This window comes from Peromyscus californicus, unplaced genomic scaffold, assembly GCF_007827085.1.
Source record: "Peromyscus californicus insignis strain IS unplaced genomic scaffold, ASM782708v3 Scaffold_22__1_contigs__length_63687245, whole genome shotgun sequence".
Taxonomy (NCBI): Eukaryota; Metazoa; Chordata; class Mammalia; order Rodentia; family Cricetidae; genus Peromyscus; species Peromyscus californicus.
Window position 1 is genome coordinate 45,249,034 of NW_026294525.1, and position 128,554 is coordinate 45,377,587.

Consider the following 128,554-nt stretch of genomic DNA (forward strand, 5'->3'; position numbering starts at 1 on the left):
TTTCAAGACAGGGTTTCTCTGTGTAGCTTTGCGCCTTTCCTGGAACTCGCTTTGTAGACCAGGCTGGCCTCGAACTCACAGAGATCCACCTGGCTCTGCCTCCCGAGTGCTGGGATTAAAGGCATGCGCCACCACCACCCAGTAAGGGGTAGGGTTTTTATCAAAGCAGAGGTTGGGGTGAGGGGGGGATGGGTGTGTGCTGGGCTAAGGGACACCTGGTAATATCTATAATGGTTCGAACGTTAGGTATTTGCTTTGGAACATTAGGTATTTCTCCTTTTGGATGCTGATTGGCTCATTCCTGGGCGGTGCCTGGGTGGTGTCAGTTTGTGTTTTTTCCTGGAACCATGTTTTCTTACAGTAAACTGAAACTCAGGCCTACTTTCTGGCTGGTCTCTCTCAAGCCTGTCATGGCAGCAGCTGCCAAGCTACCCTGGGCCTCATAACACACACACACACACACACACACACACACACACACACACACACACGTCATTGTAAGTGGTTTATTGCTGTGAAGAGACACCATGTGGAGGGAAAAGGGGCTGGCTAAAGAAACCCACCCTGACCCTGGAGCCCAGAACCAGTGAAGGAAACACAGCCTAGATCTGGGACCTGAGCCAGAGAAAGAAACACTTTATCCCCGAACCCAGAACCAAAGAAACATGTCCTGACTCTGAAACCAGTACCAAAGAAACACGCTTTGTCCCTGGAATCAGAGCCAGTGAAAGAAATGTGCCCTGGCCTTAGAATTAGAGCCAAAAAGCTAAGAAAGGCCAGTGAAAGAAGTACAGTTTGGCTCTGAAATCAGGGCTATCTCTGCCCCTAACACACAAAAATAACCAATCCCTGAGCAGAAAAAACTAACCAATCCCTGGACGGAAAATCTTCTCCCTAGAGAAACTCCACCCCCAAGAGATCCTATATAAACCACCCTGCCCATTTAGTTGTTGGCTGTTCTTTCCCACCCTGGCAGAGGCAGCCACTCTCCTGGACTCCTTATTCCCAAATAATTCTCTTTTTCAAAGGAGTCTTGGGTGTGAAGATCTTCATTCATCAGCACAAAGAAGAACCTTGCTAAGACGTCCCTTAGTGGACTGAGCAGAAAAAACCTTGCAGAGACATTCCCTTAGGGGAGCTAAGAAAGGCAGAGCTGAACAGAAGAATTAGGGGAGCTGGGAAAGGCAGAGCTGAACAGAAGAATCTTGTTGAGATGTCCCTTAGGGGACTGAGCAAGGTGGAACAGAAAAGTAAAAACTTTTTGCTGGAGCTGGAGGAGATTGCTACATATCTGCAGGGGTTTCCCCTTTAGCAGAGTAAAGCAAAAGAAGCAACATCTAGGGCCAGAAAAGAAGTAGAGCCTGCTGGGAAGCTGCCTTAAGTTGGTGCTGGGCAAAGCTCAGCTATAGTGGTTCTCCAGGAGAGGAGCAGAATTGCTATATCCTGTGGGGAGACCATCCCCCACCACACCCCAACTCCAGGTATAGCCTGACTCCCAAATAGTCAAGAAACCTTTCCCTCCCGAGCTGAGCTGTCCTAGCAGCTCAAGATATTGCCTGACTTTAAACTTTTTATCTCTTTGAGCACTAGACTTAGTTCCATTACACTTTCTGGTGCTCCTTTTCTCCTCAAACTGTACATTTTGTATTTTTCCTTGCTCAGATTGCTCCTTTTCATTATAGACCACATAAGCGTAGATACTAGTAATGACACAACACTATAAATACCAGACTGTCTTGAGATCTCCTCTGCCAATGCCTTCAATTGCAAACTCTTCAATTTACCCTCAGGTAGATTTTTTTAGGACAAGGACAAAAAGCAGTCACATTCTTTGCAAAAATATCACAAGAATGGTCTCTAGGTCACTTACTAACATCCTTCCTTTCTGAAACTTCTTGAGCAGAGCCCTAATAATTCAAGTCACCCTCAGCACTGTCTTCCATGTTCCTACTAGGATGACCCATTAAGCCTTGCTTAACGCATTCAACTACTTTCCTAATCCAAACTCCCAGATTTCACATTCTGCTAACAATGTCAGGCCTAGTTCATGGTACCAATTTCTGTCTTGGTCACTATTTTATTGCTGTGAAAAGACACCATGACCAAGGCACCTTCTTTTTTTTTTTTAAGGTTTCTTTATTTATAATGTATACAGTGTTCTGTCTGCATGTAGCCCGCCCACCAGAAGAGGGCACCAGATCTCATTATAGATGATTTTGAGCCACCATGTGGTTGTCAGGAACTGAACCCAGGACCTCTGGAAGAGCAGCCAGTGCTCTTAACCTCTGAGCCATCTCTCCAGCCTCAACCAAGCTAACTCTTATAAAAGAAAGCATTTAATTGAGACTTGCTTACAGTTTCAGAGGTTTAGTTTATTATCATCATGGTGGGGAGCATGATGGCTCACAAATAGAACATGGTGATGGAGAAGTAGCTGAGAGTTCTATATCTATATCCATAGATAGCAGAAGACAGCCACAAGGCTTGGCATGGGCTTTTGAAACCTCCAAGTCCGCCACCAGTGACACATTTCCTCCAAGGCCACATCTACTTCAATAAGGATACATACCTCACAATCTTTCCCAAGTAGTGCCTGACAATGCATTCAAATATATGAGCCTATATGGATCATTTTTATTCAAACCACCACACATCACACATGTAATTGAATACATAGTGTCTAGATAGTTTCAGGATTTTCATTCACCTGATTAATCTCATTCATGAGCAAAGAAAAGAGATAGAAAAGATGTGGAGAGAAAGAAAAGAAAGAGAACAGAATGGGTGTGTCATTACATTTAAATCCAAGAAATGGATAAAATAATTGAGATATCAAAGCACAGAAGCTCCATGAGCACTCATTCATCATCAATTAAGGTAGTCAGTGAATGATTATTGTGGATGTTATATGTGCAAAACAGGGAAAGAGACAATAAACAACAAGAGGCAAGATGTCACACATTTTACACTCTATTTTTGCTTAATTATGCAAATTTTTGTCATGCAGTTTGGAAACTTGCTCCTCTGGAGTAAATTAGGAAGACTTAGTGGGTTATAATTGGCCCTAGATAAAGGAGGTTGGAAAATGATATTAGTGTGGTATTAATTGTGGATGAGGTCTAATTTTGCAGTGTCAGACTATGCTTTGAGAGATTTAGAATATCTATGCATTTTGTAAAATGTTCCATTTCTAAAAGTATAGTAGGTGTGTATCTTTGTCATGGTGATACAGTAAGTCTCTGTTCATAGATAATAAATGTTTTCTCAAATGCTAAGCAGATTGGTTCTGTGGATCATAATTGACCTACACCCTTATTTAGTGAAAGAATTAGTTTTGTAGGATCAGTTACCTCAATGGATGAAGATCATCTCAATATATAAGTACACAGCAAAATTGTCTTTGGAGGGCTTGGGAACATGACTGGTGGAAGAAAACTTGTGTAGCCTATGAAAAGCCTTGGTTTGATTCTCAACACTGAAAATAAGTGGTGAGTAATTCACCCAAGAAATTGTCACTATTTTAAATACTATGTTACCCATTATCTGTGACCAGAGAAACACATTTCTCATATAAAGCTCACTTGTCATCTTTTACTCTTAACCTTAACATCTCCCTCTAAACAATTTAGTTCATAAAATATTAATGCAAAATGCTGTGTTACTTGTATACTGACCCATGACTAGGTAGAAAAAAATGTTATAATAGAAATGGGTCAAATAACCTCAGTTCCAACTCTAGTATTATTTCCTGGCTGAGTCAACTTTAGGCATTTCTTTTAAACTTTCTGAGCATGAATGCCTTATTCTATAAAAATGGAAATAATAAAAAATGTATTTCAGAACTCATGCAGACCAATAAAATATATACAAGGAATTTGACATAAAATGTATTCTTTATTAAATGGTTGATCTGGACATATGAGTGCATAGTATTGGTATTTACTTCCCCCTGAACTATTCTAAAAGATGGTTCAGATCTCAGACAAAAGTCAATGCAAGGCAGAAGCCAATGTGATGACTTTTTAGGAAAAGGAAACACATGAAATGAAGCACATCATGGGCTGAGGCTACAACTCAGTGGTTGGAAACTTGCCTAGCATGTGCAAAGCCCTGGGTTCAATCCTCTGTGACAGAAGACAATATGTGGGGGCTACATATAAAAGTCTATATCTATAATCCCAGCATTTGAAAGTGGTGACAGTAAGAAAAGAAGTCCAAGGCCAGAGTGAGAAATGAGACCCTGCCTCCAACAAAAGGCAGGGAGGCACGTTACCAGTCCCATATTCATCCTGTCTTTGTCCTGAGGCATCTGCAAGTCAACATAAAGGGATATAAGATCCAATCACTAAAACAATCTTAATGGGCAGAAGTGACAGGGTTGAAAATCCAGACCTGCAACTTGTATTTAGTGGACAGAACAGCAAAACCTAAACAACAATAACAAAAACCCACCACACCTAAGAACCCAAAAACTCTGAAAATTCCCCTTGAAGTCAACTCTTTTGTTTTAAATTAATGTAATATTTTATGTAACGTTTTCATTCAATTTGAGAATTTCATACATATATATTATGTGTTTTGATTTTTTTCTACTCCTGACCCTCCCCCTCCAGCTCCTCGAAGACCACCCTCCCCCATCTTAGAGCATGGTGGCAGGCAGGCTGACATGGTGCTGGAGAAATGGCTGAGAGTTCTACATCTCAATACACAGTCAGCAGGGGAAGAGAAACACTGGGCCTGCCATAGATGTTTGAAACTTCAAAGCCCACCCTCAGTGACACACTTACAAGGCCACACCTACTCCAACAAGTTCACACCTTTGAACCCTTTTAATCCTTTCAAATAGTGTCACTCCCTGAAGATTAAACATTCAAATATATGAGCCCATGGGAACCATTCTTATTCAAACCATCATACCCCCTCACATGCCTTTCCCAACTTCATGTTGTGTCATATATGGTGAAGATTTTTCTTTTTCCCTTTGCTTACAAAAGCCAATGGGCTGTTGAAAAATCAATGAGAGTAAGTCATTGCCTACTGTATACCTTTCAACCTTGTGTTGTAAACATTAAATAGGTGAATAGCCTACCTTTAAACCAGTAATAATTTTTCCTGTATTTCTAAGCTTTTTTTGTCTTTAAAAAACTTCCACCTACTTTTCTAATAAATGTACAAAAAATTTCAAGTTTGTGCTGTGAGTGTTTTGCTTACCCAGAACCAGGCTTCATCTACTGGACATTATTTAAGGATGGAGGAAACAGCATTGAAGGAGATATCTGCTGAACAATACGCTGCCTGTTGAAGTTAGGAAAACATCAAAGAAAATCCAAAAGCTCCCTTAAAAAGTAATGCAGTTGACTTTATATATAAACAGAAGTTGCTCCTATAAACATTGGCTATCTTGCACACTTTTATTGTACTACACATAAGAAATGACATTATTCACATAAGGAGGCTAATGAAAATTCACTTTATTCCTATGTTGTTTACACATCTCATTTCCTGACCTTGATAGCAAAAACCTATACAAGATTATCTATTTTCTATTTTTAATATTCATTTCTTATTTTCTTTTTTTTTGTTTTTTTTCAAAACAGGGTTTCTCTGTGTAGCTTTGTGCCTTTCCTGGAACTCGCTTTGGAGACTAGGCTGGCCTCGAACTCACAGAGATCCGCCTGCCTCTGCCTCCCAAGTGCTAGGATTAAAGGCGTGCGCCACTACCGCCAGGCCTCATTTCTTATTTTCAACAATTTCAAAATGCACATCATCATAAAAATTCCAAATTAATTTTAAGTTTGAGTAACTTATTTATGGGAAGGTCCTATGACTAATGAGAAAGGAACCCATGGCATGAGCAGAGTAAGAGAGCTCACCAAGGCAAGTAAAGAGGAGAGTTGGTGTGAGGGCTAATACCGTCTACTTGACATGACCTAGAATCATAGAAGAGGGAAGTGACTAGCCATGTCTGTGAGGGCTCATGTAGATTACATTCACTGAAACCAGAAGACCCATGTCTTAGTTTGGGTTTGACCACCATGACCATGGCAACTCTTATAAGAAAAACATTTAATTGTGGGTGGCTGGCTTACAGTTTCAAAGGTTCGTCCATTATGATCATGAAGGGTAACATGGCAGTGTGCAGGCAAATGTGGTACTGGAGCTGAGAGTGCTGCATCTTACAGGCCACAGGAAGTTGACGACTATCACACTGAGGGAAACTTGAGAAAAAGAGACCTGAAAGCCTGCCCCCACAGTAACACACTTCCTCCAACAAGGCCGCACCTCCAAATAGTGCTACTCCCTTTGGGAGCCTTTTGCTTTCAAACCACCACAACCTGCCATAATTATGGACAACATCGTTGCATGGGCTGGAGCCCTGGATTGCATAAAAAAGAAAAATCAAGCTGAACTCCTGCTTCCATGGCTGTGTCATCATGACAGACCCTACCCCTCAGACTGTAAACTGTAAACTATAAGCCCTTCCTCCCCAAAGCAGCTTCTTATCAAGAATATCAAGGAATGAGTACAGTTGGAAAATTGTTTGGTGAAGGATGCATGAAGTTTCATAATTCAAACCAAATTGTTTCAGTATATATATATTAATTAATATATATATTAATTAATTAAATCATTTAAATTTTTTCATTTGAAAAAGTCAAGCAATTTAAAATGTTTATTTTAGTTTGGTTTAGTTTTGGAAAACTTTGAGAAATTTTCACACATATTTCATATCATCATTCCCCTTTGGTTTCCTGTGCATTTGCTAGCCCCGGGTGGCCAAAGTTTCCTCCAATTATAATAACTATGAGAGAAAAAGAGAATGATGATTAAAAATTGGCTTCACGTAATACAATTTACATTAAAACTGTGTTTATTCCATGACAAAGCTTAAGAACTTAGTACAAGTCAGATACTCTAAGGCATAAAAATTATTAAAACAATGTCCCTGCTTTCACATAATTTTAGTTTAGTGAGCAAAACGTATCATCATATAACCAATGAAACCAACTTGTGCTAAATGTTACACTGAAAGGGTGGGTCAGCACAAGGATACAAGGCAGAGATGCTTGCTTTATGAGAAAGTTGAGGAAGGGAGGAGGCAGGAAGGGTTCACGGTAGAATTTTCCTGGTGGAGAGATAAGGAGTCAAGAACAGATAGACACTCAAGGCAGTAACCAAATCAACAAAGACTTGACAAAGATAGGCATGCATGTGGAGTATGAGCATCCATAGGCGAAGCTAGTACAGAAGTTTACTTAATAACTGTATTTCCCAGAGTTTGGCCATTTCAAAAACAAATGGTACTACTATTTATTTAACATAATATTTAAATGACTCTCTAAAACATAAATGCCTAGTTTAGTTTCTTATTAAGCAGTAATATCCATGAAATCACACATCTGAAGTGCTAATTGCATGGTTCTACTATCCATTAAACAAAAATAAGTAGTATAATTGTACAAATGCTCTCACTAGCACCACTTACATTGTCTTTCATGCCCCCAGAGGCTAGTACTCTGCTAGTTGGGAAACGGTGCTTTGCAGCTTTTGTGAACTGTGGGGGAAGGTGGGGAAAAAGCTTTCTCCTAGGAGAACATTCTCTAATAAAGCACTGAGTTTTCACCAGACACAAGCAGGTGATGATGAAAAATGTGAACATGAGTGATCAGAGAGAAAGCTAACTCAGTAAGGTGAGAAGAAAGAGGGAACACATGAGTGCATAGAAGGAAAAGCTACTTGCTCATAGGAATCCAGCAGGAAAAACAAACTGATAGGTAGCTTTAAGTTAGGAAATCTGGGGTTTGTTTATTTATTTGTTTTGTATTTGATGGACATTTGAGCAAGGCTATCAGGATAACTACTAGCCCTAATTAGTTATTTAAATTTAAGTTTCCATTAACTCACGTTAAGTAAACTCTGTTTCAATCCAGCAGTCACATTAGCTACATCCAAAGTACTCAACAGTCACATGACTAGTGGTTACTGTATGGAACAGAGAAAATACAGGGCATGTTCATTACTGCAGAAAATTCCTTCTTTTCCATCTGTTTTTAGATACAGTTGCAAACAAAAATTATATATATTTAAGACATATAATATGGTGCATTTTTAAAACATATACAGACTGCATAATAATTACCACTGTCAGGCTAATTAACATATCCAACACTTCATAATTGCCATGTGTCTAGGTTTTGGAAGTGCTTAAGAACCTTGTTCTCCTTGCAAATCTTGAATAATATAATATATTATTTGTATAATATAACTACCATGCTGTACATTAGATACCCAGAATTATTCATCCTGTGTTACAGGAATCCTATCACCAAATCAATAGAAAAATTTGGGTCAGAGAGGCGGAGATTCATTGACAGTGGACATGGCCAAAGATAAGGCAGGGAAGAGAGAGGTGCAGACCCTTTTTTGAACAAGGAAGCAGTAGCATGGCCAGCTGCACAGTAGCCGATAATCCCATGCGGATTCTCCATTCTGTCTTATAACTATTGTGCATGGATTTTGCTTATTAATAAACAGTAAAGTAATCCCTTGAAGTCGCTGATTTTGTCAAATACAAATAGACTAGATATTGTAACTATAATTCTTGCTTGATAACTGTTTTGTTATATGTAATTTTACTATGTTAAACTTAAAACCTTCCTTTTTGATTAGACAGAAAGGGAGAAATGCCGTGGTGTAACCCCTCTGTATGCTGTGACTATGTATTGCACTCATTGGTTTATAATAAAGATGTTTTGGCCTGTGGCAAGGCAGGATAAGGTTAGGCAGAACAATCAAACTGAGGACTCAGAGGAAGAAGGGTAGAGTTGGAAGAGGTGTGAGCCAGCTGCCCAAAAGTAATATGCCAGAGGACTGGTAAAGCCACAGCCATGTGGCAATACATAGATTAATAGAAATGGGTTACTTTAAATGTAAGAGCTAGTTAGTAATAAGCCTGAGCCATTGGCCAAACATTCTGTAATTAATATAAGCTGTTGTGTGTTATTTGGGACCAGGCAGTCAGGACAAAAGGCTCTGCCTCTGTTTACAATCCTATCCATGGCCCTTCTCCCTATCTCTCTGCTTACCGGGGAGTCTATCTAACTCCTGGTTTCTCATCACCTTGCCTGGTTTTTATTTTACGTGTGTCCTGGAAGTTAAACTCAGCATCTTACCAATGGAGCCACCTCCCCAGCCCTGCGGTTGCTATCATGATTCATGTGCTAGCATTTATTTCATTTTTAACTAAAGAACTTCTCAGCACATAGCTTGGATAGAAGTGTTCACTAGAGCTTTGAATGTTTTGAGATGATCTCTCTAAGCACACACTAAATCATTTCACAGAACCAAAAGGGAGGTGTATACATGTCTAAGACTGCGACTTAAAGATGCTGCTCAGTTGATCTGAAAAATCCAAGAGGAATTTCCCTCAGTTTATTACAGACGAAGCTAACGGCATGAAGAGCCATGGGAGTAGGGGGTGGGGAGTGGGGGATTGGGAGGTGAGGGGGAGGTGGTAGAGAAAGCAAGATCAGAAGACTATCCTTGGATACCCTAGACCCTATCTCAAAGAAAAAAGATGAAATAAGATAAAAATGACCCCACTAAAAAGGCTTTGTGTTCAGTGGCACACAGTTCAGATGACAGGATGAACTAAAGGGCAGTTGGTGTCCCTTGAGAGAAACCATGTATACGGAAGAAACAAAAGGCCAACAGGGAAAAGGGACAATAAAAATGCTTTGCTCCTTTTGCTCTGTTGACTTAAACAGTCTATATCCTCAACACAACATTGGAGTAGGCCTGTGTCCAGAACGGTGCACTCCGATCTATGAGCCAAGATGCTATTGACCCATTGTTACCTCCTATGCCCACAGGTATCATTGTGAGGAGCAAGCAAGCTGAAAGTGTTCTTCTATTCACATGGTGGCAGCTGTGGGTGTGGCTGCTGTTTTCCAATACACTGCTGTTGAAGTCTTCTCTGAGAAAACCAAACTGGAAGAGAAAAGCTTCAAAATAGAGGCAAGTGCCACAGCACAAGGGTTCGATCTTCCCAGAAAATACGTGGACATAAGGCTCTGGGAAATCCCCACAAAGCATAAACACAGAGAGTATGTCAATGTTAAACCCAGAGCTTAACAGTTACATCACAGTAACAACTTCCATTAGCATGGACCAAAATATGTAGATGAGTCCATCTAAAAAAATGACCTAAATGTTGACTCAATAGACTTCTTAGTCTCCAGTTAGCATTACCAGACTCCTGGCTGTACACTACACTCTGGCTCTTAGGATCTATCGTTGGAATATAGTTCCAATTACTATAACTGAATGAGTATTTTTAAAATTCAGTATGGAAGGTTCAGGAAACCTCACAGACATGGGGCAAACAGATTACAAGAGCCCAGAGACCAGGACAACCACTGCAGGGGAGTTTCCTCTAGACAGGACAGGAATGTTGCTCTCATGAACTCTCAAGAGTATGGCTGCCTGCCCAAAACTTGCAGAGGCCACACCAGTCAGTGTGTAAACATGAGTGGGGGAGAATGTCACATGTCTCCACACCCACATGAAGAGCTACAGGCAAGTCGGTGGCTGCTGTTCTGTGTTTTGGTTTTGCTTGCTTACTTGTGTGTGGAGATAAGTCCATAATGCTAAATGATTAACTCTAAACACATGTGCATAAGGACAACATTAATTGAACTCAGTGGATTATGTATTTAATATCTCTATCTTTATATTGAGATAAAGAGACCTTTGATATATAGACATGAAGCAAAAATAAACAGAAAAGAAGAGGGGTGATTGGGAGGACACAGGAGGAAAAGGAGAAGGGAGGAGATGGAACTAATACAAATACAGTATCCTTGTGGATGAAATCCTCAAATTAAAAAAATACCGCATGTAGCAAATAAATACTTTAATAAATATTATATTTAAAGAATATTATGGATAAGTAGTAAATACAATGCATATTGTGGTTCATAGATATTTTTAAGGACCTAGTAATTCTCCCACAAGACAGCAAAGTCTTAATTGAAGATACGATTTTTGAAAACTCCACAGGGAAAAGACAATAAGGGCCCAGCTATGGTGATGCACAACCATAACCCAGGACACTGAAGTGGGAGGATCATAAGTTTGAGGCCAGCCTGGGATAGATAACAAGACCCTTTGAAAGACAAAGATGAAGAGGAGAAAGAAAGACACCAACAATTCCTGACACAATATTGGCTTTTTAAAAAATCAAAATCCAATCCCAGTGGTGTATACCTGCAAATCCAGCACCCAGGAAGCAAAATCAGGAAAATCAGAAGAAAGTTCAATGTCATCCTCAGCTATACACCAGGTTGGAAGCTAACCTGGGCTCCATGGGACCATCCCAAAACAGCAACAACAAAAATTAGAGAATTTAAGTTTAATAGGTACCTTTTACAGATTACCAAGTACAGTGGACCCTCAAATTTTAATCAACATTAGACAACGTTAATGAGAATGTCAGAGGTAAAGGAGGAAATTTAATTAAGTGATTCATACATTACAGTGGTAAATTATTTAGAATGCATTCTGATGCGGTCATTTCTTCTGCTTCAAATAACGTCAGTAATGAAGTATCAGTCATGTTTTGTACCCGATACTCAACCTGGCTTCATGGACATGTCTAGTGAGAAGTCTGAAGAGCATTTTTGTTTGTTTTTTTGTTTTTTGAACTTTGTTTCTGAAAAAGTTTTTAATAAGGACTTGAGGGTGTAATTCAGGAGTGCAGTGCATGCCCAGTGTGCATAAGACTCTAATTTTAAACTTACTGATACATAACTTTTTACAACTCATACTATCAGTAAAGCATTTTGACACTGAGACTACTTGGTTATATAAAATTTTTCTCAGTATTATATTATGGTTGTGATGGGTTGGTCGTGGACAACTAACTGTAAAAAAAGACTATACAAGAGAGAAGAATTAATAAAATCCAATAAATTGAGAACATTTAAATACTTTTTAAATCACTGAACCATAAAGTAAATGCTTGTTCCCATTTTGATGTACCCCATGTCAGCATTTTTATTCACGAGAAAGCCTTAAATTTGACCTATATCTCTAAATTTAGACAGATACGTTTTGAGTGGGAGGGGCTACAACAAATGTCTGTACAAACGCAAATAAATATGGTCTCTACTAATCTTTGAGGAGAGAATAAATTCTGAAATGCTAGGAATATTTGTAATGGCGAAGCAGTGTTCTGTTTCAGTAAGATTGCAAATTAAGTACATATTATATTGTTCTACAATGAAAAGAAACTCACCCTGAATCTGTCATAATTTTCTACCCACCCACGTCCACTTTAGGCCACCATTTCAAGCCATGTCAACCACAGTGGTGAATTCTGCAAACTTTTAGGATTGAACTCGTTTTTGAAGTGAAAAGTTATATATGAAAAGGCTTTAAACTTTTTGAAATGACAAGAAAGGAAGATGCAAACAGCCTGGGCACTCATGATGTTCTCTTGGGTCATGTCAATTTTCTGGTGTTCATTTCTTTAGCTGTTAAGAGACCCAATTCCTATCCATTGCAAAGGTGAATATACATCTGAGTGCACCCATGTGCGTATACACACACACACACCCACACACACACACCATATGCAGATGCTAGATAAACCATAACACTAAAAATTGATTTTTACCAGGCTTCCAAGCAAGAAGAAAGATGTTCTCTAGCTATAAGAAACAAGAATAACTTTCAAATAAAAGCAGCTACAACATTAAATGGCCTTGAGGTATGTCAGAAGACATGAGTTAAGAAAATGGGACAACATGCCAGAGAAAGGTTTGTGCTGACCCTGCAGATTCTGTACTTTTATCATTGGAACTTAGCTCTCTGCCCAAAGAGAGGAGGCAGAAGAAGATTCCCTTCCATGACCCAGGGTAGAAACTGCTCACAGGCCCAAGGCCCCATCCCCAGCCGGGCAGCATTGACAGATGAGTGGGAAAGGATCTCTGTTGGGAAACTCCAGTCCATACCTGGGACTTGTTTAAGCTTCTCATTATCTGAGCAAAGCTAGAACCAAGACAGAAATTAGTAAGAAGTATACGCATGGGCTAAACACATACATATATTTCCCAACCACATCCACAAAAAGGGCCTGAAACACCCCAGTCACAATGGACACCCCTGCATTCTGTCTTACTTTCTACACACCATTCTCCAATAAAAAGAACCAGAATTCCTGAAGGAACTGGCTGTTTCTAGGACAAGAATGAGAAAGCATAAGATTACCATGGAGCATCCTATAGTATCAGACGGTAGGGAAAGACTTCAAAGAACAGTAGCATGTCTGTGGTACATAGGAATCAGCCTGGAGAAGCTTCCTATAGATAATCCAGAATAGACAGATCAAAACTATAAACAATGTAGCCTTGGTTTACAACCCAAAATCCAAAATACTTTTATGTGAGTCTACACTAATTTAAGTTTATGGAATAAATAAACCAATGAAGGAAAGAGATGAGTCTCCCCTATGAAAGACTTCTAAACGACAAGCTCCAGCAGGTGAGACTTAATCTTAAACCCCTCTGTTCATGGTGGAACGCACTTAGTGATTGCATGCAAAAGACAAGGACATAAAAAGAAGTGCAGGGCCTTTGTGATGGAAAGAACCTGGCACACGATCGATGTTGGCATCGACATGGTAGTCATCGGATGCATGTGCCCTGCGTATGCAGTGAGGAGAAATGGCCTTCTGCTTCTTAAAAATAATCTTATAAGCTCAATTTAATCATGAAGAAAACATCTGACAGATGACTGAAGATGCCTTGGCGGGTAAGAATGCTTACTGAACAAGCACGAGGACCTGAGTTCAGATCACAGCACCTGCCTAAAAAGCCAAGCAAGACCATGTGTGCCTGTAACTCTACCACTGTGAGGGACAGAGACAGGAGAATCACTGGAGCTTGATGACTTCAAGGTTGGCTCGAAGCACTGTGTTCAAGGGAATGACATGGAAAAAGAGAGAATAGGAAACTAAACATCCTTCTGTGGTGCATAAGTACAAACACCTGCACACACACACACACACACACACACACACACACACACGGACACACACACGGACACACACACACGGACACACACACGGACACACACACACGGACACACAGACCCAGACACCAGCACATACACCACACATACACACATACCATTCATGTGTATACAAACACACAGTCAAATCCATAGCATTGATCAGACAAATTGAGAATATCCTACAAAGTAACTGACTAAAATGCATCAAAATTTTCAGAAAATGAGAAAATAATGGGAAATTGTCACAGACTAGAAAGAAACAAAGGAGATAGGTGCTGTGGTGTGTGTGGGGAAGCAAACAGCATGGAGGCACCTCGAAACTCAAGACTGCAAACCCCTCCGTGGGAAACGATTCTCTGTCTGTAGTGTCTAAAGCTCTAAAATGGATGAGAAAACAAACTCCCCTTGGAAGAGAATTAAAGAAGGGGAAGGTGGGGGCTTTTTTACACACACAGTTTAAATAGTAAATTATTACAAAAAGGAAATTTAAAATTCACCTGATTAAATTATTCAGAGAGGGGTTGAGCAGATGGTCCATTGGTAAAGAGCACTTGCTGAGCAAACTCAGGGCCTGAGAGCCAAACCCAACACTCAGGATTAGTAAAAGGCTGGGCGTGGGGGCACATGCCTGTAAACCCTGCACTGGGGTGGAGACAGCTAGATCTTATAAGCTGACAGGCCGTGGCTAGTCAACTAAAATGATGAGATTAAGATTTAGTAAAGGACTTATTTCAAGAGAATGAGACAGGATACATAAGTCTTCCTCTGCCTTCTGTGTGCATGGGGACAATCAAATCCACAAACATGCATGGGAACATACCCACACACAACACACACACACACACACACACACACACACACACACACACACACACACCAAAAACAAAATCCAGAAATCAAGAAAAAGATTTTGTTTTCATATGTCTTTACTTGCTTATTTATAGTGTGTTTGATGTGTGTGTGTGTGTGTGTGTGTGTGTGTGTGTGTGTGTGTGTGTGTGCATGTATGATGCAGGTGTGTGTGAGTTTGAGTGTGCTTGTGTCAGAGCATACATGTGGAAGTCAGAGGACAGCTCTAGGGAATTGGTTCTCTTCTTCCACCCTGTTTGCACAGCAGGATCTCCCTCTGTCTGATGTGGTCTCAGCTGCTGGTCTTCAATGTCCCCAGAAAGTCTCCTTCTCCAGCTCCCATCCTGCCTTAGGAGGGCTAGGATTGCAGACATAGGAGACTCGTCTGGCTTTTAAAAAAAAAATAATAAGTTTCAGGGATCAAACGCATCAGGTTTGTATGACAAGTACTGTTGTGGAATGTTTGTGCCCTCTGTGAAGATGACATTGCTGTGGTTGGTTTAATAAAGAGCTGAACGGCCAATACCTAGGCAGGAGAGATAGCCAGGATTTCCAGGAAGAAAGAGGAACAGGAGGAGGAAGCTAGGCACAGGGATTATGCCAGAGAAGCCAGGAGACTCAGAAAAGGTCAGACATACAGAAATAAAGAAGAGTTAAAATAAAAAAAAAAAGCTACATGGTAGAATATAGATTAATAGAAGCAGATTAATTTAAGCTGTAAGAGTTAGTTGGGGGCAGAGCTAAAGGCCAAGCTTTCATAATTAATAAGAAGTCTCGGTGTCATTATTTGGGAGCTGGCTGGCAGGACAGAGAAAGACTAGTTACAAAAGACTTTCACTGCTGTGCCGTCTTGCCAGTCTCAAAACATTGTTAAAAGTAGACTTTAACAATAACTGTATTGAACTTTTCAAGAGGAAGAATAAATGAAAGATAAAAGACCAGGCATTCAAAAAGAAATGAATTGGATGATACATTTCAGGTATCTAAAACACTGTACAAAGAGTTTTTTTTTTTAAGGAATATTTAAAAGATGTGGAGAACAGCCTGTCACCCAACTATTTCACTCCTGGACTTATACCCAGAGAACCCCATATCCTACCACAGAGATATTTGCATCCTATGTTTATTGCTGCCTTATTCACTAAAGCAAGGAAATGAAAACAGCTTAGCTGTTTCATTCAACAGGTGAATGAAAATCTAGCATACACACACACACACACACACACACACACACACACACACACACACTATATATATATATAGTGTGTGTGTGTGTGTGTGTGTGTGTATGAATGTACATATATATGGGGTATTATTCAGCTCTCAAGAAAAGTGAAATCACAAAATTTGCAAGATAATGAATGAACTTAGAATGTATTATATTAACTAAGTCCACCTTAGGAGGAAAAAAAAACTCTGCATGTTCTCCAACATATGAGGTTCCTGGCCTATAACATATAAACGCATAAGTAAACAAAGATGTATGTGGGTATAGCATGACATCCAGAAAGGAGAACAGAAAGAGGTAACTTTTAAAAAGCAAATGATAATGAGTATACATGTATAGGATACCATGTGAAATACTTTCTCAGGGTATAACACATTTTCAATGCCATACAAGTCTCTAAATGAGCAGTGCCAGGCTGGAGAGATAGCTCAGGCTGCTCTCCAGATGACCCAGGTACAATTCCCAGCACCATATGGCAGCTCACAACTGTCCGTAACTCCAATTCTTGGGGACCTGTAACCTCTTCTGGCCTCCACAGACACCAGGCTTACAAGTGGTATGCAGGCAGGCATATGTGTAAGCAAAACACCCATACACATAAAAATAAATTTTAAATGGGCAGTGTCCACATGTGATTCCATGACAGGCTGTCACCTTACTACCAGACATGATTTTGAATGTCTTTCTGTATGCTGTAAATGTGTATTGCTTTGATTGGTTGATAAATAAATTGCTGATTGGCCAGTAGCCAGGCAGGAAGTATAGGTGGGACAAAGAAAGAGGAGAATTCCGGGAACAGGAAGGCTTAGAGGAGATGCTGCCAGCTGCCGCCATGAGAAGTAAGATGTAAAAGTACTGGTAAGCCATGAGCCACATGACAAGGTATAGATTAATAGAAATGGGTTAATTTAAGATAAAAGAACTAGATAGCAAGAAGTCTGCCACGGCCATACAGTTTATAAGTAATATAAGTCACTGTGTGTTTACTTGGCTCTGAGCAGCTACAGGCCCAGGCAAAACTAGAAAAATTTCAGCTACATACCAGACATGAGAAGCCTTCATACAAGTTGTTGATCAGGGGAGTCCAAGAGACTCCAAAAATATTATAGGCTGTTGCTGATGCCCTTGGTTGCCTCTTGGAAGTGAAAGGTAAGCCCCTATTCACTTCAACACAGAACCCAGAGAATCAAAGTTGGATCTGTACTGAAAGACTCCTTCCAGAGGGCTAGCTTCCATGATAACAAATTTGTTGTGCAAGCCGCCAAGGAAGGGAAGCAACTAACAGTCCTACCCAGCTATGATGCCAATGAACCACAACATGGATCAGTGTGGCAAGATAAACCTAAGTGTGTAACAGTGGCACACATACCTTGGCAATAACCAGCATGTCTCTAATTGGACTCAGGGCCCACTCACCAAGAGAAAAAATATGCCTTGTACTACAAACCTAGCTTACCACCCAGGGCTAGTGAACTCATGAATCTTGGAGAAGAATGTACAACCTCCACTTGACTAAACCAACATAATCCCTAAGGGCATTCCTCCTTGGGGTGCCTAGGACCACACCTGACTGGGACTCAGGAAGGCAATTGCCACTCTCCTTTCTGTCCACCACCACAGTCTCTCCAATCCCTTCCCCAGACCTGTAGCAGACTGCTTTGCAGGGCCCTCTCCTTCCTCCCTATATCCATTCTCTGGGGACTCTGCCAAACCTTGTGGCAGACAAAGCATTCCTCACTCCTCCTCCCCACAACCCTTTGTATCAGTTGCCCATTAATACTCTCTACCCCTCTACCAGGGATTCCTAGTGGCAGATACCTGGGGTGGTGGAGGGGCTCAGACAGGTAAATCTCACAATTCTTCCTTCCCTTCTTTATGATCTCTCCATTCTTACCGTCAGCCCCATAACAATCTTCTTAAGGATGCTCCTTCTTCTGCTTCAACTCCATTCACTGGAGATTCCAAATCTTAGAGCAGACCCAGGGTCTCCCTAGACTTTTCATCCCTGTCCCTCCAGACATTGCCTTACTGAAACCTACTTACAGGATCCCCTCAACTCCCTGGGGGCCCCAACTCTAGATATGAACAGGGTCACTTTAGCTCTTTCCTGACCACACCACACACACACACACACACACACACACACACACACACACACACACACACACACACACACACACACACCACTTTTCCCCTGGTTCTTATCTATTACTTTCTGCCAGCCACTAAGGACCCACTACAAGGCATCCCTCAGCCATCACATTTTCCCAAGGTCCAGAGAGGGCAACAGAAAGCAAAGAAGAGAACACCACCTGGCAAAGACAAGGTATTAACACCTAGAGTCACCCCAGTCATCCCAATCCCAGATGCCCAGATATCAGAATAAAAACAAAATCCATCACAGCCAGGATAATATGTCTGCCCCAGAACCCAGTAACCCTACTAGAGTAGACCCTGAGGAATGTAATGTAACTGAAACAAAAAACAGGGTCTTCAAAATAGCAATTATGGATGTGTTCAAAGTCTTTAAAGAAAAAATGAATACCACAAGACCTCGGCTGGCAGGAAGACATCCACAGCCCCACCTGGTACCTTGTGGTACCGGGCAGGTGATTCTCATTATGATGAACAAGTATGTGGTTGAGAAACAGGAGAGAAAGAGAAGCTGAATGGTTCATGTGCTGTGGAAAGAGGTGGAGCAGAAGAAGTGAAAGTGGTGAGGAGCTGGCTGATGTGGGAGGTCTTCTTGCCACCTGGGGTCATGGTGGTGTCCAGGCTGGAGCTGCTGCCAAGGGCCATGTCTGAGTCCATAGTCCTACCACAGCCAGGGTCTGTGTGGCCATCCGTGGCCCATGTTGCCACCAAAGGCCACAAGGATGCCCAGTATCTGGGCTACCACCGGTGGCCACAGAGGTGTCCAAGAGCCATGCTGCCACCAGAGCCATGCTGCTCTGGGTGGCCTGTGCTGCCATCAGGAGCCATGGTGTTATCCAGGCCCGAGCTGCTGTTGAGGGCCATGTCTGGGTCCATGCTGAGGGCCATGCTGAGCTCCATGTAACAGTTGACTATCACTCAGTGTAGGTGCTAGGACCTGAATTTGGGTCCCCAACAAGAACAGGAATCCACTTTTAACTGATGAGCCATCTCTTCAGCTCCTACTATTTCTTAGTAATAAAGACTGATCTACTCAAAACTTCCTAGCATAAGGAATAGGGCTGATGATACACAGCTGCAGAAAAGCCAGTCTGGGCTTTGACACTGTGTCATGGTTACTTTGTAACACTGTGAGTTTAGAACAACTTTTAATCTGGGCTGAAACATTTTTAATATTGTATTAACCTGCAGAAATCTATTATAGGACTCCCTGACTCCCCAGTCCTACTTCTGTAGTCTCATTTACCTGTTAACCATGTTCCAAAATATTAAGTAAAAAATTCTAAAAATAACAATTACTAATTTTCATATTTGAGCCCTAATGAGTAACATGATTTAAATCCTCACCATCTTGGGGGTTCCTACCAGGAACGTTAATCATCATTTGTCCAGAGTGTTCAAACTCTGTATAACCACCCAGCCACTGGTTGCTTGGTTGCCATTTTAGATGTCAGGGTAACTGTCTTTATACCTCTTTGTGTTTCACATCATCTGTGGTTTCAGCCGTGAGGTGCTGTCACACATGCCCCTCAAGTAAAGCGGAACCACTTCATTTATCTAACTCAAGAGGAACTACGGGTGGTTAAATATTTAATCCAGCCAGGATACCCACTTTCTGAGTCTTGCATAAGCCTTAGCACCTCATACCCCTACTTCCTGACCCCAGAACGCAACAGGAGGGCTATTCCTCACGAAGAAGAAAAATAAAGGCCTGGTGATATTGCTCAGTGGTACAGAGCTTACCTAGATTGCACCACAAGAAAACCAAAATGGCAAAAATTAAGTATCATCAAGAACAAGACTCACCCTTTCTCCTGGAATATCCGGTAAATTTCATGCTTGCACAAACCAGAGAGCATGTGAAATTGAAAAGGAATTGTCACAGACTAGATCTCAAGAACATGGATAAACCAGAACAATCCAAACATACCCAATTTATAGTGTGTGGTCCCTCCAGCATGCACATGATACTAAAAACAATGACAATAATAACACGTATAGGAAAATGTGTCCAACATGTCTCCGCATTTGGTATATGTTACAAATCCCACACAGTGGAGTTATTACTTGTATTCATCTTGTTCCACACTCCTTACATTTAGCCCCAGTTAATGAAAGTTTTCTGCCTAATGTAACAAAATGCCATCTTCAGTCACGACCGGAAGGGATGATCTCTGTCACTTCTCTTCTGGTGAACACTTGGTCGCTGGCATTCAATTTCTTTTTGCAACTTGTAAATATAACATCTAAGGATGTTATTTACAAGGCAGGTTTTCTGTTTTCTGAAATTCTTCTATTTCTAGAAATCGATTTATGATCACGAGTTTCATGGCTGATTTTGCAGCAGCCCCACAGTGGAGGGGATGGGGGATTCCTGAGAAACAATGATCTCCTTTAAGCTGGTATTTGAACATGACAAGGGATAGCTGACACTTCAGATGAAGGAATAAAAGTTTTCATTGAGGCGTCTCGTTGCCTCACAAGGGAATCAGTCCACATTCAACATTCAGTGTTGACCAGGAACTTTCCCCAGGTCGCTTTTGCTGTTTAAAGTAAATGTACAATGTAATGTAAGCTGGGCATTGTGGTTTAATCCCAGCACTTGGGAGGTAGAAGTAGGTGGATTCCTATGAGTTTGAGGCCAGCCTGGTCTACATAGTGAGTTCTAGGACAGTCTAGCGGGTGGGGGGGGAATCTGTCTCAGAAAGCCAAAAGAATTAAAATTGAAATAAATGTATGATGTAAGAATAATATATGGCTATACTAGTGTTTGGAAGCATAATGTTTATTATACATGTATTATATATGTTCCAAGTCTTAAACTTTGACTATAAAATCATGAAAACTCTGCTCAGCTGAGAATTTCAACTCTATTATGGCATTCTTTTTCTGTTACACCACTACTTCCTGCCCTATAAAATTCAACTTTAGCAATACTGGTGTTCTATAACTTTAATAAATTAGAGCACTAAGACAATCATATGGGGAGAAATTCTGACCAAGAACATGCTTCAAATTCAGCTGTTATACACAAAGAAAACCCATATGCACTTCTCTCTCTCTCTCTTTTTTTTTTTTTTTTGAGCTGAGGCCCGAACCCAGGGCCTTCTGCTTGCTAGGCAAGCACTCTACCACTTAGCTAAATCCCCAACCCCCATGCACTTCTCTTTACCTTTTGAAATTTGTGAAAGGTTTGTTGGTATCACTTGCTCCTCTTTCGCTCTAGAAAGAGTGGTCAGGTCATCTGCAGCAAATATAGAGCTGTGTGACATTTCAGTGACAAGCCACAGGCTCCATGTTGCTGAGCCTATCATTGTTCCTGGCTTTGTAATTTGGTATAGCTCTGAGCAGTGGGCATGCAGTTGGCAGAGATATGGCTTAAGGCACTGTCAGTATCACAGAAATGAGTATCCATAACCAAATTCCTTAGACAACACAAATTCCACTTATTATACGACTATTTATTAATACTCTGTTTAGTGCTTTATGTCTGATTGTCATCCTGATAATCTTATAAAGTAAATATTACTGCTATGCTATATTGAAGATTAGAAAGTTGACCTCTAGAAAGTTGAAGTAAAATTTTCTAGACCACACTACTGGAAGAGGAAGATCCAGCACCCATCAAGACACAATTTGTCTCTGAAGTCTATTGAATGTTCCTAATATGCCCTTTAGAATTACTCATTGTAAGTAGCACTTCTACAGTAGCAAAAAATAAATACAATTATGTGTTTTTGAAGAGATGATAACGTGAGTATGATGAAGAAATATTTTGAGTAACATTCTAATCTGCAGGAAAAACAATCCAGACAACATAAACTTTAGGAAAATAAGATTTTGTTTAGTACCTTCCAAGTGGACCAACAGTGGGCAGTTGTTAGGAAACCAGTGGACAACTGTCACAAAAGTGGAAGTTTGTTTGGTCTTAGAATGTGACATAGACTAAGCTTCTGTGGTGCCTTAGTTAGGATTTTATTGCTGTGAAGCGACACCATAACCTTGGCAACTCTTATAAAGGAAAATATTTAATTGGGGCTGGCCTACAGTTCAGAGGTTGTGGGAGCCCACAAAGATTCCACTTGTGGTTTGACTCAAGGTCAGAGAGTCAGAGCTTATGTTGCTCTCTAGAGCTGTATAATAAGGTGCAAAGGCATGGTTACCAGGTGTCTTATACTTCCAGGCCTAATCACAAGACGCTTTGCTACGGGCATGGTTACCAGGTGTTTTGAAGGGTCTACACTTGGTTTTACATTGTGCTTTGATCTTTAAAGGGGAAGGTCTTTTGCCTCTCCCCTTGCTAGTGTATAAAAAGTTCATCAGAAATAAACTCCAGGCTGCTGGGCATTGAACCAGGGCCCTCCTGAAGCTACCCTGTGTTCCTATCTTTTTTCTTCATCTATATTTCTATCTAGCACTTCTCAATTCCTCACGCCCCCCCTTCAAGGGACCCTTCCATAGATCAGGGCTGAACCCCAACACTGGTACTCCAACAGAGTTTTAGTCTATTGTTACCATGGCAGGAAGCATGATGCTGAAGAAGGAGCTGAGAGTTCTACATCTGGCTCTACAGGCAGCAGGAAGAGAAAAGCACACTAGGCCTGGCTTGAGCATCAGAGACCTCAAAGTCTTTCCACCTCCCCACCCCCCGTGACACACTCTTCTGACAACAACACACCCCAACAAGGTCACACCACTCAATAGTGCCAGTCCCTATGAGTCTATGGGGCCATTTTCATTCAAACCGCCACATATGGCTTTTGAAAAGTTATACCAAAACCAATGTATAAGAAGAGATTTTCATGCATTGGTTTATTTAGCTATCCCTTTTTATTAAAATCTACTATGAGTCAATGATTGTCTTGAGCATAAAGATAGAAGATGAAAACAGACAAAGTCATTGCCCTCATAAAACCAAATTTTTAGGTAAGGAGACTGATAATATACATGTAAGTAAACAGTAATATATGTTGTTATTGTACTATCTAATTTTTATGTCAACTTGACACAAGCTAGAGAAGGGAATCTGAACTGATAAAATGTCTCCAAAAGTTGGGGCTGTGGGCAAGCCTGGAAGGCATTTTCTTAATTAGTGAATTAATTGGTATGGGAGGGCCAAGGCTATTGTGGAGGAGGCCACCCCTGGGCAGGTGGTCCTGGATGCTGTAAGAAAGCAGACTTAACAATCCTCATGGCCTCTGCATTATTCCCTGCCTTCAGGTTCCTACCACACTTGAGCTCCTGCCCTGACTGCCTTCATTGATGAACTCTGATATGAAAGTGTAAGCAAAATAAACCCTTTCCTACACAAGTTGCTTTTGGTCATGTTGTTTCATCATGGCAATAGGAACCTTAAGATGGTTATTAAAAGTTAAGAGCTTTAAAGAGTGTGAGATTGTACTATCCTAACAACCTAAGTTAGCCTGTCACAGTTCCATGGATACTGGAAGAAAATGAAAAAATTGTGTTTCCATGTGTCTTCCTATCCAAGATTTGAGGCTGTGGGCTTTCTTGTTGTAAGGCACATCTATTTTATCACATATTACATAGAGAAGTGATGAATCCAGATAGGTACCTTTAGAGTATTCCACCCTATTGTATCTCCAAGGTGAGTATCAATCACCACATAATTTTGTCTAAGTGACTTGGAGCTACATTGTAGTTCTAGAACACACAGGCTTGATCCCAGACCTTGTTCCCAGCTGAACATTATCATAAGAGGTGGAGCCCAGTGAGAGGTCACTTTTTAAATATATATATATATATATTATTTTAAATATATATTATTTTAAATATATATATGCTTTGCCTACCTGTATGTATTTGCATGACACGTGTGCCTGGTACCCAAAGACACCAGCATATGGTATTGGATCTCCTGGAACTGGAGTTATGGGTGGTTGTGAGTCACCATGTGGGTGCTATATATTGAACCCAGGTCCTCTTCAAGAACAAGTGCTTTTAACCACTGAGCCATCTCTCCAGCCCCTAGGGGTCTTTATTTTAGTGGATAGGCTATGCCTTTCAAAGAGAAAAGCCCATCCTCTCCTGGTTTTGCTTCCTAGACACAAGGTGGGTGATTTCACACTATTACATCTTTCTGCCATGAAATCCCCAAAGTAATAGAGACAACCAGTCATAGACTGAAACCTACAAAACCGTGAGCTCAAATCAAACTCTTTTCTTGATAAGTTGATTGTCTTTTTAGAAGTTATATTCATAAAAAGGGTACAAGTTCCTTTGAAAAATACATGAAAAGTCCAAACTATCTCCCAAAGAAAAGTACACAAACATACCTACCTAGCCATAAACTTTTACATCACCCAAAGATATCCATGTACTAATTCTTAGTTAAGCAGATTTGGGCTACAGCTCAGTGATAGGATGTATGACCAGCAAATGTGATACCCTAAGGTCAATCCCCAGTACAAAAAAAAAAAAAAATAGCCAGATACAACCTAATCTGAAACTAAGGAATGGTGATGCATTTATTAATTCAGAAAAACATAAGCAAGAAAGCTAAAGAGAATATATGTGGGGGTCCCTGACCCTGAGAAGTCATTAAAAGGGGAAAGAGGAGAATTTGGATCTCCCAATTTTTTTTTAATTATGGTAGCATTTAATTTTCCCAAACAAACCAAATGTCTGTTTATAAATAGATATTAAATTCATTTGTTTGGGGGGGGCATAATAAAAATATTCAATTGTCATGAGACCTAAATATTGAAATTTTAATTCTAACACAAAATTAGTCTTATAATTTTAGTGTAAATGCCAGTTTACAATTATACACATCTGTAGATTGTATACATATGTGCATATACTTATACACAGTCACACGAAATAACATATGACATTGCATCTTTTCTCTTATATATGAATATTATCTTTTATGCTTTCAATGTGTGTGTTTCATTTAGAATACCCACATAGGTTAGGTAAATACTAAGCTACACAGGGGTGGGGGGTTGAGAGGATCATTCAAGGATAGAGACAGAGAATGTAGTGTTTAAAAGGGATAAATAGGAAATTAAGACAGAAAGTATAAAGGGAGTGGGACAGGGTAAAGGGGGGGACTATTGGGAGGGGAAAAGTAACACTAAAGTCTTTTTGAAATGACAAATGAAAACATACTACTATATGAAGTATATACATATATGATGCGAATTTAAATGGAGGTAGTATATAGTGAGGGAGAACAATCCAACTAGAAATCATATGCTACCAAGTAAAATCACCAGTACAAGTAATGAGTTATGTCTTTTCATATTGTTAACCAAAAGGGTCCTATAGGCAACCCCAAAAATCTATATGCTACAATAGGTCAATATTATTGGTTACCCTCTACAATTTGATGGTAAGACTCTATTATGGAAGATATCACATACTTATGGCATAGAACATGGAGAAATCTAGCGGAAATTCAACTAGAAGAAAGCTTCGTCCCCACTGGATCACATTCACAGTGCTAGAAGGTGCAATGAACACTACTCGAGAAGAAAAGTAAACATCAATGTCATCAAGCTATAAACTCTGCGAGCTATAATAATCAACTGCCTGCAAGATATGCCCATTAATGTAATAGTGGCACCAATGTTAGGGTGTAACTAACAACCCTTTTCATTGAATTTAAGGCCCACTCCATGAAATGGAACCCATACCTAATATTGTTAACAAGGACAGGAACTTAAGACCGATAGGCTATGGTCCCTAGGAGAAAACCTACGACTGTAATTCTGCTAAATGAATTCAGCAATAAAGTGACTCCTAATGACACATTGCTATACCCGTAGGTCAGTGCATCATTCAACCCTCATCAAAGAAGCTTCTTCTTGGAGAAGTGGATGAGATCTAAATGAGAGGACTGGGTGTGGGGGGGTGGCAGAGGGTGAGGAGTGGGGGGTGAGAACATAGGGAAATGTAGCTAGAGTTTTCTCCAGTCCTGCCTGGCCCACAGTCAGAACAACTCTCTCTCACTCGCCAGTCCCGCAGCCACTTAGTCCCAACCGAGTAAACACAGAGACTTATATTGCTTACAAACTGTATGACCACAGCAGGCTTCTTGTTATCTAGTTCTTATATCTTAAATTAAACCGTATCTATTAGTCTGTAAGTTGCCATGTGGCTTGTGGCTTACTGGTACCTTACATCTCACTTTTCATGGCGGCAGCTGGCAGCGTCTCTCTGCCTCAGCCTTCCACTTCCCAGAATTCTCTCTCCTTGTCCCGCGTATACTTCCTGCCTGGCTACTGGACAATCAGTATTTTATTTATTAACCAATCAGAGTAACACATTTAACATACAGAACATCCCACAGCACTTCCCCTTTTCTTTTTTTTCAAAAAGGAAGGTTTTAACTTTCACATAGTAAAATTACAGATAACAATACAATTATCAATAAATTGGTTGTAGCCTGGACAAAATTACACATAGCAAAACCTAAACTCAAGTACATCTTGCCGTGTGATTGTAACACAAACCTTAAAGGGTCTTATTAGTAAAAAACACAGGAGCCAGATATTGGGGTGAATGCTGAAAGATCAGAGAAACAGAACAAGCCACTGCTAACTTCACCTCTCCAACTCATCAGCTGATCTTGTTTTTTCAAACTGGAAGCCTCTGAGTCCGAATTGATCTCAGCTGAACTGCTGCTAAAAGCCTAAAAGCTAACAAACTTAGTTCCTGGTCCTCATGCCTTATATACCTTTCTGCTTCCTGCCATCACTTCCTGAGATTAAAGGTGTGTGTCACCATGCCTGGCAGTTTCCAGTGTGGCCTAGAACACACAGAGATCCTGCCTGCTAAGGGATAAAGGCATGTGCTGCCTGACTTCTTGTTTACTTAAAATAGCTGGCCTTTTCCCCCTGATCTCTAGGCAAGATTCATTTATTAACATACAAATAAAATATCACCACATGTGATTAATCTCTTACATAAGTCTAAAAATTTGAAACATTATAAAAATAGCCCTTGTTTTTCACTCCTTCCTACAGCATCCCCTTATTAAGTTGCAGTTCCTCTCACTAAATAGGGAGAATCTGTATTGGTTTTGTGGGGTTTTTTGTTGGTTGTTTGTTTTTACTCTAGGTAGGTCTCATGGCTTGCTTTGACCGACAGAATGAGGTAGAGGCATTGGTGTTCAAGTGCAAGCTGATTTTAGAGATCTTCAGCTTCACTTGTTCAGGTATGACTCTGTCACTGCCATGAAAAGGATGTGCCTAGCTTGTGTGCTAGAGGATAAAAGGCACACCGAGCATAGCTGAGTTACACCCACTCCAACACAGCCTCGATCAGCCAACTCCCACGTAAGCAGGACAAGCGATCCCAGCAACAGATCAACTGAATCCCATGCAAGTGACCAAAATATTTGTAGGCAGTAACCCTTGATGGACATTTTTAGCCCAGCGTTGTTGTAGCAATAGGTAACTATTACTACAGTATAGGTAACAGAGAAAAAGCAACATGGAAAAAATATGAAAACTTAGAGGTGTTAGAGAGACTAGTTTCCTCCTTAGTCTGTGGCTTCCATTTTATAGTATAGTGTAGCATGTTAGCCGTCACATACAAATCCCTTTATAATAAAAATTAAAGAAATACTAATATTCATAAACCCCAAACAAAAATTTTTCTTATGAACTTTTAATGCTCTCTGAAATTCTGTTTACCAAAGGGCAGAGGGCTTCTTTAATATTCCCAGGAGAGTGTTCCAACTGTCTGAGTAACTCAGCCAGCATTGACAAGTGCTAGAAAAAGAAACATTCATTTTTTTCCTCTTTAATAGTCCCTGAGTACAATGACCACTTCAACCTAGACTGAGAGACTAGCTTTGAAAAGACAAAGGGAATGTGATAAATAAAAAATAAATAAAAAAGCCAGATGCAGGTGGAGGCTTCTGTACACATGTGTGGGTCACCTCTCCACTGCGTGTATGCGCACACGCACACGCACACACATGTACACACACACACACACACACACACACACACACACACACACGAACACACACACACGGTTGAAATTCTTTTCCTACTAACACAACCTAACCTTCTAGAACCTACTCATCTGCTTCCCAAGCCCTGCAGTGTGAACAACCTTGAGAAATGACTAGCTGTACTGACACAAGAGGAGACACCTTATCTCAGAGAGAAAATCACACAGGTCTCCCTTCCTGAAATTTTGTAATTGAGATACAACAACTCTACACACTAAAACTGAGGACCTGAAAGAATTACAGCCTAGCCATTTGCTACAGTGTACCTGCCTAGCTGTTAAAGGTCAGACTTAAAGGATGACAAATGAAATGTATGAGGAGAGAGATAAACAGAGACAGAGAGAAAGACCATGTCTCTGTTTCCAGTGGCTCTCCTAGCCTCAGCTTTTTCAAAGCCAGAGCAAACATCCCCTCACCTCCTTTATCATGAAATCTCTCCTCAGCCAGTGTATGTTAAGCACTTTCTCCTTGGTGCTCCCAAATAGATTTTTTTTAAAACTCTATAATCACTGGAATTCTCTTTCCAACCCATGTTTCCACTCCTCGGACCTAGCAAATGACTTACCTAATGCTCAACAAATGATTGCATGAATAGAAGGACACATTAGAAAATGCAAATGAACACGATGAACATTGCACATGGGTACGGGAAGGACTGAGTACATTTGGAGCAGAGCTAACCGAAGCTTAGCTGCAGCTCCGTGTCACGAGGGTTAGAAGACATATCTATGAAAATGACTCATGTCTTCAAAATGAAAAGAAGAAATGATTATTAAGGACTCCCTTTCCCCCTCCATCCTTTATGAGTCCCTAAGGAAAGGCAACAAGATCAGGTTAATAGCCTCTCCATCTGCTCATCTATATGTGCAACTACACGGAGTGGCTTGGCAGCGAGACGCACAGAAGCAAGAAGAGAAGCAACGGTCTCAGTTACACACGCAAGGCAGCAAGGGCAGTTCACATACCGGGAGTTGCGCTGACCATCAGCTGCATTCTGAAGGCTCACTGTGAAAGGTACCAGGGCCTGCAAGGTGGATCAGCAGGTAAAGGTGCTTGCTGCAAAGTCCAATGACCTGAGTTCGATCCCTGGGATTCACAAGGTGGAAGGAGAGAATGAGCTCCTACAGGTCCTCTGACTTCCACACACGTGCCCTGGCACCAGTGTGCATCCTTGCACACGTGCACACACCATACACACACACACACACACACACACACACGTGCACAACACACACACACACACACACACACACACACACACACACACACACACACACACACACAGAGTAAACAAATGTAGCCAAAAAATTTTTGAAAGAACAGAGAAATAAAATGTAGGACTGCTGTCAAAGCTTTCTGGACTTCATTGACACATGAAGAAGTAAATCATCACCTCATTTCCCCATCAGAAGATACAGCCAGAAATGGAATGCACAGCAATAATTCAGTGGTGCAGTACACATTTAGACTTGATGAGATTTTTTTTTTTTTTTGGTGTATGCTATGAAAAAAGTGAAATGAACCTTCATGGCTCAGTGATATATAAAAAAAGGACTCCCTCATAAACAGCCACAAGTTAACTTTAACATTAATAACTACATACATAAACAAAGTCCAAAGGAATTTGATACCAGTTAACTGAACAAAACCTGTTCTCTACCTTTTTTCATCCCAGCACTACTTTTATTCAAATAACATTGCTATAAGAAATAAAACAGATGCCGGGCGGTGGTGGCGCACGCCTTTAATCCCAGCACTCGGGAGGCAGAGCCAGGCGGATCTCTGTGAGTTCGAGGCCAGCCTGGTCTACAGCGCGAGATCCAGGAAAGGCGCAAAGCTACACAGAGAAACCCTGTCTCGAAAAAACCAAAAAAAAAAAAAAAAAAAAAAAAAAAAAAAAAAAAAAAAAAAAAACCAAAAAAAAAAAAAAAAAGAAATAAAACAGTAGACAGTTATCACGCTGACCACTGAGTCACAAGAATAACTTTGTTTCTTAGCTCTCCTCTAACAGGGATGTTTAAAGGTAGCTGTTACAATCAGCACTTTCTAAGGCTACAGTGGGGATACAAATGAAGTCAATAATTTATGCCATTCTCTCCCCACTCAAAGGATTCTCCGAAGCATTAGAAAAATAACCCAAAAGTAAAGTCGCGTTGGTGTTAAAATGTCAGTTATTATTCCTTGGACTGTTAAGAAAGAATGTGACTCAAATGTGAACCAATTGTGTGTTTCTAATTTTGTACCCCAGAACTAAATGGACTCATCCACCCAGGCTCGTGCAGAGCTGAAATCTATAGGCCTTTCCAGAGGGCAGAACCAGCCTAGAATAACTTAACAGCATGGAGAAGCGGGAAAGAGCAAAAGGACTATGAAGCCCCGCAGAGAAGGGCAGAGAGGCACGAGGCTACCTGTGTCTGCTTTCTCTGGCCCACAGGCAACACTGGACGAAGGAAGAATGGACAGCAAGCGTGAAGACAAACAGTCTGACAAAGATACGAGGCACAAATTGAGACATGTTGAGTGTTACAGCAATTTATCTCCACCAGGAAGGATGGAAACATTGGGAGTTGAAAGGAAGTGTTTTCCTGCCCCTGAAAGCTAATTTGTTCTTTGCTGGTTGCTGACTTAGACTTTGTCATCATTTCCTTCTAAAAATGTTTTGTTCTGGCCAATCATCTGTTTGCTCAGAGAAAGTATTAAAGTTCCATGAGGGCAGGTGATGTGTCCGTATTTTTTGTTTGTTTGTTTTTTGGGGTTTTTTTTTGCTATATTTCCAACATCTAACACAAAGACTGGTATAGAGTAGATGCTTAAAGACCATTCAGTGAGTGAGTATCCACTGTGAATAATATCCCAGCATGATTCATAGAAAGGAGGAGAGTCCGTGCACAGGAAGACACCACTGTTGCCATCGGGAAAAAAACCTTTCTCCCTTTGTGTGGCTCTGTTCAGATCTTATTCTCTCTGTGTCTCTCTGCTCATATCTCTCTGACTCTATCTCCATCTTGGCCCCCACAACATACATACACAAACACACACACACACACACACACACACACACACACACACGATTTGTACACACACATGACATGCATACACACTCAATTTGCACACACATATCCAACATGCACACACACCCGACATAGACATACACACACACCTCACTTGCACACACACACACACAGCATGCACACACACACAACACGTAAACACACACCTGACATGCATACACACACCTGACATTGCACAGACACACACCTGGCATGCACATACAAAAACACCTGGCATGCACACACACCTGACATTTGCACACACACACCCGGCATGCACACACAAATGTACATACCTCACTTGCACACACACACACACCTGACATGCACACACACACAACATGTACACACACACACACCCAGCATGCACACACACACACACACACACACATCACACACATACACACACAAAGACACACAAAGAGGAGTATTTCCAGGCTAAAGAATGCTGGGTGGTGAGAGGTGATAGCATCAGGGACAGAGAAGAAATGGGGAACATTTAAGCAAATAGTTGGAGAGAAAAATAGCCAAGAAACAACTTTTTCCTACCTGTTCCCTTTTATACAAGCATATTCTTTTTAAAAGTCACAGAACTTTGTAATACTTTGAGAGCCGGGTAAGGGCCATCTATATTCATTTAAGGTTAGAATAGATTATGGGCATTCAGTTAGGAAGTATATAACATATGCAATGACCATCTCTGGGAAAGAGAGGAAATGTGGGCAGCCTCACAGAGCAGCAATGAGCATTAAGCTAACAGGTACCTAGAGCGCCTGTAGAGGGGTGCCTACATGGTAGGCATATTATTCCAAAACCCAACGCTTTGCGAACTGTATGTTGCTAAGTAAAGGATGATTATCATGACTGTTGTGGGAAATGTCACTGCTGTTTAGCAGAATGGCAATGGCCTGCCAAATAGAAGATGCTTTGTTTCAAATCTATTTATTACACAGAAGCTAACAGCTGTGCGGTAATGACTGCCCCGTGCCCCCGTGGGACGCGAGTTGTATTATGAAGGAAAAGCTTGTCTCCTCATTAGGCATATAAGGTGTGTTGTGAAGCAGAAAGTCACATGTCGAGTGTCACGTGTCAGATGATCGCTGCCTGCTATCATTTGTCATCTTGTCACATTTGAGTCAAGAAATATATGTAAGAGCATAACAATTTAATGTTATTATTTTAATTGCTTTCTACACTTTTTTTTCTTTTAAAACGACAGTTCCCATTGGATCGCTCTGGGGTTGGGTGCTTACCATGGGACATTATCACTGCAGTGTGCTTCAATCTATCACCATTGAAATGAAAATTTCAAGTGACTGTGGTTCTGAAGTGCATTGCCTCTGGTTTGCATAACACACAATATATTCATTGTTGTGACTCGCTTTGCATAAATCAATCTCATTAATATCTTATTCATCTTCTTGCTTTCCAGAGGCCCGAATCAAGTTAATTCTCTGAAGGAGGAAGTGTCAGCACTCAGGCAGCTAGGGAAATCTGCATAATTCTACTCCATCATTGTTCAATAAAATCTGTACTACAAAAGGTCGTGTGGTTTATTAGCAAATTCTAAGTCTGATGCCTCCTTACTTCTCGGGGAAGAAAGAGCATAGGTTTATGTCTATATAGAATGTACACAGAATGGGAGGATAGATGGTAAAGGCCACCACTGGTCACCCAAGTTGTGACAATGACTCACAGCTCATCCCCTTCAAGGAAATTCTACTGGGAGTCCCTCTTTGAAAAAGAAGAAGAGGGGAGGCATTGTCTTCCTGACACTCTCAGCAATGTACATTATATTCTGTGAGCATGAAAGCAGAGTCCACACTGCTAGATGCAGACGCACCATGGAGAAGCGGGCAACCACACTCCCCAATGACACGCAGAGGACTTTGGGATGCAGGTGCAAATGAGCTCTACAGCTGAGTTTTGTGTGAAGTCATCTTTTAAAGCAATTCCTCAGAGCAAAAGGTGGGAATTACTAAAGAAGATGGGAGGCTCCCCACTCCGATGGAGCCTCTTAGAAAGTTGAGAATGGATTGATAGTCAAATACAAGGCTGCTGTCAAGACACTTTTTCTTAGTCTCAAGAAATAATGTCTACCTGTTTCGTGGGATCACAGTAACATAATTAATTCCTCTCAACCAAATGTAGTGCAGATGATGGTTTTCTCTCTACATAGCAAGCACCTTGTGACTGTACCTCTGTCTTCTCCATAGTATTTCCCTCTAAACAGTTCAGAGATTGAAATGTGTCATTCTATGTGTGCGAAGTACAAGATTATAGGAAACAAATTGCTGCATTTACACTACCTCCTCTCCTAGGTTCTATCTTCTAAGTCTATAGTGAGCCAGTGTGGGACTTGAGAACAGTGTCCTGTTGAAATCTTTTTTTCCCTATTTTTCTTTTATTGAAAATAGATTTATTTTACACCATATAATCTGATTATGGTTCCCCTCCCCCAACTCCTCCGAGATCCTCCCCAACCTCCTTTCCCATACAGAGCCACACCCTTCCAGTCCCTCACCAGAAAACAAAAAAGGCATCTAAAGAATAATAACAGAATAAGAAGAAATAAAAGCAAACAAACAGAAGAAAAAGAGCCAAAGAAAATCCACAAGAAACACATACAGATGCAGAGACACATTCTTTTGTACACACAGGAATCCTATAGAAACACAAAACCAGAAGCCACAATATGCAAAGGATCTATAAGATAATAAATAAATGAATGAATGAATGAATGAATAAATAAACAAATAATAAGGGGCTGGAGAGATGTTCAGTGGTTAAGAGCACTGACTGCTCTTCCAGAGGTCCTGACTTCAATTCCCAGCAACCACATGGTGGTTCACAACCATCTGTAATTAGATCTGGTGCCCTCTTCTGGCCTGCAGGCATACATGCAAGCAGAACATTGTATACATAATAAATAAATCTTTAAAAAAAATAAACATATACATAATTGGAAAACCCTGACTAAACATTATGAGACAAAGAACCTCCAAAGATGACACTGAGTTCATTTTGTGTTGGCCATCTACTGCTGGGAAGGGACTCTGGCATTAAGAGCGATTTGGATCCCCAGTGAGACTCTGTTGGAGCAAACTATTTTTTAATTTGTGAGCAGTTATCAATAAATGGTAGCTTCTGGATTAGGGACAGTGCCTCTCAGGGACCCCATGTGGCGCAGACATATGCAGATCCTGCTCATGCTGCCACAGTCTATGTGAGTTCTTGTGTGTATGTGTGTCAGTACTGTTGTGACTGGAAGGCCATGTTTCCTTGGTGTCCTCCATCTCCTCTGGCTCTCACAATCTTTCTACCTCCTCCAGGGTAGAAAGTGCAATGTCTTTCTGTATGCTGTGAATATGTGTAGCTCTGATTGGTTGATAAATAAAATGCTGATTGGCCAGTAGCCAGACCAGAAGTATAGGCGGGGCTAACAGATGAGAAGAATGCTTGGAAGAGGAAGGGCAGAGTCAGGAATCGCCATCCAGACACAGAGGAAGCAAGATGACAAGGCAGAACTGAGAAAAGGTACTAAGCCACGTGGTTAAACATAGATAAGAATTATGGGTTAATTTAAGTGTAAGAGCTAGTTAGTAATAAGCCTGAGCTAATGGCCAATCAGTTATAATTAATATAACTGAGTGATTATTTTATAAGCAGGCCACAGGACTGTGGGGTGGGCGCCTGGCGGGACTGGAGAAACTTTCACACTACAACAGGGTTCCCTGATGCTTGAGGGTAGAAATTTGCTAGAAACACCCCATGTAGGACTAAGTGTTCCAAGGTCTCTTACTCTCTGTACATTGTCCAGCTGTGGATCTCTGCATTTAGTCTCATCTGCTGGGGTAGGAAGTTTCTTTGATGATGCTAAGCAAGACACTAATTTATGAATATAGTGAAATGTCCTTAGGGGTCATTTTGTTGCTTCATTTGTTTAGCCAAACAGTGGCATTTTATTTTCCCCTAAGTCCCTGGTCTATCTGGTCTCAAGCTGTTGGCCACCTGAGCAGTGTTGGGGATGGGTTCCATCTTATGGAGTGCACCTTAAATCCAATCAGATATTGGTTGGTTGCTCACACAAGCTTTGTGCCACTAATGCACTAATGAATCTTGCGTGCAGGTCACCATTTTAGATAGGAAAGTTTGTAGCTCGATTGGTGTTTACCTTTCCTCTCTGGTAGCATGCAGAGCAACTTCCGGTACCATGAACACTAGTCAATAGGGTGAAGGGTCTAGATAATCACCAGCTCAAATTCTCCATGTTGTGTAGGTGTTGTCTTTAGCAATAGGGACTGACCATCGTCTTGTGAAAAGCAACCAACAGCCTTGGAAATAATGTGTTTTCTAGGGGTTTTCATGGGACCCCTTTGGCCAACTATTAGATGTAACCCATCCCCAGGGCAAAGCATCCAGTTGGGGCTCAGCTCCTCCCTTATTTGGCAATATCATTTAGATTGCCTTCATATGCGTCTATCTTTTAGAAAGCTTCTACTGGTCTAGGTTTCCATGTGACCTCTCAAATGGGCCTTAGTTTTGCTTAGTTTACTTGGCCCTCCCCATATTACTTTCCTTGCACCCCTCTACCTTCCCTTCTCCACATTTGTTCCCCCCATTCCTGTCCCCACACCCTCAACCATCCATAACCATCTATTCTATTTCCCTTCCCTAGGGAGATCCATCACCATCATCCCCATTCTCTTATGCTATATCTAACCTCTATAATTATATGAATTGTAGCTTGATTATTGAACACTTATTATTATATTATTATTGAAGATTATTAACAGCTAGCACCCACATATAAGCAAATACATATTTGTCTTTCTGGGCCTGGATTAAAGATATTTTTTCTAGCTCCATCCATTTACCTGCAATCTTCACGAGTCTGGTTTGTTTGTTTGTTTGTTTGTTTGTTTGTTTGTTTAACAGCTGAGTAATATTCCAGTGTGATAATACATCACATTTTCTTTATCCATTCATCCATTGATGGACATCTAGTCTGTTTCGAATTTCTGGCTATTATGAATAGAGCATCAGTGAACATGGTTGAGCAAGTGTCTCTGTGGTAGGATGAAACATCCTTCGGTTATAATGCCCAAGGGTGGTATAGCTGGATCTTGAGATAAATCTATTCCCAGTTTCCTAAGGGACTTCCACACTGATTTCCTTTGTGGATGTACAAGTTTACACTCCCGCCAGTGATGGGTAAGTGTCCCCCTTACTCTAAATCCTTGCCAGCATGACTGTCATTTGTTTTATTGATCTTAGCCACTCTGGCTGACATAAGATGAAATCTCAAAGTAGTTTGGATTTGCATTTCCCTTGTGACTAAGAATGTTCAACATTTTAAAAAGTATTTCTCAGCCATTTTTATCTTTTGATAATCCTCTGCTTGGATCTAGACCCCATTTTTTAAATTGGGTTATTTGTTTTCTAGATGCCCAGGTTTTCTTGTTGTTGTTTTATTTCTTTATATATTTTAGATATTAGCCTTCTATTAGATGTGTAGTTGGTAAAATCTTTTCCCATTCTGCAGGCTGTCACTTTCTCCAAATGATAGTGTCCTTAGCCATGTGTAAGTTTCTCAGTTTCATGAGGTCCCATTTATTAATTGTTGATCTTAGTGCCTGTGCTGTCTACATTCTTGCTTGTTAAATTTTTTCCTGTACCAATGAGTTTAAGACCATTTCCGCACTCTTATTCCATCAGATTTAGTGTATCTGTTCTTATGTTGAGGTCTTTCATACATTTGGAGTTGAATTTTGTGCAGAATGATAGGTATGGATCTATTTGCATTCTTTTACATACAGCCATCCAGTTTAACCAGCACCATCTGGTGAAAATGTTGTCTTTTTCCCAATGTGTATTTCTGGCTTCACCAAAAAACAGGTTCCATAGGTTTATGTCAGGATCTTCAATTCTATTCCATTGATAAACATATCTGTTTTGTGCAAATATCGTGCTTTTTTATTACTATATCTCTGTAGTACAACTTGAGACCTGGAATACTGATACATCTAACAATTCTTTTATTATTAGGATTGTTTTAGATATACTGAATTTTATGTGTGTGTGTGTTTCCATATGAAGCTGAAAATTGCCCTTCCAAGTTCTGTGAAGAATTGTGTTGAAATTTTGATGGGGATTTACGTTGAATCTGTAAATTGCTTTTGGTAGGGTGTCCATTTTTACTATATTAATCCTACTAATCCATGAGCATGGGAGATGGCTTCATCTTCTGATATCCTCTTCAATTTGTTTCTTCAATGTCTTATAGTTTTTCATCACATAAATCTTTCATTTGCTTGGTTAAAGTTACCCCAAGATATTTTTTTGCATATTGTGAAAGGTATTGTTGTGCTAACTTCTTTCTCTGTCTGCCATTTATATAGGAAGGCTCAGTAGCCTTCAAGTATTTTCAAGTATTAACTTTGTATCCTGCTACTTTGCTGAAACTGTTTATTAGATGTAGGAGATTCCTGGTGGAATTTTTTAAAGATCTATTTACTTATACATTTTATGTATATGGATGTTTTGTCTCTGTGTACATCTGCATACCAGAAGAGGAAATCTAAACCCATGTGAACACAGTTTTAGACAGTTGTGAGCTGCCATGTGGGTGCTGGGAATTGAAATTGGGACCCCAGGAAGAGCAGTCAGTGTTCCTAACCACTGAACCATTCATTCTTCTAGCCCTCCTGGTAGAACTTTTAGAACTTCTTGTGTATACATTCATATCATCTGCAAATAAAGATACTTGGACTTCTTCTCTTCCTATTTGTATCCTTTTGATCTCCTTCAGTTGTCTTATTGTTCTAGCTAAGATTTCTTATACTAAACTGGAATTATAAAGAGAGTAGACAAGCTTGTCTTGCTTCTGATTTTAGTGGAATTACCTTGAGTTTCACTCTTTTAGGCTGATGTTGGCTATGGATTTGCAATAAATCGCCTCTATTATTTGGAGGTGTGTCCTTTGTATCACTAGTCTCTCTAGGACTTTTATCATAAAGGGGTGTTGGATCTTGTCAAAGTTCTTGTCTGCATCTAATGAGAAGATCACATGATCACATTTTTGTCTTCGAGTCTGTTTATGCAGTGGATTACATTGACTGTTTTTCCTATGTTGAACAATTTCTGCATCTCTGGGATAAAGCCTATTTAATCACAGTGAATGGTCTTTTTGATTTTTTTCTTGTGTTCAGTTTGCAAGTATTTTATTGAGAATTTTTACATCTGTGTTGATAAGAGAAGTCAGTCTGTAATTCTCTTTGTTGAGTCTCTATGTGGTTTAGGTATCAGGGTAACTGTGGCCTCATAAAAAGAATTGGGTGATGTTCCTACTGTTTCTATTTTGTGGAATAATTTGAGGAGTGTTAGTGCTATTTCTTCAAGAGTCTGATAGAATTCTGTACTAAAACCATCTGGCTTTGGGTATGTTTTTGGTTGGGCAACTTTTAATTACTGCTTCTAGTTCCCTAATTTCTTTCTCAGTCTGTTTGTTATTAGTATATAAGAAGACTACTGATTATACAGTGACTATGTGTCTGTTTAAATTGCTTCTCTGTTCTTGACTTAACCTTGGTAGGTGGTCTATATGAAGAAAATTATCCGTTTGTTTTAGATTTTCCAATCTGGTGGAGCACGAGTTTTTAAAGTAGGCCCTTACAATTCTCTGGACTTCTTCAGTGTCTGTTGTTATGTCCTTCTTTCCATCTCTCATTTTATTCATTTGGATTGTCTCTCTCAGCCTTTTAATTTGGCTAAGGGTTTATCATTATTATTGATTTTCTCAAATATCAATTCTTTGTTTCATTGATTCTTTGTATTAATTTTTGAGTTTGCTTCTATTTTACTGATTTTAGCCCTGAATTCAGTGCTTTCTTGCCATTTTACTCCCTTACTTGTTATTTCTTCTTGGTATTCTAGAGCTTCTCACATGTGGTGTTAGGTAATTAATATGAGATCTCTGTAACTTTTTTTTTTTTTTTTTTTGGTTTTTCGAGACAATGTTTCTCTGTGTAGCTTTGCGCCTTTCCTGGAACTCACTTGGTAGTCCAGGCTGGCCTCGAACTCACAGAGATCCGCCTGGCTCTGCCTCCCGAGTGCTGGGATTAAAGGCGTGCGCCACCACCGCCCGGCTGGAGGGATAGCTCAGCCGTTAAAGGCTAGGCTCACAACCAAAAATATAAGAGATCTCTGTAACTTTTTAAGTAGGCACTTAGAGCTGTCAACTTGCCTCTTAGAACTGCCTCCATTGGGTTCCATAAGTTTGGGTATGCTGCGTTTTCATTTTCATTCAATTCTAAAATGTTTCAGATTTCTTCCTTAATTTCTGTCTTGTCCCATTTTTCATTCAGTAACAAGTTGTTCAGTTTCCATGAGTTTGTAAGCTTTCTGTTGTTGTTGATATCCAGCTTTAAGACATGGTGGCCAAATGGGATGCAGGGTGTTACTTCAATTTTCTTGTCTCTATTGGGATTTGCTTTGTGTCCAACTATGTGGTCACTTTTGGAGAAAGTTCTATGAGCTACTGAGAAGAGGGTGCATTCATCTTTGGGGGGTAAAAATGTTCTGTCAATATCTGCTAGGTCCATTTGGTTTATGACATCAGTTAGCCCCAGCATTTCTCTGTTTACTTTTTGTCTAAATAACCTGTCTATTGGTAAGAGTAGAGTATTGAAGTCACCCACTATCACTTTGTGTAAGGGTCAACATGTGATTCTAGCTGTAGTAGTGTTTCTTTTATAAACATGGGTGCCCTTGTGTTTGGTACATGAAATTATTTTAAAATTGCCATATCCTCTTGCTGGATTTTTCCTTTGATGAGTATGTAGTGTACTTCCTTATCTCTTCTGTTAAGTTTTAGCTTGAAGTCTATTTTGTCATATATTTAAATGGATACACTGGCTTGTTTCTTGGTTTCATTACTTGGAATATCTTTTTCCATCCTTTTACCCTGAGATGATGTCTCTGCTTGGTGTTAAAGTGTGTTTATTAGATTCAGCAGGAGCATAGATCCTGTTTTTACATCCAATCTGCTAGTCTGTATCTTTTTACTGGGGAATTGGGACAATTGATGTTAATAGTTATCAATGATCAGTGTTTGTTGATTCCTGCTATTTTGTTAGTGTGCTGTGGGTTTTCTTCCCTTCTTTTTATTTGCTGGCTGATATTTATTCCTTGTGTTTTCTTGGATATGGCTAACCTCTTCAGGTTGACGTTTTCCTTCTAGTACCTTCTGTAGAGCTGGATTTATAGATGGATAATGCTTAAATTTTGTTCTATTGTGGAATGTCTTTCTTTCTCCATTTATTGTTATTGAAAGTTTTGCTGTGTATCGTATTCTGGGTGGGATCTGTGATCTCTAAGAGTTTGTAGAACATTCCTTCAGGCCCTTATAGCTTTTAGAGTCTCCATTGAAAAGTTGGGTTAGATCTGTTTTTGTTACTTGGTCTTTTTCACTTGCAACTTTTAATAGTCTTTCTTTGTTCTGCAAGTTTATTGTTTTAGTTATTGTGTGTCATGAGACATTTCTTTTCTTATCCAGGCTATTTGGTATTCCATGTGTTTTTGTACCTTGATGGACATTTCCTTCTTTAGGTTAGGGTAATTTTCTTCTATGACTTTGTTGAAAATATTTTTTGAAATATTTCTTCTCCTCCATCTATTCCTATTATTCTTAGATTTTGTCTTTTCACCTTGTCCCAGATTTCCTGAATGGTTCGTGCCTGGATTTTTTTTTTTTTTGATTTAACATTTTGGGGTAGGGCAAGGTATCCATTTCTTCAATCTTGTCTTCAATGCCTGAGACTTTTTTTTTCCATCTCTTGCATTCTGTTAGTGAGGCTTGCCTCTGAGGTTCTTGTTTGAATTTCTAAATTTTTAATTTCCAGTTTTCCCTCAGATTGGGTTTTCTTTGTTGCTTTCATTTCCTCTTTCATGTCTTGAGCAATTTTCTTCATTCCATTCTACTATTTGTGTTGCATAGATTTTGTAAATGGATTTACTCATATCCTATTTAAGGCCCTTGAACATATTCATAATAGCGATTTTGAAGTCTTCGTCTTGTGCTTCAGTTATATTAGTTTTCTTGGGGCCTATGCTAGCAGGGTTGTTGGGCTCTAATGGAGACCTATTGTCTTGGCTATTATTGTGTTTTTATGCTGGTCTCTAGGCATCTGGGCTTTGGATGATTTTAATTCTAGGTGTTGATGTCTTGTCTTGTCTTTGCTTGATGGATGTTCTGTTCCTTGGTTTCTGTTGCCTTCTCTGGTTCTTAAGAGAGTATAGTAGTTGTGTTTTGCCTGGTAGGGAAAGGTAGCTTCTGAGAGCCTACCAGGTATGGCCACTGGAGATCCAGGGTACAATGTGTTTCTAGGTATTGGGAGTTGACACTATGAATGAGAATGTGCTGGATGCTTGTGGGGAGCGGGATGGTTGGTGGCTGAGAGGGTCCACAGGAGGGAAGAAAGAAGTCACCAGCATCTGTGTAGACCTCTGGAAACTGGGGCAGAGTGGATAGGGAAGGCACAGCAGGTAGTCTGCCACAAAGCTGGGGTAAGACTGGGGCGGGGGGGGGGGGGCAGAATTGGAGGAAAGGAGGGGGAATGAAGATGGCCTGATTCCTTTGCCAGCACGGCTAATGGGTTCTCAGGGAGTGCCTGCAGGAGCTGAAGGCCCAGACCAAGGGATGGAGTGGTGAAGGAAGGCTGTAGGAGGTCTGCAGGATCCCCTGGGAATGCAGGCAGAGAGGGGAGGCTGCAGCAAAGTCTCTGCCACAAAGCTGGGGATAGGACAAGGGGACTGGAATTGGAGGGGAGGAGTAAAAGTGAAGATCATCTACCCGATTCCTTTGCCATTGTGGCAGGCAGGCTTCCAGGGAGTCTTATTGAAATATTTAAAACTGTATGATAAACATTGATTTAGTGCCAACTGCCACAGACTCTATACTGAGAAAGAAAAAAAAGAAGTCAAATTCATTTATTTATACATAGCATTGTATCTAGTATGGGACTTCCATTTGTGTTCATGATTAAGTAAAATAAATAAATAAATAAATAAACTCTTCCACCATAAATAACCATAACATGGGATGAATTACATGAGGGGATTTTTTTTTTCAGCACTGGTTTTGATGCACAGAACATAGGAAACACTCAAGTGAGTTACACATTCTTTGCAGTTTTTTCTTGGTCAGTACAGTTCCAGACTACTCAGAGAGATGTGCCCAGAAAGAAAACATGATTTCAGTGAGTTGAGAAGGCAGAGAAGTTTGAGAGTATTGAAGACTGGATTTGTGTGGCTCCCAAAAGGAAGCACCGTGGAGGGTCTCCAGTAATCTGCACTGAACACAAAATCTTACCCTACTTGGGTGCCCCTTCCTTGTGTCTAATTCACATCATCTCTCATGCAGATCTTAGTGCTCAGATTCCCCTGTTTTATATTGACAACAGTCATCCTAAGAGAAGGCATCCCACTGGTTTTTATATGAGTTATTGATACAAAGACCCTGTGTACCAGTAAGGTCACACAATGGGGTGCTAGCAGTTAGGATTTCAACCTATGAATTTGCAAGGAAGTGTAGGAGACGTGATGTGGCCATTAAAGACAAGAAAAATTGGGGCTGAAGAAAGGGCTTAGCAACTCAGAGCACGTACCACTCATGCAGAAGAGCAGAGTTCTGTTTGCCATACTCCTATCAGATCACTCACAACCACCTGTAACTCCAGCTCCAGAGGATCCAGCACCCTCTTCTGGCCTCTGTGGGCACCTGCCCTTATGTGTACCTATCCCCACATAAAAATCACATATACATGTAAATTAAAATAAAACACTTTATTTTTATATTATATTTATTTACATATATTAATACATTTTTAATTAAAATAAAGTACATCACTTTTCCCCTTCCTTTTCCTCCTTCCATCCCTTCCCAAGTCCCCTCCCTCCAGCTTCTTCCATGTCCCCCTCTCAAATTGATATCGTCTTCTTTCTGATTATTACCACGATGTGCACATGTACACTGATATATAAATACAGCATACTGAGTTTATTTCATTGCTTGTGCATATGTCATTTCAGGGCTGACCATTCTGTATTGGACAACTAATTAGGGGGCTCATCCCTGGCAGATGTTAATTCTTCCTCTCCCAGCAGTCATCAGTTTCCTATAGTTCCTTGTCTAGGGGTGGGAAGGACCCAGTGAGATCTTCTCCCTTCTGCATCAGCGTGTCTATGGATAATTGCCACTGTTCGGGTCTTGTTTATGCAGCCATCTCTAAGGGAGACTGTCTTACAGCACACTTCCTGGAATTCCAGTCCTTACAATCTTTCCACCCCCCTCTTCTGAAATGTTCTCTGAGCCGTAGATGCAGGAACTGTGAAGCAGATGTATCCAACTGGTGGTGGGTCCAGCTGCGGTTTTCTATAGTGTCTCCATTTGCTGTAAAGAGAAGTTTCTGTGAGGTGGGGTGATAGCTGCCTTTACTTGTGTATATAAGAATAAGATTTAGATTGTAGTTAAGAATTATTCTAGTCCAGCAAAGTGGTAGTAATTATATATATATATATATATATATATATATATATATATATATATATATATATATAATTGAAAATAAAATAAACTTTTAAGAATAAAAAAAAAATCTCAGCCAGGCAGTAGTGGTGCACACCTTTAATCCCAGCACTCAGGAGACACATGGAGGTGGATCTCTGTTAGTTCGGGGCCAGACTGCTCTACAAAGCAAGTTCCAGGATATCCAGAGATACACACAGAGAAACCCCATCTCAAACAATGAAAAAAAAATTAAAACCTATCAGCTTATAATTCAATCTGGTGGTAAAAACTAAGAAAAAAAATTGGCAGTCAGTTATTTTAAGAAGTACTAAAGGAAATCCTTTGGGTTAAAAACAAATGTTCCACAGAACATTAAATCTGAAGGAAAAAAAAAAGAAAAATGTCCCAAAGTTTTAGGTACAAGGGTGGGTAGGTAAAAAGGTCTGCTTTCTTTGTGTCTTAAGACAATTGCTATTGCTATGGTTTGAATCTGGAACGTTCACCACATGTTCATGGTTTGGGAGATTGAGAAAGGAACCCTTGGAGCGACTCGGCTAATCAAAACAGGAGACGAGAAGCAGGCATTTGAACGATACAACTTGGTCCCTGGTTCTGGCCTCACACTCTGTTCCAATATCTAAGGAGACTCCTCCATATGCTTTGCCACCATTAATTCTCCTGTCTACTCCTGCACAACAGAATGAAGCCTCTAGGACCTTGAGACAAAAGTAAACTTGCCCCCTTGAAGTGGTTTCTATCAGATATTTTGTCCCCTGACATGAAAGTAACAGATATAACTGTTTATAAACAATGGTAATGCTATATTATAATCTTTACAATATATGAGAGAAATATGGAAAGAATGGAAAATATATTTCCATTAAGTGTCTTAAATATTAGTTTAATGTAATGCTGATTCTATGTAGGTTGTGGTAAATGAAAAGCACATAACATCGTCCTTAGAACAATCCTAAAGAAATAGGAGAGAATTAGAACTGAAAGGGAAAAAATGAGAGAGACAGAGAGAGGAGAAAGAGAGAAACTTGTAAAATGTAATCAATTGAGCCAAAAGAAAACAGGAAAGAGAAAAGAAGAGCAAAAGTCTTAAAAAAAAAAAAAACAACACAAAACAAAATACATGGGACAAACAGAAAATAAAGATCTTTAAGGTTTTTGGGGCAAGGTCTAACCTGCAGCCCAGACACTCACTGTGTAGGTCAGGCCAGCCCCAGACTTGTATTGATCCTCCTGCCTCAGCCTCCGTGGGCATCAGGCCTGACCCACACACCCAGCTGCAGGCACAGAATGTGGGTCTCTACAATGGGTCTGCATCCCTTCACTTGGGCTGCTGCAAATACCACAGACTGGGTGAATTAAAGAACAAGAATCAATTTCTTCATAGCTCTGGAAGATAAATATCTAAACTCATGATGTCATTGTTGGCTTCATTCTGAGGCCTCTTGTCCTAATTCTTAGGTCACCGTCTTTGTTCTGTGTCTTCCATAGGTCTTCCTTTTGTGTATCTTTTCTAACATCACATCTTTAAAAGCATACTGATGGGTGGTGCAGGAAAACATTACCCTGACTGAATCAACCCAGAGCCAGAAAAATGCTCCCATTTATATGAGGATCTTAAGCATCAAACCTTTTGATTTGTGTGTTTAATTTACAGCACCTATAGAATCCAGGAAGCTAGAAAGGGACTCTTGGGGGACTCTTGAGGGAGGATACTAGCACATAGATGATATGAAGAAGGGAAGAATACAGGGAAAGTATTGTAGAATATTAGTTAAAGATGTGTTACTTTTTTATGCTGTGGAATATTTGATTAATTATGCAAAGATGTGTTGCATTCTTTTATGTTGCATTTGTTTAACTCTGAGAAGCTGTGTTACTTTGCCTGTCTAAAACATCTGATTGGTTTAATAAAGAGCTGAATGGCCAATAGTGAGGCAGGAGAAAGGATAGGCGGGGCTGGCAGGCAAAGAGAATAAATAGGAGGGGAAATCTGGGAAGAAAAGATAAGGAATGAGAAAAGGAGGCAAGGAGGACACCAGGGGCCAGCCACCCAGCTATACAGCAAGCCATGGAGTAAGAAGTAAAGAGAGATATATAGAATAGAGAAAGATAAGAGCCCAGAAGCAAAGGGTAGATGGGATAATTTAAGAAAAGCTAGCTAGAAACAAGCCAAGCTAAGGCCAGGCATGTGTAAATAAGAATAAGCCTCTGTGTAATTATTTGGGAGCTGGGTGGCAGGCCCCCCAAAGAGCAAAGAGTAAAAAAAGAAATCCAACTACAGGAAAGAGGTTTAGATGTGGAGAGAGATGGAAGGGTATGGCAGAGGAAAGAGTAGAGTGATAGATAGTAACATTAATATTTCAAAAAGTCATACTGAAACTATTTTATAAGCTTTCTAAACACACAGAGAGAGAGAGAGAGAGAGAGAGAGAGAGAGAGAGAGAGAAAGAGAGAGAGAGAGAGAGAGAGAGAGAGAGAGAGAGAGAGCACTTGGGGTTACTCTACATGGGATAATGCTCCTTCCAGAAGCCACAGATTGCCAAATAAAGAGTCCAGTGCCAGACGTGAGATGTTTCCCATCAAGTTGTTGGTTAAAAGTATTCCAGAGTCCCCAAAACAATACATTCTGTTGCCACAGTGTTTAGTTGTCCACCGGAACTCTATTGCTGAACACACGCACTGAATACAGGACAGGGAAAAATCAAGTGTACTAACCAGAAAGCTTCCTCCTCTCTGGCTGGCTTGCATATTCCTGAAAAGTACTATACAGGGTGAGGGGGCTAAAAAGTCACCAACAGTCTTACCCAGCTATGAACCCTGTGAGCTACGGCAATGACTGAGAGGACATGCCCATGGGTATAATTGTGCTATGAATGCTATGGGGGTAACCAGCATTTCTGATTGAATTTAAGGCTTCTTCCATAGGAGGAAACACACGCATGGTACTGTAAATCTGGCCAAGAATCCAGGGTTGGTGAGCTCACAGGCTCCAGGAATAAACCTACTATAATTCTGCTAAACAGACAAACTGCCTTCTGAATTCCTATCTCTATATCCATATATTAGTGGGGCCCTCAGACCTCATCAAGGAAGGTTTATTGTATAATGGAGATGGCTAATGTAGAAACTCAGAACTTGTCAAAGTGCAGAGAGTTGAATGCTCAGCCACAAAAGGAACCTCAGTATCATACACACACCCCAAAGGCTCAGGGACCGTCACAGAAAAGAAGCAGGAAGACCGGAAGAGCCAGTGGTCTGGAAGACCTAGAGCAGAACTGTCATCTGGACACGATAGGACTGATGTAATCATGACTCATGATGCAAGCAGCTGTAATTGTCTGCACAAGATCAAGCCAGATAACGTTCCAGCATGGAAGAGGAAGAGACTCCTAAGGATCCCCCCTCCCCAGTAACTGAAGAGCTATGGAGAGCTGATGGTTTCTCGAGGGGAGGAAAGTCAATTTTCTTTAAGGGTGTGGCTCCTGGGAGGGCCGCTGGGCTCCAGTAGATGGCTTCACAGTTAGGAGTGTGGGGGCAGCATAAATAGGACTCAATGGGTTACCGTTAAAAAAAAAAAGTACACAAAGTGATGGGAGCTAGGGGGGTGAGAGTGGATGTAAGAGAAGTTAGGAGGAGGGGTAAATATGAGCAAAATATGTTGTATGAAATTCTCACAACTTAATAGGAACATTATACATTGTTCCTATTATATATTGAATTGAAATCGAAAGATGTATTGAATTGGAAGTCACCCTTATGACCTGATTTTACCTTAATTTTTTAAGGGTCATGATTCCAAATACCATCACATTCTGGAACACTAGAACCATAGGGGGACCTCTGGGGTGTGGGAGGTGAGAACACAATTTAGTTCATAACAGAGTCTTTACCAACTACATCCAGGAGAAGTGCTTCTCCATCAGTCTGAATCTGGGTTAGCGCTGTCACTCCTCCGACTGACAGATTATGAGAGAAAAGGCATGCAAGGCATGGTCCTGATGTGACCTAGCAGTGTATTTTTAAAAGCAAAGTATCATGCAAGAGAAAGGACGGAACAACTACTAGAATAGATTTGGATTAGTCTCAAAGTCGGTTTGTTGAAAACAAAAAAAAAAAGTAAGGGTTTTTTTTTCCCCACAAGAAAGAATATGATTTTGTGTGTATTAAGGTAAAACACAGACAAAAGTAGATAGAAATTGGCACCATGATTATCTCCTTTGGGGAAAAAGAGCTTTGAACAGAAGGGGTCAGTGAAAGAACTTTCAGTGGATTGCAAACACCTGTAAGTTGGTTGGCTCCCTGGGTGACGTTTGCTAAGACTTAACAAACTATACATTTAAGGTCTATATATTCTACTATATGCGTTACTTTTCCACTGCCATGAAACATATTTACTGGCTTAAAATAACAAGCATATTATGTTAGGTTCCAGATATCGGAGGTCTAAAATGGGTCTCACTGGGTTAAAGTACAAGAGCCAACAGTTCTGATCCCCTCCGGAGCCTCTCAAGGAAAACGCAGTTTTTGCTCTTTCTAGTTCCTGAGGATTCCCATATTTCTAGGAGTGCTTATGTGCCTATTTTCTCTTCAAAACCAGTCCAGTCTTCCTTACAGTGCATCATTCTGACACTGGCTGCCTTGTTCTTATTAAAAAGAACCGTGCAGTTACAGTGAATGCATCCAGATGATCCCAGGTAATTCTCTTATTTTAAGGCCCGTTGATACGGCATCTTGATTCTTCTGTGACCTGAATCACCCTTGTCAAGTACCAATAGTAGGCTCTTCGGGTCAAGACAGAGACATCTGTGAGTGTCGTTACTCTGTCTACCACATTTTATACTAATTTTACTTTTAAAAAAAAAACAAAAAACAAAAAAACAAACCACAGTGGTTTCAGAAGCTATTCATGCCTGATATCTATCAGTCACTATTCTAGGTACTTAAGCATGTAGTTATGTCTTTACTAGTTTTTTTTCCCCAACTGGCTTCTTGGATTCAGGGAAGTTTGTGTTACTATGGTTAGAACAGTGTCTGGCACATACAGGGCTCTTAATCAGAGAAAATTATTGGCTGAATGAAAATGAATCTAACAATGGGTATTATACTTTTCCTGGTTTTATTGATAAGGTTGAATTCATTTGTTGGCAGAGCTTGTGTAGGCAAAAATCGCAGCGACTGATACCTTATATTTGTAAGTAGAAAAGGAAGAGATCTGCTTTTCAGTCATAAAGTCTCTGTTTCGGAACAGCGTCATCTTACATCAAGACCTAGAGGGCAGGATCATCCCTTGACAGTCAGCCTTCTACTAGCAAACAAAAACAGCCTCAAAATAACTCGGGGAAGGAAGGAGAAGTCCTCAAGGATTCCATCCTGTTCTTTATATTATTATTCTTTATGAATCTGAAATACATCACTTCAAGCTAAATCATATTGTGTTAAAAATACCACCCAGGAGGCTTTATTTCCTCTTGTTATTATTTGTTTCTAAAGGTTTATGAAAGTCAGCAACAGAAACTATTGGGTTATTTTTATCCTCATTTCTTACAATTTTTTTTCTCAGACAATTGAAGGCTTAGTCTTTCTCATAACTTGACTCAAACATGAACACAAAGTCTTTGGGGGGGGGAAAAGATGCTCCTTTTGACTGTGTTGGGAAGAGAATGAACCTGTTGCTTTTTGCTATTTTCCCTGTGAGATATTTACATTCCCTTAGGAAATAAACACAAGACAGTATGTAAATATACCAACAGTTTCTGACCTCCCTCTTACTCTTGCTTGTGTGTTGAACATTACAGCTAAAATCCTGTGCTTATTCATAACTCTATGCATGAGGAAAAAACAACTTATTCCACTGACCATCAAGGCAACTGACTGGATGGAGTGTTGTGGGGTGATCCTGGCAGAATTAGCACAAAGGCCATCTTTATTTTACAAAAATCTACGAATCCGAGATATCTTATTTTAAAACAATTTTGTTTTAAGGTTTGCATGATCTGCTCCAATATCCTCTAAGACCACTTGTCCAAGGATGGTCTGGTCCCTGGTCCTGTTACAAAGAGAAAGGAGACAAGCAAACACAGCCTAAGAGTGCAACACTGTGTTTGAGAGCAGATGGACGGTAAAGCTTCCCCAGGACTATGTGGCACCATCTCACAAGCTCAGACTCAGTTACTGTTTGTCCTGTAATTCAAACATGCCTGTCATGAGAATGACTAACTGGGAGTCTCACCTGTGGGGAAGACGTCCTTCCCGGGAAACTGTCCATCAGAGCTTCCAGCTGACTGTTTTCTGTAGCAGGAATCTTAAAAGTTCTTATTAATAAAATCAAACCTGAGCCAGGTATTGGGTTGAACACTGGAAAATCAGAGAGACAGAACAAGCCACAGTTAACCTCACCTGGCCAACTTCTAAGATGGTCCTGTTTCCTCAGACTGGAAGCTTCTGTGTCCTCATCCCAATGGCTCTCAGCTGAACTGCTGTTCGAAATCCTGAACGCTTAACCAGCCAAATGTTTCTAGTTCCTGGTCTTCACGCCTTATATATCTTGCCTTTCTGCCATCACTCCCTGGGATTAAAGGCTCACTTCTTGGGATTAAAGGTGTGTGTCACCATGCCTGGCTCTTTCCAATGTGGCCTTGAACTCACAGAGATCCAGATGGATTTCTGCCTCTGGAATGCTAGGATTAAAGGTGTGAGTGCCACCATTTTCTAGCCTTTGTATCTAGTGGCTGTCTGTTCTCTGACCCCAGATAAATTTATTGGGGTGCACAATATTTTGGGGAACACAATACCACCACAGTTTTCATTGGGGTTTCTCTCATCCTTCCTTCTAGACAATATAAGTGCCTGCTCAGCTATTTGTCCACTGCTTGCTGCTTTGTTGGGTTTATTCTACTTGCTATATACTTAATAAACCCCTTCATTCTAAAGGAAAACCACACCTAACACGGTCTATACAGAACAAGTTCAACATCAGCATAAATCATAGGAAAGACTACCATCCTCAAGTCCACTGTCTCCCAACTGGAAGGTATCCAAGTTCCAAAGAACAAGAAAGAAGTTGCTTCCATACTTCATGTTTTTATTAATTTACCATATTTCCCTCTTTTTTCTACACTTTAGCAATATTTTTACTTCATCATATTTTCGACCAATATGGGTTTTCCCTCCCCATGCATTTAGACAAGCCTGTGGGCGACATTACATCAAATGGGGAAAAACTCAAAGCATTTCCTATAAAATCAAGAGAGACATGGATACCCTCTCTCATCATTCTTATTCAGTAAAGTACTTGAAATTTAGCTAAAGCAATGAGATAAGAAAAAGAAATAAGGGGGATATACATAGAAAGAAAGAGTCAAATTATCCTTAATCACAGACAGCATGATCCTGTACCTTAAAGACTTAAGGACTCCACCAGAAAACTGTAACAGATACATATTTTCAGCAAAGTATCAAGATACAAAATCATTAACCTTCCTACATGCCAATAATAAACTTTCCTAGAAAGAAATGAGGGGGAATCCTGTTCATGTTAGCTTCAAAAGCAAATAAAATTTGCTAAACCTAACCAAGAAGTGAAAGACTGCTACACTGAAAACTTGAAGACACTGAAAAAAGAAATTAAAGAAAATAGAAAGATCTCCCATGCTCATGGATTAGCAGGAATCATGTTATGAAAAATACCTATGTAACTATAAGTATTAGATTTCACACAATCCCCATCAATAGCACTCTTCATAAAACTAGAAAAAAAAACCCTGAAATTCTTATGGAAGTACAAAAGACCCTGAAAAGCCAATGCAACTTGAAGAGAATGAACACTACTGCAGGTATCCCTGCTGTCAAATCAAGGTGTATGTGCATCCGTGTGTGTGTGTGTGTGTGTGTGTGTGTGTGTGTGTGTGTGTGTGTGCAACAATAATAATTTAAGAAGAGGTCGTGATCTGAGAGCAAGTGTGGGTTGGGGGGTCACAGAAGGAGATGGGATGGGGAGGAGGAGTGAGAGTTATGGAAATACAATACTCATATATGAAATTCTCAAGAAAATAAGCATTCCAACATCAAAGCTAGAATGCTAATATTGGGACACACCCTAGAAAAAAATAGGAATTATATATAAACAACTTGCTCAAGGTCAAGGGAGGAATGACAGTCTTTGTAGTCAGTTCTGAACTTCACAACTTGGGCTGGAAAAGGCAACAGATCTGTAACAGCTTCAAGATATGCAAGAAGCAACATTAGGTCAAATAATAACAACCATTGTAAAATAACTGTAAGAAAATGAACAATAAAATATATAGTATACAAAGTACAAATGTAAATGTATAAAATGTAAAGTCAGAAGCAGTCTTCGTGTACGTTCTCAAAGTCTTGTGATAAGTATGGGCCAAGGAACAAAATAATGAGACTCTGGCTAGGGTGGAAGAATAAATACTTGGTGTTACAGAAAAGAAAGCGTCTTTTTAAATTGGAATGATGGCTAACAAAAAGAAGGAAGGGCTCAATAAAAGCTAGGAATTAAAGTGCAAACGGCACATTATGCAGGAAGCAAAAGATGGAACCAAGGACAGCTGTTAGAAAATGCTATATGTATATTTCTAACTGTATGGGACTTACCAAAATGGGATAGATAATGGAATTATTTTCTCTGAATTTGTCAAATACAAATGGACTAGACATTGTTTAGGTATTTATTACTTGTATATATTGTATATAGTTACTGTACTTTTATATATAGTTTTTCTTATGTTAGTTATAAGCTTTTTCCTTTTTTATTAAAATAGAAAAGGGGAAATATGGTGATATTTTATTTATATTAAAATGTTATTTGTATGTTAATAAATAAAGTTGCCCGGGGGTCAGAGCTATTAGCAAGCCATAGGAAAGCTGGGCGGTGGTGGCGTATGCTTGTAATCCCAGCATTTGGTAGGCAGAGCTAGGTAAATCTTTGTGTGTTCAGGGATACAGCCAGCATTGGATACACACGCCTTTAATCTCAATACCAACTATAGCAGACCTGGAGGTCTATACAGACAGGCAGTGATGAGGCAGTCATGTGGTTGGGTTTACAACCAATGAGAAGGCAGAACAGAAAGTCTATATAAAGACTTTAACACAGGAAGTAGCTCTCTTTCAGAGAGGTAGGACCACCGCAGGAGGAAGGGTAAGGTTTTAGCTCTTAGCTCTGACCTCTTGGCTTTCTTCTTTGCATTGGTTCTGTGTTTCTTATTTAATAATACGGTTGGTTACATCTACAGACAGCCTTGCTAGGAGATCAAAATGCATTTTCTAAATTCTCTCTGCATTCATTGAAAGAACATAATGTGACCATATAGCTTCATCCAATGGTAATACCTTTTCTCAGGCTTTGTTCCACTTGACTCTTGCTAGAGAGTCATCCTGATCCTTTATGGCTCCTTGACTCTCCTGTCTACCCCATGTCTGGTTACTCTCTTACATGGTCATCCTTGTTTGTCACCCCAGCCTTCTTTTCATGCACATTTCACATTTGTCCACTCCCCTCGTATTGTCCCAGCACTGATTCTACTCGCCTTCATTAATTGCTTCTGTGATTCTACTTTTTCTTTTTGATCTTATAACACAATTATAACATTGCCCTCATCCCTTTCTTCTCTCCAAACCTTCCCATACACCCTCCTTACTTTCTTTCAAGTACATGGCCTCTTTTTTTATTAATTGTTATTACATACAGTGTGTGTGTGTGTGTGTGTGTGTGTGTGTGTGTGTGTGTGTGTGTGTACATACATGATTTGGATTTAACTCTATATGTGAGAATATAAGCTGGATTTAACTCTGGTGTATGTGTATGTAACTTGGATTCAACTTTGCATATATGTGCATGTAACTATTGTTTAGGAAAACATGTTTTAAACAGCAACTTTAAACCACATGGCTCTCCTCTATCTTGGCTGGTGACCTCATCATGATGTAGGTGGCCACATGGCTGGCATCTTTGGCATCTTTACTAAGGTTAAAGAGTACATATCATGTGACACTTCTTAGTCCTAATGAGCTCTCTGTTCATTGTATCTCCTCTTAGACTAAAAAAGCAACAAGTCTCAAATATTTTGGGTTGGTATGGACTTTTGTATGATCATAAAAATATAAGGTTAGATTTGTTACAACATACTGTATATATGATTCAACTCTGATTTAGAATATACTCTATATGGTGATTAAAAATTTAAGATTATAAAGGTCTATTCAGATTAAAAAAAGCTGACTTAGAGATTTATGCCTAAGTACTTACATCTTTGTCAAATGTTCAACACCAAGCTTCTAGAGAATTTTGATAAATGTGAACATATGTTTGATAAATAAGGTGTTTGATAGATAAGATATATATTCTATATTGGAGTTTCTGGTCCCCTGAGAGGGTCCTTTTCCCAGGGTTGAGTATTTGGGCAGAGGCTTCTGTGACTTGTCAAGGGCAGTACTGACCTCCAGGCTCCCTCAGTCCCTGCTCATAGACCACACCCCAACTCACAAGCCCCCTTTCTTCTCTTCCAATTTGGTCCTGGGATCTTTCCCCTGTCACTTTTCCTTGCCTTCTCAGGAGACAGCCTTACCAGATAGGAACAAACTTGTTCTGCTTTCACCCATGGAATGGCTGTTTTGGTTTCTTTACTGGACTCATTATCTATAACTTAAAAGTTTTATTTGGATATTACAAGAGCTTCAATTCAAAATCATTATTTTTAAGGCTAAACCTGACAGGAATGAAGTGTAAAGCCCTAGTCTTATGAAAGCTGCTAACTTATTGTAGACTGTTAAGGAACACAATTCAATCGTTAGCCATCTTATAAATAATCAAGTTTTTTAATTGTAGTCATGCTAAGTACTAACATAATTAATTACAGGGATAAGCTTGATTTAGTCCCCTGTATATGTTTTCAAAGTTAAGCTTAAAACAAGTAACTAAAAACAAGCAGTTTGTCTATTCAGATGTACGTAATAGTCCTCAAATGCTTCAGAGATCTGAAAATATGGCATTTTAAATGTTTAATTAAAAAAAAAAAGCGCCAGGCGGTGGTGGCGCACGCCTTTAATCCCAGCACTCGGGAGGCAGAGCCAGGCGGATCTCTGTGAGTTCAAGGCCAGCCTGGGCTACCAAGTGAGTCCCAGGAAAGGCGCAAAGCTACACAGAGAAACCCTGTCTCAAAAAAAAAAAGCTTTTTGTGATAGAGAGACATGCCAGCTCCTGGCAGCACCCTGTCTCCTCCAAAGATGATGGATGGGCACAGAAGAACCTCCACATGGATCTTGCTTTAAATGTGGAAACACTAGCCACTGAGGAAGAAAAACAAAAAGCCTGCCGATCACCACAACAGCTGCCAAGACCTTGTCCAGACTGTAGAAAACAGGAAACTGGAAAACTGATTTCCCTGCTTTGCCTAGACAAGGTGGGCTGGTCCGCCTACAAGTTCCTACTCCACAGGAAAGTCTGTCAGATCTTCTGGGCCTGGCAGCTGAAGACGGATGCAGCCCTGAGACCTCTGCCCTCAACAACCATGAAGGATGCTGGGATAGCTGTCTAGGTAGAGAGCAAGTAAGTCTGTCATTTTTACTAGATTCTGGAGCTGCTTGGTCTGCACTTCTGCTCACTTGGGTAAAATTATTCTCGGAACTCTGATGGTGTTTGACAACCAGGCTAGTGAAAGCCCTGTCCGTTTCACAGCAGCAACCAAGGCTTCAGCTGCCTTCTCGGTTCTCTGTGTGTGTAAAACTCAGGACACAGGTCTCCCTCTCCCTCCTAGAGCAACTGCTATGTCTAGACACAGTTTACCTTGTCACCAGATTCAGAAAAGAGATTAAACTCACAGAACAGACTCCATGTAACTTTTTACCACCCCTTTATTGAAAGGAACTCACTCTACAATGACTCCCCCTCAGTAATCAATCACCTGTATCTCCTGGTGAATTAGATTGAAAGAAGGTGTTTTAAGGTGTAAAGTTTATGTGAGGATACGAATGCTTAAGATGTGAAAATCTAAGAATATTTTAGGTTCTAAGAAAGTGACTTAGGGTGTGTAAAATGCAAGTTATAAAGGTCTGAAGCTGAAAAAGCTGACATGGTGGTAAGAAAAGGATTTGAGGTTTATAAAAAAATGAAATGCTTCAGATTTCTTTCCCTCACTACGCCACTGTTATATTAAGACTCCGAAAGTTCATAGTCTTAACATTAATCAATGGGATTCTGATAAGCTATTAACCTAGCTCTGGCAGAGTACCACTATTATTATCATAGCCACAAGCTCAAAATTTTAAATTCCCTTTGCTTGTTTTTCTAACTGTAGATTTAAAAATTATTCTCATTGTGCTAAAAACATCTGTCTAATCTATATACACTCAGTCTTCTGGATAAAGGAAAAAGCGTAATGTCTTGAACCAGAATCATTTTTGGGTCCTCTCTGACGGAAAGGCATTTGAGTATACCGCCTTTTCTACAATGTGGATTTCAGTACAGATTACAAACCGTGGGAATGCTAATGTGTCTAAAACTTACATCTTTTTGTAGACTCAAAATTCCTATAAGTTCCAGGAAGTCAACTTGAATCCACATTGAACAGGTCATCAAATGGACCCCAGATAAGTGCTGTCAATCAACAGCCTACTGTTTCCCCACCTACTGTTTGTTCCTGAGGGTGGGATCTCCCTCACCTTCAGACTCCCCTCCCTTAATTACCAGGACCTAAGAAAAAATTCCCCACTAAACTTCTTAACTTTATCTTCTGCTCTGCCAGCATCCTGCCAGGTCCTCTCAAAATCTGCATCCCTGACAGATTCAAAGTGGCTAGCCCCAAGTGGTCCAGCCTCACAGACTGCTTCAACTAGAACTGCGCTTTCCCAGCACCAGACGGTCCACAGAGCCTGAACAGCAGTGAAATAGCCAGCTATCCCAGGACTTGGCCAGCATCCCAGCTTTCTCAGGTCCCCCAAAGATGCTGACACCCCCAGAAGACAGGAAGCAGTCTAAAGAACATGGCAACCCCCATTCCCACCTCACCAGTTACCCCTTCCTATTTCCTCGTCTTTTTATAATAAACAAAAGGGAGGATTGTTAGCATTCAGGCATTTACACTGGCCTGCTCTCAAGGACCTAGCAGGACACGTCAGCAGCAGCAACCAAGATGTGACACTGTGACTACCACAGCCACCAAGTACAGCACTCTACCTATGCGCTATATCCCCTTATTAAAGGCAAGCCCTTCTCACCCCTCACTCTCTTTCCTTCTGTTCTCCCTCAGAGGTGGCCTCCACACCCTCTACACCTTCCCCCAATTAACCTACCAAATGGGTTCTGTTGCATGGTGTGACTCTGTGGTGCCCCTTGGCTCCGACCTGCCAAGGTCACTTTCCACCGCTAAACTATTACAAGCCCAAGCTGACCAAGATCACCCTTGACTATGAGAAGTGTGCAAGAGGAGATTGCAACACATGCATAATAATATACTGAAGGCGGGGTGAATAAGCTTTGCCACCCTCTATATTATAGTAACATAAATTACTAAATGCTGTTCTGGAACCATATGCCACAGCTCCAAACGATATGTCAGCACACTGTGGTGCCTGCTAGTTATTTGCTGGCCTTTCCTGTGTCTTCTTGAAAACATGAACATGTTCATTTGATGATGCTTTTGTGCTAGAGAGAACAATGTAAGGATGGAAAGATTCACTTTGGTTCACAACTTCAGAGGTTTCCATCCATCATGGCAGGGACAGCAGAGTGGACAGGGCAGTTCATATCCTGACACCCAGGAAGTAAAAAAGAAAAGGAATATAAGAAACAGCCAGGACAATTGCAACTGCTGGGAAACCACTCAGTGACCTACTGTCTCCAAGAGACCCCTCCTCATCCCTTTTACCAGCTCCCAACCTTCTCAACAGATTATGAATCCATCGAGGGATCCGTGGGCTCACTGTGTAAGAGCCCTCAAGGTGTGATCATCTCTGGAAATGCCCTAATAGACACCCCTAGAGATGTGCTTCATTTTTCTCCTACGTATTTCTGTCAAGTTGACAGTTAGTATTCACCACCACAAAGCCTGCTCAGTCTTTTTAATCAACCATGTGCTGACACTCTTTGACTTATAATGAGGCTGCATCCTTATAAAATCATCATACACTGAGTAATTTGAAATGCATTTAATATACCTACCTACCAAACTACAGAGCCCAACCTCGCCTACTTTAAATATGCTCAGAACATGTACACCATCTAACACAAATCCTGTTTATAATTTGTTGCAAACCATACTTAAAATGAAAAATACAACAATATGGGTAGGGTTTTGCATCATCGTAAAGTCAAAAGGTTGTCAATAATTCTGGGTAAGATGGAAGACTAGAAATCTCTTCCATGTGACTCAGTGAGAGAAAATGGTCAGGATGATACAATCTCTATTCCTACAGAAGATGGTGGCTGTAAGTGAACTTACCAAACCGGGTGAGATCCCTATGGGCTACCTGGCAGCTGTGAGTGTATGGCATCCTGCCACAAGAGACCCAGCAAAGTCTGTGGGAATTGCCAGGAATGCTTCCCCTATCCCTTCAGGAACAGCTAAGTGGACCACCTTGCTGGCAGTGATGCCTGGCAACAGATGACTTTGAAACACAAAGCAGAGCCTCGTTGAGGTCAGTAGCAGCCACTGAACAATGACATACCCGCTCCTGTCCCTCAGGACTGTGGAACTGCGAGGAAGCACTTCCACACATCCAAGAGCAGGAACAAGAGCCCCACACACCACTGAGAAAAGAGAGCAAGGGCTGAGCTGTGAACCCAGGAGGCTGAGGCAGTCCCAAAAACACACACCAATGCTACAACTAAGGTCACTGGGAGCCCACAGCAAGGGTTCCCTCCCTGCCCTCATCACTCAGTGCCATTGAACACAATAGACTTTCAGTAAGAGAACTGAGAACAATCTTCAACTCAGTGCAGTTGTGTCCCAAAACTCAATCCAAAAAGTAATTGGTCTAAATCTCACTGGAGTAACACATATACCAAAATCTAGTGTAAAGGGTTTGAACTGGCCAGGATATAGATAAAACGAAATGCCTATATAGTGCTGGTGGGAATGTAAACTGGTCCAGCCTCCATGGAAATCAACATGGATGTTCCTTTAAAAAAAAAAAAAAAAAAAAACAAAATATAACTAGTTTGTGACTCAGTTATAACACTCCCCAGTATTTACCCACATAAACGTAACATGGAGACATTTGCATATCAATGTTTGCTGCAGCCCTGTTCACAATAGCTGAGCTATGGACCTAGCCTAGATACTCAACAACAGAGGGATGAATAAAGAAAATGTGAGTTAGATGCACAATAGAAATGTGTTCAGTCATAGAGAAAAAGGACGTTGTATATGCAACTGTAGGCAATCACATTAAGTGAATTAAGTTAACCTCAGAAAGAATATTGTGTTTCCTCTCATTTGTAGGTTCTAGACTTTGTAAATACATAAAATCGTGTGTGTGGTGTGTGTGTGTGTGTGTGTGTGTGTGTGTGTGTGTGTGTGTGTGTGTGTGTGTGTGTTAAAGTAGTGGAAGAAAGTGAAATTGTCTAGAGAAACAAATGAACTTATGGGAGAGTGAGGAGGAATAATAGGTGAAGGATAGTGGGGTGTGGAAGTGTCCTATGGTTTCTCTTGCTGTGATATAAAATGCCATGACTATAAGCAACTGGGAGGGGGTATTTCATCTTACCGTTTATTACCTGTTATCCAAGGAAGTCAAACAGGAACTCAGGGCAGGAATCTGGAGGCTTAAACTGAAGCAAAAGACATGGAGAAACTCTGCTCACTGGCTTGCTCCTTGTGGTTTGCTCAGCCTGCTTTCCTGTAGCACTCAGAACCACCAGCCCAGGGGTGACACCACCCACAATGGGCTGGGCCCTCCCCCACCAATTACTAATTAACAAAATGCACTCCAGACTTGCCCACAGCCCAATCTTATGGAAGGATTTTCTCAATTGGGAGTCCCTTTTCTCAAACGATTCCAGCTTGTGTCAAGTTGACATAACACTAACCAGCACAGGGAAGATATGCTGAAAATACATTATATATGTGCATGAAAACAGCCTTATAGAACCCTTTATAATAAAATAAGTAAATAAAACCTACCTATGAGAACAAATAAAATCATGCCAAAACAGACCCTTCGTACTTTGAACACTTCTCGTTTCTTTGGTGATGAATTATTGGCAACATTATTTCTCCAATTAACAAACCCTCTGGTGCAGATTTAGATAAATATATTCAAAGAGCTGCCTCTAGAACGTGGATTCCCACTTTGACTATAAAGGTTAATAAGCCAACTTTGAGTAAACCATAAACTACATACAACAGCGATGAAAAGGCTGTGGTTTTATTCAAGACTACCTTTAAATTAAAACATGAAATTATAAATCTGCTGTTTCTGAAATCCTGCACATTTAATAAAAAAAAATGTCTGCCTCACAATAGACATCCTAGAATATCCATGGTTCACTATAGGCAGTATGTTCTGGGAATGGGACACAAGCTGAATCTGATAAATGCCATATCCTCTCCATGATGCCACTGTATCCCTGAGAAAGCTGGACAACAGTTGAAAGCAATATCAATATCTGCACTAGAAGGCCTTCATTGGAAGAAATCCTGGCAGCCTTAGGCTAGACAACTTTGCTCCAGCCCTAACTCAGGCATCAATTCATGATGCCCAGGGGCTTAGAAGCAGTTTGTCTAAATCCATGCTTCATTGCTTCCGGGTTTGCCCTATAGCTCACCAGGTGAGGCCACTCACGGTACCACTCTGCCAGGCATCTAATTGGTGAGATGTTCAGTCCAACCCAGGACAGTATTTCCAACAGATGTACAAGTAGTCCTTTTTTATTATTTATGCAACTTAAATGACCGAAAAATATATGTGCTACTATTACTGCATTAACAGCCAGTCTGTAGGTATCAGGTAACAACTTTATTAGCCAAATTTGGCTGGATACTTTTCATTCAATAATTTACAAATTACATTAAGGGGGCATTTTTTTTAATTACAAGTATTTATTAAGAATTCACTATGTGTCAAAGATAAGAGAGCTAAAAGCAAAAAGGTCAAACACCTTTGAAAGCCTTAAAATTCCAGTTTGATATAAGAGGGGAAAAAAGTAAATTATCTAACAAAGCCAATGGTGCAAATCCATCAAATGAGCGTGAGCATGCTTAGGGATGGGGCCAAAGACATGCTGTCAGTGTTGATGACCTCATAAAAGTGATGTTAAAAATTAACGTGGAGTTGGTTCTTGGCTTGTGAACATCATTAACCACTTAACAAGTCTAACACTTCAGAAATCCATTAACAATAATACCACTGAAACTGTCATCTCTTTGTCTTCATTTCCTTGGCGTCTACATTTCTTTGATTGGTCATCATTACCATTAGTGACAGTTTCATCTTTCATAATGGCATGAGGTTTGACAACAAATTGACTCAATATTGGTCTTCTTACCATTGATTTATTAACTTATTTTACATCCTAACCCCAGCTCCCCCTCCCTCGTCTCCTCCCAGCTTCCCCCTCACCTCCTCTCTGCTCCCCCCACCCCCGACTCGTCCTCTGTTTCTATTAGGAAGAGGACAGGCTTTCCATGGTGTGGTGGTATTTTACTTGTACTGAAATGTGATTTTAATTGTATGTTAATAAATAAAGTTGTCTGGGGGTCAGAGCTATTAGAGCCATAACAAGTGCGTGGCGGCGGTGGCGCACGCCTTTAAGGACCTGGAGGGCGGTACATACAGGCAGTGACGAGACAGTCACATGTTTGGTTTACAACCAATGAGAAGACAGAACAGAAAGACTATAAAGACATACACACAGGAAGTAGGTCCCCTTTTCAGAGAGCTCTCTTGGCTGAAGAGGATCACTGAATCAGAAAGGGTGAGGCTCTTAGCTCTGACCTCTTGGCTTTCTTCTCTGAATCGGCTCTGTGTTTCTTATTTGATAAGACGGTTGGTTACATCTACACCATGGATATCAACAAAACATGGCATATCAAGTTGCAGTAAGACTAAGCACTCCCCTTGTATTAAGGCTGGGCAAGGTGACCCAGTATGAGGAATAAGGTTCCAAAAGCCAGCAAAAGAGTTGGAGACAGGCCCTGCTCCCTCTGTTAGGAGTCCCACAAGAAGATCAAGCTACACAACTGTAACATATATGTGGAGTGCCTGGGTCAGTTCCATGCAGGCTCCCTGGTTGTTGTTCAGTCTCTGTGAGCCCTATGAGCCCAGGTTAGTTGATTCTGTGGGTTTTCTTGTGGTGCTCTTGACGCCACTGGCTCCTACAATCCTTCCTCCCTTCTTCGGCAGGATTCCCTGAGCTCCACCTGATGTTTGCCTGAGGGTCTCTGCATCTGTTTCCATCAGTTGCCTGATGCAGCCTCTTTGATGACAATTGGGCTAGGCACCAATCTATGAGTATAGCAGAATATTGGTAGGCATCATTATGTTGAGTTTTTTTTTTCTTGGCTAGTTGTGTTTCATTCTATCCTAGGTCTCTGGGCCATCCAGTCTCTGGGTCTTCGTGGTCCAGGCAGTGTCAGGAGTTGGCTCACTCTTGTAGTATGTGTCTCTGGCTGGACAAGTTATTGATTGAACATTCCCACAATTTGTGTGCCACCCTTACCCCAGCACATCTTGTAGGCAGGACAAACTGTAAGTCGAAGGTTATGTGGCTAGGTTGGTGTTCCAATCCCTCTACTGGGAAGTCTTGCCTGATCACAGGAGATGACCAGTTCAGGCTATGGACCCCTATTGCTAGGAGTCTTAGATGGTATCATCCTTGTAGATTTCTGGGAGTTTCCCTTACAGTAGGTTTCTACCTCACCCTGAAATGTCCCCCTTTTCCAGTTGTCTCTATCAGTACTCTCCTCCTCTACCCCTCCATCTGATCCTTCCTATTTCAATCCCCACCTGTCCCCAGTCCACCCACAAAATCTATTCTATTTCCCCTTCCCAGAGAGATCCAAGTGTCCCCCCTTGAGCCCTCCTTGTTACTTAGCTTCTCTGGGTCTGTGGATTGTAGCATGGTTCTCCTTTATCTTACAGCTAATATCCACTTATAAGTGAGTGAATACCATGTTTGTCTTTCTGGTCTGGGTTACCTCACTCAGGATGATTTTTTTCTAGTTCCATCCATTTGCCTGAAAATTTCATGATGTCATTGTTTTTAACAGTTGAGTGATACATGTACCACATTTTCTTTATCCATTCTTTTGGTTGAGGAACTTCTAGGTTGTTTCCAGGTTCTGGCTATTATGAACAAAGCTGCTATGAACATAGTTGAGCAAGGGTCTTAGTGGTATGATAGAGCATCCTTTGGGTATATGTCCAAGATTTATATAGCTGGGTCTTGAGGTAGATGGATTCCCAAATTCTTAAGGAATCTCTTTATTGATTCCCATAGTGACTATACAAGTTTGCCCTCCACCAGCAATGGAGGAGTGTTCCCCTTGATCCATATCCTTGCTTAAGCTGACAGGATGAGTTGTCACTTACATTACTGATCTTAGCCATTCTGACAGGTGTAAGATGGAATCTCAGAGTCATTTTGATTTTCATTTCTCTGGTGGTGAAGGATATTGAACATTTCTTTCAATGTTTCTTGGCCATTTGAGATTCTTCTGTTGAGAATTCTCTATTTTGATCTGGATCCCATTTTTTAATTGGATTATTTGGGTTGTTGATGTTTAGTTTCTTGAGTTCTTTATATATTTTGGAGATCAGCCTTTTGTCAGCTGTGGGGTTAGTGAACATTTTTTCCCATTCTGTAGGCTGCCATTTTGTCCTGTTGACGGTGCTATTTGACTTACAGAAACTTTTCAGTTTGACGAGGTCCCATTTATTAACTTTTTAGCTTAGTGCCTGCACTATTGGTGTTCGAGTCAGGAAGTTGTCTCCTATGCCAGTGTGTTCAGGGCTGGTTAAGGGGCATATTTTGATGGCTGACACTTTGTGTCCCCACTGAGTTATTCATGAACTCCCAATAACTAATCCCAAGTGAAGAAAACTCAAGACTTGACATAACTAAGATTAAATTACTGTAGAGGGTTAGGAAATAAATCTTTCTCACTTTAGAACTGTGTGTGTGTGTGAGAGAGAGAGAGAGACAGACAGACAGACAGAGAAATCACTTGGAGTTTTTGATGTTTTATTATCTATGAGTAATTACATTTTAATGCTAGAGAATCAACCCAAGGACACCAAGGTGGCTCACCTGGTAAAAACACTTGCTGCTTAGTCATATAATCCCAATAGCCTGAGTTCAATCCCTGGAATCCACTTAAAAGGTAGAGGAGAGAATTGTCCTCTGACCTCCACACGGGTGCCATGGCATGCACACACATCACACCCATACAAATAATTACTTTTAAATAAAAAAAGACATTCATCTTAAAAGGCCAATTAAATCTGTAGCAACAATTTGAGGTTCTATTTAAGAAAAATATCCCAAGTCAAATTATATGGTAGTGATAGTATTTACATGGTCTATTTGCCATGAGTTATCATTGCATTTTATCTATCCAAAAGAGCCAGCAAATGATCATGAGGGCAAGTGAGTAACTATTAGATGAAACAGAAGTAACACAAGTGAATAGTTAGTTCCTGTATTAGTTAGGGCTCAACCTTCCTAATACTGTGACCCTTTGATATAGTTCCTCATGTTGTGGTGACACCCAACTGCAAAATTATTTCATTGCTATTTCATAATTGTAACTGTGTTATTGTTATGAACTTTATTGTAAACATCTGATATGCATGATACTTCATCTGCAACCCCCACAGGTTGAGAACCCCTGCTCTAAAGGAACAGAATTGGCAGAATGAATAGATATTACAAAGGGAATTTATTAGACTGACTTACACAATACTACCTGAGTAGCCAGACAATGGCTGTCTTCACAATGGAGACACTGAGAACCCAGTAGCTGTGAGAACTACAGAACCCATGAGGCTGGATGGCTCAGTGGCCCCCAACTTGGTGCTAATGACCTGAAGGATTCCTGGAGTGTCACTGGTCTTTGGTCCACATTGGAACCCCAAAGAAACTGAGTTTTGATAGCAGCAAAAAAAAAGGCAGCAGAATAGGTGAACTTTCCAGCAGGCCAGAAGGCAAGCAGACAAAAAGTAAAGCTTTTCCCTCCAACCCCCTCTTATCTGGGCTTCCACCAGAAGGTGCCACCCACCTTTAGGGTGGTGTTTCCCATTTTAATTAACCTGATCAAGGACATCTCTCACATATCTGCCCTGCAGCTTGTCTCTTAATTGATTCCAGATCTATTCAAGTTGAAAGCAAGAGTTACTTTCCTGAGGAAATAGAATCCTTGTTCTCTAAACCTTTCACTGTGTTGCTCTTGTTAGTGTCCTGACTACTTTGGTGACAGCTTGACACAAGTGAGAGTCATCTGAGTGGAGGGAACCTCAACTAAGAAAATATCACCATAAATCAGACTGTAGGCTGGCTTGTAGGGCATCCTCTTAGTTCATGGTTGATATGGGAGAACCCAGTCCACTGTGGGTGGTGCCACCCCTGGGCTGGTAGTCTTGGATTTTATAAGAAAGCAGGTTTAGCAAGGCATGGAGAGCAAGCCAATAAGCCACACCCTTCCGCAACCTCTGCATCAGCTCCTGCCTCCAGGTTCCTGCCCTGCTTGAGTTCCTGCTGTGACTTCCCTCAGTGATGCCACTTTACCAGGAAGCAGAAGCAAAACAAATCCTTTCATCCCCAGTTTGCCTTTGGTCATAGTGCTTCATCACAGCAATGTCACACCGTGATCAGTCTCCCTGATCTCTGTGAAGCTCATCAGACAATAAAAAAAAAATGATGATAATAATACATACTTACTCCCCAGATCCACGGGTTTCTTCTGGTATCTCTGGCCTCTTGAGGATGGTCAGTCTAACTGACACCCTGAATGGATTAATTCTCACTCACCACTGGAGGGCAAATGGCTGCCAGTCTACTCTTTGCCCCCATTGCACTCAAACTGGCAACATGCACTGACTACCCTCTCCTTCAAGTGTGCAATGGAACCATCAGTATCTGACTCACCAGTTACCTCATTTCTGGTTGCATAACACGCATACCTAAAAACAGAACGCTATTACCTGAAGCTGGCTAACTTCTAGTTTATGACAGGTAAATTATAGCTTGCGACATTACAGTTTATGACAGGTAAAGAACTCTATGATTTGGATCAACTCCCTGCCCTGCAGGAGGTTCATGGGTCAAAGGCTTGGTCCCCAGATGATGAGACACCTGGAAAGTGGTCAGATCATGATGGTTATAACCTAAGCAATGATCAACACATTTGTGGATTTATAATTGGACCATATTACTGAGAGGGGGTGGAAGCTAGGAGGTAAGGCCTAATTGAAGGGAGAGGTCACTGGGAGCTTGCCTTTGATGGGCCTAGCTTGTCCAAATTCTTCATCTCTGTCTCTCGACTTCCTGACCCATGAGGTGAACAGCTCTGCTCTTCCACACAGTCACTGTCATGATGCTCTGCCTCATCATGTCCCCGAACAACAGAACCATGGGCCCATGGGGACAGAATCTCTGAAACTATGAACCAAAGCAAATCTTTCATTCTTTGAAGTTGCTTATATCAAGCATTTTGTCATAGTGACGAAAAACTGACTAATACATACACAGTGTTAAGTAGCATGATAAAATCGGTAGTTGTTGCTTCTAGACCAATTACATTGTTTGGAGTCTATTACCTACCACAATGGGTGACAGTTGTGCTTGAGTGTTTTGATATTTGGAGTTTTATAGATCACATTTCCTGCAACTGATATTTAAAAACATGTTCTCAAGCTGGGCAAGGAGGTACAGACTTTAAAACCAGCACTTGGGAAACAGAAGTAGATGAGTTTCTGGAGTATATAGTGAGTTTCAGGCCATCCAGGGTTACACAGTGAGACACTGGATGGATGGATGGATGGATGGATGGATGAATGGATGGATGGATGGATGGATAGATAGATAGATAGATAGATAGATAGATAGATAGATAGATAGATAGATAGACAGATTGATAGGTAGGTAGATAATAGGTAGGTAGATAAATAGATACATACATACATAGAATCATATTCTCATCTCAAGGAATAAAAAACTAAAGAATAAGAAAAACATTTTTGTCTTCCCTTTATGTAGCTGTCTGTTACTCCTCATGAAACTACTACAGAAGCATGGGATGCTCAGCCACTCTCAGACTGTAAACACTTCTCTCACTAAAAGAAATTCGAGCATTGTTCTGCCCTCTGTGTGTCAAAATGTGAAAGCAACATCCAGAAAAAAAAACAATTTTGTAAGGTAGTGACTGTGCTCTGAATGTTGTCCTCTCCAAATCTTGTGCCGAAATTTAATGGCTGCAGCAGTAGTGACAGATAAAACCTGTAAGAAATGATTAGACATGAAGGCTCCACCTTCATGGGCAGAGCAGGTGCCATTATAAAAACCTGTTTGCCCCTGGCTTGTGTTCCCTTTCAACATCTGCCATTGGATGATGCAGCCAGAGGACCTTGCCAGATGCTGGTGTTGGATTTTGATACTAGACTTCTCAGCTTCCAGAAATGTGAGCCAACAAATAATTGTTCATTGTAAATTGCCTAGTATCCAGCATTCTTCTATAGAAGCACAAAACAGATTAAGACAGTGTCTATGTATGACAGTTGAAAGTTGGCTGAAGCCCTGTTTGAGACACAAACTTAATAGGCAAAAATCTCCTCCAGAGGTTTCTAGGGAAGCATCCGTTGTAGAAAAAGAAAACTAACCAAATCCCACTCAAACTGTTCATTCTTTCAAAGGCCAGTGCACGAATATGATACAGTGCATGAATAATTCATTAACTTAAGTTGCTTTTTTTTTAGGACTCAAAAATTTGTCACAAACATAAAAAGCACACACACACACACACACACACACACACACACACACACACACACACTGCACCTTTAGTTCATTCAAGTGTGGGCCTGTGTGCTCCACGATGGGAAGTTAATATCTGTTCCATATTTAGAACTTTATCATATTCCTATAAAAAAGTCATTGTACGGATTTTCTCAGTTACTTTCCTAGCACTAGAAAAATCATATTTTCTGATTATTTCTATGACAAGAGAACAAATTCACAATAGAGAACAACAAACCGGCAACATAAAAATAACAACACAATCATGGCTTTGCTTTTATGTGGCTGTTAGTTAATTCAATTGCATGCGGTGCAAAATTGATTGCTTTTAAATGCTATGTAGATCATAACAAAGAACAAATTACATGGTGTTAATATAGAGAGTAAGTGAGAAATCCTCCTTAAATTTCATATTTTAAATTCTGCTTTGAATACTTGGAAGCCACTGAACAGATTTTGAACAACCACCATCTGATTTTCTAGGAGATGGATAAAATCTCTGGCTTTCCTCCCCTCTTCCGTTGCAAGCATACAGATTGAGGTTGTGGGCAAAGAACTGAAAAAGAATTTTTATTAGCCAACACTGGAATTCACAAACAGCAACAAAACAGACCAGAAATCTTTATCGAATGATGCTAAATGGTTGGTTTGGGGTGCAGTGTCCTGAAGTACTGAATGGCATTTGCCTGTTCTGCCAGATTTGCACAGGAACAGCGCCCCCTGCTGGCGTCATCATGAAATCCACCTTCAACATTGCTTCTGGAAACCCGTGATGGGTTTTTTTTTCCCTATTTAAAATGAAGCAGGACTTTTCAAGGCCTGTGAAAGAACGCTGCCAGTGTCTACACGACCGACCAGAAGAGCACACATCACACCCTTTCGAGAGAGAAAGGAAATCCACAGAGATATAAGAGAATGACAAGCTTGCATTTTCTGGGCTTCCAGACACAGACCAATCTTTCCTAGTTCAACAGAGGAGAAAGCTCATTTAACAGCATGGCTTTTAGCTTATGCCTCAACTCTGAAACAGGCATCCTTGGACTCCTCCGTATGCTCACATAATACTCAACAAAAGAACCCGGCCTGGACCAGACAGTGTTTATGAGAGCATTTGTTATGTGTCTTATACATTTCTGTGCCCGTGTTATAGGCTGGCCCATTCCATTCTTACAAGGGTCTCATGGGATGGGTTCTATTATTATTCCCATTTTTCAGACAAGGGAAGCAACTCAGAGATGTAGATAACACACAAGATCAAAAAGTAGCCTGCGAACCAGGTGATCTAGCTCACAGCCCGTATTATTTACCCCTGTTGTTCTTACGGCCTCGTTCCGTGACTTTTTCCTCAGCACTGCCTCCCAGGGATGTTGTCAGTCCATTCTGAAAGTACCCTGTGCCCCGTGAACTCCTTCAGTGAAATCCTAAGAAAGCTCCATAACTTTTTTCCTTGAGAATAAAACCGTTCCAGTAACTTCAAAGCATATGAACAGTTACTATGAGCCAGGCAGTGGTAGCATATGCCTTTAATCCCAGCACGTGGAAGGCAGAGGCAGATGGATCTCTGTGAGTTCCAGGACAGCCAGGGCTACACAGTGAAACCTTATCTAAAAAAAAAAAAAAAAAGTTACCATTCCAAGAAAGCATCTCCCAGCACCCGGCACCTGGCACCTCCAGGTGATGACTTCTCTTCTGTTTGAGAGAGGAGTCTAAGCTGGTTGCTGCCCATGTTGTATGCCTTTCTCTGCTGCTCCACCACTTGATGGTTGGGGCTTGTCTCTAAGAGGTCAGCAGATAGAAAGGGAAAGTATGGTATCTGGGAGATTTCCTTGCCTACAGTTTGCCAGCATTTCCTCACTCTGGCCACACTGATTAAACAGACTCATGCCTGGGGAGAGCCTCTGTGAGCTCTGAGAGCCTTTGGGACTAGGGTCACACCCTCTAGAAATCTTGTGCGTCAAGCCTTCTGATAGCCCCTAAAGCTCTCCTTTGTTGCTAATGCTCAGTAATCCATCACCATAGACAGTAGTTTTGGTTTTGAGCTCTATTCCATGCACCACTACCCCCCACTCCACTGCATCTGTTCTGAGGGTGGTCGGGTAGTGCTTACTTCAGCCCACCAGTCAGTTAATTGGCTTTCTTGTTGCCATGACAATACCTGACACAAAGAATTTAGAAATGAAAATCTTTTATCTCTTGGTTTCTGAGATTTTTGTCTCTCAGCCTCTACCCTTCCACTCTAAGTGATCATGACAGCAGGAGCCCATGACAGGGTAGGTTCTTCATGATGAACAGGAAGCCAAGAAAGAGGAAGAGGTCAAGGACTAGCTTATAACTTTCAAAGACACATCCCCAGTGGCCTAATTCCTCCAGATATACCCACCTCCTAAAGTGTCAACCACCTTATTGTGTTCAAACTATAAAACCCACCATGGAGAAAGTTAGTCCTTTGTCTTATGTCTGGCCATGCTACAGCTATTTTCTAAGTCACAGCCCCATACCCTGCAACACCAAACTGATTTCCAGTTTCCCTTTCCCACAGCTTCCAACACCATACTATCTGCTCTGCAGAAGACACAGATGCAGACACCTGGGGGGTCTCTTGAAGTCCTCACACTTTGTTTCCAGTTAGGAATACATGCCTCATATCCTTGTATTGTTACATAGCATAGCATAATATAGCATAACATCATAACATATCATAACATAACATAACATAATGACAGCCATGCTCTGTAAGGAAATGTGTCTAACTTTCCATTTTATAACATAGTCTCTTTGAAAGAGCTGGAGTTAATGAAATCATAGGACACCTCCAGATTCACATCTTGATTATCTTTGGAATCCACAATTCTATGACCCTGCCAGGTATTACACCCCTTACCCTACCTGAACTCTGAATGCATAGAAGTCACAGCTATGCTTAAGCTATGCAGTTGGTTGGCAAGGAATGATTGCTTAGTGTTACAGGTGAAACTATCAAAAAGCAGATACTGGGATAGCTTGGCATCCAAAGAATTAAGGATCAGCATCTGTGGACAAAACAGGAAAGAAGCAGGATTGATTGGGCCGAAGGCAAGGTCTTTGGTACAGATTTTAACAAGACCTCAATAGCACGTGGAAGCAAATATTACCCACTGGACTGGATGCATATTGAGTCAAAAGATTTCAAAGCCTTTAGGTCCCCATTGTGACCAGCCAGGCCACCAAATGAGGCTGCTCTTGACAACCCAAGGCCTACTCAGAGGCTTTCTGTGGACAGCCGGCCAATAAGTGCCCCATTTACAGGCATCTGAGAAATGCATCTCTGTCCAGCATACTCGAAGTGAACACATTGATGCTCTTCTCCGCTCCACCTGCACCAGAGAGAACATGGAGCATGGAAAGAAAGGGCCTGCTTTCCATTTTATTCCTTCTGTCAAAATGACCAGCTGGTTCACAGGATGTGAGCTTTATGAAATACAGAGTATGTCTACAGTGAGATGTCTAGTTCTGGAAGCAATGAGAAGACAAAGAAAATCCACAAACTTCTCTAAACACAAAGCTACTTCCCATTGTCATGGCAAATGGCAAGAGCCATCACAATTGGCACACCCCCATCCACATGCTTCTGCCTCTCACCTCCAGAATGAGAGAGGAACTCTCAAATCACATACTATTTGAGTGGAAGTAACAAATATACCAACAATAGGAGAAACCAATTATCAGATACAGCTGTATCATACGTTCTTAAAATAGTTCTTGTCCCATTCAAGTCTATGTTTACAGAAACTGATTTAACAATAGAGCCAAATTATTTAACACCTATATGTAATTAAAAGATAAATTTTCACAGGTGCCTAACCGAAGGATGTAGGCAGTTCTACAAATGATATACGAGAATGCTGGTTTTTACATATACTTGGAAAAAAAAAACATTAAAGACAATTCTGGGATAGCAGCAAAGCAGCTAACGCTGACTTAATTCCAAGCACTGCTCCAAACCGGAAGGCCAGGTGGGGATCGGGGCAGGTATTAAGAAAACAGCCTCAGGTACTCACTTTTCTGGCTCAAGAAAAGTCACAAAGGCCCCAAACACTAACTTTCCATATGCTCGGTTGTGGCACCCACAAGCTGTGAGTATGGGAACCTGCAGGTCGACCATTCTTCATTGTGGGCTATTTATGGAAAACCAAAGGGTAGGTGATGCTGACTGAGCAGGTGGATTTTAGAAAAATATTTCCCTAGCTGCTTTAACCTATGCAAAAATTCTAAACTGAAGAAAGCAACATGATGCTAATTAAAGCTGGAGCTCAGAGTTTGCCAAAACTGCTGCCTTTGATGAATGAGCTTTTCAAAGTCTCCCCAGCTCACGGAAGGTCTACCAGCCAGCGGGCTCCTCGTACAAACACTCTGTCATCAGAGTGCTTCATTCTGCCACTGAGAGGCAAGCCCCGTGTTATTTTAAAAGAATAACTATAATGATCACTATTTAACATTTAATTTTAAAAATCAAAAATATTCTAGACACTTGTATGAAATCTTGAAAAGATGTATAACCACTCCAGCTGTTGGGGATCACTGGTGGATAAAATCCTGGTAGCCCATGCTCCCATCTGGTAACTCTGTGAAATAAGACTTGGCATTTCTCGGCAGAGCTCATTGAGGACCAGAGATTGAGCAAAACTGGGAAGACTGAATTATCGAGGTGCTCCAGATCAAGGGCAGTTAAAATGGTGGAAAGCTTATTCACTCTGGAGCTGAGTGTGTTCCGTTTCTTTTTAGACCACAGGTCAGACGTGGGAAGCATGGCTCATGTGCAGCAAAAAGAATGCCCTTCAGAGGGGTGAGAGCGAAGGACTAATTCTAGCCAATGACATGTGAGCAGCATGGACCTGTGTGAGTTGTGAGCTCTTGGGAAAAGCCTGCTGGTGATTCTCCTGCTTGTGTATGTCTGCAAGAACAGCAGGGCTGTGACTGCCAGGCTTCGCTTGCATTTCTGTCAGCCTGGATCTCTAATTCTCCCAGCTCCCGATGACCTTTCCTTACCCACATGTAACCATTATCTTGAAGACAGCAGGATCACTCCCGTCTCTCGTCCTTTTTTTTTCTACATTTGTTTGCCCATAATTTATATGTTTTGGGCATTTAAACTTTAAGTAAATGGAATAATGCCACCTATACCAGTCAGTCTCCACATGGCCTTTCTGTTAAAACAAAATTAACATCAGATGAATTCCCCAACAGTTCATCTCTTTCCTTCCAGATGGACATTTGGGTAGTTTTGATGTTGCTGAAGCAACCAGTACTAGTACTGCCATACATGGTTTCTCATCCTTGAGCACAAGGGCAGGGGATTTCAAGAATCTGTACTTCAAAGGGAATCAGCAAGTTTAATTGTGTATATTCCCAAGTAAAAATGCTACCACCTGAGGAGTGCCTCCTCCGTGCAAGGACACTCCTTAAGTTCCACTGGGTCCCCACAGACCTTGGGATATACTTTAGAACAGGTCATTTGGGTGTTAAGTATCTCTACGTACATTTTGCCTGTTGTTGTATTTACATTTCACAGATGAGGGCGCTGGGCGCTGGGGTGTGCTTATTTGAACTAGGTCTATTTAATGTCAGATAGCAAAGGAGGAGGGCTCCTTCTGGAGTCTGTGCTTTTACATACCAAGCTTCCTTACCTCTTAGCTCCAAAGTCCATAGAGGTGCTAAAGCCCCACAGACTCCCAAGACCTGACAAATATATCCATGTTGGCCAATGTTAGATATGGATCCTTTCTTTCTTTTTTTTTTTTTTTTTTAAGAAAAGATTTATTTATTTATTATTTATACAGTGAGTGTTCGGCTTGCAGGCCAGAAGAGGGCGCCAGATCTTTGTGGTTGTGAGCCACCATGTGGTTGATCTCATTGTAGATGGTTGTGAGCCACCATGTGGTTGCTGGTAATCGAACTCAGGACCTCCGTCCGGATAAACAGTCAGTGCTCTTAACCTCTGAGCCATCTCTCCAGCCCTGATATGGATCCTTTCAAGTTCGCTTTTATTTTTACTTTCCTAACTGGAAGTTGGGCTCCATTTTACACATTTGTTGGTCATTTAGATTTGTACTTCGTCTGTGGCTGACTATTAAAATGGATTTTTTTTGAGTGTTTTTATTTTGGGTCATTTCCCTTTTTCTTATATATAATAATCAGGAAAATATTATGGTCTTGCATGTTGATTGATTTGTTTTTATACAATTAGTTATTTAGGCTATGACAGCAAGCATAGCCTTGTCTATATTCAAACAGCAATTATGTAAGTGGAGATGGTTTCACTAACGATGTCTCTGCTGCCACAATACACTTGTGAACAAGCCTGTTTATCAAAGGCATACCGGACTCGAGGCAGCCAGTTCTGAAAAAACTTCCTTTGTGTCAGATTAACTCAGAGACAGAATATATCTATCCCTGGAGTCTGATTCTTTTACCGGAGGCTAAGAAGCACAGCCCAGAATGGAGATTATAATGAATAGAACCTAAGAGCAATGTATATCTAGATGTGATCAACTAGACTTATTGAATTGTCTTCTTAGACGCGGATTAGGACACCAAACTGTATCCACAGTGAACCACATTTATAAAGGCATAACAGAACAGCCACTCAATTTTAATCTGGCTTGACAAGGAGTCGGGAGTAGGCGCCACCAGGGTGAGGCTAGCTCAATGATGTAAGTGCTTGGTGTAGTGTCTAGACAGCTACAGCGGCTTAAAGCATCTTGACTTTAGTGAAAAAATTCAAGGCAGAAAGAAGAGATAGAATACAAAGAGATCCTTCTCCCCATTTGACTCTAGATTTGTTTTCTGCCATAGACCTGTGAAGAGTTTTTCTCAAATCTCCCAGGTGACTCCTTATGTTCCGTCAGCCAGATCTCCAAGCTAAGCTTGGCAAAGGAGAACAACATTGCGGTGGTTGACTTAATTAATTTGTGATTCATCCCTTGAAACCGAGCAAGCTACAGTTTAAACAAAACTGCACTCCATTAGCAAAGAGGTAGAGGAAGCAATCATTGAGCAGACTGTCAGCAAGAAATGAGATAGAAGACAGGAGTCCTACATCAATGGATGAGGCAGCCCCTTAGCCATCCTGATGTTCCTCCCTAAAGAGCATTCCTTGTACTGGGAGTACAGCTCAATGGTAAAGTACTTGCCTACTATATGTGAGGCCATAAGTTTAATTCCCAGGGTGTAAAATATAAAGAAAGAAATTAAAATGCATTCCTGGGACTGTTGGCATATTTCCAGAAACAGGCATAGTTTCAGAGAAACAGTGTCAAAAAATTTGAGCATAATTCCAATTTGCACTCTGTCAAGCAAGTGAGCATATTCACCACCTGCCTTTTAATGCTCTGTGAAATGGTGGTGACCACAGCAACCTGTCATCAAAGGCCTATGGATGAAGCCAGCCATTGTATGTATGATATGTCTGGATGAGCACAGCCAGCAGTGTGTTACCCACTGTATTCTGCTCATGCTCTCTCCTGCACACAAAAAGCAATCACTGTACCTGATAAAAAAAACAAGCACCCATTTTCCCATTCACCCATAACACACCTGTGCAATAGTGTGCCAGAAGAAGGTGTACCAGCCAGTGGCAGACAAGCCCTTCCCCTAGACCAGACAATCTCATCTAAGTTTTATATGCTAAGCTGAATTCCCAATACATTCTTGTATGTTCTAAAATAAATAAATAAATAAATAAATAAATAAATAAATAAATAAATAAATAAATAGGGGTTAGAGAGATGGCTCAGTGGTTAAGAGCTCTTCTAGAGGACCTACGCTCAATTCCCAGCACCCACATGGCCACTCACAACTATCTTTAATTCCAGTTACAGGGGACCTGATACCCATAGCAAAACACCAATGTACATAAAATAAAAACAAATTTTAAAAAACATAAAAGAGACAAAACATGTTGCATGTTTAAGAATATAATAGCTTATTTATTTAATATTGAGTGTTTATTGCATGCCAGTGACTAAGCTAAGTGCTGTACATGCGCGCGCGCGCGCGCGCGCACGCACACACACACACACACACACACACACATCTAATCTTAATGTTTTGCAAGAGTCTTGAGTCTTATGAGGTTGTTGCCTCTATGTAACTTGATTCTGAAGAGAAAATTATGACCATGTGAGCCTAACCTACAAGTAGAGAAATTCGTATGCATGTGAGTTTCTGACTTAACAAGTGATAAGTTGTCTGCCACACTTGACTTTCTTGCATTGTCAATTGTGCAAAATAGAACATGAAAGGCAAGAACTCGGTGCCATGTCATCATCAGAATTATATACTTTAGAAGAGATGCTCTTAGGAATAAAAATGAAAAGGGCAACAACATTGCATTACTTACCTCGATGCTTAGCTGTCAGGAAAGGTAACCGGGACCTGGGACCTGGTGTCTGTTTCTGTCACCCTCACCTTCTAAGCTACCATGAGTGAGTGCATCTCTATCCATGTTGACCATGTTGGTGTCCAGATGGGCAGTGCCTGCTGGGAGTTCCACCGCCTGGAACACGACATCCAGCTTGATGACCAGATGCCAAGTGACGAGACCATTGGAAGAGGAGATGACTCCTTCAACACCTTCTTCAGAGAGACAGGCACTGGCAAGCGTGTGCCCCAGGAAATGTCTGCAAACCTGAAACCTGAAAGTTACAGACGAAGTTCACACTGGGACCTACCACCAGCTTTTCCACCCGGAGCTGCTCATCACAGGCAAAGAAGATGCTGCCAGTGACTTTGTCTGTGGCTACTACACCATTCGAAAAAAGATCATTGACCTTGTCTTGGACCTAAATCACAAGCTGGCTGATCAGTGAATGCACAGGTCTTGAGGGCTTCTTGGTTTTCCACAGCTTTAGCGGGGGAATTGGCTCTGGGTTCACCTCCCTGCTGAGGGAGTGACTCTATTCTTTCTGTTGACTGCAGAAAAAAAGTCCATCATCAGCTTTCTCCAGGACTGAAACTAAGGAAATGGTACCACCCACTTTTATTGTGGAACCTCCCTCCTCAATTAACATAATAACTCACAGGCCTACGCAGAGGCTAAATAATCTCTTGCAGGTGTGCCTGGAGGTTTGTCTCTCAGGTGACCCTAGATTTTGTCAGGTTGACAATCAATATTAATAATTGCAATATCATAAAAGGAAAGGAAGAAACGTTGGGGATGAAGGTTGTTGTTATGGCTATTGCCTTGATAGATAATCTCAAGGGGTGTGTGTGTGTGTGTGTATGATCATCAAGTTCTATACCTTAAATATATTCATTTATGGCCACCCAAGCAATATCAGTTGTGGGTTCCATTCAAGGACGTAGACATATCTAGAGAGATATATGATAGTCACCTAGAGACAGATTATTTAAGTACATTTGTAAGTAATAAACACATATATTTGTTTCAATTCAAAATAAATTTTTTACACAATGTATTATGCTCATGACTTCCCCTCCCCCAACTCTTCCCAGATCTGCCCCACCTCTCCAACCATCCAATGCCACACTTTTTCTCTCTCTCTTTAAAAAGTAAACAAACAGGCAAATAAAAAACCCAAACAAACTAGAATTTTAAAAAACAGAAGCAGCACAAGAAACACACACATAAAACACACACACACACAAAATCACAAAAAAATCAGAAACCCTAATATACAATCAAAAGACCAGTAAGATTTAAAAAATGCCCAAACAAGGCAATATTAGACCAAAAAAAAATTCTACAAAAGTACTACTGAATTTGTTTTGTGTTGGCCATCTACTATTGGCCGTGGGGGCTACCCTTAAGTGTGGTTTATATATCCCGCGAGACTCCATTGGAGAAAATGAATTTATCCTTTGCAAGCAGGTGTCATTTGGAGATAGCTTCTTGGTTAGGCATGAGAGCTCATGTCCACTTCCCCCTCTCACCCCATCTGGCTTAGATCTGTGTAGGTCCTGTGCATGCTGCCACAGTCTCTATGAGTTCATACATGCATCAGTCCTGTTTTGTCCTGTCCGGAAGACACTGTTTCCTTAGTGCCATCCATCCCTCCCCTCTGGCTCTTACAATCTTTCTGTCTCTTCTTCAGCGCTAGCTTCCTGAGCTCTGAGGGGAGGGGCTTGGTAAAGACAACCCATTTAGAACTGAAGGTTCCACAGTCCCTCACTGTCTCTCTGTTCGGTTGTGGTCTCTGTATTTGTTCCCATATACTGCAGGAAGAAGATGTTCTGATGATGGATAAGCAAGACACTGATCTATAGCAGAGTATCATTAGAAGTCTTTTTTTTTTTTTTTTGCCATGTTCCCTTAGCAGAACAATAATATTTGGTTTTCCCCAAAGCACATGGTATATCTAGATTCAGGTTTTTTGGGGGGAAGTGATGGGTAAGGGAATAGGTAGATGATGATGACGACGACGGCGGCGGGAGACAGATAATAAATTGGTAGGCAGGTAGGTAGATGATAGATAGATAGATAGATAGATAGATAGATAGATAGATAGATAGATAGAAAGAAAGAAAGAAAGAAAGAAAGAAAGAAAGAAAGAAAGAAAGAAAGAAAGATTAGCAAATTGTTATCAATTGTTTGAGTGTAGTGTCAGACTGTTCACTCAACTATTCTCTGAAATATTTGGACTATTTGAAAATCTTCATGATCAAACAAAGTTGGGGAGAACGAAGAGGAAAATATCCATGCCTGCTGATCCTGCTGACACATTAATTCTCGCCTGTACTTTTTCTGGGGTTTCCCTTGGGACTCCACTGTGTCCGACCCATCTAGAAGACAGGGACAGTGGCTGGAGCCACAGAGATCTCATTCTGAGAGTCACAGACATCTCCTGGGAAAGATCTCCTATCAGATAAGACAGAAATAAAGTATAACATTCTTTGTGGGAGTCTGCCGGAATCCAGCTACAACCTGCTCCCATTTTTTGGAGGGTTCTTGGGTGGAGGAAAGAGGAATGAGGAAATATTAGGTAGAAATATAGAAAGAGACAATAAGAAAGACAGAGACACAGGATAGCTGCGGGGCAGGGTGGAGGGGGACGCCTGGGTCAATACCCAGCCTCCCAGAGCTTATTCAAAAGGGCTTTTTTTTTTTTTTTTTTTTTTTTTATGGTAGTTTCTGCTTGAGTCCATGCAGCTTTTTTTTTTCTTTTTTTTTTTTATTAATTTATTTTGCAATACAATTCAGTTCTACATATCAGCCACGGATTCCCTTGTTCTCCCCCCTCCCGTCCCCCTCACCTTCCCCCCAACCCCCCCCCCCCATTCCCATCTCCTCCAGGGCAAAGCCTTCCCTGAGGACTGAGATCAACCTGGTAGACTCAGTCCAGGCAGGTCTAGTCCCCTCCTCCCAGGCCGAGCCAAACAATCCTGCATAGGCCCCAGGTTTCAAACAGCCAACTCATGCAATGAGCACAAGATCTGGTCCCACTGCCTGGATGCCTCCCAAACAGATCAAGCCAATCAACTGTCTCATCCATTCAGAGGGCCTGATCCAGTGGGGACCCCTCAGCCATTGGTTCATAGTTCATGTGTTTCCATTCATTTGGCTATTTGTCCCTGTGCCAAAAGGGCTTTTTATAATATGCCAAGGGGAGAGGCAAAAGACTCCCCCTTTCAAGATCAAAACACACCGTACAGCCAAGTGTAGACCCTTCCAAACGCCTGGTAACCACGCCCCTGGCCAAATCATCCCATTATGCAGCCCTGCTGGGTACAGCAAGCTCAGATTCTCTGACTTTGAGTAAGGTCTCACTAGGAAGCCTCTGTGGGCCACCACAATTCTTGAACTCAGAAAAACAACTCAGATGTGTAGAAAGTATGTTACTTTCTATGCCTTGCCTTTCATGAACCTTCTATGTGACTAATACCAAAGGAAAGACTAAAACCCAAGAGCTAAATATGACTTTCCCTTTTAGTATAATGTCTTTCAAGTAAAGACTTGTTCTCTTTACAGTAAATATTTGGTTTGGGGAATTTTTATTCCCACCTCCATCTCTTCTTTTCTTCCTGGGTATCAACACATCAGAAGCAGTTCACACTATGGTTTGGCCACCAGCAAAGAGATTTTTAGGCTCCATGCTGGGCACCAAGGACCTGAGTATTCCATCCGTGATATTTCTTATCTTGTCTCACCATTGGCATCTGCCTGCTGCTCTTTAGTCCTTTCTAGTCTCTCTGTGGGGTGGCTGAGCTACAGTTGTGCCATGCTGGCATCTGTCACTGAAAATACAGAAGTGCAAGCCACTGTGCTGGACGCACTCTGATGCCCTTCATCTTGGCCTGAGGCCTCTTCTTGGTCACCTGCTCCGTTTCTCTGTGTTTGTACTAGAAAGCTTAGCTACTCTCTGTAAACTGATCTGCAGTATGAGATTGCAATGCTTCCCACAGAACCCGCTGCTGCTCGCCTGGTTCCACGCTTATGAGTGTCTTAGGGCGGGAACAGTAAGTCGTCACAAGCCAGGTGGCTGAAACCAAGAGAAATGCATTCTCTCACAGTCCTGGAGGCGAGAAGCATGAAATCATCATATGATACAATTAGTTCCTTCCGAAGTCTCCAAGGAAGAATCTCCTTGTGCTTTTTCCTCAGCTTCTAGTACCTACCAGCAACTCTTCATAGTCCTTGGATAAGGACCACCTAACTCCAGTTTCTGCTTGTACCTTCACGCAGCATTCTTCCCTCTCTAGGAGTCCTTTTCTTTTACAAGGACCCTTGTCCATAATCTCCTCCCCAGGCAAAATACCAAGAGCTTGATCTTAACTCTGTCTGCAAAGACCCTTATTCCAAGTACTGCCACATTCTGAAGTTCCACTGGACATATCTTCAGGAGAATGCTACTGAATCCACTATCATTTTGGAATTCAGAGCATCTCTGGTTTTAGTGTCTTCCGAGACTGTGCAGGAGAGAAAACAAGCTATCATACCCTGACTGCTCTGGATCCCTCTATGGGCTTCTGTGGTCTCTGTGTACCTTTCTTTTTTTTTTTTGGTTTTTCGAGACAGGGTTTCTCTGTGTAGCTTTGCGCCTTTCCTGAAACTCACTTGGTAGCCCAGGCTGGCCTCGAACTCACAGAGATCTGCCTGGCTCTGCCTCCCGAGTGCTGGGATTAAAGGCGTGTGCCACCACCGCCCGGCCTCTGTGTACCTTTCAAGATGTCAACCCAAGAGGGCTAGGAAATGCTAACTCCTGTCTCACTGCTCATAGGATCAAAGCCAAAAATAAGATAAAGCCTAGTAGGCATTTCAGTAAGCACCCAATAAATAGTCTCCATCATGATACTGCTAATTACCTTTGTGCTGTGGCAATTATGCAAAATTAAAACCTACTAATAAAACTATCTTACATGATACATCAAAAATGATTGCTCTCAAGTTATCAACAAATGTAACATTTCCAGTTGTATAGACCTACTGTTGATTCTCATAAATACTAAGTATGACTGAAATAAAGTTATAAGATATAAAATCTTAGAGTTTTTCATAGAAACAAATATCACAGTGGAAATCTGTTACTGAACATCTGCATACTGTCTTCTGAACTTGGCATCCTAGGAATTAAACAGGAACAAGAGGAATTCTTCCAGAAATGTGATAGTGTTCTGTCATTGGTGGGTTTTTTTTCTTCTTTTTCTTTTTTTTTTGTAAGACCTAGTGGCTGATGTTGTTTCCTAGGAAACAGGTTGACATTTACCTTTCTGACCTTTAGAAAAAAAGAAAGAAATCTCTACCGAAGGCTCTTCCAACCTCATTCTAGGTTCTTGCTGGTTGCTGGTGTGAGCTTATTTCTTACAGCCACTGTTGATAGACTTTCTATAGATAGTCACACATACATAAACAGCCACTGAGGGTCTACCATGCTCTGGGTCCTGAGGAGAATTAGACATTCACTATGATCCTTGACATCATCCCATGCAGTCATCTCTGAGAAATGATCCTTGCCACTTTCCTCATATTTTGTGGCTCTATTTGATACAAATCCTGACAGTCCTCTCCATGAAGCCACTAAACTCAGAAAGATGAAGTATGGAGGATGAGGATGGCTTGGGGGACAGATATAGAAGGGGTGTGTATCACTTTTGCTAGTATTCCATAGGTTCCTTAGTTATAGTCTCATATGACTACAAAGAAGTCTGGAAAGGGTCATCTGGCTCTGCTTCTGAGAGAAAATGCCTTTTGGTGAACATCATAGCAGACCTTGCCGGGCAGCAAGTCCTTGCCCCTCCAATTTAGTCAAACTGAGTTGTTCTTCTCCCCTATCCCTAGGGTTAGAAATCTAGAAGACAAAAGCCCAGATAAGAACCTTCGCTCTCTGCCCTCCACCTCTTTTTCTTCAAGCAAGAAATATATAATAGCTTCACGGGCTGGCTTTGATATATGATCCCACTGTGCACCTCATTTACACTGTGGAATGTGCTTTGTAGAAAGGTAGGCTATTCTAGGAGCATATAGGGCCTTATAAATTTTAACAAGAAAATGAAGAAGAGACGGTACATAGCAAGTATTGGGAGGTCAAAGCCGTAGGCCCATGTACGACAGAAGAACAGCAAGTCTAAAAAGACTCTTGACTATTGTGAGCCACTTTTTTATGATTTATACCACATCATCTAATTAACCTGACACTGAGCAATGTCAAGCTATTCATTTTACTAAGGATGCATTCTCATTAACAATCTCTACTCTATATGTGCCTGGCAGGTGGTAGGATTTTCCCCATTCGCTGGATTCGCCACTTTTAAAATACACAACACGGAAAACAGCAGCAGCTGAAATATGGCGTCGTCATAGTTTCTTTTACAAATACATGGGCAGCCCCAATTAACAACCTAAAATTATTTGTTAAAGGTTCACATATGCCAGTGTTGACCGCTATAGGTAGTTTTAGGGAAAAAAAAAAAAAAAACCTTTATAAACCAATGTTCTTTCCCTTTTAAATTTAGTTATTGAACAACTATCGTCAACCACTTGCCGTTTGTTATTTTTTTTTTCAACTGAATGGGTCCTAGCCCAAAGGTTGAATAAGGAAAAACAGTCGGAAAAAAGTCCCATAAGATGGAGACAAGCTTGTGGGGGCGGGGTAAGGATGGAAACAAATTTTCAGGGTTGGGGGGGGATTAGGCCAGTTGTTAAGAGTCAGTATCTTGAAATCTTGAAGTGAGACATGGTGATACATAAAGAAAAATCAGGTTGGAAAGACATGGAGAAAGATAAAGGAGAAAAAAGGAACCTGAATGTATGAACTACTCCTGAGTTTGTGCAGAGAAGTCATACACATGCCTTGATTTTGTAGATTACAAAACATTCCAAAACAGCTATCAGAATATGAAAAAAAAATGGGAACTTCAATAGAAAACACTGTTGGCTAAATAACCTAATATATAAATACAATGAAACTTTTTCTAATTTATAATGGGTGTCAATATATGTATGTGCATAGACCCAATACTGTTTAAATCAGTTTACAAGAGACACACAAAACCAATTAGATGGCACAATAAAAAAAAATTAAAGAAAAACTGATAAGAAGTAAAAGAGGAATTAAATACTAAATTTTGTAGAACTAGAGCATGGTGTTGTATAGCAGGGTGATAAAGGCCTCCTGGAATCAGTCATAACTGGATTTAAATCCAGCCTCCTTGCCTCCCATTCTGTAATTATTAGTCAAATTTTATTAAACTTCCTGAAGTCTAGTATGTGTACTAAAAATGGTAAAAATCTCTTTATCATTTAATTAGGGTAAGAGTTAAATTAAGGAGCATATACATATGTAAAGCAACTATTACATGGTATATGATCAACAAATGTTAATTCTCTACTGTTCCTTTATAAAAAAAAAAATAAGAAAGTCTGAGTCAGATAATAAACTCAAGAAACTCCAGCAAGGTTTATACGATGGTAAATGTGTTACCCTGTATTTCAATCACAACCAAAATCCAAATTACCTTCAATAGTATTTTTGGAAGAATAAGACACTCTATATAATAAGCTAGAATCAAGAATTTAAAAAATTGTGTGTCATAAGTCCTAGTGGGGAAGCAACTTCTATGGTTTTACTAGATGGATGTGATGTGCCTGTCAAACTATCTTCTAAATGTGTGTGTATATACCATAGGTCACCATTGTTGTCAGCCTCAATTCATAACCACTGGTAACACCCTTGAGAACAAGTGGCTGTGACTATGTCACAATGGCCCAATTGCCAGCCGTAGGTGGACATCTATAGCCACCCCCTTCGAAGTCTGGTCTCAGAGTCTTCTTTTGCAGCTTCATTCATCTGGGAGGAACTCTCAGCTCCTACTGATTACTCTGCAGTGAGAAGTGTGGTGAATCTGGTCAGCTTCAGGGACTTCCTGAAGCTATTTTGAGTAGTCTACTTTCCTTCTTAAGGAGTTCCCCTGCAGGATGGAGACAATCTCTGAGGAAACTGTCACACACAGGTAGTTTGGATATTGAACGACCTTCAGAATGCTGCCACTGCAGACCTTTTGGATGTAGGACCTTGGGGAGGTCTTTAGATCACTGGAGGCATGCCCATGGAAGGGATTGTGGGACCCCAGTCTTCCTTTTCCTTTTTCTTCAGCTTTGTTTCCTTGTGTTGAGGTACCCAGTTTACCTCATGTGCTGGCTAGTTTTATGTCTACTTGACACAAGCTACAATCATCTGAGAAGAAGGAACATAGATTAAGAAAAGGCCTCCATAAGATGGGGCTATAGACAAGCCTATGGGACATTTTTCTTAATTAGTTATTGATGGGGGAGAGACCAGACCTTTGTGGGTGGTGGTATCCCTAGACAGATGGTCCTGCGTTCTATAAGAAAGCAGGCTGAGCAAGCCATGGGGAGCAAGCCAGTAAGCAGCAGCCCTCCATGACCTCTGCATCAGCTCCTGCCTCCAGGTTCCTGCGCTGCTTGAGTTCCTGTGCTGACTTCCTTCAAGGATGGACTACCAAATAAACCCTTTCTTCCCCAAGTTGTTTTCAGTCGTGGCGTTTCATCTCAGCATGGATAACCCTAACCACGCACCTCACTTGCATTCCTGCTGTGAAATGGCTTCACTAAGAGCCCCAAAGCAATGGGACAACTCAGTCTTGGAATGAGCCAAAGCAAGCTTCTTCCCTTTACAGATTAACTATGGAGGTATTTTGTTTTGCTAAGGGGAATTTGACAATCAGATAGCATAACTTCGGCTGGTGTCTTTGTTTTTGTTTTCCATGGCTTTGTGACAAGGTCTCAATGAACCCAGGCCTCCCTTGAACTGGTTACATATCTGAGAACGGGCTTGTGATGTGGGGTATCTACCAGAGACAACTGCTCAGAAACAGGTTTAAGACAATAGAAAGTCTTTATTTGGCAGCCAGCAACTACAGTGAGTGTTTGGGGATCTGTAACCCTAAGCCTTTCTCAAGATGAGCTTTTAAGCACAAAAGACATATGCTGGACTGACATACTTCGTTTAACAAGAGTTGGCCAGAATCAGAACTACCAGAGCTAAAAAGCAAAGTAGTACATTTAGAGACTTTCCCAGAACTATGGACTTTGATGGATTAGGTCTTTGGTTTTTTGTTTTTGTTTTGTTTTTGTTTTTGTTTTTGTTTTTGTTTTTGTTTTTGTTTTTGGCAGGTGGTACTGTCTATGTGCTGAGTTTTATGGCCTGAATGCTACTTCCATCATGGAGTCAGCTGTGATAAGGTCTGGAGGCCTACTAAGGTTTGGGGGACTGTTACACTTGAACTCCCGATCCTCCTGTCTCCACCTTCCAAAAGTTAGGATAATAGACATATGACACCATACCCAACTTACATGGTATTGGAATTGACCTTACATACATGCTAGACAGGCACTCTACCAACTGAACGATGTTCTCAGACAGATATAATCATTTCTTATATGGGACAGAAGGAAGAGCCATAGAAAAATCACAGCTCGCTGGAGTGTACTTACCTCAAACTGAAAGTAGGGGGAGCTCAAGAAGTCTTCCTGAAAGAAACCATGTTTTATCTTAGTTTTTTAAAGATAAACAGGAACTGGAGGCTAGGGAGATGATTCAGTCAGTAAACTGCCTTTTCTGCAAGTGTGTGGGCCTGAGTTCAGATCCCATGATGGTGGTTTGAATGAGAAGGGCCCCCAGAGGCTCTAAAGTTTGAGTACTTGGTCCCCCCATTGGAGAAACTGTTCGGGAAGGATTCGAAGCTGTAGCTTTGTTGAAAGGGATGTGTCTTAAGTGTGGGCTTTGAGGTTCCAAAAGCCCCAGCCGTTCTCAGTTACCCCTCTCTGCCTCAGGGATGTATCTCAAGATGTAAGCTCTCAGCTCCTGACCCAACACCATCCCTGCTGCCGAACACCATGCTCCAACAGCCCTGCCGTGATACTCACAGACTCTGAACCTCTGGAACTGTCAGCCCCAGATAAACGCTTTCTTTTATAAAGTCATCTTGGCCATGGTTTCTTATCACAGTAATAGAAAATAACCAAGACAAAAATTGGTACCAGGAAGTGGGCTAGTGCTGTGACAGACCTGGCCATTCTGCTTTGGGAAGAAATGGAGAAGACTGTGAGATTTTGGACTAGACAAGTAATTGAACCCCGTAATCAATGGCAGCTTAATGGGCCATCCTAGTAGGAACTTGGGGGACAGTAGTGCTGAGAGCAACATGGACGATGGGGGCCCAACTCAGGAGGTTTCAAAGCGGGAACAATATTGGCAACTGGACTAGAAACCATTTTTCACATATTGGGGCAAAGAATTTGGCTGCTTTCTGCCCTTGTCCTAAGAATCTGCCTGAGGCTAGTTGAAAAGTAATGGATTAATTTCTTCGGCAGGGGAGATTTCACAACAGCCTAATATTGGTTCTTTTGTGTCGTTATTGCTATAACTACTCTTATGCAGGTTTGCAATTAAAAAAAAAAAAAGAACAAGTGTAATTTGAGGAGAAAAAGAGAGCACCTGGAAATTTAACGTTGGAGCTAAGGCTTGTGCTGAAAGATGAGAAGTTTAAATAAAGGCCTGTTCTGAAATAGAATAAAAAGAAGGGTGTCCTCAGGATGGGATCCCACCAGCTAAGCTTCCGATTTGTAAAAAAAAAAAAAAAAATGAAGCCTGGGGAATTTTCTGCTCTTCAAAAGCAACAACAAAGGGAAACTTAGGCAAATGTATTTCAAGGGGCCCAGGCTCCATCCCAAGTAGGTAGCCGGACTTGGCAACATTTTTCATGTAGTTCTGGCTTTAGAAAACGAAAGATCTGTACCATGAAAGATACACAAGTAAAGATTCTATAAGAGGTTGTAGAACCTGCCTCAGAAGTCATGGAGAGCCAGAGAGGCCATTGTATGAAGCTGTGAAAGTGAAGCCTGGATTGCCTTGAAGACCCCAAGATGTTGGAGACGGCAGAGCCATGAGATACCTGCCAATGAGAGCTGCAGACAGGGAGTGGAACCAGCCCATCAGCAAAGCTGGAAGGGTGGAACATTCTCGGCCCTTTGACATCAAACATGGAGCTACAGGATTTGGAGCTGCACTGCTGTGTTTCGATCCTGCTTTGGTTCAGCATTTCCTCATTACGCCCCCATTCCCCCCTTTTGGAATATTCCAAATGGTATAGTCTTTATATGTTGGGAGCATATAAGTTGCTTTTAATCTTTAAGAGATTGCCTTGCATTTCAGAAGAGACTTTGGACTTTTACTCTGTGTTGAGACTGAAAAATCATGGGGATTTTGAAGTTAGACTAAATATATTTTGTATTATGATATGGCCACAAGCTTATGGGGGCCAGGGAGTGGAGTGTGGTAGTTTAATGAGGATGGCCCCAATGTTTGAATACTTGGTCTCCACTGTAAGTGCTTGGACTACAAGGTGTGACCTTGTTGAAAGAGGTGTGTCACTGGGGGCAGGCTTTGAGGTTTCAAAAGCCCCTGCCATTCCTGTTAGCTCTCTCTGCCTCACTGTTGTGTCTCAAGATGTGAGCTCTCAGTCATGTTCATTGCTCCTCTATTCACAATATCTAGGAAATGGAAACAACCTAAATGTCCTTCAATTGACACATGGATAATAAAAATGTGATACAAATACACTATGAAGTACTATGCAGCTGTAAAGAAGAATGAAATCGTGAACTTTGCAAGAAAATGGATGGGACTAGAAATGATCATATTGAGTGAAGTAACCCAGGCTTAGAAAGATAAATATCACACGTTCTTTCTGATCTACGGATGAGAATACATAACAAAGTGTTCTTTACGGTGTAGATTTCAAGACGTTCATCTTAGAGCTATGGGGGGGGGGGAGATAAGAGGCAGGAAACCGGTAAAGAGTATGAAGGCTCTGATGATGGTGTGAGGTAGGGCAGAAGCAGTTTATCAGAGCTACCCAGGTAGAGACTGTAAGATTCAGGTGAATCTTCACCAAGATGAATTTATTATAACTCCCTTAAGACTGAGTATAAAGAGGGAAGAGGAAGCTACTCGTCTTGATTTGGGGATAAAGCATTACCAGAAAGAGGAAAAACAAGGAAGCAAGAGAGTGTCAATGGCTGTTACAAATAGCAGCACAGCACAGGGTCTCTACTCTGAGAAACAAGTCAGAAATAGAACAAGGAAGATGAGGAAAACCTGGAACAGGTGTAATGTGAATGTAGTAATAAGAGAGCTAGTGGGAAGCGATGATGTCAAAATTATAGAGGTTTAGGGATTAGTAGCTGTAACAATTCTGATTGGTGGAGGTAGCCCAAAGCTGAAGGTGGCTGATCATTATGCAGAACAACAGAGCTGCTGATACAAAAAAGTCACAGGTGGAGTACTGGAAACATCACAATGATCCTCAGAAGAAACGACACTTTTCTCTGAGCTGGACATTGTTGTGACAGTGGGCCTGTGGACAGTTTATACGTCCATTTGCACAGCATTTTTCCAGTAAGCACTATTATTAAGTTTTACATATGAAAAAAGGTAAAAGAAGGTATAAGACTTGGCATGGTCACATGACTAGCAGTGACAGAGCTGCATGTCAAGACGGCTCTGTGATTCCAGAGCCTGTGTTCAAGGCTAAGAGTGGAGGTCAGGATGAACAGGAAGACAGGGCGGCCATTGCTGTATAATAAAATGTGGTTAGGAGCTGGGGATATGAAGGCTACAAAGGATGGGATGATGAGAGCCCTGTGCCTCCAAATAGCAATGACTTTTTGTATGTGCATACAGTAGTACAGGTTCTGAGTAGTACTGGGAGTTAGAGGAATGCCTGTCTTCCTCTATCCTAAGGTTCTCCCATAGAAGAGACTAGTCAGCCTGTGATGATCAAACCCTTTGCAAATTCTAAGCAAGGTATTGGTAAGAAGTTATTATGTTGCCTAGAAGGAAACCTGAGCCCTGAGTTGAAGGCAGACATAGGATTGAATGGTTTCATAAACTTGACTTACATGATAAACATCAGGAGCCTCCATAGCAAGATGAAGGAGACCCAAGGATGAGGAGACCTTTAGAAGAGGCCATTAGGATCTAAATCGTCTCATTTCTGGGGACCAGGAGAACAAGAGCATGAATTGTCAGCTAGGAAAAACACCCAGAGAAGTTGTCACCAAGGCTTCTCCAGGAGAATGAGTACGGATCCAGCCTTGGCAAACTTCTCATTACTCAAGATCCTTAGGAGGCTTGCTGATCATCTTAGTCCTCTCCACTGATGCCCTTTTAGTCCCTATGGTCTTCGATTTTGACCTCTGTCATGATACGAATTATTCATCTTCTCCATTATGATACGTGTCATTGAATCCTGAATACTTGGTGCTATTGACAACATTGTAATGGGTAGCCATTCCAGCTTTGATCTGGAAGTTCCAATCCCCATTGAGGTTTCGGTAACTGTCACGCCTACAAGGCGGGGCCAAGAGAGGACCCTGAAAACCCGAGATCCGGATGCACTGGCTCTCTTGGTTCCTGGACCCAGGATGCTGAAGGTAGACCAAGCAGAGTTCTCCAGAGAACACCGCCGGACTGTGCCACACCTTTCCCAGACCCTGTAGCCTATCCCTTCACTTGTAAGTTACCCCACAAAATAAACCTCCCTTTTAACAATGTGGAGTGGCCTTAATAATTTCACCAATACAACATTTCTTTCACTCTTTCATGGAAGTAATAAAAGCCTTCAGTGTAGCTGTTTTAGTTTATTTTCACCAGCTCTTCACGTACATCCAAAGACTCACATAGTTTTATTTGAACTTGAATCCCTTTAGGTGAGGTGTAGCCCTGAGAGAACTGCAAGTATCATAGCAGAAAATCTCCAAGAAAAGGAATCTAAGCTTAGCCCCAGCTCTGCCCACATACAGAAACATCTAAGAGAAAGAATACCCCAAGGAATGAATTTTCATAGACTTGGTTATGCAGGCATGACCGAAGGTGAGGACAGATTCAAGTAAACACACACGCAAAGAGAGAAGCAAACTGAAGGAAGAAAGTCAAATCTTTGCTTTGCTGAAAGTAGATCTCACATTTCTAATGAGCATAAAGAAAGGTTAACTACTTGATTTTCCCACCTCTTTTTAGCACTTATAGTACGGAAATGAATTGTTCAATCAAGAAAAGGACATAAGGCAACTACCAGCTTCCAACATTGTCGACAGTAGGTTGGTGGGGTTTTGTTTTTGTGTTGCTCATGGTCAAGATAAGTGCGTCATTTTGACAGCTAATATACACCTGCTCATGAGGATTGGTGAGATGAGAAATGAGAAAACTTAATAACAAGTATGTTTTAGTCTTATATACCACCTAATCTCTAAATACTATGAAATTTCTGGCCCACAGTTATCATTGCTAAACATCATCAATAAAGAAATGTATTTGGACCTTTCAACTCTTAGTAACCATCAACTACATCATTGTAGTTCAGGAGCATAGAAAATAACGACAGAAAAGGCTGTATTAACCTGGTTCACACATGAAATCCTCAATTACACTCAGCCATTAGGCACATGAACTAGAATGAGACTCAGTCTGAATTAATCCAGACAACAGCTAGTGCACAATTTATATATTGAAAATAATCGATGTGCTCACTTGATGTCTACGGGTATATTTGCTTGTTTTGTTGGTTGGGGTGCTGGACATCCCTGACAAAGGGGATGATGGTGAGAGGGTGTCACTGAGGCAGGGTATAAAAGTTGGGAGACCTAAGGAGTTCTTATTTTATTCAAGTTGAATGAGAATCTTTGGGTGGGTTTTGAGAAAGGTGTAATATGACCAAACCACACTATGATTTCATTTTTTTTTTTGGTTGTGTTTTTAAATATCTCAATCCTGCTACATAGAGGATGGGCCTGGGGTGGGGCTTTTGGGAGAAGAACAAAAGTGAGAGGGACTGAGATAGATAAAGAGGGTATCTACAGCAGAACAGCAAGAGGTAGAAGAATGACATGTGGAAGGGCATCATTCCTTGGGTTCCTTTTATCTTAAATTTGAAGTTTTCATATTTTCACCTCTGTGTGAATCTGATGGAGTCCATCTGCAACCTGCTCCCTGCTGTTGAAGGGTTCTTAGGTGGAGGAGGAGAGAGGAATGAGAAAATATCAGAGAGAAAGATAGACCTAGACGATGAGGAGAAAGACAGAGACACAGGATAGCTTTGAGAGGGGCTGGGTCAATATCCAACAGCAGCTTCATTTATTCAAAAGGGCTTTTTTATACAAATGCCAAGGGGCAAGGCAAAAGATCTCACCCTTGCAAGATCAAAGCACACCATACAGCCAAGTGTAAACCCTTCAAAACACCTGGTAACCACGCCCCTGGTCAAATCATCCCATTATGCAGCCCTGCTGGGGCAAGCTCAGATTCTTTAACCCTAGATAGCCTCTGTAGGTCTCCACGCACCTCCTAAGCCCAATAAATATCATATCGTGATCCCTGAAAACAGCAAGTTATATGAGCAGCTCCTTTGTTCTTGCCTTCTTTCACAGCACTGCAGATATTGGAAAAATAACTAAAAAGCAATATTGCCTAGTAGAAGCATCAATAACTGCTCTGGAACCAATTCTGCCTCACATAATTTAATAGACTTTAACAGGGACTCTTCAAACAGCTGATTTAATTTAGACAAATCAAGATTTAAATCCACAAAATGATTAAGCAGTCAGCTTTAAATAGTGATGTTGGTTTCCTCTCAACTGTATATCACTTCTCTGTGTTGTGGTGTGTTGTGTTGTGTTGTTGCTGTTGAACCTTACATGTGCTCAGCCAACATAACACCACTGAGCTACATCCACATCCACACTTGGTTTTTATGACTTTATTTTGAGACAGAGCCTCACTAAATTCCTCAGGCTGACCTCAAATTTGTAATTGTCTTGCCTCAGCTACCCAAGGACTGCTGGGGTGTGCCACTGCACCCAGCTGAACTATCAACGTGAATAAATATTGATAAATATCAAACAATTTCAATTAACTTACAAATATACACAATTTTATGAGAAGTATTGGCTTATTTAATCTTCTTTTTTTAAAAAAAACATAGTTTTTTTAATTAATTTTTTTTAGGAATTTCACATCATGGGCCCCAGTCTCACCCATTTCCCAGGCCTTCAGTATCTGCACTTGAAGCACCGCCCTGACAAAGGAAAACTAAAAAATAAAAAATATAAATAATTTTTAAAAAACCAAAGCAAAACAAAAACAAACAAACAAATAAAACACTTCCTTCCTCCATCTTTCCCGCCTCTCCATCAGCTCTTCGTTCATCCTGGTGTCATTGGGAGCTGCTATGTATCACACAGTAGACCCTTTTGCCCACACAGCTTTACTTGCAAACGTCCATTGTGTACTTTGTTGCTGGTCAGGTTCAAGGCCTCTGGCTTCTGATGCACCGTCAATACTGGACCCTCACCTCATCTCCTCTCGGATATCCTGCTCTTGCCCTGAGTCATGGAGATTCTGTGGCTATCATTCCACAAGACCAATCCCTTCACACACTCCAGCAGGTCATAGATGGGGTAGATGTTGGGGAGTGCCTACGTAAAGCCCTGGATGTGTGTCTGGGTGACACCTGAGTCTGGGTCACTGGGACACCCCCCCCCTCAGGTTAGGGGCGGAGCCAGATCTCCCATGCTAGGGGTGAGAGGTGAGGCCCACTTTCCCAAGTGTAGGAGGCCAGCTCTTCTCTTAGGGGCGGGGCCAGCTATCCCATGCTGGAGTAATTGGGGTCCATTATCCCAGAGCCGGCAAGGGGCGGAGCCAGCTCAACACGGCCCTGTACTGCAACACATGGTTCACACATGTTTTGCATGGGCCCCTGGGGTATCATGGACAATGAACATCAACACAGACCTCAGTTGCGGTAGGACCACAGTCCCAGACATGGCCAACAGCAGCAGGTTGGTCCCAGATATCACCATGGCCCGGGTAACAACACAGACCTCTCAGATAGGACAGGACCCAGCCCCAGTGTGATTCCTGGAGTCCCATATGGCCCCAGGTGGCAGCCCAGACCCTGGACAGTTGCAAGGCCTTTGATGGTAACAGGAGCCACAGATCTCAACACAGACCCTGCCTGAGGTAGGGCCACAGATCCAGGCATGACCCTTGGCAGCAGCTCAGGCCAGTCAACACCATGGCCACTAGTGGTAATGCAGATCGACGTGGCCCCAGCCACAGCATGTCCCTAGGTCCCCAGCATGGCTACAGGTAGTAGCCCAGAACCTGGGCATCTGTGTGGTCTTTGTTGGCGACATGGGTCATGAACACCAACACAGACCAGCTACAGTAGGACCCAGACATGGTCCATGGCAGCAGCCCGGCCTGGCCCGGATGCCACCATGGCCCTGGGTGGCAATGCAGCCCACTCAGATCGGGATGGCTCCTTTGGTGACATGGCTCTCAGGCACCAATGTGGCCACATGTTGGCCACATCCTCAAGGCCTTTGGTGGTAACAGGAGCCATGGACATCAACATAGAACACAGCTGCGACAGGGTCACAGACCCAGACATGGCCCTTGGCCGCAGCCCAGACCCAAATGTCACCAAGGCCCCAGGTGGCAAGCAGGCCTCCCACATCAGCCCATTACTGACTGCCTTTGCCTCTTCAGATCTGCCTCTCTCCACAGGACATGAGCCATTCTGCCTCTCTCTCTCTCTCTCTCTCTCTCTCTCTCTCTCTCTCTCTCTCTCTCTCTCTCTCTCTCTTTCTCTCTCTCTTTCTCTCTCTCTCTTCTCTCTCTCTCTCTCTCTTTCTCTCTCTCTCTTCTCTCTCTCTCTCTCTTTCTTCCATACCCCACCATATATTTGCTCATCATAATGGCGCTGGATGACCTGCACTGCAAGGCAAGTCCATGATTTCTTCTCCCCACCTAGGACAAACGGCCCCAGGTGGGCATGTGTGTGTCCTTCTCATTTTCTTTTCTTAAGTAATGTTCTATTTATTGTTTGTTTGAAATTCTCATATATGCATACAATGTATTTTGATCATATCCTCACAACACCACCTCCTTCCAACTCCCCTTAGGATCTACCAACCATCTTTTTCCTGATTTGTTGTCCTATATTATTATTACTATTACTATTATTACTATTACTACTATTATTAGCCTTCTGCATCCAATTAGTGCTGACCATATATGAATGAAGTTGGGGCCATCTGATGGGGTGTGGGCAACCTACCAGCAGCCACATCCTCCCACAAAAAAAAAATGGCTCTCCCTCCCCCAGCATCCATCTACCGCCAGTAGGTCCTCGGCTACAGGTGGGGCCTCTCCCATCCAGGCTGGATTTCCCTGGCTTGATCTTGTGCTGAGACCCCCAGCTGCTGTGCATTGATCTGGCAGCTCACATCCAGGAGGCAGCACTTGACAGCTCTCCTCCTAGTCCTCTGGCTCTCTCGTTCTTTCTGCCCTCCCTTCCACCATGTTCCCCGAGCCTTGGATGGAAGAAGATAATATAGATGACCCACCTGTGGCTGAATACCCACCATCACTTATTCTCAGCACTTTTTCAGCCAGTTATGAATCTCTGCGTTAACCACTCGGCAAAAGAAGCTTCTCTGCCCGTGGTTTCAAATCTATGAGTATAAATCTAAGTAGTAAGAGGGTAGTTTGACATGGCTGCCATGCAACACCACCAGTAAGTGCCTCCCTGGGATCTAGGATCTCCCCAACATCCTTTAAATCCAGCTGGAGAGACCTGTTCTGTCATCCTGTCTATGGGTGGATGAGCACGCTACCTGATTTGTAACTTCTTCATTTCTGAAGATCACCTTACACGTCTGCCCCTTAAGTTCAAAAACATGCCTCTGTCCCTCACGATAACTTACAATAATTATTTTCACAAAATCAGACTTTTAAAAAGTCAGAAGTTAAAGTATGAAAGCTGACTTATTCTAAGGGATGGACCTAGAGATGCCCTTTAGACAAATGGAATGTAGCGAAAGTATCAGCATGCCACTTCCATGCGTAGTCTATAAAAGACTGATTTGTCTTCTGGGTGCTCGCTCTCTCCCTCCCTCTCCCCATCACCTCTTTTCTTCCCTCTCTGCCAATTCCTCTGAGAGGACTCATGTCCATGTTCTCAGCTGTGCTATACAGAGGCCTGATTGGAAAGAAACTCAGAGCAACTTCTGCCCCGCAGCCACAGTGAGGACTCAGTCCAGTAACTCTTGAGGAATTCAATGCTTCCAACCACCGGGAGTGAGCTTTGCAACCCCTTCCCCACTGGAACCTGAGACAAGACCCATGATATGATCAGTACTGATTGGCTGTAACGTGTCAGAATCCCTGGAACAGATACCCACAGAAATTGTACACAGATTCTTAAAACTGTGGCATATGGATACTGCTGTTTCAAGCCACTAAGGTGTAAGTTAGTTTTTACATGGCAATATCTAGGTAAAACAATTTGCTAAGCAAGTGTGGCTCACCAATCAAAACATAAAAGTTCTAAAAGCCAGTGAAGGGTCTTAGCTGTTTGGACATTGTGCGTATCAAATGTCCTACTCATTATATATATATGAAAAAGTATTTGTTAATGAATAGATGGACAAATAATTGACAAAACAAAGAAATACATACCACAGCAACAGAGACTATGGCTTTGGGGCTATTGTTTCCCAGTTTTTAGTTAGAGGAAAGTTACATGACTAGTAGTGTTTTAATAAGTTATCTGAGGTAAATGATGATATATGAACAGTTATATCATGTACCAGTAACGTCCATATTAAAGGGGATATAATTAAATGATTCATTGTTAATAATCAATAACTAATACTAAAGTTGAGACTGAAAATTACCCAAACCCTAACAAAGATGTCTCCCTCTGGGACAAAAGGGGGGACTATATGACACACGGAGGCCCCCGGTGCCGCCAGGATGAATGAAGAGGCGATGGAGAGGTGGGGAAGAAAGAGAAGCGAAGAGGTTTTTGTTGTTTGTTGTTCTGTTTTGGGTTTTTTGGAGGCCGGGGTGGTTCTTGTTGTTGTTGTTGCTGTTGTTGTTGTTGTTGTTGTTTGCCTGCTTGCTTGCTTATATGGGTTTTTTTTTTTTTGGTGGGGGTGCTGCAGGGGTGAGGGGAGGATATGGGGGGCACTGGGAGGTGAGCAGAATTGGGGTGCATGATGTGAAACTCCCAAAGATTCAATAAAGAAGTTAAATTTGAAGGCTGGAGAGATGGCTCAGCAGTTAAGAGCATTGGCTAATCTTCCAGAGGTCCTGAGTTCAATTCCCAGCAACCACACGGTGGCTCACAACCATCTGTAATGAGATCTGGTGCCCTCTTCTGGCCTGCAGGGATACGTGCAGACAGAACACTGCATGATAAATAAATAAATCTTTAAAAAAAAAAAAAAAAAAGGCCGGGCGATGGTGGCACAGGCCTTTAATCCCAGCACTCAGGAGGCAGAGGCAGATGAATCTCTGTGAGTTCGAGGCCAGCCTGGTCTCCAAAGCGAGTTCCAGAAAAGGCGCAAAGCTACACAGAGAAACCCTGTCTAAAAAAAAGAAGAAGAAGAAGTTAAATTTTTAAAAATGGCCACTGGACTGGGGAGATGACTGTCAGGGGAGCAACTGCCACTCAAGGGTGAGGAATCTAGTTCAATCTCCAGAATTCAAATTACAAATGAATAAATAAATAAAACAGAAAAAATTCTCCCCCTTTGGTTTGCACATTGTTCAATATCTGGAATTCATAGAAACAAATATAGTCAGGATTTTAACCGCAAATAATAACATTTGTGCTTTTTACACTCTGGAAAGGGCATAATTACACATAATTACAAACACACGAGTGTGAGGAAAGCCACAGACAAGCAGTGGAGAAAGGACATGATTTTTCTGCCAACCTGGGCCTGCTCTGTAGACACGTGACTTGGAGTGGCACACCTCATCCTGCGGCTTTGATATTGGAGTGGTCTATGCTGTCCATGGCAGCTCGTGGCCCAGGAAATAGAGCTAGCAAATAAAAACACAGAATGATTACATTCTAAATTTCATATTAACAATAAATAGTTTTCATATGTGTCCCAGAAAACCATTTGTCATTTATCTGAAATTCAAACCAAAGTGATGTTATGGGATGTGTCTATCCCTAAGTTCATTGGTTGAATTCCCCACCACTGCCCTGACTGTATGTGAAGAAGGGCTTTTAAGTACACTTAAGTGAGATCATGAATGTAGAATTCTAATCTAACAAGATGAGTGGGCTTGTGAGAAGGGGAAGAAATGCAGAATCTGTCCGTGTGTACACATCAAGGAGAGGCCACAAGGACACCGTGACAAGGTGGCCACTGGAAGAGATCTCCCTCCAGGAACCAAACCAGCCTTGGTTATAACAGCCGTCAGAAATGTGCAAGAACAAATTCCTACCTAGTCTGTGGATTTCCACACACTCTGTATTTTACTTGTCAGCTCTATCAGTGAGGCCAGATATGAGGGAAAAGGGAAAGAGAAGCAAAGACTCTGTTCTCTGATGTCTCTACTGACCTTGCTTTATCTAAAACCATGGTGCAGAACTAGCTGTCAACTTTCAATGCACACTATGCCTCAAGCTGCACTTTTGATGGCTCTTGATGTGTGTCTTGATACCACCCTCGTGAGCATGTGCATGTGAGTGTGTATGTATGTGTGAGTGTGTATGTATGTGTGTGTGGTGTGTGTGCACTCACAAGCTCACATATGTACATATGTGTGTTATTAGGAAGAAGAAAACAGGGATATGTGATCACATTGGCTTTTCACTCATCGAAAGAGAGGCTGTATCAAATCAGAGCAGTATCACCGTGACATGTCCAAACATTAGTCCTACTGATTTTTCTTCCTTGGTAAAATATGTATGAAAGATACTTTGGGGAAATCTTTGAACTGGATTCTTGTTGTGTTGTGGGGGCGGGGAGGGAGAGCAATCCTATACAGTGCATAATGCTTAGAGTGTTGTTGCTTTTTAATCTCCAAGTGGCAAACACTACTCACGTTACCAAATACCACTCATGTCACTGCTTGGATACCTTTAAATTAATCTGTATGGTGAGCTATTTGAGGGAGGCTTGACACTAAAACAGTAATTCCTGGATTTATGTTATAAGGCCCATATTCAGGACTAACAAGAGGTCACGAGTGTGGAATCACCTAGAACATGTGATTCAAATGAAGCCAACCCAGACGGAAAGAATGTTCCCTAAATATCATTATGCTAAGCACGTGTACGAGTGTGCATATGTGTGTGTGTGTGTGTGTGTGTATGTGTGTGTGTGTAAGGAATAGGGTCAACTCAGAGAAATATAGTCAGTACTCAGATGTCTATTTTCACTGCTGTCCTAGAGAAAAATTTTTGTCATGACACACTTGTCATAATTAAGGAGTAAGAGTCATAATTTGGGTATGGGAGTCAACCCTCAACTCCAACCTCCCACGCATTATCTACCTCAACCTTCAACTCCAACCTCCCACTCATTATCTACCTCAACCCTCAACTCCAAGCCCCAAACTTGTAAGATCAGGAAACTCCTCCATCATCAGAATCAGCAGATACTTAGGAGAAAAAAAAAAAAAACACAGCCACTGGCATTTCCTTCCAGCTAAATCTGAGGCGGCAAATTTTCCAGACATACATAGGGACTGAGGCTGGGACAAGGTCACCTGCCGTAGAAGTTTCAATGCACACCTTAGTGGTGGCGCTCACAGTGGAGACCTAGTAAAAATATGCTGCTTACTGCATGAAGAGAACGTGACACCTTTGAGGAAATGGTAGCTAGGGTTAGGCACCTCCTAGGAAATGGAGTCCAGCCCTATGCCTGAAAAGATTTCAATGATAAGACCATTTCCTAATCTCTTCCATGTATGGGAGAACTAAGGAAGCCAATAAGAGACTATCACCAACAGGAAACTATCACCACCCATAAACCCAATAGAGCAAGAGAAGAAGGAAAGGGTCCTTCCTAAATGCAAGGAAAGCTGGTGCACAGCTATGCATCCTTCCCAAGAGAAGGTGTAGTCATGGGCAAAGGCCGTCTGCTGTGGGATGTCTTTCTGTATGCTGTGAATATGTGTTGTCTGATTGGCTGATAAATAAAGCTGCATTGGCCTATGGAAAGGCAGCTTAGAGGCAAGCAGGAAATCCAGGAGGAAGATAGGAAGAAGAAAGGCAGAAGTGAGAGAGACACCAGCACCGCCAGAAGCAAGATGTAAATACTGGTAAGCCATGGCCACGTGGCAACTTATAGATTAATAGAAATGGGTTAAGTTATAAGAGCTGGCTAGTAAGAAGCTTACCATAGACCATACAGTTTGGAAATAATATTAAGCCTCTGAGTGATTGTTTTATAAGCAGCTGTGGGATTGTGGGTAAGAGAGATTTGACCCGACCATGGGCCAGGCGGGACACAGGAAAATTTCCGACTACAGCAGCAGCTGAAGAAATCAGGCTTAAGCGGGAACAGAGTGAAGATTAGATGTCCCTTCTCTCCAATGGTCTCTGCCATTCACCACAATCTATTAGCAAAAGAGCCCATGTGATATGGTATAGAAGCTCAGTGCCCCCAGTGCATGACCAGGACAGGGACCTGCAGAGGTCCAACTGGTCCCAGAAATGAACAAAGCAAAAACTCACCCAGGACACTTCATTTCTGAGTTGCACAGCATTGCTCTTTGAAATAGCAGAAGCCTGTCTTTTGTTAAATAATTTCATAAATATCCATCAGAGTTCAATGAGTCTGCAAAATCAAGTGCATTGTAGTGGTGTTTTTACTTATTAAATACTTGGGCATAAAGCTCTTTGCCAGAATCTAGGATGACAGGCTAACAATGACAATAGCTAACACTGGTAGCTATTTGCAGCCCACTTACCACATTCCATATCCAGCTAAGTGCTATGTGGGCATCGTTTTACTGCATTTGTGTGCCAACTTCATGGCTGTATGAGTTGGATTCAGTTTCCTTAATATTACTGACATCTGACTCGTAATGTGTATGGGTTAGTTGCTGTCTTAGTTAGGGTTTCCATTGCTATAAAGTGACACCATGGCCACAGCAATGCTTATAAAGGAAAACATTTGAATGGGGCTGTCATACAGGTCAGAGATGTAGTCCATTATTGTCATGGCGGGAAGCATGGTGGCACGCAGTCAGACATGGTGCTGGAGAGGTAGCTGAGAGTTCCACATCTGGATCCGAAGGCAGCAGGAAGTGACTGAGACACACTTCCTCCAACAAGGCCACACCTACTCCAACAAGGTCACACCTCCTAGTAGTGCCACTCCCTATGGGCCATTTATATTCAAACTACCACAGTTGCTTAATGTCAGCTGTCCCGATTGAAATTCACATTAATCTAACTGCAAATCTTGGTCCCTGACTTTAGGGAGCACATAGTTCGGTGGCGACTGGTTACTGAGAGAGGACTAGGTAGATAAATAGATAATAGATGGACAGATAATAGATACATTAGATAGGCAGGCAAGCAGGCAGACAGACAGACAGATAGATAATTGGACAGAGTGAAGAAAGTCCTTTCCACACAGTGACCCTCTAGAAAGAATTACATGAACTGTAATAAGTGAATGCACTTAAAACCAGGCACATGAAGGGAACTCCCTGGAATGTCCACATTATCTCTGTGAGAAAGGCATAGGCTCACGCCCCTACCTTAGTGGCTCTCAATTCTGGCTGTACTATTAGTATCCTTTTCAAAACTGCCCTGCAATCCTTCTTAAGCCATTTACACTGCAATTCTTAGGACTGAAATAGTGGTTTTAACTCCTCCTTGAGAAACTATTACATTTAGCCACAGGTGAGAACAAATGAATTATTCTGAAATTTATTGTAAATAGGAGCAATGTTCTATATTATATCTTACAACTGTCTTACATATAGTTCAATGTTAAATCAAGGAAACTTAAATAAAATGATTAATGGAGGTAATTCATGAGCGGGGATATTCCTAAAATAACATTGTAGTTATATTGCTTGGGAGGACTCCAGTGAAAAAAAATGAAATTCCTTAATTATTTTTTCTTCAATTTGTAAAGGACCAGGACCCTTGTAGTTTTCCTAATGAGTGATCAGCACACACTGTTTCCTCAAGAGGCATGTGTTCATCCAAGGGTCAGGAAGCTAACTGAGCTATTTCCATCAACATCCTACAAGTAGCCTGTGAATTGGAGGAAAGAAAACCACAGGGAAGTCATAATGGGTTTGGTGACCTGGTGCGGATGTCCTGAAGCTTTATAATTGTAGGGGAGGAGGAGGAGGCAAAAAGAGGGGGTGGGGTGAGAGACACTACATAGAGCACCCGGAATGAAAACACACCCACAGGACTGGAGTCAAACAGGAAGGCAAGAGGGCTCTGTGATACATTACCTATGATCTGGATCTGGCTAAGCTAAGAGAGTTAATGAAGTAGTGAAGTCTGTAAGCCTGTAACATTTATTTTCAATCATTGATGTGAACAGCGAGAGGGAGGGAGCGGGAAAACCTGCAGAGGAAACCATTTGCTTAGGTGCATAAAAAAGAGGGAGAGAGGGCACCAAGAGGGACTGCGTCTGTAGCAGGTGGATAAGCATTTCAAACCACCAGAAAGAACTGCAAAGGCAAGGACCAGATGGACTTGATTATTGCCACCGCTGCCGTGAGGAAAAGGGTCTCGTGTTTCTGAAACCTGGGAGCAGCCCCGCTGTTTCTTTACTGCTCTTCAATTTCATGCGGGTAGAGGGAAGTTTGAGACAACTTCAGTATGCTTAATTACATTTTCCTCACATCACCAGGGAGGCTACCTGGAAAACAGGACCCCAAGAAAGATACAGGGATCACCCAATGACAGAGAAATGGAATGAGATCTACATGAACAGCCTGGACATGAGTGGGGGTAATGAAAGGCGAGGGTTGAGGGAAAGAGAGCTTGGGGGAGCGGGAGATCCCAACTGGATCAACAACAGAGAGGGAGAACAAGGAATAGGAGACCATGGTAAATAAAGACCACATGAGAATAGGAAGAAGCAAAGTGCTAGAGAGGCCCACAGAAATCCACAAAGATACCCACACAACAGACTGCTGGCAGTGGTCGAGAGACAGCCCGAACTGACCTACTCTGGTGATGGGATGGCCAAACACCCTAATTGTTGTGCTAGAAACCTCATCCAACTACTGAGGGATCTGGATGCAGAGATCCATGACTAGGCCCCGGGTGGATCTCTGGGAGTCCAATTAGCAAGAATGAGGAGGGTTTATATGAGCGAGAATTGTTGAGACCAAGGTTGGATAAAGCACAGGGACAAATAGCCAAATGAATGGAAACACATGAACTATGAACCAATGGCTAGGGGGTCCCCACTGGATCAGGCCCTCTGAATGGATGAGACAGTTGATTGGCTTGATCTGTTTGGGAGGCATCCAGGCAGTGGGACCAGATCTTGTGCTCATTGCATGAGTTGGCTGTTTGAAACCTGGGGCCTATGCAGGATTGTTTGGCTCGGCCTGGGAGGAGGGGACTAGACCTACCTGGACTGAGTCTACCAGGTTGACCTCAGTCTGTGGGGAAGGCTTTGCCCTGGAGGAGATGGGAATGGGGGGGGGGGGGGGGGGGGGTTGGGGGGAAGGTGAGGGGGACGGGAGGGGGGAGAACAAGGGAATCCGTGGCTGATATGTAGAACTGAATTGTATTGCAAAATAAATTAATAAAAAAAAAAAAAAAAAAAAAAGAAAAAAAAAAAAAAAAAAAAAAAGTAAAATAAGTGAAGTGTTGCGGAATATTATTTTAGCTAGGCAAAGATGTGTTACACTTGTTTACGCTTCGGAATATGACTTTAACTGTGTAAAGGTGTGCTGCATTTGTTTGTACTGCATTTGTTTACTTATGTAAAGCTGTGTTGCATTTGTTTCACCTTGCCTGCCTAAGGCACCTGATTGGTCTAGTGATAAGTCGAATGGCCAATAGCTAGGCAGGAGAGGGATAGGTGGGGCTGGCAGGCAGAGAGAATAAATAGGGGGAGAACTCTAGCCTTGGAAGAAAGAAAGAAGGAGGAGGAAAGAATGAGGAAGACGCCAGGGGCCAGAAGCCAGGCAGCCAGCCAGACATGAGAAGCAGTGAAAGTAAGATCTACAGAAAGAAAAGTAAAAAGCCCGGAGGAAAAGGTAGATAAAGAGAAACAGGTTAATTTAAGACAAAAAAAAAAGTTAGCCAGAAACAAGGTTAAGCTAGGCCAAGCATTCACAACTACTAAGAAGTCTCCATGCCACAATTTGGGAGCTGGTTGGTGGCCCAAAAGAAAAAACCTGGTACAGTGAAGAGGAAATGATGATAAGTGAAAAACACAGTAAGAGGGAAGAGTTTATAGTATGCTCAGTAGAAATGGAAGTCCTGTTTCGGTTCTGACCACCCCAGAGGTAAATACAGAGGGACAAACAGAGCCTGTGGCATGAAGATTCATTGTCAGTAAGAGAAATATCACAGGGTAACTGAGAAGCACGATGAATTCTGGTCCTTTTTTCTAGTTTTCCTTAGGTCTGACTGAGGAATTGTAGTACATGATGCTTGATCAATGTTCATATTCAGAAATAATTCACACAATTAAATTAATATCTACTACTTCATTATCTGACAATTTTATGTTTTGTGGTTAAAAACATGAGAGCTCCTCTCTTAGCAAATAATCAATATACAATAAATTACTAACCATTGTCATTGCCTTTAGGATAGGCCTAGAGAGGCCCTTCCTTAGCTTTTGCCTGAGAAAGTCCTTAGCATTCAAGTGTGAAGAACAGCTTTGCAAGGAAAAAAACAAAAACAAAAAACAAAAAAAACCCACTTCCAATAGACAGTTGCTTTCTTTCAGCAACTTTAAATATCTCATCTCATGCTCTCCCTGACTACAAGGTTTGTGCTGAGAAGTCTTTTGATTGCCAAATAGAAGCTTCCTTAGTGTTTTTGTTTTTGTTTTTGCTTTTGTTGCTCTCAAGGAAGAAGGAACTCTTTTGTCCTAAATGTTTTATAGTTTGACTGTAATATAGCTCAGTGAAATCTTCTTTGGGGACTTTGAGCTCTGTGTAGCTAAATGTCCATGTATTTTCCCAAGCTTGGAAAGTCTTGGAGCATTATGAGCTTGGTTGTCTGTTTGATTTGTTTGCTTTTCTTCTTTCCATCTTCTGTTCTGTTCTGAAGATCCTACACTGAAAATGTTAGCTCTCTAAACGAAGCATTGAAAATGTCAAATGTCCCCACACCCATCAGCGTGTGGCCAGTACAAACTGGATTTGGTGGGCTATTGAAAAAAGAAAAAAAGGATAAGAAGTTGTGAAGGATAGGATGTGGGGGGTGAATCTGGGAGATGTTACAGGGAAGAATGGGTGAATAGTGAATATAATCAAAATACATCGTGTATATATATTAAATCCTCAAATAATAAAAATGTTAAACGTCACAAAAAACTTCAAATTTTTCTTGTTTTTTATCCTTTTAATAATTTTATCCTTTTAAATAATTTTATTTACTCTTTAGATTTTCCATAGATAGATAGATAGATAGATAGATAGATAGATAGATAGACAGATAGATCATATCTACCTGCATTGACCCCTCCAACTCCCCTTGGGCTCTCTCCCAACTTCAAGTTCTCTCCTTTAATAACCCACTGGGTCTAATTAGTGCCACCCATATGCACGGGGGTGTGGAGCATGTGCAACCTACCAGTGACCATATCCCCAAAGAATAATGACTCTTCTTCCAGCAGCCATCAGTTCCCAATAGCTTCTCAGCTAAGGGTCTGACCTCATGAACATCTTCCCCATTCATATTGAAATTTTGACAAAGAGACCTATGTCCTGAGAGCTTGCTGGACGTCTTTATAGCAATTATTTTTTTTACTTTGTCAGGGATTTTGTGAAGTGCCATCTATCTTGGTTAGGGTTTTATTGCTATGAAGAGACACCATGACCACAGCAACTCTTATAAAGGAAAAGATTTAATTGGGGCTGACATACAGTTTCATAGTTTTAGTCCAAGCATGGTGGCATATAAGCAGACATGGTGCTAGAGAAGGAACTGAGAGTTCTACATCTGAATCTCCAGGCAGCAGGAAGAGAAGGAATTATACTAGGCCTGGCTTGAGCTTCTGAGACCTCAAAGCCTGCCCCCAACAAGACCACAGCTACTCCCACAAGGCCACACCTCCTAATAGTGGCACTCCCTATGAGCCTGTGGGGGCCATCCATTTTCATTCAAACCACCACACCATCTCTTTGGGGTTAGATGCTGGGTTTATTGTGTCACTTTGGCAGAATCACGCTTCTCCAATTCTTTGTGGTCCTTGTAGACTTGTGTAGGTCTGTGCATATTTAAAGAAACCTTCCATACTTTATGGACTGGCATTAGTCTTGGTAAGTCTATGGGACACAGCAACATAGGTGCCTGGTCCATGACACTAACAACTATGTCACTTTCAGTGGTGAGAACATCAAGGACTCCACATTGAGAACAAAAACCAATGCAAGCAGCAGAGGACAAGAAGAGCTGATAGTGGACGTGAGGGCCAGCAATGCATGTGTGCTTGGTAATAGAACCAACATGTGGTACTTATGTGGCAACATAGGTTGGGTCTGAGCAGCATATATGACCCTAGCTACCATAAGCAGTTACAGTATGAACGGTGTAGGAAGTCAGCAACAGGAGTCAGTGTATGCCGGGGCTGGCATCATACTTATATTCTAGAGACCAGCTATAGATGTCTACATGCCAGGAAGGCTGGGTCGGCTGTTTTGTACACAGTAGCCACGATCACCCCAAGAGCTGAAGGACCCACCATGGTAGCAGCTGGAAAGCTCAGAGGAGGAGAGAGGAAAGAGGGTGGTAACTCTAGGAATTAAGCATGTAAAAGGGCCCCACTCAGTGCCTGGAGGCCTTGACAGGCAGGCACCACTACAGTAATGGGTATGCGGTGGAGAAATGGGAGAGAAGTGGAGTGGTTCCTGTGCTGTGGAGCGAGACGGAGCTGAAGACTCCACGGCAGTGAGGAACAGGCTGGCATGGGTGGCCTAAGCTGCCACCTGGGGCTGGCGTGATCTACAAAGGGAACTCCGGTCTCCAAGCACTAAAGAGGGAGTGCAGAAGAGCAGGCTGATTTGTCAAAAGCCATTCAAATTCAGTATCACTGGGGGAAAGTCAACATTAATATTCTCTGTGCAGAAACTAACATATTGAAGACTTGCTATTTTCAGTCAGATAAAAATCATTAGAACATGAATTTGCCTTCATCTGAGCCAAATGTGCTTAGCAAGTGCCTCACTGAAATCTGAACCTACTGCCGCAACTCTCTGAGAAATGGAACTGATCAAACAAGCCAGAGGAAGCAACCCGATTACAGCATAGAAACGGCCCTTATTTTGTCTAGCTTAAAAACAGTCCTTCGTTCTTTGGCTCCTGTCCCTTGTACGTGAGAACAGATGGGAGACAAAAAAAAAAGACAAATCGGAAAATGCGCGTGCCCTGATTGGCTGGAGGCAAGGTTCCCAAGAAAAGGTGAAACTGCTTCCACCCCAAACAACGAAAGATACACCACAAGGGCATAGAAAGGGCTTCGTGTAGACGGCAGAGGGCTTACACAAACATGGCTGCGGCGGCCTACGAACACAAAAGAAGGGAGCTCTGTTGGGCAACACAAGCTCATTGCTCTCTGATATCGATAAGAGAATGCTTTCTGTATTTTTAGTACTCTTCAATTTTTCTTCCCCCTGTGTTTATATCTTAACTTGAACCAAGTGATTCTCAACCATTGAGACTATCATAATTATCTGTGTAGATTTTTAAAGGTCACGCATAATAAATTCACGTGCTGTGGTTGCCACTGTATCAGAATTTTGACAGATTTGGGAACGGTGAGATGGCTCGGGATACAAATGCTTACAGTGTAGACACGAAGACCGGAGCTCAAGCCTCAGACTCCATTTAAAATGGACAGAATCGACTCCTGAGAAATTGTCCTCTGCCTCTGTGTATCTACCTATGCGTACATGCGCATGCCCACACACACACACACACACCCCACACACACACTACAACTATTATTCATTTATTACATTCTGACATGTTTTCTCTGGAGGCCTCTTGGACTGGCATGTGGCTGCCTTCTCTGTGACTTCTTACGGTCATTACTCGACAAGTGTATCCTGATGTCTATACGTCAGAATCCCCACTCTACACAGAAATATCAGTCAAATGCAATTAGGGTCCAGCCCAACGGCCTCATTTTCTTTTGTTCTTGTTGGTTTATTTTTGAGATTGTATTTTAGTCACATTTTTCCCTTCCTTTTCCTCCCTCCAAGCCCTCCCATATATCGCTCTCCTCCAAATTCATGGCCTCTCTCTTCATCAATTGTTATTGCATGCATATATCTTTTTGTATGTATATATATATATATAGTACATATGTATACATATATAGTATATACATCTGTAGATATGTGTACTTATACATATATATGTATATTCCCAAATATAATCTGTTAAGTCCATATAATGTTGTCTATGTATGTTTTCAGGGCTGACCGTTTGGCACTGGACAACCAATCAGTGTGCCCCTCCCTGTAGAGGAGTCTTATCTCCCGCTTGCTGTGGGATGTTCTGTATGTCAAATGTGTTGCTGATTGGTCAATGAATAAATCACTGATTGGTCAGTGGCCAGGCAGGAAGTATAGGCGGGACTAACAGAGAGGAGAATTGAGAGAACAGGAAGCTGGGTAAGAGAGACACTGCCAGCCACCATCAGGACAAGGAAGATGTAAAGTACCGGTAAGCCACAAGCCACGTGGCAAGGTATAGATTAATAGAAATGGATTAATTTAAGCTGTAAGAACAGTTAGCAAGAAGCCTGCCACGGCCATACAGTTTGTAACCAATATAAGTCTCTGTGTTTACTTGGTCGGGTATGAGTGGCTGTGGGACTGGCAGGTGAGAGAGATTTGTCCTGACTGTGGGCCAGGCAGGAAAACTCAAGCTACAAGGCAGTCATATGGTTGGGTTTACAACCAATGAGAAGGCAGAACAGAAAGTCTATATAAAGACAAACACTCAGGAAGTAGGTCTCTCTTGACTGAAGAGGCTAGCTGCAGCAGACGGGTAAGGCTCTTAGCTCTGATCTCTTAGCTTTCTTCTTTGCATTGGTTCTGTGTTTCTTATTTAATAAGACGGTTGGTTACATCTACAGTTGTCTCTTTGAAAGCTCTCAAGGCACCTTTTGTTACCATGAAAGCTAGTTATGAAGGAGGGGGCTTGTTTCTGAAATGCATGGTGTCTTCAGCAATAGGGACCTAGCTTCTGTGGTGATATTTTGTGTAAGCTCTAACAAATAAAGCTTGCCTGAAGATCAGAGGGCAAAGCCAGCCACTAGTTAGCCATAGAGGCCAAGCATTGGTGGCATATACCTTTAATCCCAGCACTTGGGATCTCAAGCCTTTGCTCCCAGTACTTAAGGAGGCACACGCGCCTTTAATCCCAGAACTAGGGAGGTTGAGACAGGAAGTGATATGGCTGGGCGGAGAAAGGAATATAAGGCAGGAGGAGAGAGGAGCTCAGGCTCTTTCAGGCTGAGGATTCAGTAGAGGTAAGAACTCGAGTGGCTCGTTGTTCTGCTTCTCTGATCTTTCAGCTTTCACCCTAATATCTGACTCCAGATTTTTAACTATAAGACCAATTAGGATTTGTGTTACAAGCTTCCCCCTCTGGAGGGTAACTAAGAGCAGCAGCAATGGGCTGGGAGTTTGGGGAGTCTCGTAGACAGCCCTGGCCAACAACTCAAAAGAGGGCTTCTCATGTCTGGCAGTATTATCTTTGTTGTCATTTTAAGTTTGAGAAAAAAATGTCTCTCTATAGCCCTGGCTGTCCTGGAACTATGTAAACCAGGATGGCCTCGAATTTACAGAGATCTGCCTGCCTCTGTCTCCTGGGTGCTGGGATTAAAGGCATGCGCCACTATGCCCAGCTTGGTATTGGGGATTTTGTTAGGTGGCTCTTAGAGGGAGCACCATCAGCCCCAAAGATAAAAGTTAATTTAATTAATGTATATATGTGTATATATTAATATGTATTAATATACACACTGAGTTACATATTGTAGGGTGGTTCTTGTTTGTTTTTTAGGTAAGTAGTTAATAGTATGATTCCTTGTTGCTTTTTCAGCCATCCAAACTGTTGACCTCATTTTAACCTAACCACCTCTTTGAAGAGCCTGTTTCCAAATACAGTCACATATGGAGTTGCATAGGGGTTGTTCCTTCAGTACATGAACTGATAGTGGGTGGATCAAAATTCAGCTCACAATATCTGCCAAAGTCTCATTCACAGTGTTCAGTGGGTCTGGGAAACTTACCTTGGAATTTCTACACTTAGAACTACCACAGGGAACCTAAAATGCACAGAATTATACTCTATGGACATTATAGTTTCTGATAGAAGTATTTCTAGTAGAAACAGCCTGGAAATATTTGCTACATAAAGTCAGAAATTGATTTGTGCATCTGTGCAATTCCATTTGTTTTACAGTGGCTACCACAAGTGTTTAGGGAATGGCCCCTTGTTTTCCATTAGTCATTGCTATGCCCTTCCTGGCTTTTCCCTTCTAGTTAGTCTCAATATTCAATCCACCGTGGACATGACTATTTCACTGCTGTGTTCTGTGGGACCATTATCTTCTCATCTCTCTAACTTCGATGAGGACTCACCTTGTACCTGTCCCCATATTTCTCCATTCTCCACCTCTATTCTCCCACAAGGCTCAAGGATCTAGACCTCCATTGAGAGAAATTTCTAGAATAATCCACATTTCAGATAAGCTAAATTCAGGGACACCTGCTACTTGTCATATCATCCTTGTATCTCCGTGTTGGCAACGTGGCTCCTACCTTGGTTTCAGTGTCTATATCCATATGCCACGTGCTTCTTCCTGTCTAGCTTATTGGCTGCTGTCTAATGCTCTACCTCAGTAGCTTGTCCATGGCTCCATGCCCCACAGGCATCTTCCCATCACTGGAAGAAATCACATAGCTTAGAAGGCAGCAAAGGTTTTTTTCCGTTAAGAAATGAGAAGTAAATTAAGCATGGTATCATACACGTGTAAATTCAGAAGCTAAGACAGGAAGATTGCCACAGTGTGATGTAAATGGAGGCTTTTCTCTGTTCCAGTCTGTCCTGCAGTGGTTTCCAAATAATCACTCAGAGGCTTATATTAATTATAAATGTTTGGCTGATGGCTCAGGCTTGTTGTTAACTAGCTCTTACACTTAAATTAACCCATAATTCTTATCTATGTTTAGCCACATGGCTTGTGGCTTGTTACCTCATTTTCTATACATCTTGCTTCCTTGGCAGCTGACAGGAGTCTCCCTTACTCTGCCCCTCTTCATCTCCCTGTATCTCCATTTGGCTTTCCTGCCCAGCTATATTCTGCCTGGCTATAGGCCAAAACAACTTTATTATCAACCAATGAGAAAAACGCATATTCACAGAATGCAGAAGGATCCTCCCATAGCAGTGTGACACTGGCCTGGGCTACATAGTGATTTCAAGGGGAAAAAAACAAGGCATCTCAAAAACAAAATTAGGGAGTATTTGTATATAAAAACAAATGTGTGTGGTTATTTCCTAATAAAACTTTATGCACAACCGGGCAGTGGTGGTGCACACCTTTAATCTCAGCACTTGGGAGGCAGAGGCAGGCAGATCTCTGGGAGTTTGAGGCTAGCCTGGGCTACAGAGTGAGTTTCAAGAAAGGTGCCAAAGCTACATAGAGACACCCTGTCACAAAAAAAAAAAAAAAAAAAAAAAAAAAAAAAAAAAAAAACTTTATGCACAAAGACACAGAGCAGGCAACTGTGAGTTGAGGGCTGCAATTTGCAACTCTGATCTAAATATGAATACAGAAGTATTCTGTGAATCCCAGAACCTTCTACAAGAGAGGGGGTTTTAATCAGAGAAGTTTCTCTTGTGCTTGGAGCTCTGTCTTAGTCCAGTTAAGCTGCTGTAGCAGAATAAATGTATTTCTTGTTGTTCTGGAAGTTAGTGTATTAGAGTTCTTCAGAGAAGCAGAACTCATAAAATGACACATCCTAGGTATTCCAAAAATGGCTGTGTGCATGTTGGCAAGGCTGAGAACCCAGCAGCTACTCAGTTTACAAGGCTAGGTGTCTCAGAAGACCTAACCTGGTACTGGACACCTAGAGGATTCCTGAAGAGCTATTTGTCTTTGTGTTCAAAGGCTGGACAAACTAGGCTCTGATCAGCAGAGGATGGCAGCAGTAGTAGCAACAGAGGAGATGCACTCACCAGCAAGGGGTGAAAGGAGGCAGGCAAAAGCAACACTGCTTTCCCCTCAGACCTCTGGTATTGGCTGCCAGAAGGTGCTGCCCATGATGGGAAACATTCTTCCTGACTTAGTTAACCCTTGCAGGAAGTAATCTCACAGACCAAGCCAGAACTGTATATGGTGAGTTGAATAGGCATGGCCTCCAAAGACTCATGTGTTTGGATGCTTGGCCCCAAAGTGCCACTGCATTATTAGGAGGTGTGGCCTTGTTGGAGAAAGTGTGTCACTGTAGGAGCAGGCTTTGAAGTCTTATTATGCTCAAGCTATGCCCAGTGTGGCACACAGTCTCCTTCTGCTGCCTGTGAATCCAGATGTTGAACTCTCAGGTCCTTCTCCAGCACCATGTCCACCTGCGTGCCACCTTGCTTCTCGATATGATAATGGACTGAACGTCTGAAACTGTGAGCCCCAATTAAATGTTTTCTAAGACTTGCTGTGGTCATGGTGTCTTTTCACAGCAATAAAACCCTAACTAAGACACCATGTCCCTTAGTTGATTCTAGATTCCATCAAATTGACAACCAAGATTAACCATCACAAATGAGAAGTTCAAGATTAAGGTATTTGAAGGTGTAGTATCCGGTAAAACTCACTTCCTAACTTACAGATGGCCTCACATGGGGAGAGGGAATAACCCTGGTCTCTTCAGTCCTTTATAAAGACACGAATTCAATTCATTCATGACAATCACCTCTCAAGGGCTCCACTTCTTAATTCCATCACATTGGAGATTAGATTTCAACACCAGTGTTGAGAATAAATTTAGACCATATCAAACTCTAAATGTTTTTTTTTGTTTATGAAAAAGGAGTCTATAGCTTTAAAACAACAAATTCAAATACTGTTAGTATAAAACTCTCATAACAAATAAGAAAACTTAGCTCTGAAAAAAAATAATAAAATGCTTTGTGCTCAGTCAAGGAACGGCATCTGGAAGGGTCCAGACTGGGTTGAGCCATGAGAGGAGAGAGAGGTGGAGAAAGTGGGAGGGGGGGAGGGGAGAGAGAGAGAGAGAGAGAGAGAGCAAGCAGACCAAGAGAGAAGCCGAGAACCAAGAGAGGAGACAGACACAAAGAGCACATGGCCAAATGGGCAGGGTTATACAGAAAAGAGAAGTTGGGGGAAGCAAAGCAAAGCCCCTGGGCTGGAGAGGTTTAGGGTAGGGTATGTGGTAAGAAGAGCTGAGAGGAGGCAGAACTCTGTAACAGGTGACTGATGCTTAGAGAGCCTAGAGGCCAGCATGGGCTTGGGTATAGTAGTAGGTGCCACAGTCAGCCATTTGTTCCTGGTTTCTTTGGGACCTGAGAGATGCCACACTCCAGTCAGTCTTACACAGCCACAGTGATGCCAAGTGCGTGTATATTAAGAGGTGCTTTGAAGGGATGAACAGGAACCACTTGCTCTTTTTAGATTCTACAGGGAGCAATATTCCCCACTAAAAATGGCTTCATGCATGGTTAATGCTGTCAACACCTGCAAACTCTTAATAGTTCTTTAGCAAGAAGCCCTGAATTTTCATTTTGCACTGAGCCCTGCAAATCATACAGCTGACCCTGCTCTTCACCGTCATATGCTTATGCATTCTCTTTTTGGAGTAAGACCCCACAAATATCCAGAGAGGCACGATTTCCCAGATGACTTAATTATCGTAAGAAAAGCTTGCAGGTCTGACCTCAGCTGCTAACTGTGCTCAAGTGTCCAGGGATGCTGCTTTATTTATGAGCTAAACAAACAATAGAGTATGATGACCTAAGGCAAAAATCTGCAGCCAGCCAAGCTGGCCTTTGAAGCTTGCCCTTCTTCCTCCTGGAATAGCTTCCAGACTTGATCTTTATCTGAATCCTTTCTGATCCTGTCCCTACTGGGCATACTGTTTATCTCTCCTCCCTAGTGCTGAGGTACGAGAGTATTCTACCATAACATGGCCTAGGTAGTCATTTTAATGCACACACACACACACACACAAATAGGCTTTGGTTCACCAATGCTCACTCTCTGCTCCCTTTTCCTGCCATTTAATTCTCCCCTGACCAGCATATAATTCCTTGTGTACTATCCATTTCATTGCCGGATTTGTAACTATTTCTTATTGTTGTTGTTTTTGCTCTTTTGGGGGGCCTGCCACCCAGATCCCAAATAAATCACACACAGAGGCTTATTCTTAATTATGAATGCTCGGCCTTCGCTTGGCTTGTTTCTTGCCAATTTTCCTTAACTTTAAATTATCCCATCTATCTTTTGCTTCTGAGCTTTTCCCTTTCTCTATTTCTGTATACCTTTCTTTCTTACTCTGTTGCTGGATGTGTAGCTGGGTGGCTGCCCCCTGGAGTCCTCCTCCTTCTCTGGCTCTTTGCCCCTCTCCCAGATTTCTCCTTCTATATATTCTCTCTGCCTGCCAGCCCCGCCTATCCTTTCTCCTGCCTTGCTATTGGCTGTTCAACACGCAAAGTAAAACAGCTTCACAGAGTTAAACAAATGCAATATAACAAAAGAACACACCTTAAAATAATATTCTACAACATCTTGTTTTCCAAGATTACTGTAAATAAACTCATTAGAATGAATGGAGTTTAGCAGACATTTTTCTTTTCCACTTCTGTTCCTAACAATTGAGCCCTGGTTTTGTTTGGACATCCACCTTTAACACATGGGTATAAATATGGAGGAAACTGGCTTTATCTCCCAGTCCACAACTGGGCCTCATCTGTACAAGCAAGCCTTTCCAGGGCCAGCTCTGAGAAGATTCATGGCACAGTCTAATCCAGAGAATTAGGGAATGAGGGTACAGGCTGGGCAGGGGTAGAAAGGAATTCTGACCCTGGTGCCCTGCTCTGGGGTGTAGTAAGTATCATCCTTGTTTTTCCTCAATGTGTCTATTGCTGTTCCTTAAAAACTAAAAGGCTCTAGAACTTTTAATTGGCACCTACTCAGGGTTTACTCAAAGAGAAGCCTTTTGTATGTGGTTTAAAATGAATACCTAAGCCATGTAAGGTAGCATGCACTTGCACCCCAGCACTAAGGAGGCCGAGACTAGAGAATTAAAAGTTTCAGACCAGCCTGGCCTATATAATGACACTGTCTCAAAAGATATTTAAAAAATAAATAAATAAAATAACTATCTATAAAGATAACTTTTCTGAAAAAAACTTGTCAGGTTTTTTCAGAACTATAAGGGCTTTATAAATAAATTACACAAATTGCTTCAACTTAAAGCAAGCCTCTCTCCAGACTCATGGGAAATATGAATAAACCTGATGAGTGTTGTGATAAACAGGTACAAATGACTTTCAAGAACAGTAACGGAAGAGGCTGATGGGGACTTAGAGGAAAAGGAAGAGAAACTTGAGAACTAAGATTTGAGTGGCTTAATGGAGAGGTAATTAAATAGAGAGGAACTGGGTTAAGTAGAACAGAACTGCCAAACCGAGGGTGTGTGTGTGTGTGTGTGTGTGTGTGTGTGTGTGTGTGTGTGTGTGTATGTGCGCGTGCGCACAGGTGCACGTGTTGGTCAGAAGCCAACATTTGAGAGTCTGCTCTCTCCTTACATTATTGAGTCCTGACAATCAAACTTGGATCATCAGGCTTGATGGCAAATTCCTTTACTCACAAAGCCACCTCACAACACCTCACGAAACTTACTCAAAGTGTTGGGACTAAGGTTCAGAAAGCTCAGCCACCAGGAAAGGCAAAGGCACTAACTAGCTAAACCTACAACTCCAGCAGAAAAGAAGCCTCCACCGTAGACACTACCTAGTGGAGGCACCTGACAGGGATGTGAGGAAACATGAAGACATCTCACCCTGGGCAGACATGACATGAAGCTGAGGTGGAACAGCTTTTCTCTTCCCTGTCTGAATTCCTAATCCACAGACTAGTGAAAGAATTATTATTTTTTTTTTTTTTATTTTTCGAGACAGGGTTTCCCTGTGTAGCTTTGTGCCTTTTCTGGAACTCACTTGGTAGCCCAGGCTGGCCTCGAACTCACAGAGATCCGGTTGGCTCTGCCTCCTGAGGGCTGGGATTAAAGGCATGCGCCACCACTGCCCAGCATGAAAGAATTATTATTAACTTAATTATTATTAAAGAATTTTAAGCCCGTAAATTTGGGGTGCTTTCTTCTATAGCACTGGAACGCTGAAATAAATATGTGTCCTGGGTTAAGCAGTAGAGGGAAAGCTAGGGCCAGAAAGAGGGATAAGAGGCAACATGACAACGAACAGAAAATTACAGAGCAGAGGAAACTGAGGCAAAATAATGAAGATTTCAGAAATCTTAGATCTGTGCTGGAGACTATCCATTCCTTCTATGTGGCACATTTAACCACCACACTAAAGAGGGAAAGAAAAAAAAACCACTGGGCTGAAGAACGGTGTAAAGGCAGCAGCCTAAGCAGATGTGTCTGTCAATTCATTCACAAAGCCTAAGACATACGCCTTTATTTTCATTCTGTACCTCTATACGAAGATTCTCCTTGTTTCCGGCTGGGCTGTAATGTTGAGATTGCCTTAAGAAACCCCAAATGATTTTCTAGATGAACGCGTTCCTTTAAAAAGTATACACTAGGGCCAGTGAGATGGCTCAGCGGGTAAAGGCACCTGCCACCAAGCCCAGTGACCTGAGTTTGATCCCTTGGACACCCACATGGTAGGAGAGAACGGACTTAGGAGAGAATGAATTTCTGCACACTGTTCTCTATCCTCTACACACTCGCTGCCCCTACTCCTCCTTACATGCAAAATAAATACCGCTTATTTCTTTAAAAGTAGGACGCTATGACCAGTAAATTAACAAATAAGAATAAATTAAACTACAGATACATCTGAGCAAGTCTACAGACGGCTTCAATCTACATGTGCTGATCAGCGGCACCATCATGCTCTACTGAGTCACACAGCGAAGGGCTCTGGGGGTGGGGGTGGGGGTAAGACTCACAGAACTGACTCATACGATACCTAGCACTCTCCAGGCTTGATGTGTAGCAACAACCAGGTCTCGGTAACAGCTGAGGGTGTAAGCGATGGGGAGAAATAAGACTGTCCGCTCCCTGTTCTTTGCCTTTGCCGATGCCTCCGCCCATCTGATAAGTGAAGTTTAGGTGGCATCTTCTCATAGGATGATGAACATGGAGTGCCATCCCCTGTATTGTGTCTCTGATGCCCTCCCCCCCACCCCCCATGAATCCTGTTCCAGACTTGATGAGAATGCTGCTTGATCATCTGAATTTATATAATAAAAATAAATAATATTCCTGCTCAGCACTTATCTTTCCATTCACTGTTAGGTAATTATTTTTTTTTTTTTTTTGAGGTAGTGTCTCACTATGTAGCCTCGGCTGATATGGAATTCTCTACATAGGCCAGGCAAATGTCAAACACAGAGATCTGCTGTTGTCTGCCTCCTGAATGCTGGTTATTAAAAGCACACACCACCATGCCAAGAAATGTTAGATAAATTTGAAACATTCAGATTGTTGACTTAGAGCAGTCCTATTCTTTTTTGACAAAGCCACCAAATAGCCTTACTTATGAAAACCAAGTAAACAGAGACAAGATCATTGACATGAACTGTTCACAAAGTCTTTGGCACAGTGCTGTAGTCCGCCAAGGTGGCTCTAATAACGCATTTGCAAGTCAGGCTCATTCTTCTGAAGACAGTCAATAGTAAGCTGCATCAATGTATGCAAATGAGCCTAACTCATTTGCCTTGTTCGGAAAGAAGGCTAAAAATAGGAGAATAGGCAAAAGAGGCTGGGCAGTGCAAAAGTAAAGCAGATCAAGAGCTTGAGAATTCACACAGAACTCAGGCCCCAAAGCATCACAAGAAATAAAAACGCTTTACAGTGAATGGCCAGACTCCATAGCAAAACACAGCAGTTCAGAATATCTCAGTATACAATATGTATACCTCCCTCATAAAATGGGCAAGGTAGAATCAACAGAAACATACTAGTAATACATCATATCAATCCAAAAGAAATCAAGCAAATATACACATGAATGTATATAAATAGCCTAATGAAATAGTTAATAAGGTACACATCATATATCTCCAAAATTGTACCCTGACATCACAGAATCTTATCTTCTCAAACAATGTTAAGTGAATTCAAAGATGTTGACATATCACAAAGAGAGCCTCAGAAAGTTGGAGAAGCTAGAAAGAGAGGCAACAATATTCTCTGATCACAATAGTCAATTTAGAAGCTAATAACTTCAGCAAAAAATGTAGCTAAAGAGATGGAACTGTGTTAAGAGGCTACCCTGCTCTTACAGAGGACCTGCGTTCAGTTGCTGGCACCCACATCAGTTGGCTGCCAACTGGCTGTAGCTCCAGCTCCAGGGGTTCTGACACCTTTGATACCTTCTTCTGGCCCCCATGAGCCCAGTGCCAACATGACATTCATTCACACAGAAACACAGACATGCACACAAATAAAAACAAATCTTTAAAAACCAAAAAACTAGAAACGGATGCTGGAGAGATGGTACAGCCACTGTGAGCACTTGCTATGCGTAGAAAAGACCCAGATTCAGCTACCAACACCCACGTGGTCTGTAACTCCAGTCGCAGGGGATCTGACACCCTCTTTTGACCTCCACAGGCACCAGGCATGCACACATATGAAATAAAATACATAAATCAAAAAAATTAAAATCTAGAAACAGATGTGTTGATCCACATAACTATCCTAGTACTTGAGAGGCTGACAGAGGAGGATCCAGAGTCTAAGCAAGCCTGGGCTACACAGCAGAGCCCTGTCTCAAAGTAAACAAAAGGACTAACATATAACTCAGGCAAGTCGGAGGAAAATAGAAACCAAGATCAACAAATGCCTACAAAAAGTCCAATAAAATTAGATATTAAAATATATAACATGAGGGGTTGGGGAATTTAGCTCAGTGGTAGAGCGCTTGCCTAGCAAGCACAAGGCCCTGGTTTCGGTCCTCAGCTCTGAAAAAAAAATTATTTATATATATATATATATGTCTTATTTTAAAAGCTGTCAAATAGCAATAAAGACAGGTAGAAGAAAATGTAATAAGCAAAAGATACAAATAATTATTCAGGAACAAAATAACAAAACAAAAATCTAACTCATAAACATTAAGCAACAAAAGAAATGATTCGCCAATCAGCTAATGGGGGAGTGGAGGATGAGACTGAGGACAAAGACACAGAACAGGAAATGAGAGGGAAAACAACTTGGATGCCAATAATATGCACTTAAAAATCATGAAAAAGGGCCGGGCGGTGGTGGCACACGCCTTTAATCCCAGCACTCTAGGGAGGCAGAGCCAGGCGGATCTCTGTGAGTTCGAGGCCAGCCTGGACTACCAAGTGAGTTCCAGGAAAAGGCGCAAAGCTACACAGAGAAACCCTGTCTCGAAAAACCAAAAAAAAAAAAAAAAAATCATGAAAAAGGGCTGGAGAGAGGGTGTAGCAGTTAAGAGCACTGACTGCTATTCCAGAGGTCCTGAGTTCAATTCCCAGCAACCACATGGTGGCTCACAACCATCCATAATGAGATCTGGTGCCCTCTTCTGGCCTGCAGGCAGACATACAGACAGAACACTGTATACATTATAAATAAATAAATCTTTAAAAAAAACATAAAAAAAATTTGATTACTTAAGTTGTCTCTTTGCAAACAAATTTTAAGTTAGAAAAAAAGGTCATTACCAGCAAAAATACATCTTACCAAATTTGACACGGGACAAATTATAATTGCAATTTTGAAACTCATCAAAGGCCTAAACTAAATAAGCACAGGACTATACGGTTCCAACAAATCTTCCAGGACCAAATCATGCCAGGCTACTTAAACAGTTATACAAAAAGAAAAACTTTCCCTTACTGTTATGACGAAAACATAACATCAATCCAAACACTTGAATTATATTTCAAAGGGCAGAAAACTTCAAACTTAACTCATTTAAGACTATCAATGCAAAATTCTAAAACAATTAAAATGTCAAACAGATGCTAGTGGCATATTACAAATAAATAATAATAATATACATGCTGTCTATGAATTCTCACAGGAATATAAAAAACGATTCAGGCCGGGCGGTGGTGGCACACGCCTTTAATCCCAGCATTTGGGAGGCAGAGCCAGGTGGATCTCTGTGAGTTCAAGGCCAGCCTGGGCTACCAAGTGAGTTCCAGAAAAGGCGCAAAGCTACACAGAGAAACCCTGTCTTGAAAAACCAAAAAAAAAAAGATTCAGTATTAAGAAATCCATTGGGGCTTGAGATGGAGATATATATATATATATACACAAACAAAACATTCATACATGTTGAATAAATAAATCTTAAAAAATAAAGAAATCTATTAATTCATCACATTAAAAGATCTGCAAAAAAACATACATTCAGCACTGCAGACTGTGTGTATGTGCACACGTGTGTGCACATGTATGTGCAGATGAATGCAGAGGCCAAAGGTCAACATCAGGTATCTCCTCAACCAGGTTCCACTTTAATAAAAATTTTCTCGTAGAACATATTTCTGTTTCCCCTTCTCTAACTCCTCTCAGATCATTTCCCACCCACCTAACTACATGTTCTCTTTCTCAAAAAAGCCCCCACACACACACATATACAAAACAAAACATGGAGTCCATTTTGTGTTGGCCAATTACTCCTGTACATGGGGCTTACCGTGGAGTGTGGTTGGTACACCCAGTGACACCCCACTGGAGAAAATTGATTTTCCCTCTGCCAGGTATCAGTTGCAAACAGCTTCTTGGTTAGGGGTGGGAATCCGTGTCTACTTCCCCCTCTCAGTGCTGGGACCCCATCTGGCTTGAAGCTGTAACAAGTTTTATGTGTGCCACCACAGTTTCTGTGCATTAGTCCTGTTGTGGTCTGGAAGACACTTTTTCCATGGAGTCTTCTGTCACCACAGGCTCTTACAATCTTTCCATTTCCTCTTCTGCATAGAGTCTTGAACCTTGATGGAAAAGATTTGATGAAGAGGTCCCACTTAGGACTGAGGGCTCAAAGTCTCTCACTCTCCACACATGGGTCGTGGGTCTCTGTGTTAATTTCCATCTACTGCAAGAAGTTTCTCTGATCACTGTTGAACAATGCACTGACTTACAGGTAAAGCAGTATGCCATTAGGAGTCACCTTATGGCTATGTTCTTTAGCAGACTAATAGCAGGATTTCCCCTAGGCCCATGAACTCTCTATCTCGGGGTTTGGGCTGCCTTAGCAGTGTCAAGTATGGGTTCCATCTCCTGAGGTAGACCTTAAAGCCAATCAAAACGTGCTTGGTTGTTACCATAACATCTGGACCACTACTGTGCCACTGTATCTGGTAGGAGGTAGCTCTTGTAGGTCAGAGAGTCCATAGGGTGAGACTAATGATTACTTTTCTCCTCGGATAGCATGCAGAGTATCCTCTAGGAACATGAATGCTCATCCGTAGGTGTTAAAAGTTTCTAGTTGGGCACCATCTTGATTTTTCCATGTTTGACAACGTACGTTAAGTGCTGTCTTCAGCAATAGGACCCTATCATCAGGTTGTGGAGAGCAATAGCCTTGGCAATACTCTGTGATGTTGGGGGCTAGGAGTGGGTCCGTAGAACTCTTTGGCCATTGACTCAACAAGACGTAACTCATTCCCGGCACTGGAGGTTTTACTTGGTGGCATGAAATGTTTAGCAGGGCTGTGGTCTCCCCCATTATATGATGACTCCATTTAAAACCTTTTTACATATGTATATATTTTAGGGAGCTTTTACAGTGCTGCCATATGGCTTTCAAAGGGCCTTTAGTGTGAGTTGTCCCTCCCCACAGTCCATCCTTTACCCTGCCCTCTCATCCCCCTCTCCATTTAATCCTCCAATTCTACTGTCCCCTTTATCGCTTTATAACGCTATATTCTATTCCCCTCTCTTCCAGAGAGCTCCTCTCCCACGGGTCCCTTCCTACATACCTAACATCTGTGGTTATTCACACCTATTAAATCTGCATAGAAGAGAAAATATACAGTATTTATCTTTTGGGGGTCTGGGTTACCTCACTTAGGGTGATTGTTTTTAGCTCCCCCAATTTATCTGTAATTTTCTTAATTTTAGTTTCCTTCACAGCTGAATAATGTTCCATTGTATAAATCCCCACCATGTGTGTTTATGTAGGATCTCTCACTGAACCTGATTCGGTTAGACGGGCTGGCCAGCAAGCCCCCAAGATCCTGACTCTGCCTCCCCAGTACCGGGATTGTAGGCATGCATTGGCACACCCGGATTTTCTGTGTGGGAAATTGGGATCAAACACAGATCATGCTTTATTGAGTAAGCCATCTCACCAACCCTACGTCTGAATATTCTAAAGTAGCTTCAACAAAATCTAATGCTCATTAGTGATAATACCTATGTAATAAATGAGGACCATATCCACATGTGTATACAGTAATTATATATTTACAAATTTTGCTGGGCGATGGTGGTCCATGCCTTAAATCACAGCACTCAGGAGGTAAAGGCAGGTGACCTGTGTGAGTTCAGCCTGGTCTACAGAGGAATTCCAGGACAGTCAGGGATACCCAGACAAACCTTGTCTCAGAAAATAAACAAAAAGATAAAGATATAAAGGCACATTTAGACCCCAAACAGTACCACACTGATGAAGAAACACACTAGAAGCGTTTCCACTTAACTCTAATATGAGGCATGGATGGGCATTAATCTCCAACACTCTACATTTGAAGTATTAGCTAACATGAATTTAAAAAGGAAAAAAAAAAGACAAGACTTGTAAAGAGTTAAAGTTATGTGTTTGCTGTCTGTATGACCTAATACCTGGAAAACAAGAAAAATAACAAAAGTGAAAAAAAAGAAAAAACTCCGTAAGAATTTGCATACAATTAAATCAATACTGCTGTCCCAGTTTTCCTCCTGTGGCTGTGATGAAATACTGATCAAGAACAACCTGGGGAGGAAGTTTATTTCATCTTCCACTGTATAATCCATCATCAAGGTAGTCAGGCAGGAGGCTGGGCAAGCAGGAAGCTGGAGGTGAGACCTGAAGCAGAGACCACAGAGGAGCACTGGCCCTTTGCTTCTGCTCAGATAGCCCCATTATATAACCTAGGGCTATGTGCTCAGGCATGGCACTCCTCACAGTGGGTGAGGCTCTCAACTAGCATTCAAGAAAATGCCCCACAAACATGTCTATAGGTCAATCTGATGGAGGCAATTCCTTAGTTCATGTTTCCTCATTCCAGGTGGTCAAGGCATTAACTAGGACTGTCAACATCCAGAGCAGTCTCTTGTTCTCAAGGGTACTCTCCCTGGGTACTCTCCCTCCCTCCCACTTCCCTTAAATAAACCATGTTAGTGTACTGGACTTAAGCAATAGGACCTTGACTGTACAGTTTAGGAATTTGCCTCAATATAATGGATTAGAGATAAATACTCAGTAGGAAATTGACATGGAAGGACTGTTTTACAGAGCATTATATAACAGATAAGCAGGGAGTCCTAATGGAACCAATTTGATTTAAATGTATTCCCCACACAATGTTAAATATTGTAGGATTTAGAAACACCAAATTTCATATATATATCCATAATTCATTAAAATATTCATTGAGAGACTACTGCATGTCAGACATGGGAAGTCTGTCCAATCAGAAAAGGGACATTTCTGTGTGGTGGGGTGTCTCATGCAGACAAAGCTGTCTGCTTGGGAGAGCTGGAAAAGACATCACAGAAGCAGCAGCACTGCCCCATGGATCACAAAAGGTGAACGGTTCTAATGGGAAGAAATGAAAGAGCATTCCTAGTAAATCCAACAATTCAGGCAAAGTTGCAGAGTATCATAAACAGGAGCAAATGGTACATTATTACAATAAGACTATGCTTATTTTGTGGACAGTCCATTGTTTTTTAGGCAGGGTCCTTTGTAGCACTGGCTGGCTTTGAATTCCTGACTCTCCCAAGTGCCGAGATTACAGATTTAGAGACACCACATCCAGCTACTACAGGGTATTTTTAAGGAAACTGGAAATATGCTGGATGTGGAGGCCACAGTCACATAGAAGACTCTTCAACTGCAGTACAGAGGCTGAACCTACAACACAGGGAATGGGAAACTCGACATCAATAGAAATGAGGAGGGTAAAGCTGTGCTGTGGGAAACTTATCTGCAATGGCTTGTAAAATATACAGAAGAGAGGTAAGGTGGTATGGTGTTTGAATGATAATGCCCCTTACAGAATGTTTGGTTCCCAGTTAGTGGATAGTTTAGGAAGAATTGGGTATGGTCTTGGAGCAGGTGTGCCACTGGGAGTGTGCTTTGGAGTTTCAAAAGCCCATCATTCCCAGTCCCTCCCTCTCTGCCTCCAACTTGTCAATAAGATGTGAGCTCTCAGCTACTGCTCCAACACCATGCCTGCCTGCCTGCTACCATACTCCCTACCACGAAGGTCACGAATTCACCCTCTCAAACTGTAAGCAAGTCTCCAACTAAATGCTTTCTTCTATAAGCTTCCTTGGTCATGGTAACTCTTCATAGCAATAGGACAGTAAGATAGATAAGGTAAAAGTTGAGAGGTGTATTAGTCTCCTTGGGCTACCAAAAAAACAAAAACAAAACAAACAAAACAAAGAACAAACAAACCATACACTAAGTGTATAAAACGAAAGTCAAGTTTTCTTTTCTGGGTACCGGAGCTCTCCGACCAAACTGCTATCTGGCTGAGGGCTCTCTCCTTGCTTGCATCAGATGGCTACCATCTTCAGCTCTGGTATACCTTCCTCATTTTTGAAGGATACCAAACCTGTTGGATTCAGACCCCACCCTATGACTTATTTAATCTTAATTACCTCCCCTACAGGCTCTATTTCCACATAACACTACATGAGGGCGATGGGGTGGAGGAATTGCTTCAGTATATGAATTGAAAGAGAACTATGGTACAATTTTCCCATAACAGGGGGCTACTGTAATAGATCAGCAAAACATTACAATGACCTAATTTAGTACTGAACACAGCAAGTAGAAAAGGCCAGCTTTAGAAATGAGAAATTACAATTCAGCAACAAGGTATATCTGGGGGCCATGATGTACTTCTAATAAAACTGAGGTTTTAAAGGCAGAATGACTCAAGAGAAAAACAAATTGCAGAAAATCTCTCCAGTCTTTTGAAAATGGTGATTTTATTTTTGGCTAGGTGAGTGTGCTGGCTAGTTTTTATGTCAACTCTACATAAGTGAGAGTCATTTGAGAGAGAACCTCAATTGAGAAAATGCCTCCATAAAATCAGTCTATAGGCAAGCCTGTAGAGTATTTTTTTAATTAGTGTTTGGTGTAGGAGGGCCCAGACCATTGTGGGTGTTGACAGCCTGAGGCTAATGGTCCTGAGTTCTATGGGCTGAGCAAGCCAGGAGGAGCAGGCCAGTAAGCAACATTCTTCCATGGCCTTTGCATCAGCTCCTGCCTTCAGGTTCCTGCCCTGACTAACTGTGATGATGAACTGTGATATATCGAAGTGTAAACAAAATAAACCCTTTTCTAATTCAGCCACAGCACAAACAAGTTAAAGACATAATCCTAGTGCTTCTCTGGGGTTCAACTTTTAGGAAAACAAGTAAATAATAAATTCCAATAAACATAAGTAATATTTATGTTTAAAAAACTAAGAAGTGGGGCTGGAGAGATGGCTCAGGTGTTAAGAGCACCGGCTGCTCTTCCAGAGGTCTTGAGTTCAGTTCCCAGCAACCACATGGTGGCTCACAACCATCTGTAATGAGATCTGGTGCCCTCTTCTGGCATGCAGGCATACATGCAGGCAGAACATTGTATACAACACAAATGAAACAAAAAAAGAAAAAGAACGAAACTAAGAAATATTTAAAAACTCACAGGCAGAGAGAAGTGTAAAATGGAACAAGGAGTTGTTAGAGACAGGTGTTGTGTCCATGCCTTTAATCCCAGGCTCTGGGAGGTAGAAACAATCGTATCTCTGTGAGTTAGATGGCCAGCCAGTCAGTGATACATAATGAGACCGTCTCAAAAAGAAAAACAACAAAAAATACAGATTTGGCTTTAGTAACATTCAGGCTAACAGTGTAAGTTGGGAAATTAGATTACAATGAGTCTCTAGACTTTCACCAATTAAACAAAATGATACCTGAACAAGACAAGTCCCTGTCCTGTGTACAGAGAGGTCAGCATAAAAGCATTAACAGTGTTTCTGTGCACTAACAATTGGCTGTTTAAAAAAATCTAGAAAACAATCCCACTTCGAAAACCACAAGAAATGAATCCTTTGGAAAACATTCAATCAAGGAGATAAAAGATGTGTACACTGGAATCTACAAAACATTTATAAAAGAAGTAAAAAAAAGATACAAATAAATGGGAAGACACCTAGGTTTGCAGACTGTAGTGATTAACATTGCTAAAATGTTCACATACCTGGAAGGAATAGGCAAACTCAATGCATCTGTATCAAAATTCCACTGACACTTTTCATAGGCACAGAAAAAAAAAAGAAAGAAAGAAAGAAAAAAAATTAAAATATATAGGAACTACCAAGAAAATGGCCAAAGCAATCAACCATAAGCAAAAGAAAAATACCTACAGGCATCACAGTCATTTCAAAAAATATTAAAAAGCTATAGGGATCAAAACAATGTAGTGGTGGCAAAAAAAATAAATAAATGAATGAAAATAGAAAAGATGGAGCAATGGAACAAAATATACAATAAAAAATAAACTTACTTATTATTACTTATTCACAAACTTATGGGCAGTTGGTTTTCAATGATGGAGCCCAAGAATACACAGTGGGTGAAAGAATGGTATTTGAATAAATGGTACTATGAAAACTGGATATCCACATACAAAAGAATGAAATTAGGCACTACTTCATACCACATACAAAACTCAACTTGAAATGGATTAGACTTAACCGTAACACGTGAAACTGCAAAATGACCAGAAAAAAATGTAAGAGCTTCCATGACACTGAACAAGGTTTTTATATGTAAGGTCCCAAAGCACTGCCAAGAAAAGCAAAACCAAAAGGCTACATCAAACCAAAAACATGTCTGCACAGTTAAAGGAACAATCAACAGAGAGACAAGAGAAAATGGAACTGGAAGATGGCTCAGTGGGTATAACTTGCAACAGAACCTCAATTTAAATCCACAGCACCCACCTAAAAGAGAGGCACAGACTCATATACTTGTAACCCCAGCATTGGGGATGGAGCTTACTAGACAGCCTGCCTGGCTGAAATTGCCAGCTTCTGATTCAGTGAAGGATCTTGTCTCAAAGAGGAGAGGGGGATAAAGCAATGGGGGGGGGGGGACCTCTTAAAGTCCCTCTCTGGCCTCCACAAGCATGCACATTTAGGCATACACACACACACACATACACTTGAGCATACAGGGAGGGGGATGGGAGGATGAATGTATACGCAAACCAAATGCAAATGAAAATCCCAACAGCTGACTAATATGTTGACAACAAAAACCTTGCATGTTGGTGGTAAAATAAGTCAGTAGAAGCATGATGAAAGCAAAGATACTATGTAGTGACTCAGCAATCCCACCACTAGGTGTGTATCAAAGGGAATGAATAAACTAAAACATCTGCACGTTCATGTTCATCAGCCACAATGAGACAGATTACCAATCTATGTGGTATAAATGCATAACTCAGTCCTATTGTCTTTTTTAAAGGTGCTATTTTTAGTGCTATGATGGGTTACATAGGAGCCTTTATGTCAAATGAATCCGGCACAAAGAGACAAATGCAGCATGATCTCACTTACATGTAGTATATAAAAAGATGAGCTCACAGAAGCAAAGAGTAAGAGTGATGGTTAGCCAGGTGGGCTGGGGGATGGGGTAGGAAAGAGACACAGAGGACACAAAGCTTCAGGAATAAAGTGGGGCTGGAGAAATGGCTTCCCAGTTAACAACACTCACTGGCTGCTCTTTCAGAGAACCTGGACTCCATTCCCAGCACCCATATGGCAGCTCACAAACATCTAGTAACTCTAGTCCTGGGGGATTCAATGCCCTCTTTTGGCCTCCTTGGGTACCAGGCATGCATGTGGTCCACAGACAGACACAGAAACAAAACCCCCAGTTTTTTAAAAAGAATAAAGTGATCTATTGTATGGCATGGTTAATAGTAATATGTTGTATTCTTGAAAATTATTACTCTCACCCCACACACACACACACACACACACAATGGGGGGGGTGAATGTGTCAATGAGCTTAATTCAGCCATTCCAGTGTACACACATATCAAATCACTGTGTTGCTGCATTCTACCAACAGATAGGCTATATAAACAGTTTCATAATAACTGAATCACACACAACTAAATTAGAGGATGTGATACTGGGAAGAGGTAGGGAATTTGGAGGCAGTAAGAAATGAAGTAAGTTCTCAGGGCTTTTTAACAGTGAAGGGTGACAGGGATGAGCCACAGCTTGAAATCTATTGCGGAAATACTTGTTACCATTACCATTACTATTCTGTAGATGTAACCAACTGTCTTATTAAATAAGAAACACAGAGCTGATTCAGAGAAGAAAGCCAAGAGGTCAGAGCTAAGAGCCTCACCCTTCTTGCTTCAGCGATCCTCTTCAGCCAAGAGAGTTCTTCGAAAGAGACCTACTTCCTGTGTGTTTGTCTTTATATAGTTTTACCTTCTCATTGGTTGTAAATCCAAACACATGACTGCCTCGTCACTGCCTGTTTGTAGAGACCTCCAGGTCTTCTATGGTTGGGATTGAGATTAAAGGCGTGCGTCTCCAATGCTGGCTGTATCCTTGAACTCACAGAGATCTACCTAGCTCTGTCTACCAAGT

The 128,554-nt window shown here is 41.5% G+C and overlaps 1 long non-coding RNA gene across 1 annotated transcript; it reads right to left on the reverse strand.

Moving 5' to 3' along the window:
• Nucleotides 1-43,278: 43,278 nt before the first annotated feature.
• On the reverse strand, nucleotides 43,279-116,768 carry LOC128118598 (uncharacterized). The gene is made up of 4 exons (XR_008221272.1): nucleotides 116,659-116,768; nucleotides 97,211-97,319; nucleotides 76,286-76,580; nucleotides 43,279-43,799 (listed from the first exon to the last, which is right to left on the reverse strand). It is a non-coding gene; the product is annotated as an uncharacterized LOC128118598 (long non-coding RNA).
• Nucleotides 116,769-128,554: the final 11,786 nt, after the last annotated feature.